Genomic DNA, 111,919 nt, shown 5'->3' on the forward strand with positions numbered 1-111,919 from the left:
TATTTCTATAGGCACATGTGTGTATTAGCCAAAGCATTTTAAATATCTTTCACTGGCATATTCCTATCATCCTAATTTTGGGATCATATGTCAGCATTGCTAGGCTACTACAAAATGAAAGTGTGCGTGTGGCCCAGGTGACATGATAAGCCTTCATGGGCTAAGCTGTGCCCTTGCAGATGCAGCTTATAAAGTGACATCAGAGGGCTGTATTTTAAAATCACTGTCATTCTCCTGGTCGGTGAAACCTCACTGTGCAAAACCAAAAAACCTTTGTCACTTGTCATTTTCCATTAGTTTCAAGGTTGTGTGAATATTAACCGCAGAGGGAAACATTCCTTTGAAGCCAACATGCCATGTTTTAATTAGCCGAATGGGCATAGCGATGACATTTTCCAGCAGAAGTAAATATGCCAAAACACTTCTCACAATCCATTTCATCCTCGCATAATTCCTGTATAGAAATATCTTCTGTAGCAGGTATGGCTACAGTGTGGTGTTTTCTTGAAAGATTATTATAATAAGCCTTTAGGAGTGAGAAAAAGGCAGAAGAACCCATTAGGTTTAATCCAACATCCGTCTGAGAGCTCTGGCACAAAACCGCGGGAGTCGGTATTATCTCGGTCTATAAACTTAAGAAGGCAGCTCTTTTCAAACAGCATAAAGCAGCGTTTTAACACCCCCGCACCACACCCTGCCTGCACACACCAATCTGAGGATGAATCATCTGATCTTTATGCAGTCAGTGTGATACGTGGATGTAGAGCACTAAAGCAGCCAAAGTGACATCATCCGGATCACAACATATAAACAAGGCGAGTTGAACTCAAGTTGTCCTACACAAACAGTTTGATGGGTGCCAGCTGGGACTTCATGGTTGGAGGAGTGAAAGAAAGGGGACGAAGGAGTCGGTGAGCAGAAGACGCAGCAGGCTGAAATGAATAATAAAATATGAACATAGAAAGGATCTGTGTTTGATCCTCTACTGCAGGCTGTAGCTGTCATGTTGTAATGAAGGTAACAAATGATGCTGACAACCTCCCGTGTGTAGCCAAAGTGTTTGGTAGACCGACTGAAATGTCTCGGTGAAGTCTGTGACTAACAGTTTCTGTTGCAGGTTTTGAAATGCCTTCGTAGAAACGTGCCTGCTGTGTAATCATCCTGGATCTAAGAGGATTACCTTGACCAAAGAATTATATGTGAGGGAAAGAATACAGGCACACCCATCTAAAACTAGAAAGGTGTGGATACATTTTATCAATGTTATGAATTAAAGGTGCAGTTTGAAAGATTTAGAGGAACATAGGGCAGAAATGGAATGTAATATAATATGTATGTTTTCCTTAGTGTCCCGATTTCTCCTTAGTTACTAGTTCAAGGTCCACACAGTTCATTATATTCAGTATCATACTTGCATTTCAACATGTCGTCGAACTACTTTGCTGTCTCTGTCAAATAGCTGTCCGTTAGCCGCTCACTCTACAGCAGGAAACAGCACTTGAAAATCAATGCTCTGTGACAGATATTTACTGTAGGCTACTTCCACAATAAAGTCTGTATTTTACAGACTTGACACCTTCGCGAGTCACTTGCGGCCCATTTAGAAAAGACCTGCGACCTACTTTTGGACCCAGCCCACACATCTTCCCTATTCCTTATTTTTTCTCCATGAACTTTACTTATTGAATCATACGTCTCCTTTTGATTAAATACGGGGGGTTAGTCTTTCCTACCCTCTGGTTATCTGTTTGAATGCTTGGATTCTGAATAGGTATCTTGACTAAGAGTAGCTGGAGGTTTTCCCAAAATAATACACTGTGCTTTTAAATACAGAGGTTTAGTAAAAAATCTCTTCCATCAACGTAAACACTTTCAACATTACACAAGTAGAAAATATGTAAATATTTAGCATGATCTCCTCCACAGTTCCTCCAGCACTGAGAGCTTGATCTCTCATATTTTGAGATAATGTCTGGGGTCAAGAAGTATCTCATGTTTATTTTCCAAGCAAATTCTCTCCAAGATAAGACATTTTTGTGAATTTCTGTTCTCATTCTGTATCTGTTATTTGTTTTTCCAACTCTTCTCCTCATTTTTTCTCCATGTTTTTACAGAAACCCAGAACGAATAAACCAAATGCTGGCTCTATAGGACCATATGCATTTTTTTTTTAAACGTCAGCCATTGCATAATTAGCAGCTCCTCCGTGACAAGAGTGTCGGAAAAACACAGTTTTTTTTAAAGTGAAACTGCTTTATTGAGAGAAAAAGACCTCTTGAGAGAAGAAAGAGAAGAAAGGTGAGCACACATTAGCAGGTGTTGGGCTATAGTGGTCCGCCTGCAACGAGCAAACAACGTTGGAGACACACTGATTTGTAACATGAAACTGCTTTTATCAGCATGTTCACCGATTTAATTGACCTGGTCCATTTGTTTTGGAGACAAGGAGACTTGCCAGTAAACACCTCCTGGACGTCTGGATCAGAAATAAGGTGAGCACACATTACGTTTTCAAATGAAAGGTTGAGCACACATTAGCAGGCACTTGGCTAGTGGCCTGTCTGTGCCAAAGAGAAGCAACACTAAAACTGCTTTATTCAGTGTTCTTAATCGTTTAAATCACCTGACCCATTTGATTTGAAGAGGAGGAGACCTTTGTAGGTAATTTAGCTCCTGCTTTAAACCTCCTGAACAGTCAACACCAAAGGAATTCTAACCAAGAGGAGTTTTAGCTGGCTGCAATCTGCAATTCTCTCTGCTAGATGCCACTAAATCCCCCTAAATCTTCCACAGTGGACCTTTAAAACATCTGTGGACCTATTTACTGAAAGCTTTCCTGTGTACCAAAACTCATATTTTCAGAGGACCTCAGCACTTGTGATGATCTTGAAGTCTCTGGTGTGTCAACTGCACGTCAGGACTAAAAGCAAAGGTTCAGGGATGCTTGAAACACCTCAGCTCGTGTGCCTGCTGTGCTGATTTACTTACTGTCCCTCACTCGAGATTAAAGACGAAAGGTGATAGAGCCTTTAAGGCTGTTGCACCGAAATGGTGGAATGCACTACCTCATGAGCTGAGAGCGGCTTCTTCCGTGGACATTTTTAAAAAACAGTTAAAAACACATCTGTTTAGGCATGCGTTCCATTAATTGTCCATTGTATCATCTCTGTATTTTGCAGCACTTTACTTTTTATTTGTTTTTGTGTATTTTTTGCATTGTTTCTGTTATTGTATTTTTTGTATTTTATCTTGTGAGTCCTCTCTGTGAGAAGTGCTATATAAATAAAATTTACTTACTTACTGATCATATTGGCTTTGAGTTGTGTTGCACTGAATTGCTTTACTTGCTTCCCCGTGCACAAGCATATGAGAGGTGGCTTTGAATGCTTTGAGATCAGTCTCTTCTTTCCAGTGCTCACAAGACACCACATGTCAGCTGTTCTTTCATCCAAAATCCAGACCTGTCACTGTGGCTCTGGACACCCAGCAGCAGGCACAAAGAGGTATTACTCCATTACCAGCCTATTGTGAAACAGGCTGCGAATAATTGCCGGTGATACAGTAATGGGACCGACTCGCAACGCATAATGACTATCACCTTGATCCCACTAAGAGTTGTGAGATCGAACAGTTTGACAATTATCCTGCTAATTTCGCTCCGCCAGCTTCCTCATTTCACAGTGTTTGGAGTGAAATTTGATTCTAATCACCGGCTTGATTTAATTATTCCATTTGGAGGCATTCATTTCTCATTCCTCCTTAGTTTAAAATGACTGTCCGCCCTGGCACTACAGACAGGATGCTGGCAATGGGTGGCGTGTACATCTGTGACATACAGGGTTTCAAGATTTCCCCAAACATGAATCACTTTAATGATTAAAAAGAGAGTTTATCCAATGAGTCAGTTACTTCATTAGGGGAACATTTCAAGTTCTAATTTTGAAGTAACCGCATTACTTTGGTACATTTTTCAATAATCCATCTGTGAGGCATCTGTCTAGCTTTAGGATCCAACTGTGCGTTCTCCCACCAGCTTGTGGGTAGATGCATTGCATGCCCTGTATGGAGCTGACACCTGTTAATGGCAGATAGGAAGATAACAGAAACATGTGGATGGGAGGAAGCTGGTGGCTGTAAGGCCTCAGACACATACTACTCTGCTGGTTTAAACCCTATTTATGACCTTTGATGGATGTTCTCCCCTCTCTCTGTCAAATCCTTTCTATCACTTCCAGACGTTATAATACAGCAGAGACCGGGCTGTGGGCAACCAGGCAACCAGGTGATTGATGTTTTCAGCCTCCCTCAGCCCCAAGCAAGTTGCTGAGAAAATGGATAAATAGATGAGTATTTTTACCTCAGTCATTTCAACCCCTTAACATACACATTTCCCATTTTCCTGATTAAAGGTGGGAAACATAATCTTATTCCACACTGTCTGAGCTTACTCAGGCTCTTCATCAAAGCTATATGAGGTGTACACAGAAACCAGACGTTCATATGTTTGCACCAGATATTTTGTGCATCATCTTATACAGCCCCCCTACTATTCAGTCTGACCTATTTCGGGAAAATTTGAGATTTAAAGAGCATTTAAAATTAAGTTCTGTGGGTTTGAATAACATTTGGCTGCAAAGCATGAGCTCGTAAAGACTGACCCACAGTTTTAACAGCTCTCTGGTTTTACTAGTGGTAACATAGGGACAATATGTAATTCTATGATGGCATTTGTGTGTCTTTTAAAGGAGCAGTGTGCAGTATTTAGAGGCATCTAGCGGTGAGGATTAACGATGGCAACCAGCTAATACTTCTCCCATGTGCTAAGCATGAACTCCTGGTTAGAATTCCTTCAGTGTTGATTGATCAGGAGGTTTTTATCAGGAGCCAAATTATTTGCAGAGGTCTCCTCTTTTTAAAACAAACGGACCAGGTAATTAAAACCAGTGAAAACACTGAATAAAGTCATTTGACATTACAAATCATTGCTTTTTGGCACATCGCAAATGGGCCAATTGGCCAGCACCTGCTCATGTGTGCTCACATTTTTCTCTGACAATTTAAGATCCAGATGTTCAGAAGGTTTTTATGGGGTGCCGAATTATCTGCAGAGGCCTTTTTCTTCTGCAAAACAAATGGACCCAGACATTTAAACCAGTTAAAACACTGAATACAGAAGTTTCACATTAAAATTCAGTGTTCTTGCGAAACTGTTCAGCTTGTCATAGAGGGGCTGCTAACTACAGTGGCCAAGTGAAAACATGAATTGAAAACATGAATGGTCCCATTTAAAGCCTGTGTTTGGTTTGTCCATTCTGGGCTACTGTAGAGACATGTTGGTGCAACATGGTGGACTCCATAGCCAAGTGACCGCTCCCTATCTACCTTATTTTTCACGGAAACACGGAGGCAAAACAGAACGCAGCCAGCTTCCGTTTTTTTGTGCGACACTTCCGGTCCAGCACTCTTACCACTGTGTAAATGGGAATCCCCTTGTTGTTTACCTTGCTGAGTTTAGCTATATATATGTATATATCACATTTTTCATGTCACTATATCACTGTTTAGACTAATCTGATGTTTGTAAAGTCTATAAACACAATGACTGAACAAACATTAGTATTTTCTCTGTGTGTAATTAATAACATGGTTATCGTAGATTAGCTGGGCTAACTGTTAGCTGTTAGCCATTAGCCGTTAGCCGTGTCTGTAATAACTCACTAAACTCACAAAGTGGCCCGTGAAAAAAATATTTTCTCCACCGGATGTCTTAGTTACAACATGATTGAGCTAACTGGAGTAGTTTCATGTCGTATCCGACAACGGGAGGCTTTTAACGGATGACGATCCTGATGTTAGCTTTGCTGCTAGTGTTAACGTTAGCTGTCCCTGTCAGCTGCAGCCACTGATGCTTTCTAGACATCGTGATTTCCCAAAACTGAATAAATACCACACATAGCAACACAAAACTGCTCTGCTAGCTCAATCATGTTGTAACGGCTGGATGGTTGATGCGTACATGCTGATTCGGGTGCTATCAGAGCCGATCCGCGCATCACTATGGCTTAATGATCAACTCAGTCAATTAAAACAACCCGTCCTGTGTTAGGAGTGTATGTCGCTGACAGAAAGAAAGAAAGAAAAGGGAAAAAAAGATAGAAAAGCAGCGTACACCTCACATATTTATTTCACACAGTTGCGCACACGTATGGCTGGCATGCAGAAGCTGTGTGTCTGTGTGTCGAGGGTGTGAGCCGCAGCTTCAGCTGCTCAGGTAGAGAGGCTGTGTAGCCCGGTGTGTTTTTTCGCTGATTCGGTTCTGCAGGTTCTCTGCTGGTACACTGGAGACGGGGATCAAGCAGTTTGTCTCACTCGGGATAGATTGTGCTTTTTTGGTTCATAGTTTATGATTGACGTGTGATTTATTCGCGTTTAGAGGGAATAAATTTCCGTTATAACGGAAACGTGGGCACAGTTATCTAACGTTATACAAAATACACAGACTAACTAACTAACTAACTAACTAACTGATTGAATAACATAAACAACTGAAAACTGAAAAAAAATTAGCTTGCACCATTAGCTCCGGTAAGGGAAAGCATGAGGGAAAGCGGCTGACCGGAAGTCACGCACAAAAAAACGGAAGTTGATCACTATTTACTTCCGTGTCTGAAAATAAGGTGGATATGTAGATATAAGCGGATTCATATTTTTAGGTGATTATACACTAAAGAAAACTAAAACTACTTTTTACACTGTATTCAATTTCTGCTGATATCTAAATTGTGCACACTAGATCAGCGGTTCCCAGCTTGTGGGCCGCAGTCCAAAAGTGGGTCATGGATCTTTTCTTAATTGACCACAAGTGACTCATGAAGGTGTCAAGTTTGTAAAATACGCACTTGATTTTGAAGAACAGCAAATCTCTGGCACAGAGCTGTTATTTTGAAGCGCCATTTCCTGCTGTAGAGTGAGCGACTGACAGACAGCTATTTGACAGAGACAGCAAACTAGCTCGACGACATGTTCAAATGCAAGTATGACATTGAATATATTTAACTATGTGGACCTTGAACTAATAAGGAGAAATCTGGACCCATGGTTGGACCAGTTGGGAACCACTGTACCAGACCTTTAAGCAGTCACTTTAAAATGTAGGTTCTACCCTTACCCTCTACCATAACCATACAGCAACAGAAAACACAGTCAAATTGGGTGTGTGGGCAACAACAGGTCTAATCTTGTGTTTTGTGTTTTCATTTATTAAATATTCTACACATTTGAATCACAGGATGCACCTTTAAAAACTGCACAGATGATAGAAATATGCTACAAGCCGGAGGCAAGCACGGGGATATATGATCATAGCACCCACACACACAGTGTGAACGTCTGCCTGCTCTCAGACACACACACTATAGGATCACATGCAATCAGACGAAAGGATCCTCACTGTGTGCTTTTCTAAAGAGAAAATGGTTCCCCTGATGAGAGAGGGGGAGGTGGCGGAGCGACCGGCAAGTAAGAGCCACAGCAAGTATGTGCAAATGCAGCTGAGGAGCTTGTATAAGCAGCTGAAAGTGGAGAGTGAGTGCCCTCCCCTGGTCGTGTGCTGTTGCTTTCTCGCAGCCTTCACCTGTGGAACTGAGGCATCAAATCATCAACACAGACAAATAACAATAAAAATAACAAGGCCGTGGAGTCCACTTTCAGAAAGCATTTTTAAATTCATTTTATTATTTTATAGCTAATTTACAACAAGCGCTTCACTGAACTGGAACATTTTATTTTGCTTGATATTGTCATTGTTAAATATATTTTTCTGCATCAGTTGACTTTGTTGTAACTTTGTAATCAGTCTTTTCTGTAAAAATTCATATATTTTATAAGGAATATCACACTATGATACGGATGGCTGAGAGAGATATTAAGAAATACATTGAACCCTCAAATAAAGAAATCGAAAACATATTATTTCTTTCATGGATGTGTTGTCATGTGTTTCTGTGGTTCTTTCAATATGTTAATGTAAATGGATGTGCTGATATCTTTGTGTGTGTGTGTGTATGTGTGTGTGTGCATGTGTATGTTTCAGTGTGTGCAGATGTTGTTTCTGTGTCTGAGCAGTTAAACTGGGCTGTGGCTCTGATGGATCCTGTACTCGCATCAATTCAGCAGTGAACACGGCTAAATCTGAAGCCGTGCAGCACTCCAACATCTCTATTATATTTACAGCATTTCTGGCCGAGACCCAAAAGCTCTCTCAATGTGGAAAAAAAAGAAAAATACAAAAATATACAGACTTGAGATGGAACCTGTGACAGTTCTAAATAAATAATAAATCATAAACCAAAAAAAAAACCTTGATACTTGTCATTCACAAGCTTCAGCTTTTCCACCTTTAGAAGCAAGTGAGCAAAAATAAACAATAAATATGAATGGTCACTTCCATCAATACTTCCACCTTCACTCTTATAATTCAGAACAAATTATAAGTAAATACAAACACATGCTCATAAAACCTTGGAGTCCACCGTCGTTTTCTCGCTGATACCTGTAGCATATAATGCCGTCAGTGCGAACTTTATAAATACTGTTTTTAATCTTATAGAGACATAAAACCATCTTCATTGCATAACATCATAGCAGTATTGCACTACATCTTCATGTGCGTGTCTCACTCTCTCGCTTGGGCACACACACATACTCACGCCACCCATTAATGTATTATACATTATAACCACCAGTGGATGTTACAAAGGATAGATATTCTCATATAGTATCATTTATATTTTATACACAACATTCTCGTCACCCGCACACACACACACATACACGCACAAGCAGCAAACACACGTATGCACGCGCACACAGTCACACGGACGCACACAGCTGCATTGCTCATGTGTTTCAATTCGTCTTCGACGCGCACGAGAACGTGTCAAATATGTCAGTTCAAAGCTCTAGTGTGAGGTCTGCTTTACATTGAACGCTTCAGTTATTTCTGTGTAGCTTTTTGCTGCGTTTTACAACAATAAAATGGGAGTGTGAGTAAATTCAACAACCAAACTGCAATATTACCCAAAGGAACCAATGGAATATTGTTTGGAGATGTTGATTTTTACAGACTTAATCCCGTTAGAAATTGTCATAAAAAAGATATATATATATTTATATTCATATTTATATTTATATATATATAGGCCATTTATTTGTTAAACATGACTTAGCTTTAATTTGTGTGGACACAAGAGGGAGAAAGAAGCAGAGAAAAAGTGGAAGAGAGAGAATAAAAGAAGACCCATTCCTCCCACACAGAGGAGTTTCCACACATGGATGTGCACGTATGCGCACACACACACAGAGACCCACACGCACATACACGTAAACACACACAGACACACACCTGCCATGGCTTTTACTGCGGCCACTGGAAACAGTGTGTACGTCTGTGGCTGAGGGGTTCTTTTTTTGGAAGAGTGATCGGTAAGTCGGCTGTGGTGCGATGAAGCTAACAGCTCTGCTGTTTGTGCCTAGAGAGATAACATTCATCCTGGATTCTGACCAGCAGGTCAGAACAGCCAGTCGCCCTGTAGAGGAGTGTGCTAGGTTACAGCTGAGGTTACGACTCTACGTGTGTGTGTGTGTGTGTGTGTGTACGTGTGTGTTTGTGCCGGTGGATGGGTGTGAGAGTGTGTGGGTGTGTTTGTGTGTGGGTGGGTGCGTGAGTGTGTGTGCATAAGAGAGCAGAGGCTAAACTGTATATCAGAGCGTCCACTGCGCTCAGGCTTGGCCTCTCATGACCATATCTCATGACCGTGTCTCTCTTCTCTTCTTCCATCATGAGACATGCTTAAAAACTCCTCCACCATAAGGAGGTGGAGAAGGAGAACACACCCTAGTTACTTACTTTCTTTTTATCGTTTTTTCCTTTTTTGTTTTTTAGTCTGATTTTTCCGTTGTTTTCATCTCCTATCTCCATTGTCTTTGAGGATGCATGCACAAATTCAGCATATGAGTTTTTATCATTATAATTACTTGTACTGCCTTTAAATAATGCCTCGCAATATTCAACATGGGTGATTGAGCAAATGTCAGTCTTGGTCACTGAGGTGTTATTTCTGAGTTCACGCTCAGAACCAAGAGGAGATTCACAAGAAAAAAAGAGGGACTCTTTGCCGAGAAAAGACTCCTCATCAAGAGGGACTCAGCAGGATCTGGGCGCCTCGTTCTCAGTCTCCCCCCTTTCCTGTCCTGAAACAAGGCAGAGCTGACAGGAGGAGGAGGAGGAGGAGGAGAGAAAGCCAGGAGGTGATATAAAAAGAGGGGCCAGAGTCTTTTTGGGCACCTCCATCTCAGACATAGGCGCGTGGAGGTGTTCAACGGGGTCGTGAGACTCGAGAGGGTTAGGGAAGGCTGAGGTGGTCTTAATACTACCTCGGGTTTCCGTCCCTGCTGGGTCACCCTCTGCTCTCTTGTCAAGCCCTGTTTAGACCTAGTGTCTTGTGTCCAGATATATCCAGACTGCGTTGAGCTCCAGATGGACTGAGGTTCACACCTGGCATCAGAATGCATCTGAAATCTCTCAAGTAATCACTGGTGATTGGATTTCACTTCACATTTGCTTTTATCTGCTTCTAAACAGAGAAAACACACATTACTCACTAAGATGTCTGGCAGCGCTAAATCAACTGTGTTTAGGACATTTGCGTGCCCGGTTCTGGGTGCAGTCGCAGCTGTATTTAGAGCTGTCCACTTGTGGCCAAGATGCATTTTAATGCTGAGTGTGAACGGGGCCTCAATGCTCAGTCCTGCCTCATTAAAGTGGAATACTGATTAAGTCTTTTCTCTCAGTCTCTTTCAGTCTAATTACACACCGCTGTGTTCACATCTGTCTCCGAGTCTCTTTTTTGGTATCGTTCTTTGCCTCGCTGTGTCACTTCCTGTGTTTGTCTCTGTGTTTGTCTTAGTATGCATTTGTCTCTCTGTGTCATTCTCAGTGATTGCCTAAGCACTGACTTTGCTGGAGGACAGACAGGCAGGCGAGGCTGGCTTAGCCGTGAGGGGTGAAGGGTGGTTGTCGGTCGGTGGTTGTGAGAAAGGGGGTTGGTTCGGGCGGGTGCAGCATCACAGCCTCTCCCGGGTGGGGATCCAGATGTAAGGCCCTGATTGCTCCTCGATCACTGTCTTTACTTTGTGATAGACCTCTTCAAAGCTGTCCCCTTCCACGACAGCTGCGGCGGGATGCGGGATGTGTGAGGGGAGGAGGAGAGGAAACAATGAAGGGTGGAGGAAGAAAAGGCGAGCAGAGAGCAAAGGGAGACAGTAGGAAGCAAGAAAAATGGAATCATTAGGGAGGAAAGAAAGGGAGGGACAAAGACAGGATGTTTATCAGATGTGTTTGCAAGACAATCAGAGGAATAATCTAATATGAAAACATTCTCAATGTGTAAAATCCCAAAACAGCAGGCACATTTCCATAATGTATGTACCTCTACAAAGTCTCCCACATATTTATTCAGTCTCACACATATTCTTTCAGTGGCTGATAAAATGTCACATATGTTAGCTGATCGTGATTTGTTATAAATTGTAGATTTATTCTGTCGACCGCTGTGATTTGCCCTAAAAATGTCCCTTAAATGTTAAAATGCCTCGAGTCCTCCCAAGAGGCGTTCATTCTCTCATTTAACTTATTCAGCTCTGCTAGGAACTTAAAGTGAAGTTCATCTTGGTGGAGGAGGCTTGTTTTATCATTGCCATTTGTTGCCATTAAAGGGACAGTTCACCCCTAAATCAAAAATGTTTCCTCTTACCTGTAGTGCTCTTTATGTGTCTAGATTGTTTTGGTGTGAGTTGCCGAGTGCTGGAGATGTCGGCCGTAGAGATGAATGCCTTCTCTTGACTATCATGGAGCTAGATGGCACTCAGCTTGTGGTGCTCAAAGTGGCAAAAAGTGACATTTAAAAAAGTCAACAGCAATGTCTCTCTCCAGAAATCACGACCTTGTTACTCAAGATAATCCACAGACCTTGTTGTGAGCAGTTTCATGTAGGAACTATTTTCTTTCTACCGAACTACACCTTTCAACTGTATCATCGCACAGGAGAAGGTGCACATTTACTGCTAAGCTCACCTCGCACCCATGAGCTAGCTAACGTTACAGCTCAGCTGAGAAGGATGCCATTAGCGATCACATCTCGCTTTGTCATGAGCACCATGAGTGGACCCATGCTTCCTTCTGCACAGTGATGCAGTTGCCAGTTGTAGTTTGGTGGAAAGAAAATAGTTCCCACATGAAACTGCTCACACCAAGGTCTGTGGGTTATCTTGAGTTACGAGGTCATGATCACTGGAAAGAGACAGATATCTCTATGGCCGATATCTCCAACACTCGGCAACTCACACCAACATGATCTAGACTGACAACAGCACCACAGGAAAAAGGAAAAATATCTATACTAGATTTTGGGGTGAACTGTCCCTTTAAACAAATTAAAAAATGAGAACAAAAGAGATAAAGTGAGATGCACATAATCATCCTCCAAAGTGTGCACATGAGCGCCTGTAATGAACTGAAAATATTGGCAACCTGTTGTTTCAAAGATCTTGTCATCATAAAATGGAGGATTTTTCTGATCACCACTCCACGTCAAATAGATTAGCGTACAGCAGAGCGCAAACACGGGTGCATTAGCTCACGTTTACCATCTGGTGCTGCCGTAATCCAAACCAAAATCCACTTGTAAGTAGACGGTACATGATGCCATGTTTGCTGCTCAGAAATCCCACGCTCTGTGTGTACACACCATGTCTGTGTGTTCATGCTCATATAGACACAATCTCTCCGCTCTTACCAGAGAAACACTCTAGGAAGTCTTGTTCTAGTTTGAGGGCTCGGTCCATTCCTTTCCTGGCCTGCTCCTCCGTCAGGCGAGTGTTGATCTCTCTGTTAAGATCACACACAAAATCTCTATTATATTTTCATAATGCGAACCAACCATTTTCAAAGGTATAAAGAGCTTTTGAAGTACTTACAGGACATTCTCCAGTGACTTGGGCCGCACAAAGATGGCAATAGGATGAAGCTGAGCTGCTTGTAGTCTGCGCACAGCGTTGGCCGATACATCCAGGATGCAGTGTTTCCCCTGCTGCTCGTGCACACGTGCAGGGAAAGAAATGATTGGGATTAATAAATATAAACTGGCCTTTGAGTTATGACTTTTACATTGCCAATTAATTTGACAACACGTCATGAGAGGTTGTGGCTCATTGCTTAAACATTTCTCTACTCTCTACTATTTCTTTACTTTGCTTTTAATATTGTATATTATTTTATAATTTATTTTCTCAGTATTCATGATCCAAATGGTCAAAGTGGGACTTTGAGACTGTAAAAAAAAGTAAAGTAAAAAATTCTGAGATACAGAGATGGCTGTCCTGATGATAAATCAAATGGAAATTAACTTGAACCTGGATGCCAATGTAAATAAAATAAAACAAAACATAATAAAATATTAAAAAAAAAAAAGCAACAACAGCAGCAAAATAAATAATAATAATGATTAAAAAAACCCTTCTTAAAACATAATTTATTTGGAAAGCCTTATACAAGTTTACTTGAATTTTAACTTCCTTTGATTTTGTTGTGATACAAAATTGCCAAAACAGACATGAAGTAAATTATTTCTATTTGTCTTTTGTAAATTGTCTAGCTGTCAATAAAATAAAATAAAATAAAAAAAGCAACAACAGCAGCAAAATAAATGATAATAATAGTAATGATAATTAAAATAATAATAATATTACTTCTTTTACTTCTTACTTCTTTAAACATAATTTTAACTTCCTTGATTTTGTTGTGATACAAAATTGTCTAAACAGGCATGAAGTAAATTATTTGTATTTGTCTTTTGTAAATTGTCTAGCTGTCAATAAATAAAATAAAATAAAATAAGCCACAACAGCAGCATAAAGTGAATTATTTGTTTTTGTCTTTTGTAAATTGTCTGGCTGTCAATAATAATAAAATACAATAAAATAAAATAAAAGCAATAATAATAATAATTTGGATAGCTTTACCCAATTTAACTCGAACTTTAATTTCTTTTGAATTGTCTTTTATTTCTTAGATCTTTATACATCAATTTTAATTTAAATTAATCTGTTTCCATTTATACCCTGTTGACTTTAACTTGGCTGTTTTATTTTGCTGTCTTGTGAAGCAATAGCAATAATAATAAGTATTTCCGATCACTGATACATTCATAATAATTAAATCTTAGAATTCCAGTACAAATATTCAGTACAAGTAAATGAGCAAATTTCTAAAAGGGATTGGAAATTGTTTGAGACCAATTTTATTGCCATTAATTCTTATTTCCTGGTACAACATGTTGTTGCGCACCTGCTCAGCCACCTCACGGACACTCTGGACACTGGTGCCATACAGGTGACTGTTGTACTGGCCCGCCTCGATGAACCGATGGCTCTGGATGTCCTTCTCCATCTGTTCCCGTGATGACACAAAGTGATAGTCCCGCCCATCCACCTCATACTCCCTCTTGGGCCGCGTGGTGTCTGTCAGGGAAAGAATAAAAACAATAAAAGCAGCACATGCATTTTGAATCTCAAAATTAGAGCAATTACTTCTTTAGGGGGGAATGCATTATGCAGATATCACCCTAAAATGGCTGCAGGTGGCAGCAGTGACATAAAAATAAAACCCAGAGAACGGCTCAGCCTTCATGACTGACAGCATAATTACTTACGTGGGACACAAGATCCAAACTTATCAGGGAACTCAGACAACAGGTCATCATTTATCCTGTCTTTCACGGGACCCAGGATGATGATGGGCCTCGCATAATGAACTAAGCATGAAGACAAAGAGAGGAGAAAGAGAGGAGGAACATTCAGAAGAGGGGAATACAAACCGAAATTTAATAAAAGCCTTGAATAATGGACTTTTATGTGACCTTACCTTCCACTTGGGTGACTGTCTCATAACTGTGTGAGGTTTTCTCTCTCCCTGGGGACAGAACACAGAAGCGTTCAGACAAATGTCTTTTTTATCATTATAAATGACATTTAGATTTATGAGTCTGCATGGTTGTGCCTTTATTTGTGTGTATGTAATGTGATGTGTCTTTTTAAAATGTCGCAGGTAATACATCAGATGTCCTGTTGGAGGTGAGGTGTGATTTGGACCACGGTGTGGAAGAAAATGTGAGCATAGACTGCTTGTGTTTATATCTGTCAGTCCATGTCATGTCCACAGATTGGTGATGTTGGCGAGACATTTGGAGATGACAGTAATACTGACGAGTAGGGCAAAGTTAAGGAACGGGCTGCTTTGTAGCTGCAGTTATTGGTAGATAACACATTTGCAGGAGGCAATGCTACTTGTACCTTCAACTGAGCTATTAAGCTTGTTACAGAGACTATTACAGAGTGTGTCTGATAGATATTTACACATATAAAATTTACATTAAAGGTTCAGTGGGTAACTTTTGTAAAAAAAGAAAAAATCCTGACAGTAGTTCATGAGACAGATAAAGGAAAAATAATCCCTGTGCCTGAACGAAAACAACCAATCAGAGCCAGGAGGAGTCTCTAACACAGCGTCAATCATGCTTCACGAGGGAGCCCCCCTCTGCCTGCACATGCTTTCAGTCGTAGTCCAGTTAATTCTCTTCAGTGTGTGGCTTCTGGAGTCGCTTTGCAAACACAATGTCTAACAAACAATCACCAGCAATCAAAAAGCTGCCCATCCTTCCTATGCTAACAACAGCATTCATGGCAAAGACAAGTAAACAGACAGCCCATTCTCATTCATTTGTATGAATCGCACTGGGCTTTCAGCTAACTCCAATGTGAACCCATCTGCAGCAATACTTGACACTGAGAGCAACTGACATAAGCCCCTTTTACGCTACCTCTTCAAGGCTGGAATATCACGCCGAAATTCCGCCACGCCATGTTCTGTAAAAGGTACAATCTTTGAATGGAAGGACAGAGATGTTTCACCTTAAAGCCAGCATCGGAGGTAGTAACAGATCCGTAACAACGTTGATGGCGATGTGTGCTATCCATTGCTGATAGATAGAAAAAGCAGCTAATAACAGTTAGCAGTGAACCCAAAGAAGAAGGACAGCGGCGGAAAATGTTCGCAAATTGGGAAAACAATGAGGCCCGGGAGCTCTTTACCCCCCGAGCAGAGGATGAGATCAGCAGCCATATAACAGGGACAGTAAATGATTGTTATTGCCATGTTAATGCCTTTTTTTGTTTAGAAAGCACTGCTGACGCACATGTTATGTGTCACACTAGAGGTTGACGGTGTTGTTTTACATGTCATGTCCGTCACGCATCTTTTGATTTCACGATGCTGGCATGTTGTCGAAAATCACACACAGGAGCAGAGTGATGCTGCAGTTGTTTACTTCTGGGTAAAAATGCAAAGGCAGCATAAAGAAGGGACTTTGTAGCGGCCCTATAGCACAATCTCTATAAAAAGGGTGATAGTATAAAACTGAGAAAGTCAGTGTATGGTGGGAGGGAGGGTAGAAGGATGAGTCAAACAAAGCAGGACTCAAATCGAGGACATGAGCAGTGACTGACACTGTGCTAGAGACTCCTCCTAACTCAGGTGGTTTCCATTCAGGCACCGTGGATTCTTGCAAATGCCATGAGTAGCACTAGGAGGAGCCAGAGGAACCTGATTTTTAACAGATTATCTGTTTCATGTTCTGCTGTCAGGATATAGTGACAGTTTCAGAAAATTATACAAAAGTTATTTACTCTAAAAACCAATGGTAGCTTTACATATATGAAATTAAAACAGGAAGATGTTATTTGAGTATGCCTCAGCAAATTGTGTTCCCCCGTGCTGTCCATTACTACAGTGTTAACTGGACAACTTAAGTCAGAAGCATGTGTAAATGGTGGCTTGCGATGTCAAAACACAGCACATTCATGATTCATGTTAATTACCTTGAGTGCCCAAGCTGTCTCGACCATGGTCCTGCAACAGAAACCAGAGCAGAGATTAACACACTGAGAGGCAGTTTGAGAGAACCAGTCACAACTCAGTTAAACAGCTCTTCGGAATGAACTTACCCTCTCTTTGGTGTTAACACGAGACCACTCTTTTCTTTCAACCCTGTCGAGACGAGGAGGAAGAACAAAAAAAGTAAATTTTGGAGACAGAGCAATCAAGCTGAAAACGTATTTAAAATGTTTAGAAACACAATAAAAGATAAGGCAGATCGATCCCACGCTCACTCACAGGTTGAAGTCTGACCTGTGCTTGCTCGGGATGAAGCCGACCTCCTCAGCCTCATTCTGGGGGCTGACCTTACGGGCCTGCCACCACTCCTCATCTCCGCAGTCCAACACATGCAACACATCCCCAAACTTGAAGCCCAGTGCTTGACTGAGGAAACCACAGTCCGCAGTCTTGTCGTAGTCAAAAAGAGCCCTGAGTGATGGAAGAAGTACAAGCCATTATTTAAACAGAATAAAAACTCTGTTTGTCTATTTGTACACAAACATTATGAACACGTATTACATTTTGCTTAAGTGACTTCATACTTTTGACATTATATTAATCACACTATTTGAAAACAACACATACTGTTTATATTGTGACTGCTTTTACAAAGTTTTTTTAATTTAAAGTTACCTATTTAGAGAGAAATATCCAAATTCAAGATGTCATTTTGTTAAGGCTGGCCCAAATGGAAAATCATGGCTGTCCAACGAATGAATGCACAGAGCCGTTATAACCTCTAACAGAAAATTCAAGGTGTGACCTCACTGCCATGTAAACTGCAGTAATACTAAAAGATGCTCAAAACTAATCCAAATATAGCCAGAAAATATGGGTCCCTGTAAGAAAAGGGAACCACCGGTCTAGATAACAATTTAGCTGACAAAATGGTAGCGAAAACTCAAGAAACATGTTTTAGTTTTAGAAAACACAACCTGCTACATTTGTATTGTTGCAATGTTATATCTGGCCATCGGTGGCAGCACTGAGCACTGTGCTTCTGTGCGGTGCAGAACTGCAGTCGCTGAACAAGGAAGAAATTCTGCGCCATCTTGGATTTACCCATATTTACAAATGTGATTGATAGCACCTTGCTTTCCCTTGACACTTGTTTTTGTTACTTCACACGCCCCTGACATTGCTGTGAATTCTCCTGAACTGTTGCTAAGAAGCTCCTGTGTCCTCTTGTTGTTTTTATTCCCAGCCTTTATCCAATTAGCAACTTTTTGTTTAGGACAGAATGAGGGTAACTGGTGCATCTGTCATTCAGCCATTCAGGACCTGTCAGCTTATCTTGCGCACAGACTGTATTAACTTTTGGGGAGTCCTCCATCTGTATATACAGTCTATGGTTTATAGCTGTAACAACCTGAACACCGGCAACGTTACACTTCACGTTACTCGGGATGAAGCTAACGTTTTTTTGGCAGCTAATTAAGCTAGCCTCGCTGCTATTAGCTGTTAACTGCCATCAGAAGCTAGCACTGCGCTAACGGTGGATAATGTATGTATCAATCCGCCCGCAAACAACAGGTACTGTTTTAAAAATAAAGGAAGCGTTTTCTCAGAAATTTTGATAAAGAGAATAACCATACACACTGGATTCAGGCCACAGAAGACGCAGGACGAACACAGCAGCATTTCACTGTTGATGTTTTGGAGGGAAACTACAATAAAATGGCAACGGAAAAACGGACCGACCAACGGCAGGATTTTTTACAGCGCGTTTCTTCCTCTGAGCTGTGTGGAGGCACTGTGAGCTGTTGTTGCATCCAGATCGACTTCTGTGACCCAAAACACACTACTTTCATTGTCCTGTCACTGCTGGTTATTATGTCAAGCCTGGACCCGGTGAGGACTTCATCACCAGTTTTACACAGTTCATCTACAGGTAAGACCCATATTCCTTTTACTGAGTGCAGTGTGGTGTGGTTTGGTGAGTAGTGACTGCATGTTGAAAACAGACTATGATGCTTACTCTGAACATAATTTCTATTATGCATTAGTCTCTTTCTAAATTTAAGTTTACGCTGTCACATTTTATTTTGTATTTTGTCTCTTGGTTGGTTGGTGTAGTAGAGAGGCGCTGTTCAGGGTGCTGAAACAGTGATGAGATGCAGCAGCCATTGGGTTTCTACACAATTTTGCACAAGTAAGATGTGCATGGGATGACGTCTGCAGCGACTTTGCATTCAAGCTTCACATTTGCTTTAATAAAGTGTAATTTGGCAGCAGGGTATGAAATTAACAAAATATTTTGGGGGCAATTTTGGCCCCCAAGGTCTAAAAAATGGGGGCATTTTCAAAATGTTTGGGGGCCATCAAAAAAATTGTAATTATGTTCTAACAAAAAGCAAAACCAACTAAGATAGTGTCTTCACTCTTCAGTAGAAACCACTATAAATAAAATAAATAATGGGTTACATAAAGTTATGGTTGTAAAATATCACTCAGATTTCCTATAATTCAACCAGTTTAAATGTGATGATTTAACCATTAATCTACTGATGGCAGTACTAATGTTTCACCACATTACAGTTACTTTTACTGTTAAAAAGGCCAAATTACTATAAATATATATATATATATATATATATATATATATATATATATATATATATATATATATATATATATAAATTTAAAATTTAACATTCATTCTACCTTGATTTTTCATTAATTTGTCATTGTGTAGACACAGATCACCCAAGAAATGGTTAATTTATACTTATGGTACAGCAAAGCCCCCTCCCCTTCTCTGTCAGATTACTCTCACGTAATCAGTGCATTCTCATTGATTATGTCTGGAAAATGAGTTGTAGACACAACGGTAAATTAATTTAATGAAAATAAAATTATACTTTAATGTCAGATTGTAATACTGTTAAAAATATAAATACATATAGTTGTTTCGAAAACTTGGGGGCAATTTTGGCCCCCAGAACATGGCTTTTGGGGCATTCTTGGCTAAATTGCAGGCCAAATGGCCCATGGCCCTTGCTAATTTCTGACACTGTTTGGCAGTTGTCTTGGTATGTGAAGCACATGCGTTCTTAACTAGCAGTGGTGACATGTAACTAAGTACATTTACTCAAGTACTGTATTTAGTACAATTTTGAGGAACTTGAACTTTACATGAGTATTTCCATTTTATGCCACTTTCTGCTTCTACTCTGCCACATTCAAAGGCAAATATACTCCACTACATTTATTCTAAAGCTTTAGTTAGCCTACTTTTTTTTTTTTTTACATTTTGTACCAATAATCTAAATGTGCAAACAGGTTATGACGTACTCTTATAGGTGAAGCCACCAGCAGTGTGTAGAGCAAATTAAATAAGCTCAAACTTGACTAGCCGCAGCATTAAAATGATGAACACATGAATGTATCAATATTATAATTCAGTGCTAATAGTATATTTGATTCTGAAATGGGCCTTTCTACATAATTAGTGTTTTTACTTTTTGTACATTTAAGTAAGATTTTGAATGCACGACTCTTATTTGTAACAGAGTATTTTTACACTGTGGTATCACTACTTTTACTCAAGTAAAAGATCTGGGGCCATATTCACATACATTTGAGAATACTCAAACACTTTTAGTGAGGAGTTCCAGCTTAGGCGTGATTTAGAAAAGTTCTCAGAGCAACTCTGAACAAGGAAGGGACAGAAACTATTACCTAAGTGAAGAGGTGTGATTGACCCCATTGCTAGGTATGATGTATTCTATTAACAGTTGTGATTGGTTGTCACAGACACACCCCTTTGTGAGCCTGCAAGGTGTGGACACCCAGTGGAAATGAAATGAACTGCTGACTGTGAAAGTGTTGTCATTGTGAGATTACTCTGCCAATGGAAGGCTGAGACAGACCCAAGTCATCACTGCTGCACTGATGCATTTTTCTAGTTTTTCAAATATCTTGGTGTTGTGATCACTTTATTTCTGGCGTTATAGCATTATGGTGTTTGGTGGGAAATGTGTGTGTATCTCTAATAATATCGACCACAGATATTATTCTGCACAATCTAATCTGTAGCATTTCATTAGCTCACTGCCATCCAGCATTTGGAGAATATTTCTCCTTTTTCTTTGTCTTTCCACCAGTTTCTCCTCAGCTTAAGAAACTCAAGCCTCTTAAAGGTCTGCCTCTGTTCTTCCAACAGTTTTTCTCCTTAGAAGCTCTTTTAAGGTCTTAGATACAAGGACCTAATCTTAACTTTAAGGGGAAATTGTGAGGAAACGTCACAATTCTAAGAATTTTCTTAGAATGTGTCACTAGGAGCAACTCTTTGTACGGGGGAGATGTGTGAATACAGCCCCTGAATACTTCATCCACCACTGTTAACTAGTACATAGCTCACAAGAGGTCTATGGGTGAAGTGGTGAACTGTACACATGAAATCTAAATGGATATCTTCCTACAAAGTGTTGTCTTTTCCTGTTTTTAAAGGCTGCATTACAGTTAAGTGATTTCATTTTCTAAGCTTATTAGACTGATAACACTTTGTGGTTATATCCTGATTGTTTATCAGATAATCTCGTTGCGTAAATATTTTGCGAAAGCACCCTACAATATTGTTGCAATATTGATATTGTGAACACACAGTGAGTCATACTGTGGTACATGTTGTCCTCATTCTTTGTTGGACCGTGTAGCCTTAAAGTTTAGCTCTGATATATGCTTTCTGTATGTAAATGTATGTTCTTAAGTCCTTTACAGTTTGTACCCTCTAATGTATACACATTGTAAGGACTTTGTGTTAATCCAGGCCTGTCCTGGGGTTTGAGCAGGGTTTGCCCTCACTTGAGTGTGTAAAGGCAGATCTGCCAAAGGGGTTGATGGGGTTGGGCGTGTGGCTATACAGCCTGTGATTGATGAATAAATGCTCCATTAATTTTCTCTATGGATTTTTCAGAAAATCCCTATATTAAAAGTTTTAAGCCATTAGCCAGCATAAGCCAAGACATAAATCTTGACCTCATTAGAAAATAAAAACATAAAAAAGGCCAAAATGTGTAAAACTGTTCTTATTAGCTTTTAAGAGGGAATGAACTGCGCAGCTCATTAGACTCTGAATGAATTGGACTCCCACTCACACAGTCGCACTCAGACAGTACTTACAACCACATACTGTACTATTTCCTCTATCTTGTGTTGCATGTAGTGTATTGTGATTTCTTTTACCTACTGTCTTGTATTTTCTCTGTTCTGATTTACAGTCACGCACGTTTGGAGCCTCTCTGACTTGTGCAATTTAGGATCGTCTGCAGTGTCTACAGTTAATCATTTCTCTCTAATAATCAAATTCCCTCTGGTGACAATGACTCACATTCTCACTTTCCAAACTCAACATTTCAGATCTATAAAGGCTTTGTTGTTACTCATCAATTTAAAAACAACAGTTGGCACTATAACAGCACTTCAGTGGATGACTGGTTTTGCTCAAATAATGACTAAATATATGAGGATGCCGCAAAAAAATTCAGTTTTGTAAGTGCAGAGCAAGCCGGTCATGTCACGTATAAAGTCCTCTGGCCTCGTAACAACTGCCCTGGTTGTAAGCTGGCTATTATGAGATTGCTGGTCAATCAGGCATTTGTTTTGGCTAAATATGCTTCACATAATGTTGACTACTGTGCAAATTTAGATGCATTTGCTTGTGTCTGTGTGAGACCTGATGTAGAAGCCTCTCTTTGGGTTGCTCCTTAGCGTCGTGGTCCCCGAGCCCATACTGCTGTTCATCAGCTGTTCCCTCAAGTCATGGATCTTAGCTTCAAAGCGGCTGTACTCTGAAACAGAAATATAAACACATAAACACTTTTGGCCCACATTCAGACACATCAACAGTTAGTTAATAAGTTATAGGGATGCACCAATCTGACGTTTTCTCTCCTATGACCAATTCTGATACCTCAACTTAGAGAATTGCGCAACTACCAGTTGAAAATTACTATTAAAAATTGCACAACTAATTGACTTGAAAATTTGTACAATATTAGAAATGAGATATCCTCGTTATGTGTGACAGTTATGACCTTACCATCGGGTCTATACTGAGCGATGATGGTCACCGTCTGGCCAGCGTTCTTCAGTGCTGCAGCTGCCTGTTCATGTGTGGCCATACGCAGGTCCACACCATTCACCTGACGCACACACACACGCACACGCACACACACACACACACACACACACACAGCGTGACTTTTAACACCTGCAGCTGAAAAATCACTTAGTGTAACTGTAGAATGCATTAATGTGTGTGTGTGTGACACTTTTATGAAGATAAAAGTGTCCTTACACTGAGGATCTGATCGCCCTTGTGCAGCTCTCCGCTGAGGTCAGCTGGCCCTCCTGCTAGGATGAAAGAGATAAAGATTCCCTCTCCGTCCTCCCCTCCGACAATGTTGAATCCCAGACCAGTGGAGCCTCGGTGGATCAAAACTCTGCGAGGCTCCCTGGAAGAGAGAAGAAAGTAGACATATTATCAATAATATTATACACAATAATATAAACCGTACCACTAGCACCGCTAATCCTACAACTGCTTATGTTGGTACTGCTAATAATAAATCATTATACAGTACTGAGCTGAAGAATCATTGCTCACCTGGGGACATCATCATCTCCCATCATGCCATGCAGAACGGGAGAAAACCGACTAGGTGAGGTGGGAGTGAGGGCTTGTGGGTAGTCTGACCCAAGGTAGTTGGGGTGGCTGAGTTCAGTGTCCATTTGAGAATATGCTGGGAAAATACACACAAAACCAAAGTGGGTACAATATACCGCTTTTCAACCGACTACATGCACTGGTGGAATTTGATATTTTCCTTATGCTTAGTGTGCCTAAAAAATCTTTAATCATCTCATGAAGGCCTTTTGCAGAAATAGTATCGCCCTGCTCAGATTCTTTTATTACAAGGACGTACTTTTATCAAGATGCGGATTCAGGTCAAGGACACTTTTTGTGTTTTTGTGAGGAATGAAAGAAAAGAAAAAAAACTCTGAACCTGTACAACACCTCAGGTTTGAATTTTCACAGAACTCCCACAGCTCTAGTGAGTTAGAAAGAACAAGTTGTTCCCTCTACTCTACTTTTGACTGCTGCTTCAAGTCCAAGGAAAATTCTCTCATTTTTGTGGGTGTACATTCTTGGAAATACATCAACTGAAAGGCAGGACATTTGGTGACAAAGCTCTCTGGTGTGATTTTTTTCGCTAGCCTTACTTTGCAACACGCAGTGTAGATTTTCACACAGAGAGACAGGGGCTTACTGCTGGTGAGGTCCGGAGGGTTGTAGGAGTTGGTCAGGAACAGGTTGTTGGGCTTGGCCACCCTGAGGTACACTACCTCGGCTGTGTTCTTCAGAGCCCCCACCGCATCCTCGTGCATCACGTCCTCAAGACACACATTGTTCACCTGGTTGTTGAAGACAAGCAGGGAAACACAATCAGGATCGCCAGGCACAAAACGACAAGGCTCAGTGTGAGAGGGAGACCAGAGGTGACACAGGGTCCTCCATTTCATACTGACACATTTATATTCACATTTGTGATGTATGATCTGAAACTTAGAACGTTTATGACACCAACAGATCAAAATTAGATAGACATTTAACGGCAAAATCTTTTTTAAATTTCACCATTAGTGATGAAAGTAAATTCACTTGATTATTTTTAATGGAACACAGTAAGGCTTAAACTGATTTATTACAGCACAGACCTAGTTTAAATCATACACAAGGTAAAATTAAAGCTGGAGTGTGTGACTTTTACACATAAATTACATTCAAGCCTTTGCCACAGAGTTCACACGATGCTGATTAAGTCTTTTGAAGCTGAGGAAAGCACTCTGTATTTCCCATGTAACAGAGTTGTGATGCCTTGAGTCTGTGGATACTTTCCTAAGCTGGCACAACGGAAGTTGTGAGTTTTACGTCAACCAGCCAGAGCTGAAGGGGGCAGGAAGGAGGAAGACACCATAGTGACAGAGCAGCAGGTGCTGTAGTGGAAAATCCTAAGAAGTGTCCAAGAAAAGTTTTTGGAGTGGATTCTCCAGATCAGGAGGAAGGATTAAAGTAAAAAAATAAATACTTTAAGAGAGGGCTCCTGCAGGTGGGGATGATGTGGCCAGCTCACCTGCAGGCGTGTAAGCGTATGTTGACAGTATTTGTGTAATTACTGTCATTGCCAGAGGGGGGAGACAAAAGTTCAGCACTCCAGCTTTAACTATTTGAAATTCCTTACTCTAGAAATTAAAAGAGAAATTGCTGAGCATCTATCAGACTAGAGAAGTAAAGATAAGGTCAATCACAAATAAAGCTAGGGCTCCTTTCTGGATTAGGAGCCCTTAAAGGTATGCAAGTCCCACCCTTAACTAGCTTTGTGTGTTAAGGTCACAAAAAGCATTATTACTTATGGCTTAATATATCCACTGATGGCAGATGTATTTTTGAACAGATTCACAATGAGCAGAAGCATGCTGCTGTATCCCATTTAGAGGTAAAGCATTTGCTGAGACACCATTTAGTAGAAACCAAGCACCATTTTGAAGTTGCTAGTGTTGAGCTTGCCATCAGCTGCTCTGCGACAGTCTCTCTGTTCTCCAGCAGATGGCAGCAATGCTGCTTGAGACACACTGTGGCAGCACTCCAGTTAAACATTCATCCCATCCTACACATCTATTAACATATTAATGAAAGTAATTTCAGGCCATGAAAATTACAGCTGTAATTCATCTCGGCTCTTGATACATCAGTGCTGCTTGTATACACAAATGTGTGAGTGTGCTTGTCTGTGAATGTGTGTCTATGTGCTCAAGAGGTGAGAGTCTGGGGCTATTAGTGACATGTATATGTGTAAGACCGTATATCTCTCCGTGCTGGTTATTATTCCATATGAATGACCAACCGCTAAGATCTTGTCCCCGATCTGCAGGCGCCCATCTTTATGAGCCGCTCCGCCTTCGATGATCTTGGTGACATAGATACTATTATCTCCCGGTATGTGCTGGTTTCCCACCCCTCCAGCAATGCTGAAACCTAATCCTGAGAAAAGGGAGCGATGAGAGAGGCAGGGAGTGAGCAAAGGAGGTATGGGTTAACACAGAGCAGATTTGCTAAATCCAGAGGGCACAGCTTAGCCGAGTATAAAGCATCCTTAAGCTCGTACAAAAGCAGCGATGCTGTACACCAGTCTACACTTCCACATACCTTTAGGTCCTTTGATGAGTTTGATTTCAGTGACTTTCTCTGCTGCTGGTTTTCTGCGGAGAACATAGAGGCGGACGATAGCACCTGCCTCCTTAAGGGCCTCCACAGCTTGGCTGTGTGTCACCTCCCTCACGTCAACATCATTCACAAATAGGATGCAGTCGTTCACACTAAGACACAGAAAGAGAGAGACAGTTTAGTGTGAGTTTTTGTTTTGATGAAGAGTGTAATCCTCCACCAGAGGAGGTCAGGAAGCAGTCAATCTCCTGCTATCGCTGTGCTGGGGATCCAGTTTCACCACAGACATCTGGCCTTTCCCCCCAATTCTAAGTATCCAATATTAACAGAAACTCTTCTACTATTGATCTAGCACAAGTGTTAGCTGCAGTTTAGCTCTCTTTGCATTCCTGAAAATCATGAGGAGTTGATACGTGAAGTGCAAGTGACAGTCTGTGTGCGGAAGGGACGCCGATTTTCAAGCAAGAAGATTTTGATGAAATAGCTATTTTCAGATGAACACATTCTTCCTCCAAGGGACTAAAAACTCTACTTATCACTGTTCCATTCATGTGTTTAAAACTGATTTTCACAGCCATGAAAATTATAGGGTGTAAAATTTTGTAAGACTGAAATAATTCTTGAGGGCAGCCAGAGGTTTAACAAATGAAGCTTAGCAAAAGTTCAATCAGGAGGACTATCTTCATGCCTGCTCTATTTATCTACATTCTCTCTCTCTCTCTCTCCTTCTCTTTCTCTCTTTTTCTTTCCTCTCCCACTTCCGAGCTGACTGAAGGCGTTCACTCTTAAAGGTCCAGTGTGTTGAGTTAAGGGGGATATATTGGCAGAAATGGAATATAATATGTACAGTAAGTTTTTTTAGTGTATAATCACCTGAAAATAAAAATTGTTGTGTTTTTGTTACCTTAGAATGAGCCGTTTATATCTACATAGTGAACGAGTTCTGGTCTACAGAGATCACCATGTTGCACCACCATGTTTCTACAGTAGCCAAGAACGGACAAACCAAACACTGACTCTAGACAGGGCCATTTGTGCTTGACTCATCAGCCACCATAGTTAGAAGCCCCTCTGGGATGAGCGGCATTGGAAAAACACATATGTTTTTTTAAGTGAAACAGCTTTATTTGGTGTTCTTAGCGGTCTAAATCACAGTGTCTGTTTGTTTTGGAGAGGAAGAGACCTCTGAAGATAATACAACTCCCTGTAAAACCTCCTGAACATCTTGATCTTAAGTTATCAGAGAGAAAAGGTAAGCACACATTAGCATGCGCTAGGCTAACGGCCATCTCTGACATGCCAAACAGTGATTTGTGACCTTGAGACTGCTTTATTTAGTGTTTTCACCAGTTTAAATGATAGGGTCTGTTTGTTTTGTAAAGATGGAGTCCCCCTGCGGATAATTCAGCTCCCAGTAAAAACCTGCTGCACAATAAAAACTGAAGGAATTCTAATCAGGAGACATTTCAACTACACGCCACTAAATCTTCTTAAAGCTTACTTTAAGTTCAACTAATCAGATTTGCCACAACCCCTGTGAGCCAATCACCACAGTGATGTCAAACTTTAAAACTATTCCTTTCTCTGCTGCTGTCACTTCAGTGTCAAATCTCCTTCACCTCATTCCCCTACAGTTTTCATCACAGCCACCACCATCAGATGTCCAGCTCCACATCACATCCATGCAGATTTCCAGCCATTGCTCCTCACCCCTTCACCACCAACACCAGTGTCTAGACTCCATTATGGGACTATTCCTTTACAGCTCATGGCATCACTACCCCCTTGAAACGATGACACCGCAATGGGGTCTAATCACTAAAGACTCCTCACATATTTCTTCAACTTTTACTACTGTGCCCACAATGTCAAATAAATTAACTTAATTACTCTTAAGCCTCACTTTCAATTAAGTCTCCTGACTGGAGTGAGATGCATCGCTAAAGCCAACTCCAAAGGGAACCGATGGCTGCTGACATCATTTAAAGGATTTTACACTGACAAAGTGTGAGCTGCGTACTGTTTATTAGGCAATATTATATATATTTTTGCATGTAAAGAAGAGCACATTTTTTAATGCTGAAAATTTGGACAACTCCACCATAGAGCATCCTCTAATGTTCTCTGTAGCTGTGTGCTCAGAGGGATTTACATGCTACTTCTACTAAACTGTAAACAACATGTACGTATTGTACAAAACGTCACTGGATGTTTTTGTTTTTAAACAATCAAATAGAGAATTCAAACCATCTGAAAGCAACATAAATCTTAGACCCACAAATTGCAGGTTTTGTAAGGTCTTTAAGGAATTTCATTTTTAAGCTACTATAAAAGCAGTAAGGCTTAAAGTATTTTCCCTTAAGATATTTGACATGTGTTGCTCATAGCAGTCAGTAAAGGCCAAGAAAAAAAACCCCCATTGCATTCAGGCAAATCGTTCTCTCCAGGTCTGCTTTACCCTCTGAAGTCATTTCAGATGGACATTTATAGGTCAACTGTAAAGAGAATGATGGGAAGGATGCCTCTGTACATGGTTTATTTATTGGAGTTGCTGTGTATTGCTATTTTCTTACCATGCTATATCATGTGCTTAAAATAGCATCTCTTTTAACATACATAAGTGCTATGTATACATGTATAAGTTTTGAGCATCCCAAAAAACAATAAAGCAACATGAGAAAGTCTGTTGTTTGTAGACCAAATACAACAGTAAAAGTAAAGAAAATTGTTGAAAACCTACAAAAATAGTAGAGGATATTTGTTGGATTGTGGTTTTCAGATCTTGAATTAAACAGGCAGGTCTTCTCTGATGTAACGTTGATGCTGAACGGTCTGGACAGTCAATAGGCGGTAGATCTGTGGTACATTACTTTGGACTTAAACTGAAGAGGTGAGGTACTTTTGCTGTTTCACTTCTCTAAGTGTGTTTGCTGGTAGAAAAATGACTGGCTGTCTGAATCAGTGAATTCAAAAGAAAATGTTCGGGAAGGTGGAGACAAAAGGCAGGGTAACTGCGGGCAGCATAGCAGCATTCCTTTTATCTGAAACCCAGGTCAGACTAATGGGCCCATGGGCGTTTTTGATTGTTGGATTTCATGTTTCTGGAATGTGGGAACATGAATGCACCAAGGCTGGCTTTGTGTTAATTGTAGCTTAGATGTGTGTGGTTTTACCTCAGCCGTCCATCCTGAGCCGCAGCTCCTCCAGGTATGATTTTGGTGATGAAGATGCTGGGGTCGTCGCCCACGTGAGGGTTGTCTGTTCCTCCTGCTATGCTGAAGCCCAGGCCTGAGTTACCCTGAAGTAGTAAATACGAACAGAAGCGCATTGTTATTCACATCAGGGGCATTGTATGGAAACCCATTTCTGCCAGGTTGATGAACAACTTCAACAAAAAGATTCTGTAAGTCATTAAAATGAGAAACTTTCTTGAAATAATGACAAAGTAACTCAAAATAAAGACAGTATCTCAAAAATAATGATGTGGTATTTTAGAAAATGATGAAATAATATCACAAAAAATAAAATATTATTGCAAAATAATGACATAATACTTTAAAATAATGGCATAGTATCTCAAAATAATGAATTTGTATTACAAAATAATGACTATCTCAAAATAATAAATTAATATCTCAAAATAATGACATAGTATTACAAAATAAAGATTTAGTATCTCAATATATTGAGATACTAAATCTTTATTTTATATATAATGATATAGTATTGCAAAATAATGAAATATTATCTCATAATGATGAAATAGTATCTCATAATAATTACTTAGTATCATATAATAATGACTTAGTATCTCATAATAATGAAATAGTACCTCATAATAATGACTTAGTATCTCATAATAATTAAATAGTATCTCATAATAATGACTTAGTATCTCATAATAATGAAATAGTATCTCATAATAATGAATTAGTATCACAAAATATCAATTTAGTATCTCATTATAATGATACACCTTATATCAAGTCATAATTTTGAGAGAGCTTCTCATTATTTTGACATACTGTGTCATTATTTTGAGATAAATATGTTAATATTTTGAGAAAGATTCTCATTATTTAATATTCTATGTCATTATTCTAATAATGAAATACTGACTCATTCTGGGAAAGTTTCTCATCAGAATGACTTGCAGGATCTTTTGTTCCTCTTTGATTGTGGCTCTAAAGATTAGAGATGGTTATATATGGTTATTGAGACTATTCTTATTCCATGTCTACTGCATATAAATATATCTTAAATCAAGTTTAAAGGATTCATTTCTCATACTCACTCTCTCCAGTGTGATCTCTTCATATTCGATTTCCCCTTCAGTTCCATTCACCTGTCAGAACAGGACGTTAGTTTATAGTATTTTAAAGTAAAGTAAATTTTACAGTTATATAAACAATCATACAAGTTTGCCCTAAATAATATGAGTGAAAATTACAGTTAAATTCCTAAAGTGAGCTATTGTTGATTCAGCATTACCTCTGGGCTCGATCATCATATGTTGCTATTAATCAACTAACTCGGAAGTCCTGCTTGGGGGATTTCCCGTCAGCTCCTGAACTCAGCATCATCAGCACTAAAATCTAATTATAGCACCTATTAAACAGAAGTTCTGTCCACCTAATGTGATCCAGAACCGTTCTGCTCCTCTTTGACGTACTGTATGTGTGGACCAGTGTGGTACCTGGTTGAAAATAGCATCACTATTCTTTTAGTCTAATTCGCCTTCTAGCTGAACAACTCAGCTACACATCAGCTTTACCTCTGCAATTAAGCAAGTCCCAGAGGAAGAGGGAATTTAAAGAACTTCAGACTTCACTGTTTTTGTGTCTGACCTAGAAAACAACTTTTCTTAGTGCTGTAGTGGTGCAAAAAAATACTGGTCTGTGGTGGGAAGCTTTTCTCTATGAAGTCTCGTTCTCTAATCCCTCACAATTCATGACAATATGTTGAAGGTATTTCACTGCTTTCATTTTCGAAAAGACATTATTAAAGAACTTTGAATCAAATTGAGTAATGTTTCTGCTCAGTCTAATGTATATCAAAGAAAGAAGCCTACTTTTAATTAAAAATGGGACAAATTAATTACTTTTATCATTCAGATTAAAACAAAACAAAGACCTCTACCTGGATGCTGGGAAAGGAATGGAGTTACTGATAACACAGACTGAATATGAAGGCAGTTAAGTTGAGCCTAACATAACAGTACAATAAAGGGAAGATTAAACATAATCCTTACATATGGGGAGCCATCGAGTGTGTCAGTGTTCACAACCACTGGAGGAGTATTTCCCTGGAGGCAGAGAGAGAAGACGCATTATTAAGAAGTAATGGCAGAAACTCAAAGATGAGGCAGCTCCTGGATGGGCTTTATATCCCTGAAACCTACAGTCACAGCCAAGACTGATGGCCATTTTAGCTCTTAGCTGAGATAACACCATCCTCATTCTACTATGGTTGTCACTCGAAAGGATCGAGAGCACTGCTTGAGAGCATTTGTTATTACACACCCATGATGGACACAGTAATAATTTATGCTTGGCCCCATGGATTCTCCAAACTCTTGGTCTTTGGTTTATCTTGATTGAATTATAGCTTTTGTTATCGAATACTGTGGACGTGGACATCTGCCTCCTGCCCACTATTTATTTCAAAACAAACCTCTGAAGACAGCAAGTCAATGAGAGGATGGGATTTCTGGCATTGATGTGGTTTGGGTCTAACTGCTGGGACTCTTCTCTGTTAGCTTAAAAGTAATAGTTAACCTTTACACATGATCTAATTCCTCTCCTTTTAGAGAGACCGTTCACCCCAAAATCAAAAATACATATTTTACCTCTTAACTGTAGTGCTATTTATCAGTCTAGATTGTTTTGGTGTGAGTTTCCGAATGTTGGAGATATCATCCATAGAGGTGTCTGCCCTCCTTTGTGGTGCTCAAAGCGCCAAAAAAATACCTAAATAAGTAAATTAAAATACATTTGAAAAACTCTACAGCAATGTCTCTTTTCCAGAAATCATCACCTCCTTACTCAAGATAATCCACAGACCTTGTTGTGACATTTCTTTCTACCCAACTGTATTGCCAACTGTATCACCAAGCAGAGGGAAGCTTGCATTTTTATCATGGACGAGAGGCTCTTGATCATGACAGTGCGAGGTGTTAGCATTAACGGCGTTCTTCTCTGCTGTGCTGTAACGTTAAATGCACACTCGGCTACCCACAACATAATTAGAGTTGCTCTGATGCCATTTTGTCCTCCCCAATACAGATTCCACGACCTAAATTTAAGCATCAGATGGCACCGAATACCGATCTGATGCCACTGTGGTAAAACGTTTTTTCATCACCTGTATACTGACCTTATCGTATCAGATTGGTGCATAGACTCGTGCACTTCCTGATACCTGATCAACATTTTAGGCACTATTGTTGGCATTTCCAATACTGGTATTTGTATTGGAACAACTCAAACCAAAACAATCTAGATACATGAAGAGCACTACAGATAAAAGGAAAACTGTGTTTGTTTTATTTTGGGGTGAACTGTCCCTTTAATCTCTGTATAATATATTCTCATTTTTTTATGCTCCTTTTAAGGATTTAGTCTCACAATCAAAGTGTCTGATGTTGGAAGATGTAAATACACCATTAAGTACTGTACTCGTTGGAGAACACGCTGACTCCCCCCTCTAAACTCCTGTGTTTATTTCTGTCATTGTTCTGTACCCCGCTGATTAGCATGGGAGAGAGACGCTGTGCATCTGAAGTGCTTACAGAGCAGCAAACAGCAGCATAAAATCAGCCTGCTGACCTTCACAGACCTGACAGCTCTGACACACACAAACAACCACACAACCAAACCTAACACACTTTCTCAGCTTTTAAGAGAAAAAAAAAAAAAACAATTTCACATTCTCACCCAGTGATGCAACTGGAAGTTATTTTTCCACTCAGTCAGTCTGTTACTCTTTCTGAGAGATTTAAGTTGTCATAGGAATTCAAAGAAGAAGCGTTCAGTTTTTGCATAGATTATTACAGTGATATGTGCTGCCAGGTAACCTAAAACTAATGCAATCTAATGCAACAGTCCTGCAATAATCCTCCCTTCATGAAGGTTATAATGCTCAATCTGTTGAAACCCCCTTTTATTTTCCTGCTATAACATCTCACAATGTACCGTAAAAAGCCTGTTCTTTACACAGCACCACCATCCTATGATCCATTTTCTCATTATTAATCAAGTTGAATGATACTAAATATAGCTGCCATTATAAGAACATACTCATAAAACATAAAACTGTCCCCCAGCCCCCCAACACAACGCCAGAGCCCGGCTTTAACTGCACACTGTTCAATTATAACATTGCCTGTGCATAGCCTCACCGTGTAGCTGTGTCCAACGGGCCGTGCTGCTGAACATTACGTCAAATTCATCCTTATCTGGAGACAGAAATAATGAGTATAGCCAGCAGAGAAATCTAAGCCCAGTGCAGGCAGTTTCCCTGCAGGGATTTGACAGAGCCCTCTCTCGCTCTCTCTGCTCTGTCAAGTCGTTCGACGTCGTGGTTGTTAGGATTTACAGTGTTTGGCTGCTCTTGCCCACCTATATTTTAGCACAGCACCTATTCAGCTAACCCGCCCTCTGCCATGTCTGTACAGGCAGCACCACCATCCACATCCAGACCTTTACCTCATGATGGATTTATGTGCAGTGAGATAAGCGCCAGAATATGCATATTATTCAAAGACATCCAGATTTTTTTGTTACACTGATTCCTAGATTTTACAGTGTTTCATATATATGTGATTTAATCATTTCTTAAATAAAAGGATATCAATATTGTAGCATGCACTGTGCTGAGGCAAGAAACAGAGAAGCAAAAGAGTGAAGCAGTGTGTTTAAATCGATTTCTTTTTCCATTAAGAGTTGAATAAATAGACTTTGTATTGATAATTTAGCACTGGAAACCACAAGATTCAGCCTCTATTAAAGTTGTAGCTACAGAACACACTCCCTCCTGAATATGTGATCATAAGACTCTCAGGTGATCTAATCAATCATCACTGCTCTGTGCACATGTGTGTTTGTCAGAGGCTCATGGCCCATTCTCTGCACGCTCACACTTCTTGTTGCTTCAGTCTGATTGACAGTTTTACTTGAATGTGGTAAAATAATGCTATTAATAACGACATTAGCCTGTTTAGTTAAGCCTAGGGATATTTAAAACACCCAACTGCTGTCTTTGCCGCTGAGATTAAATGTGCAAAGAATACCTCAATATCATCGGAGGGGTTGATGTCACGTGTGAGCGTGCACTGGATACAAACCAAAGGTTGCATTAGAGAGGCTTTAACGCTGCATATCCAGCACACCTTGCAGTATCTGTAAAGCCTTTAACACATAAAAGCCATCCAGCCAATAAGCACGATAATGACCTTTGTTGAAATACGCAATGTCAAACTATAAATTGGCATGTGTTGGATAAAGACAATGGGTTTTTTGAGAGCAACAATGAGCATGCATGCATTATGGGTATTGCACAATTTGAGTGTGTATCCAAAGTGCTGCCTTCTGTTTAAGATAGAAAGAGGTATAGACAAATACTCCAGACTGACCCTTACCTTAGGGCCGTGCAAGGCTGTGAGTGAAGGGTTTTGTAACATTCAGCTGATTTTCTTTTTGTGTGTCAGGTTGGACGGCTGGTGAATTAGCTGTTTCAGTGTGTGGGTTTTAGTGCAGGACATGACAGAGGTTAATTTAATCATATTATGCACATTGCTCACTTATTGGCTTCACATCAAATCCCACGTACAGTATATCTGTGGAGTGCAGGAAAAGGTGGCATTAGGTATATGTGTGTGGGTTCTGGGGTTGGTGGTGACCTACAAGTCCCTGTTTGCTGGGATATTGAATGAAACAGCATCTTCACACCATTAGAGGAGGACAGAAATAGGTATACCCACACACACACACATGCACACACACAGCCTGAGCAGGATTTGATTAGTATTACCAGATTTGATTACTTGGGCTCACTGTGATTAAAATATCTATCAGGGGCCTTAAGTGCAGCCACAGCCTTGAATTTTCTTTCTGTGCAGATCAACAAAAGCAAACCTTGGTATCATAATCATAACACAATCAAACATACTCTTCAAGCACCACCTCTGAGCCACTTAGCAACATTGCATTTTCAGTAAGATTTCCCAAATATATCGAGGTACAGCAGGCATACTGTAGTAAAAAAAAGAGTCTTTAAAACATGCCTACCATCTTTCGATGTCGATGTTTCTTGGCTTTCCGCACATTGTTGAGGAACCGGCAGCCCATCTTTTTGGCGTACCACACGGACATGAACATTTTGCTTCAGTGCCGAAATGTAAATCGTGGCTGAAACTAGGAGCAAACCCTGCTCACCTCCCGAAAGGACATACACACCCACCAAGTGTGTGGCTACGAGAGTTCGCTCTAGAAGTGTCAGCTTTCACCAATATCACAAAAGCGTTATTGCAAAGCGAGCCATTAAGTCTAGGCCCTGCCATAACAGTTGATCAGAAACCACAGAGCATCCACATTGCCTCAGTTTTAACTTAACACATGCAGTTCCAGCTTGGCTTTCCACTAAGTCTAATTAAAACATAACACCAAAGGTAGCATGCTTCAGACACAGGCTACACCTTTTATACAATTTTAAATCCAAAAGCGCAGAAAAAGCACAGCCCAATTAGTGTCTTCCTCTTGCTGAGTCGGTGCTGGTGACTTCATTTGAGGGAGCCCAATAACATCCTCCAACCCAAGGCTCGAGTTATAAAAATTACTCATCGCTGATAAGGCTCGTTATTATCTGAGACACAATCGTCCTGTCTTCAGAAATCACCCATCCAGAGTCACAAAAAAGAGCATTCACAAACAGATCCCTCCAGTTGTCCGTGGCAGTGGACTGCGATAGCGGCGAGGTGCCTCCCTGCTACTGGTCTGTGCTCAGCGAGAATGCAGTTCATATTTTCTGCTGCTACTGTACTGTACCCCTCCCTTTCCCGCTGCTCAGGGAAAGAGGAGCGAGCAGGAAAGTTTGATGGCAATTACTTAGCTGTCTCTCTGTATAATGTCGAGGCTGGTGATGTGAGAGGGGGAGGAATTATACTTTGGCTGAACTTAGAAGGACAAGCAGCTCAAACTGGCCTGGCTCGTCCTAGGGAGCACTTGGAAGTGAGAGGGGGCTGGAGGCCTGTAAGCCCCAGTTCTAGAGTCAGTCAGTCAGAGTAGTGAAACCTAAACAGTGCTGGCAGCGAGGGTGGAAAAATCTAGCTTGACATCATATTATTTTAGTTTGTCCCCTGTGTTGTTTTGGCTCTGTTTTCAGTTTTAGTAAGGATCAGAAATCAAATATTTCCCAGCTATTTGTCTAAAACAAATCTGTTTTTAAAATGTAGATTACTGCAATTTTGCTTTGATTTAAGCAGAAAAATGTTCCTCATCTCATCAAAATCAAAGTATTTGAGGCAATATCAATGAGACCTTCATAGGGACTGTCATCACAGTCCTGCTCAAGCCCTTTAGCCCTTCTGCTGCCAATGAACTCAGCACCATGGATGGCAAAACACTTAAAGGAAGGTGATGAACATTAACTGAAAGAAAGATGGACGACTCGTCTCCATTTCCTTGCGCTTCACAAAAATGAAACCAGCATATCCTGGATATGGGCGCTGCCATCTTGAAGGCACTGTCTGCACAGTAGTGATCGAGGGGTATCGAGCTCCCACCCATACGCTTGCCCGACTCAACCACTTGTCAATCACAGCTGTCAATCATCACATCACACCCTTTATCTATAGCATCAAATAACTCATTAAAACCAAAGGAAAATGAATAACAGCGTGATAAGAACTACCAAAAATGACACAAAGGGGGCGGGGCTTATGACCTATACTGCGGCCAGCCACCAGGTGGCGATCAAGATGTTTTGGCTTCACTCTTAAGGAGCTGTCATGCTGTCCATCTTTATATAAAGCCTACGGTAAAGAATAGGGCTGGATGTTTGAAAAGGAAACTACATGTATGCTTGCCATACTTTTTATTCCTCAGATAAATTATTAAATGGTGAATGTATCCTTGCAAAATCACACAACTACTGACAAAATGAAGAGTAAAATTCCCATTTAAATCCACATTCTTTTTTTCGCAGCTCGCTCGAGCTCTCTCGTTTGAAAGACAGATGGATTGACAGGCGTGTAATATATATACACACACACACACACACAAAGGCACAAAGGCACACACACTGAACAGACTTATGTAAGGACATGCTGAAGGACAAGCTGTCAGCTGACGTTCTCATTTTGTTAAATAAAATTCCTCCGTCTACCTATCTAATTTTCTCACCCTTCCAGTTGCAAGGCCCTCTCTATCTGTCTCACTCCGCCATTCAGCATGAACAGCTCTGTCCTCCTCTTTTTGCATGCATATTTTTTTTTCTCCCTTCCTCTTTCTCTCTCTCTCTCCTCTCCTTCCCAAAGGACCTGAGCTGCTGCTGCACTGTAATTACACCGAAGCTGCAGGGACATATTTAAACATTTATTAAAGAAAAGAAAGGAGGACGGAGAAAATGAAGATAGAAACCAGATACCAGCCAGACAAGAGTGCAGAGCAGAAAGGGGAAGGTGTAATGGGGAGCTCTTGGGGAAAAACTACAGAAAACAGTAATTGATTCTTTACATTGAAAACATTGCTTTTTTTTTTTTTGAAAAGTGCTAAACCCATCTTAGTGGGGTTGGCTGTTTTGTCTGAAGAGGATTTGTGTGACACGCATTATGTATAGGAACAGATATGTGGTTATAGAGAGGAGAAAGTGATATGCATCCTTTTTCATTAGAGGAGACAGAGTGTAACATAAACTGGGCGGTGGGGGTCTTCAGTAGGCACTTTATGCCTGCTGGTTCTCACTTCCGCATCGACAGGTGAAGGATACATGGCAAATGTGTTGTGTAATGTTTTCAGCTCAAGAAAAACTGTTTCCTTAAGACTGTTTTTGAGACAGATCTCTGCCAGTGAATAAAGCCAAAGGTAGAGTGATATGAAAAGAGACGGAGAGCAGCTACAGCGCAGCCTCCAGGGTAGTCAGCATGTGAGTGAACCTCATCCAAAATGTAGAGAATGAATGGAATTTTAAAGACATTGCCATCTATGTCTTTAAAATTCCATTCATTCTCTAGTTTTTCAGTTCTGGGTTAATTTTGGTATTTTTTTTTCCTGCTTCCTCGGAGTCACACACACTCAGGGATGCCGTCTTTTATGTCTATATGTGAAGTTTGAAGCTATCTTGAATAGTGAATTCAGCCAAGCTTAGCTCAGTAATTAGATGCCTGTGGGATTCACAGCAAAGGCAGGGAAATACCCTTTGTGCAACACGGAAGATTTAAGACTGCGCTCATTAGCTTACCCTTAGCTTTTAGAAACAACTCTTCCTTAACTCTATTATTTTAGGATAAGAGAGCAAATGATGGATTTGCCTCTTTGTACAGAAATCTTTTTATGCTGTATATTGTGTACAATGTGGTATGAAAAAGCACTTATTTGAATCTTGTGTTTGCCGTTTGATAAAACATGAACTTTCAATGCACAGCAGTAAAACACCCATCACAACAATTTATGTAGCATCATAATAAAAGAGAGGCCGCAGACTTATAGAGTCATAGAGAAGAAGGCTAGGAAGATCCATTACTATGAGCAAAGATCGATATCAAAAGTTCTGTGCTGTGTGGAAAAAAATCATTTCTAATTACATTATGCCCTAAGTTAAAAAAAAGAGAGATGTCATTTGAAGCTAAAGCACCTCTTCGCTAAATCATGTACATAACCCAAAGACCTCCTCTTACTTTGCCAAACCATTGCAGTGCTTCCAGAGACAATCCTACCCATAAATCAATGGGGCCTGGAGTGGTACTGGCAAAGCCCACACCATTAGAGCAATAAAGAGACAGACTGACGACACCACCTACACATCAATGACAAGCACACGGGCACTACACCGGCTGCAAAGACATGCACAGATTGCACACACATACTGCATTGCATCTCGAAGACAGAACATACTTTACTAAACCAGTGTGGAAAACTCATTTCATGCATATGAAGAATAAAGTAGTTCTGTGTATGTCTCAGGGAATGTACACAAACACATTTTACTCACTGATGACTCTATGAAGAAGGGTGTGCAGAATGCCCCATATGTTAAACAGTTTAATTACAAGCAGGCACTATTAGACGGGCTATGTTCAAGGTCAGGCGCAAGCAGACAAAGACAGGAAATGATGTATAGTTAGAAGAGTAACTACTTGTTCAATGAAGACAGGGAGACTGAGAGCCAGACTTTATAGTCTACTCCTTCCAACGATCCTGTCTTTTCCCTTTAAAAATTATTCTATTCAAGTAACTTTCTAAGCAGCTTTTGCACTTTGGTTTTTCATTCAACTTTCCGATGATTATAAATGATAATTTGTTGTTTTCTTAAGGTAGGAGGGAATGACTAATGGCCCTTCAGTGTTAATTCCTCTGCCACTGTATTATACTTTTTGCCTAGTGAGACAGACAGGATCTTTTGAGCCATTCATGGCGCATGAGGCTAATGCAACCTGTCTGATCATAAAAATGTTTTATAGAGAGAGCAGCATAGCAATCTTTTCAAGGTTATGAAAGTCACTCTGCACAGTCTAACACTGACACCTACAGGTTTCAGTCCATCCTGCATTGCATCTATCTGTCTATCAGAGCCTCATGCTCTATGACACCTTTAACGTACCACTGAAGCTTTAACAGTGATACACATGAGCAGGATTAGCTTCATCTGTACTCATGTCTCAGCATCACTGGGACTTTTCCTTGATTTACATATTTCAGGATAGGTTTTGTGTGTGTGCAAAATCCAGCCTGTGAAACCTGATTCTAGGGAAATTCGCCACTCGTACACTTCCTTACGCTGATCAACAATGCATATTTTTGTTGTGTTCACATAGGAATAGAAATAGTAACACAGGAATTCAACATTAGTGTGACAGAAGCACAACATTTAAAAACTGTTCAGTTCCACGCATGTGATTTCAGACCCAAAAATAGTCATTGGGTACAAGCAGAACGAATCTGCCTGACAAAGGAGATTTGAATGACAATGAGTATGAACACACTGATACCATCAGAAAACAGATGACCTCATACTCTGGCAGTACAGATAAAATGGTGTTGAACGGAAGGGGGGGGCAGCTGTCTGTCTGTAATCAGACAGCCAAACTTTGAGTGACACCAAATCCAGCAAAGACAGGAGATGAAGACACAAATCAGACTGATGACGATGACTGATGATGATACCGGGAACTTTCAGGGTGACGGAGCGGCTCGGGTCGCGTTGCTCTTACCAGTGTGGATACAGCGGAGGTGTACATTGGAGTGTGCCCCGTAGACATCAACACAGGCTGCAAAACAACAGAAGGGAGAGTGTAATTGTGCAGGGCATGGCGGATGGGTACAGGGGAAGAACAGTGGGTACCGCTTTGTTTTTTTTTTTTCTCTCCTTCATTTATCAGAGAGGATGCTAATAAGCAATGGTATGAAATGGTATGCACTTCCTATCTCCTCAGTGGGCGTGTTCACCTCTCCTCTCATCCCCTCACCTCATTTTGAAGTGTCATGAACGTCATGAGGATGGATGAAAGCAGGTTCAAAACAACACAACACAATTGTACATTACAAATCAAAGGTTAGCGCCTTATTTTGATGCTTGTTTTTATCTGCGAGCCTAATACCTGACATCAACCACATACAAGATCACATCAGCTGTTGCCAGGTCTTGTGAGAGAATGTTGCCGAGACAGACAGGTCCGAACAAAGTTTTCCTCTGATTCGTCTGTCTGAAAAATGCCATTTTAGTATGGGGTGAAAGAATGTGTAACAATCTTTGAATGAACAGACTCTGGAGCTGCTGGTAGTCTCCTAAAGGGGCATGGCAGTGGTGAAACCCACGTGATACAGATACAGGAAATGACTCTACAGTGCACCATCTCGTTTCTGAACCAACTCTGCTTCACATAAGACACACTCAAACACATTCACGTCTGGGTTCACAGCAGAGGCTGAACAAAACCAGGTCACCAGAACTGATACGAGAACAAAAATATCAAAAGGTATCAAATATGAATATGGATACTGAAGTATATTATTACTAAAATCTATAATAAGCATATCATATATGCTTTGAATATGATACATGCTACAGTGGGAACTTTCAGCAGTGTGCCATGTAAGCATATGGTGTAGTGTTGCATAAAATCTCTCTTAAAGCGGAGGCTCAGGGGAAACACACAGACTGTGTATGCGTGCATTTTTAAAGCGTGTATCAGTCTTATAGGGTTTTGTACAGGAATTTAAATATGTTTAGATCACTAAAACAGTTTCACAACAGTTACACAAACGAGGCACTTGCTTTTATTTATTAATCTGATGATATTATGCACTGACTGTCACATAGAAACCACAAATTTAAAAAAAAAAGCAGATAATAGAACAACAAAAACACAACATAACATATGCTTGATGACATAGCACCTCTCCCCCCTTTGTCCAGTCATTGATAACGTATTGACGGACTAATAAAAAACAGCTTAGTCAGATTCGGTTAACCATTAAACAGTGGGATCGTTACGCCTGTTAAAGCATAATGGATTTTACCCTGCACAGCTTAGGTTGCTACTCTAAACAATGCACCCTGAGCCTATGAATTTTACAAACAGCAGCAGTGCAGCATTTTCACATGTTAAGAGACACTTTTCCTCCCACTGGAAAAGTTTTATATTGCAGCATAGCACGTCATTAAAGTATGAATGTTGGAAACAGCTGTATTTGCTGATGTAAGTAGGACTACCTGGGAGGTGGATTCATGCTGATCCTGATATTTACAGATACTATACTGTATATGCACCTCTCCTTCCCAATATAGACAAGGACTTCCATTAATGGCTCCACTGGAGCCATTAATGGAAGTCCACTGGACTGTTTGCCTTGCTCAATGGCACACCAGCTAAATTTTTTACAGTAGCAAAGAGCATTGCATTTAACTAGCACTAATTTATTTAATCACACTACCCCCATGAAGACTTGTCTTGCAGGTGAATAGATTCAAACAGGCAACCTTGTGCTTAGAAGTCATCATCCTTAAAGGGACAGTTAATCTCAAAATCAAATGTAGCCTACATATTTTCCTCTTACCTGTAGTGCTGTTTATCAGACTAGATTGTTTTGGTGTGAGTTGCAGAGTGTTGGAGATATTGGTCAAAAGAGATGCCTGCCTTCTCTTCAATGTAATGGAACTAGATGGCACTTGGCTTGTGGTGCTCAAAGCGCCCAAAAGAGTGCATTCGAGAAATTCAACAGCAATGACCCAGTTACTCAAGAATATCCAGAGACCTTGTTGTGAGCAGTTTCACATATAGGAACTATTTTCTTTCTACTGAAATACATCTGCCAACCACATCATGTGCAGAAGCAAGCGTGCATCTACTGCTAGCTCACCTAGCACCACTGAGCTAAATAAAATGACAGCTAAGTTAATGTTTTCATCTTGTGCTGTCAAGAGCATGAGCCCCTCGTCTACATGCGTGCCTTCTGCGCAGTGATACTGTTGGTGGGTGTAGTTTTGCTAGAGAGAAAATAGTCCCTACATGAAACTGCTCACAACGAGGTCTGTGGATTATCTTGAGTAAGCGGGTCTTGATTTCTGGAAAGAGACATTGCTGTTGAGTTTTTCAAATGTATTTTTTTAGCACTTAAATCACCACAAGTCTAGTTCCATCTAGTTCCATTATACTGGGGAGAAGGCAGACATCTCTACAGCTGATATCTCCAACACTTGGCAACTCACAGAAGAATAATCTAGATTGATAAATAGCACAACAGGAAAGAAGACAAAAATGTATTTTTGATTTTTGGGCGAACTGTCCCTTTAAGATTTCTGCAGCCAGCATCCAGACAAGCAGGGACAGGGGAAGAAAAAGGATACAAGTAATGAGAATTGTGAGAGTAAAACATGGGGGAATGGGATTGATTCAGGCCAGGGTCCACTGAACTCATCATATCACAGGGTAATGAACAGGGTCACACAACCAAAATGTCAAGACTGAGCCACCATGAGGTCATCATGACACAGTGTCAGGGAGCAATACTAGTGCAAGGGGTGACACAAAGTGCAGATAAACCAGCCATCACCGTCATCATCATCAGCCCTATCTTCAAAATCATCATAAACAACAGATAGCAAAAAGCAACCGTCATTATCTTCATCTTGTTATCCTCAGATTCCATCACACTTATGGGTATATAACTCATCATCAGACATAAAATGTCACTACTTGTATGACCCTCAACATGACCTATAATACACACTAAGCTCATAATCACTGACATGAGGCTGAGTGGGTAAAAAACAAAATAGCTCCAGCAGTGTCTGTCCACAGTCGTCCATCAGCCTGGGATGGAGTTACTTTTATATATCTGTATTTTCTATACACCTATTCGAGGATGCAGACCACTGACATACAGTGATGCAAACAATTCACTCAGAACTCAGAGAGCCCAGACCTTTATACTTCACAGTGCATTTACTTCTCCCTGAAGAGAAACACAAGACTTCATAAATAATGGCAGTATTCCAGAAATAGAAATAGGGCCAATCCTGGTTCCCAAAACATCATGAACAACATCAACATGCTGCCTTTTATGTGAAAAATATTCTCAAGATGGAATTTTCCTGCAGCATAGGTGTCTTAATAACAATTTATTGCTATCATTTTAATTTCAGTAAATTTTCCCCAACACATAATGTTTTATAAGGCCGTTTTGTCTCTCACTCTAAAGTTTTGATTCAGTATTATCTGTGGACATACTGAGAGCCACAATTTCATTTTTGCAAATGGAGGTAATCTCCAAAGTGTCTGTTAGGAGGGATGGGACTTGGGACTATGATTTAGGTTTATAAAACCAGCGTTTTTAACACAAAAGTATTACCTGGAGCTGTTATATCTGGAGGGACGATGATGTGAAGAAAACATTTTTGCGGCCTAGTTTTAAACCACACATTCCTCTAGACAGAGGTGCTTTTGTGGTATAAAGACAGCAAGGTAGAGAGAAACTAACCACACTAGATTCTTACAGATCTTAAGTCTTCCACTGTTATTGATATTCAAGCTTAGTTTGCATTTGGTGTTTCTCTGTGTCACATTACAGTTTTTCTTGAGTGCTAAGACACTTTTAATGAAATCCACTTGATCTTCATCATCACCTTCTTGGCAGCAGGAGTCTTCTCTTGCAAATGTGTTAATACTTTTTCATTAGTTTCACACGTTTTTCACACCCTTTTTCAAAACAGCTAACACAGATCTCACAGAGAGACCCAAAACTCTGTAACTGTGTTAAAACCAAAGGAAAACATTAATTCACAGCTGATAGAAACTGCTTGTATAATAATGAATCTCTAATGCACCAGTGTGAAACTCCTGCGCACAACTTTTCAATCAGCAGTAAGTACTTATCCATCTGTAAAAGATGCCATGTCTGTGTTGCTATTTGCAAGCATGGAGCAAAGAGGCCAAGGGCATGTAAAGATGAATAGTGACTGTAATAAAATAAATGAAGAACACTTTCTTAGAAATTTCTTTTTTACAGTATTTTTACATCAAAGTGTAAAAAGTGCAGGTGCAGACAGAGTGCAGTTTGAGTTGAGCACCTACTATAACTGTAAGGTGTCAAAAATGGCACAGACATAAAGCAGTAATTACAGTTTTCTTGTTTGCTTGAACACATTTTCAAAACACTTCAGACACAGGCCTGAACTGAAAGTCACCAACATGACACATTTTGTTTGCAGAATACTTAAACACTCACAAAATATTAAAAACATGCAACAAATGCAAATATTTTAATCGAACAACACGACTTGTGGTCAAATTAATACACAGTCAATCATTACAAAATGACAAAAAAAAAAGATACAGCTATCAATATCAACCTGTTCAGCCTTTATTTGTACTATATGTCTGCACCATTTGTTGATACTTTACATAGTTATGTGCCAAAAATGGCAAGACCTCTCCAAAAGGAATTTTACTAGAGATAGCAACCCCTGCTGCAGTCTGCACCTACACTTTTTACACTTTTATTGAGACGCCCTGTTGAGATACTTTAAAAAAGAAGAAGAAAGTATAGGAAAATATCTGACACTGGTTATTTAATTCAAACAGGATATGGTTTTTAGATTGCAGTGTTGGTAATTAAAGTGTGAGCAGTCAAAGGCCCTGTTTACATCTGGTGTTACTATGCATCTTGTGTGATCGGGTCACAAGTGGACAGCTCTAAGTTCAGGTGTAAACGCACCCAATGCTTCCTCAGTGCGTCCTGAGATCTGTTCACTCAGACCACATTCCGAGTGAGTAAAAAGAATCGTATAATCTTATATTAAAGTTTTCTTTATTCATTATATTCCATTCACTGTTAATTTTTACATGCCTTTGGCCTCTTTGAGTCATGCTGGCAAATAGCAACACAGACGTGGTATCTTTTATTAGTGGTTAAGGACTGATTGTTGATTGAATAGTTGTGGACAAGATGAATTATACAAGTAATTTACAGTGATGTTGCTAGTTAAGCATCTTGCATCCCTGATCTATTAAAATCTGAAAGGACGCTTTTATTTTCCCCAGTAATGCTACATTGTGAACAACAAATCCATTTGAGCCGACTACTTATTTTAAAAGTGTTTCTCATGTCACAGAAGTCAGTGAGAATGAAACTTGTGTTTTGGATGTTATTTTGGTGACTTTCACTTCAGGCTTGTGTCTGAACTGTTTTAAAAATGTGTTGAAGCAAACAAGAGAAAATGTAATTAGTGCTATACGTCTGTGCCATTTTTTTGACACTTAACATAATTATAGCTTATTTATAATTATTGCTTGCCTTTTAGGTGCCATAAAAGGCAAGCAAGCATATCACAACGTGGATTGTATTCTTTTCTCCAAAGATGATTTCACTTAAGATAAGAAACTCAACTGCACTCTGTCTGCATCTACACTTTTTACACTTTGCTATTAAAAATACATTTCTAAGAAAGTTTTCTCCATTCTTTTTGTTACATTTACTGTTCATGTCTACGTGCCTTTGTCCTTTTTGATCCATGCTTGCAAATAGCAACACAGAGGTGGCATGTTTATAGATGGATACAGACTGATTGCTGATTGAAGAGTTGTGCAAAGGAGTTTCACACAGGTGCATTAGAGATTAATTATGCAAGTCATTTCTATCAGCTGTGAATAGATCTTTTCATTTGCTTTAACACAGTTAATCCAATAGAGTTTTTGGGTCTTTCTAAGAGATCTGTGTTAACAAGTTTGAAAATGGTGTGAAACCAATAAAAAAAGTGTGTACACATTTGCAAGAGAAGACCTCCGCTGTGCCAAGAAGGTGATGACGAAAATCAAGTTAATCCTGGTTTCATTTATGCGTGTCTTAGCAATCGACGAAACAGTTTGATTTGATCACAAGTTGTGTTGTTTGATGGAAATAATTTCTCTTTTTTTAAGGTTTTGTGAGTGTCAGAGCCTGTTGCAAAGAAAATGAGTCACTCTGGCTAACAACTTTCAGCTTAGCCCTGTGTGTGAATGGTTTTGTAACTTCTGAATGGACAAATGTTTTCAAGTAATTAAGAAAAACTCTGATCCATTCATAACTTTATGTAGTGCTTTAGACTCTAGCATTCAGGCTAGTTACATGGCGTGCTTGCCAAACAGATAACATGACGTGCAACAAAGACCCCAGGTGGAATTGAAACGGGGTTGTTTGTGAATAGAAGATAAATTATAGAGAAGATTATGTTGCCAAAGTGTTATAGCCTTCGAAGTGCATTCACAGTTTGCTGATACAAACAGGAAATAGCATTTAAAGTCAGTTGAATAGGATGTGGATATTATTGGAACAATCTCTGTCATTCATTTGAGTAATTATCAAAATAGTTCAACAAAGGACTGATTTATTTTCGGGAACGTGGCATCAGGAATCCTATTGTACATCAAGTACATATTACATGATGCATGAAACATTCACAGCCCACACAATGCATTGGTTTCACTTCTAAATATGGTGATATGTCATTATTTTTATGTAACCTACTCCTGAATGCTGATAGGTGAGTAAAACAACACCAAAACTCGAGATAGTTCCTAGGTCCAACAGGAGCATGCCAGAAAAACACACAAATAATACAGAGCTAATTAAAGGTACAGTAAGTGACGTCATACAGACACCACTGACTGGTGATGAGCAGCCAGAAAGTCGTGTCGCAACCTCTTCAGCTTGGCTGCTGTGTAGCGATGATTCTGCTCCTTCCTCTTTCACAGATGGCTGTACAAATGCACCCGTCTATAAAATGCACTTTGTCCCCTGATTTCAATGAAAAGCACCAGGAGTCAAAATAGTGATGGTCAAGAGACTCTTAAGGACGCAGACGTGTAGGAAAGCCAGTTAAGAGATTTGGCTGTGCGGAGATGTGACATTAACATCCTGTGGGAGAACATGCATCCTGCACATTGACAAATCTACTTTGATAAAGGTCCTTGACTGAAGTGTTTGCCTCCTAACAAATTTTGACCCTGTTTACACCTGGTACTACAGTTTTTTCTTGATTGCTAAGACACACTTAATGAAACTGAGTTCCACTTGATCTTCATCATCACCTTCCGAGCACAGCAAGAGTCTTCTTTTGCAAATGTGTAAATGCTTTTTCATCGGTTTCACACATTATTCGCACCCTTTTTCAAAACACTTAACACCGATCTCATAGAGGGACCCAACACTCTATTGGATTCACTGTGTTAAACAGAAGGAAAACATCTATTCACAGCTGATAGAAATCAAGTTTTTCAATGTGGTGAGTCCTGGGGACCCACAGATGGTCATTGGAGTGGGTCCCCAATAAAATTAGTGTTTTTTTGACAAATTGTTAAACTCGTGTTTGATGTTATAAGATTATAATTATGGTTACAATCATGCATGTTGAAAATGTATCTTAAAATTAAACAAATAATATCCCAATTCTGAAAACGTAATTTAAAAAAACCAAAAACACCAAAATCACCCACCAAAAAAACATCTGCTTATTATCTTTCTTTCTGAGAAGAGTTTTAATGTTTTCTTTATACTCTTCTTTTTGAGATTATAAACAAAACGGGATCTCGTCCTCTTGCGCGAGATATATGATATACATACGGTAGGAAAATGGCGGCTGCCGATGAAAATGTGTTTCAACACTGAGCATCCCCAAGATATCATCATCAACATAAATGAATACAGTATCGATCAGTGAGACAATCACATTATCACAATGTAGCATTATCAGGGCAAAAAACATGACACATCCCCTGGACGCTAAAGCATCATTGACGAGTGAATACACCATCTGCTGTCACAGCAGACATTGTGATGTAAGATTACAGGAATGTCTGTAGTAATATGGTACATATTAGTGAATTTGGGTAAATTTTATATACCTAAAAAAGAAGGGCCTTGGGGACCTCAGTGCCGCCATGCCAACACTGCAAACTTTGCCAGGAAACGGCAGCACGCCAAGCTTCAGAGAGTCGAGGATGAGAGCAGGCAGGTGGACAAGTGTCAGATCTGTGCAGTGTACACATCACTGATGGTATTATAATAATATCCAAAACACAAGTTTCATTAACATGAGAAATACTCAAAATAAGTAGTCGAACTCACATAAATTTGTCGTTCATGATATAGCAATATTGGAAAAAATAACAGTTCATCCCTTGGACTCACTGATAGTGAATTTACTGAGTCCTTTCGGAGTTTAATGTGTCAGGGACACAAGATGCATACCTATCAACATCACTTGAAATTAATTATATAATACACCTTTTGCAAGACTGTGGTCTGAGTGAACAGATCTCAAGACACACTGAGGACACATTGGGTGCATGTGCACACCTGTACTTAGAGCTATCCACTCGTGATCCGGTCACTCAAGATGCATAATTACACCAGGTGTAAACAGGGCCTTTGATGTGAAAGTGAAGACTGCTCATACTTTTATTACCAGCACTGCAGATCCATCGAAAAATCATATCCTGTTTGAATTAAATAACCATTTTCAGATATTTTCCCTCGCTTTCTCTTTTCCCAAAACCAAAGCTGTACACCCCCAACCGCTCCTCTGCCTCTCAGCCACAGCCCATTTTTTCTTTCTTTTTAAAACAGGTGACAAATACATCGTTTCATTTATCAAAAAAGTCTCTGTAACTTCCTAAAACAGCTGGACGCTGTAATTATTAGCAAACTTAACTCAAACAAGAGTTAATAGTGAATTTGTTGGGGACTATTTTCATTTGCGGATTCACACACATTGGCAAGTATTTATGACAGTGACAGAGTTTATGTGGGAGTGACAGTGACTCAAAATAAACTACAGTGCCTGTGTTCATGACGATGAAGGGACACGTCAGTCGTTGCAATGGTTTAGATCAATGACTGTTTGTAATAGTTTCTGAACAATAATGGAGGTCTGTGGCACAGAGGGATAAACTGTATCAGACGTAGCTGCTTGAGCAATACTTGTTCATTGTTGGTGTTGGTCTTTTCATGGGATTTGTCAATATGAATATTATAGAAAATCACTAGTCTTTTAATGAAGGTTATCTGGAGACTTCTTTCAGATAACCTTCTTACTTACAATGTAATTATTACTCTGCATGAAATGATATTTCCTGTATGTTAATGCACAGATATATTGAATTTCTGATGCCATGAGCCTCTGGGGAATGAGTCATGTAATGGATCTGAAACACTGGAGAGCACACGTTACATTTTCAATTTTCTTTTAAACAGACTTAAATGACCTCATAATGGTGGATTTTGGAGAAAGGAGAAAGTCTTCCTCCCCATCACCATAATAAATGGTGCACCCATCAACTGTGAATAATTACTGATCCCATGGCATGTGCTGGATGACAAACTCCACTGCTGGGACAAAGGAAATTAATCAAACCAGCAAGAAAGGTCAGCAAAAGATAGCATGTTTACCCTCTGTAAAAGCAAACAATTTCAGTTTCATTTACACTGTTTTACAAGCACTTTATCTTAATGTCTGTGTTACAAATTCCCTGAAAGTTACAGCACATCACCCCGAAAATACCCCCAAAAATGTGGTTAAACAGAAGCTGACATGTGCCACCTTTCAGTTGTCAACCACCAGCTACAGCAGCTGCTGGATTCACACTTCAACTTGCCAAAGCAGCTAACAGTCAGAGACAAACACAGCCTGACAGACACAACAACCACAACCAAGTTATGGCCCCTTGCTTGTTTCTCTTATTGCTCACTGTTCATTGAACAATCCTCATTAAATGAAAACAGGTCAGTCAGCAGGTCACTCTGTTCTGTTTAAGCTGCAGTTTGTTCAAGTCCTTTTAAAATGCAAATGACCAGAAAGCAGCGAACAAAGGGACACAGACACAGAATCAGATTGTAATACATAAAACAACTTTTGCTGATTACTGACATACAGTGTGTTTCCTCACATTTTCTACTGTACTACTGGAATTTATTTGACCTGTGTTACTTGTGTGATATGCTGATTTGATGCTCATTAAATAACCTGTCTCTATGCGAGTTAGTTGGGTGCAGGGTACCATATAAGCCACATTTCCACCAAATACTTTCCGTATAGTACCAGCAGAACCATACAGATGTACCTAAACCGTAGATCTGTTTTGCGTTTCCACTGCAGACAGAACTTAATGTGGGCAGGGTTGTTACGAGATGACAATAGCTGCGTCACTGCTCCATCTAGCTTTTGCTGTATTTTCTAAACGTTGGCAAATTGCTGATCGTCCACAGAACAGGGCTGTGCGACATTTTCAGACCCAAAAAGAACACGCACGAGCGTTGAGAGCAGAGGTGTAGTGCTGCTGGAGCGCACAGAAAACACTCTGCCACTTATTTTTCCCTCCAAGTGAAGAAACAGAATAAGTGCAATTTGTATGAAATGGTTAAAATTCATACACAGTTCTAAGAGCCTGAAGATCCAATCAATACTAAAGTGTATGTAATGCAAGAGATCCAATAAAAACAAATGGATTAGTCAGAGTTAAACTGACATTTACGGTGTGTTGATAGATTTACGTGAACTCATGCACTGAGTTACATGCAAGAAAATATTCCACCTTAAAAGTTGCTGGTAGCTACTGGTGGTAGTGTTTGAGCAGCACAGTGAATTAATTTATTTTTTTCGCAGTCCATAGCTGAGAACTGTTAAAGGGAAATTTCGGTTTATTTCAACCTGTCTCCTATCGTCCTAAATTTGTTTCAAGTGACTAGTGACATAAAAATAATAGTTAGCATGTTAGCCATTAGCCTAGATACAGCTGGGGCGCATAGTAGCGTCAGACCTGTTAAAACGTAAGTGAACGGGCATACTTCAAGTGCAAAGTGAGTCCACTAAACAAGCTTTTTTCCCACAAAGATCGCCTCATATCGTTAGGATAAATGTCAGAGAACATATAGAAAACGACATGTAAACGTGTTGTCTTACCTTACTGGTGTGGTGCCATGTTTGTTTATCCCTCTAGCTCTGCTTTCCAAAGCGCGGCTGAAATACATCTCGCGAGCTCTAGATAAAGCCCAGCTGGATACTACTCCAGGTGGAGGTGTCTCCTCCTCGGTCACATCCAGACCTTGAAAATAAGGCTGCAACCGGTCCCATTCCTTGCAACAGAGGAATTCCTTTTCTGTGGGCTAATATCCTAACGGTATGAGGCGGTCTTTGTGGAAAAAAAGCTTGTTTAGTGGACTAACTTTGCACTTGAAGTATGCCTGTTCACTTACGTTTTAACAGGTCTGACGCTACTATGCGCCCCGGCTGTATCTAGGCTAATGGCTAACATGCTAACTATTATTTTTATGTCACTAGTCACTTGAAACAAATTTAGGACGATAGGAGACAGGTTGAAATAAACCGAAATTTCCCTTTAACTCGTAAAGGTGAAAGGCAGCAGAACATCTGTCATTTCATAGTTATAGTTGACTAACGTATGTAAACTTGCCACCTAAGGAACAGTGGTTACAGTCTAATGTAGTCCAAGCAAGAGTGTTGATTGTCTATCGACGAATCATCAGACTGCAGTCTTTCTATCTTCACATTTTAGTATCCGATCAGTGTGTGACATATTTCAAAAAATGGTGATGTATGAATCAAATCTGTTGGTAACATCCACAACTTCTGACAATGGGAATGAAAAAATAACCGTTTTATTGTCTGAGCCAGACTGCTTGGTGGAAACAAGGCTCTAATGAATTGTCCTGTCCCATATGACTGCGACTGACTCTCCAATGCCACTACTTCACAATTTGACAGTGTTCCTAAACTGAGCACCCTCTCAGCAGCGCCCGCGAGGAGAAATCTCCACGGCCTCCACAGCTCATGCTCAACAGGCTCTGTACGATTTAAATACAGCAGTGGTAAAGCACAATAACTCAGCCTCTCCTCTCGGCTCATTAAAAGAGAGCATTTTAATGGACATATCTGCTCCTCGGGGACTTCAGTGTACTCCCATGTGGGGAATAGAGAAACACTTCCCCCCCCTCAGAGCAAATAAATACAGGAGCTCTTAAGTCTTAATAGCCAGTGAGGCTGTTAAATAACATGTGTGGGCATACGAGATGGATCGTTATTAAGTGTGCATTACAGCGTACACCTGCTTGCGTTTGTAGCTACAATATGTATTTGTTAATGCACTCAAGGCAATATGACTCCGCTCACATTCCTACTGATGTCAGCTATATCTTTTGACTGCGTGAACAGTGGTTCTCATGTTGTCTGTGTCAGTGTCTCCATCTTTGCCACGGAGCTCTCACTGAGGTTTGTTTCTCTGTGTTTGCATCTCTGTAAGACGTGTTATAAATAAATACTGTAATAAGCAGTTTCGTGTCTGTGCTGTATTTAGTGTTCACACAGTTCTGGATTACTCTTTCAAAATGTAGTCTTGATTCAGTAATGGAAGATCAATGTCGCTGTATTACAAAATGAATCATGGACATCAATTGGTTATTATTTGGTTCTGTACCTGGAGCTACACGTGCCAGTCAGGCTATTTGTTGTTATAATTTTTCCTCTACAAAACGACTAATGAGAGATTTGATGTCAACGGGTAAATTGGAATGATTACTGTTGTTACACATCACGAAATCTATTAGGAATTTATCTCTGACCACATCCTGAAATGGTTCAGGTGATCACATTACTGAATACATCTCATGTCCACTTGTGCTTAGATTTTCATGCTGTTAAGCTTCGATATCGGATTGTCCAATATGCATTTTCATGCAGGTGTAAAGTTGATCGGACACTTAAAGGTGTCAAGAGGCCGGGTTTCCTCATAAATACATTATACACCCATCAAGGTATTTATGTTGCAGAATTAGAATTTCAAAACAGAAAATGAATCACTGTAAGTGCAAAGTTATAATAGATAATGTGTCGTAGTGAGCTAAATTAAACTCACTTATACATAATAAAATCATTAAAAAAAAAAAAAAAAAAAGGATTACGGGATTTTATGTCTCTGAGTGAAGCTAATTGGAATAAGGGAAACCACATTACCATATCTATAAATCTGTCTGGTGATCTCAGAACTATTTGTATTAATAGCACACTGGTAACGCATAGTAAAACGTCACAGTTTATTTCGATATGAGGCTAAGAATGATGCCACACTGTGGTACAACATGCGACAGGCTCTGAGATATGTAACAGTTTGTCCGCCTTCGACAGGAAGGTGTAACTGGCCTGACATCTGAGTGTGTTGCGCTCTTGTAACAGTGTAACATATTGATTAACAGCACATATGAGTGAGTGTGCATGTGTGTGTGTGTCCTACCTTGACAGGAGAGATATGTGTGTGTGGTGTGTAGCCATGTATGGCCTCCATGGCGGCGAGGTTCTTGTCACTCATATGAAGCATCTCGGCACTTTTCCCTGGAGCCAGATGTGCTGGACTGTGCTCCAAGGGGGGCGTCTCCTCATCCTGGTACCTGTACTTCTGCACACACACACACGCACAGATACAGATGAGGCCGTTAGTCTGGTCAGGTCTCATGTTTAATTAGCAGCTATTGCTGTATTTTAGTTAGAAAAAAACCCGTTAAAGGTTGATAATGTTTAATCACAAACAGAATCCACTGTCGGCGTCATTATTGTAACCTTTCATTGACGCTGTCCTTTACATAATGGTGTAAATGTCAGAATCCCCTCGCAGAGCTATATTTTAATCACAGTGGCATCTTCCGCCAAATGTGGGCAATCTATATGCAAATCTTGTATATCACATGACATGTGTGACGCCCACAAGTGCAAAGTGAAGACACCATAGAGGCCTCACAATATTGCCATTGTGCATTCAGCGAAGCCATCATCCCCCACAACCACATGGAGCAACCAGATCCATGACTCATAGTGGCTCTACAATGGCATAACATGCAGCTTCTTCCTAGTAGCCTTACTCCCCTACCGATAACCCACACCTGGGCAACCTGCCAGCAGCCCACTGTGTTAGCCACACATGGTAGGTTTCATTCTAGGCGTGATGACACAAAATCTGCACACAGCATTTTCCATCACACACACATCAGAAGGTGGGGAGCATCACAGTGGAGATCTGCCACACCGTCCTGTGGGCTAGTGCTTGTGTTTTTGCTACGGATCCGTAAACCCTCCTGAAGCCCCCCAGGCTCCACAATATGCTCTGCTGCACTGCAGATGTGAAGCAGTCCATTCTGAAAACGGAGAAATTTGGAGGGATCATCTGAATTTTGGCTGATGGTCTGATGGCCAGCTCTGCCACTCTCCCCTTTCTCTTTTCTCTTTCTTTTTTTTTTTTTGGAGGCAGACGGAGAGGGAGGTGTATCACCGAGCCCTGTCTCAGACAGGCTGCCTAGCAACCAGAGCAGAGCAGAGATTGCAGTGCCACAGTTGGGGCTGCCAGCATCGGTCCTGGATCACATTACACTGAGACAGCAAGAAAGAGAGGGAGTGAAATAGAGATGAAGATAAAGGAGAAAGTGAGGGGGGATGGGTAAAAATGAAAAAAGTGAGAACGTCCATAAAGGGAGGCAGAAAACAGCAGCATGAGGGTGGGCCAGAGAGCAAATGAATAGTTGCTGATAGCACGGCACCGTACCATAATTACAGGTTGATGAGCAAATGATTGATTTTTCTTAATTAAATGCTGCAGTGGATGGCACTGCTAAATTAATGTAATCAGATTTACATATTATGTAACTATACACCACCAACCAGTCAGTGTAAAACAGAACTGAGCTGGTTGGTTAACTAATCGTAATACTGGCTATGTCCGTACGCTCCACAAGGTAAGGTTTGTATTTAATAACAGACTAATTTCAATTTGCTGAAAGATTTGCAAATGACATGAATTGCAGTTCAAAGTAGCCCTGAGCACTTTGGTCTCCGCTGCCTCCCCCTTTCCTGCATGACCAACATTCATGCTGCCATGTTGCCTTCTGTCCCACTGGTGGGGGATGTGACAGCCGATGCTCACATGTTACAAGGTGTCCTTTTGGAGAGGGGGTTAGGTGCATTTCATATGACCAGTAAATTCTGTGAGTGTTGCCCAGCGTAGCACAAGAGCACAACAGTATAACTGTCTAAATTAAAACAATTTGTTCAAGATTAATCTATTTGGAGGTAAATGAATACTGTCTGATAAATCCTAATGCTGCTTTTGGTAAGAGGAGCTGAATAATGGCAAATGCTATGGATTCAAGTGAAGCTAAACATTTATCACTGAGAGGCAAATTCTGTTCAGTCAATAAAGGGACACTTAACACCTGGGGTATTATCAAGGTTCATTACAGTTTTCCAGCTAGATAATTACTCATCTTCGTAGGTGCACCTGGTGTTCCAGATATCAATCAGTTACTGATTAGATAGCTTAAATCAAAACCGGTAGATCCAAATCCTGAGAACAGTGACAGTCAACTCCTGTTCCAGATGACGACACCTTAACATTTCTGACCTTTCTGAGTAGGGCAGCAGCACATTTGATCAAAGATCCATATCTGCAGCATGTCACATAAGCTAATTTCACACCATTTCACTCACCTTGAAATATTGTCTAACTGTTATTGTTAAAGGCCTTTTAAAGTGCAGCATTTCTTGAATTTGAGGCACACACATTTGAATTTAGCACACATGCTAACAGCAGCACTAGTTTAGGCTGTCAAAAATGGCTTTGTTACAAGGTAATATTGCACCACAGGTAAAACATGAGCTTGTAATTTCAGAGCTCATATTAAAATAAAAGATTAAAAATATAAATTGGACTTCAGAAAGTATGACATGAAAACATCGGATATCCTACATTCTCAAACTCCTGTTTTGAGGCTTCAAGTTTGGCATTATGGCCGTCGCCATGTTGGTTTTTTTGGAGTCAGAAGTGACCATAATTTGGTGAGATACTGACGCTGTGGAGGAACAAGGGGTGGATCTCACTGAGAAGCCAAGGACACTATCAGCAGACAGCCCATCACTCAAAGCAGCCCTCCCGTAATTATTCATAACTTTAACCAATAATAAAATGTAAATGGGTTAGTCATATGAAAATTCAATCCTGTACAGTTGTCATGAACGGAGAAATTAGCTACAGAGACCAAAACTGTTTCTTGCACCAGGCTGTAAACATGTTTATTTCTGCTGTAAAGTTGGGCATTTTAAGATGAGGGTCTGTGGGGATTGACTGGCCTCTGGAGCTAGCCCCAAGTGGCTGTTCAGAGAACTGCAGTTTTTGGCACTTCCATGTTGGCTTCATCTTTGGTCATCTATTGGTCCATGGTCTACGTTTTAGGGCTGCTGATTATGGCAAAAAAAAAAAAAATTAAAAAACAACTCAAGAGGAGAGGGAGAAACCCCATGCTGTTGGCAGAACAGCCGTGGACTGTGATGACTGAGCAGCATACATGGGAGTGAATTACAATATAACATATTTGAATATATTTCTTGCTTTTTTCCTTGATGGTCTGAATAAGTCACTACATTTGTTTCAAGTTGCCTTTTAGAAATCACTAGAGGGTCTGAAAAGTCACTAAAGCTAGTAGGAAGGAAAGGAAAGGGCTACACTGGATGTATGACACAAGACCAAACGAGAGCCTCACTGCAAATCAGAATGTCACACAATAATCATTTTATCTTGAATATCTCATATACAGAATTGTTGAAAGCCAAAATCATAACTGAAAATGAAATTTGACAAGTCCCCCCACCCTACCATGTACACAGTTTGTTAATAAGTGCCTCTTTTGATACTGTTTAATATTGTTCTGCTATTTATTTCAAGACAACGATTGTGCCTGTGTGCATGCAACATACTTTCATTTATTCCTTCTATGCTTTTAAGTTATACAAATACGCATCTTGACTATCATCATGTACTTTAGACATTATATATTATCAAAATTAGGTCCTATGAAACCCCAAAAGTATTATAATTCTGCAATTAAAGGCATTAAAAGTATTAATGTCTTACACATAATTGAATGAGTATTTCCTTGACTGTGTAATGAGAGCTGTGTCTTTTATTAAACTACTGAAATGAGGCAGAGATACTGACGTCAGATTTTTTTAATTACAATCTATGCCCAGCTGGTATATGATGATAAATTGGCAGTATTTGTAAACAGAGAGGCAAAGAAAACAGGAGAAATTCCTTTATTTTGTCATCACAGATAATAAGCATTCATGTGCACTATTATTATATTAACACAGAGCTGGATTAATACATGCAAGACAAACATAATATGATACCGCATAATATCTGTTTCAATAATATCTGTTTTAATGCACATAATTGGACACCGTGACAATAGAATTTGTTTTCCTCAGGTTCTTTTCTCACAAGCAGCGAGTTTATAACAGCAATTAAAATCTGCTTCTAACCGTACAAACAGCCCCCTGAATTACCACTGTAACAAAATACCTCTGGGTTTTCTCGGCTTTATTGTATCAGTATATCATCGTGGAAGGAATCCAGCACATCTTTAAGGAATTACTCTGCTGTAAAGGTCAATATAAGGATAGTCTCCTCACAGTTTGCAGTTGCATTAGTTGGCCCTCCTGTGCTATAATAAGAGCTGCACGCTGAGTAGCTGAATAAGCTCTTCCTTCAATGGTTAAATGAGTTAACGTAATGTAGAGTAAATGTCAAATTCTATCTACCATCATCTCAGTTTGTAATTCAAGGACCAAGCTTGAGCTTTTTAAATTACTGTGCATTAGGTATAATGATGAAAGCTAACCTCACCTCTCAGGCATATAATTTCCAAGAAACTCAGACTGCAATTGCATTTGACGTGTGAGGTGTTAAAGGAACCATGAGAAGCTGTTCAGGTGTAAATTAAAGGCAGCAACTCCCCATTGCATCTTCACAGAATTTAAGCTTTTGCGAGTTCATCTATTTGCATTTTCTTCAATGATGATTAATCCATTTTTTTTTAAAGATTTGGATTAATTTTAACATTTGCTGCTGTGATTAACTCAAAGGGATTTTGTGCTGGGTGCTAAGTCTCTGTGACACTTCACAGTGCTGTCAGAATGAACCATATGCTGAAATTTAGTTGTATGCAGTACAATACATCGCAGTAAAGTAATTCTGGACAGGTAAATGTGCTTGAATTCAGTGGAATTTGATTCAGGTTTATTAAGAGATGTTTGAATAATATGTTTATGTTTAACACAGAGACAAAGACTACACATTCCTCCTAATCAGGCAACTGGTAATGATACATTGTCTGAAACCAAACAGCTTGGTTTTGTGAATAATTAGCTATCCAGAATACAGTTTTTCAGAAATTCTAAGTGTCTGATTCATCTATTATAAAAAAATATATTGACTGACTTGCGTTTTGCCTCTTATATATTCTACTCTCTTTTGATTTTACCTCCTGCTGTTTTGTACTTTAATCTTACTTCTTAAAGAGTAAGCGTGGTATTTTTCAACCTGGACCCTATTTTCCCATGGTTTTGTGTAAGTGCCTAATGGAACAACAATTTTTTTAATTGGTGGTGAAACAGGCTGCAGTGTAACCATTCAGGGTGTGTTCGCACCATCAGTTTACGTCCACTAAAAGTGCTTGTTTTTGCCACTGACAGGTTCAGATGATATTTCTAAGTGTCTCATACAGGGCTCCAGGAAAGCAGGTCAGCCTTGCTTTCAATTTCTCCCAGTGGCTACTTGCGGTATTGCAGCAAAAAAATCCATGGACCACCATTGTAAAAGAGACACCTGTTAAATTGTTGACAGGACACTTTGAACTGCAAAAAGGGTCAATGAGGACTCTTTCTATTGTGTCTTTCTGATCCATGAAGATTTTATACTTGTAAACTTTCCTCAAGCCGAGAGAAGCAGTTTAAAAATCCGTGACATCATCACAATGTAAAGTCTATGAGCTAAGCAGGAACTCACGGGTGGGGCCAGCAGGAGAAACACTGCTGCGCATATTCAGTGGGCCACATTGCGTGAAAGTCAACCAAGAAGCTAGAAACTTTTTTTTTGGCCTATGCACCAGACGAGCAATTGAATAAGTGCCATCTTGGCATGCGGTATCTAATTATTATTATTCATCTGTGGTCTGACAACATTATGGAAAGGGCAGAGATAGACCTTTTTGTTAAAGACTAAGATCCTAAGCCCCAAAACTGCCATCACCAAACACACCAGACAAATTAAACAGTCATTTTAGCTTTAAATGCAATCTGGTAGGTTTGACGACAGTTTTCTCTAGGCTGTTTCTGGTTGAACAAAAAGGTTGGTCTCTGCTGAGATCCTTTCTATAAGTTGTCAGACACCTAGAATAACAATCTTAGCCTGTCAGTGGACAGAAATTGATGGTGTGAACATGCCCCGATAGGTTACATTGCAGCCTGTTTCGATGCTGCCAGCTGCAGTGATCTTGCTAAATACTGGTCCAGTTTTAAAAACTGATATTCCTATTAGTTATTACTTATACAGAGAATCTTCGGAAAATGGGGTCCAGGTTGAAAAATACCAAACGTTACCTTTAATAAAGTCCTTATCAGTTGTCACTATTCTGCAACCAGTAGACATATATTTCTATCACCTGTTTTTACAGTGACCCAAGCTCTGCCTTAGTTCATTCATCAGTAGAAATTAATTTACCTCCCTCAACATATTTTATGTAGGCCAGAGCACCTGCTGGATGTTAGTTAGTAGGGCAAACCCTCACACCCACACACTGGCACCTATAAAACAGCCTAACTTAAGCAGAATCCTTGTAGACTTTTTTTAGACTGATGATAAATAAGAAAAAGACACATCCTCCACAACATCCTCGGCCATTTTCACTTCAAAAGAGAACAATTTTTACCTCCAACGGTCATGTGAACTTTTTTTCTTTGCCATTACTTCCATCAAAATCTAGTCACTGTTGCCTTCTCAGTTGATTTTCACTCTCAAGTGTCTTCTCAAGTGCCAAACCCCAAACACAGCTTTCATCTCATTTGCATTGTCACAATTGCGGTTGCCAGCCAACACCTACCAGTACAACTGTTTTTTTTTTCATGTACATGTAAGCCTCAGAAGACATAAAATTCACTCATCTCCTGCCAGTGCTAACTTCAGACTATTCTCCAAGGTGTTTCAGCACAACACTTTGACAAGTGTTAGTATCCTGTAGCTATGTATGCTGCAGCAACAACAACAGACTTTCCATTTACCATGGGGGCAGCCTGCTTAAAGCTGCACCAGGAAGGATTTTAATGTAAGAATCCCAACCAGCCTAAATCAAAAAGTAGGGCTGCAACAAAGAAGAGCTTCTTATCCCCCCATGGAGACGCTCTAGATTCACCCACTTTGCCCAAAATGTAGTGTGCTGTTGGGTGTAGTCACCCCAGTCTCTTTGTAATGCTGAAAATTAACAGCTACCTTAACACGCAAACAGAAAGATGCCTTTCTAAGAGCGCAGTTTGTGGAGTTCATGCTGAATAACACAAGGCTGTTCATGATTTACAATGTATTTATTAATTTATTATTATAAATCATGCCCTAAAAAATAGAAGCACAAGCACAAATGCTGTATGAGGATGATCATTGAATGCAGAGGGGCTCCTGGGCTCCTGGGCTGCAGAGTGAAGGTGTTTCATATTGAGCATCCAAGACAACCAAGGTGCCCACTCTGCCCAGTATGGCGCTATTCAAATTGTCCGAATAAATCTTTGATCAAACATGTAAAAATACTTCCAGCCGTGCATGTTTTGAAGCTCATTACTCTCCCAACCAACTAAAGACTTCCTCTAAAAATAAAAATAAAATCCCCAAAGTACTGTTGGGCTTTCTTCACTACCAGAAGGCTTATGTTACTACAGTGGAACAGGAAAAGTCATAAAAAATCTATGAAGAAAACAAAACTCCCTGGATACATGGTCAGCACTGTTTTAGAGACTCAACATTCAGTCCTCCTTACATCCCAGTCTTTAGTATTCGCTTGTTAATTTATGCTCATCTAAGCCAAATTAATGAGATGCTGAATCTCATTTCTGTGGGATGATTCATCATTGATAAGACCCACACAGATGTATCATCCTCAAATTTAATAATCACATTAGAGTCATGGATACAGTAAATGGTGCCATAGTGGGTGCTTGGCTGCAGTGCCTCTGCTGCGGGTATTCGGGGGAGATCTTGTCTGTCTGGATCCTGTTTTCACTCAATGCTTATTTGTAAGATAAGAAAAGAATGATATTTACATGATATGGAGGATAAATTGTAGACCATGTGGGCTTAAATAGGCTCGGTTTTTGCATACAACTGAATAAAAACCATGGCGAATCTCTTGAAATAATGTACCCTGACTTAAACCCTGTAAAACTGACCCAGAACAACATGATTATTTTCATTATTGACTAATCTAATCTTTCCTAGAGCCCAAAGTGACGTCTTCAGTTTGCTTCTTTTGTCCGACCAACAGTCCAAAACACAAAGACTCTTCATTTACAAGCATTAATGACAAAGAAAAGCAGCAAATTCTCACATTTGAGAAGCAATTGTTTGACATTTTTGCCTAAAAAAATGATTGAAGCGATTAATCGATTATCAAAATGGCTTATCATAGCAGCTCTGACTGCTATTAAAAAATCAACAGAAACAGCAGGACCGTTAACACAAATAAATATCTAGTCTAACATGCAACTATACTCCACTGCATTCTGCAGTTTACAGGTCAGGTGAAACCTGCTCCCCTCAGTTCTTCTAATTCTCCCCATAGTTCGCACACAAAGCTTGGTAATCTTGATTGTTTCATCCCCTCCCCCTCTGCCCACAGAGGCATGCACACACCATTTTTATGCTGAGTGCATACATTTTTATGTATGTTGCACTTGTAGCAGGAGATTGTAGTGTTAACCCTCCCCCAGCCCCTCTGTTTTCTCCACACACATACACACAAACATTCAAGTGGAGGCCATGTTGACACACAGCTTTGTGAGACTGGTTAATGGTTTTCACCAGAAACAAACGTGCAATAACAGCAGCAGTGGGTCTTTCTTCTATCCAATCGTGACACTGCTTGCGACAAAACAAATCTGAAACAGCTTTCTAATGAAGTACTCTCTAGACTAAACAATCTCTTTACTGCTGTTAGGAAACAACCTTGAAAAAAAATGGCTATCCATGCAATTAAAAGAGAAGTCGGATGTTTATCTGAAGCATGAGAGAGGAATTTGTCTAAATACAGATAATATAGCCCACTCCTCAAATCATAATTAAACATAGCAACATGCACAAACACTCACAACCTATAAACATAAATGGCTGTTTTCATTGCTCGTGTTTAAATGATGGATGTTTTCAGTACGGATACTGGCCATGCTTACTTGACTTATTGGCTGTTAGCTGTTGCTAACTAGCAAAGTATTCACCAGCCATGTGTGGGAGTGTGTCTGTGCGAGTTTGTATGCAGCTCAGATTCCGACTGATCTCACAACTGACAAGAACTTTGTTATTTTCCTTGAATCTCCTTCTAGCTCTGTACATTTATGAAGCAGATCCATAAAGCCCGGGGTAACCGCAAATTTCTTTTTTGCTCAAGTTGTATTTTCAACCCACGTCGACGCGTCTTCAACTTGCCCACTCGCATCTTTTCAGTGCCCTTTATATGCAGTCACCCTGCATCTAGTACTTGCCTCGGGTTATGAGTCTTAACACACCTGTAGAGGTTATTTGTGAATTTTTTAAATTCTGTGAAGGTTGATGTCACGGAGGGAAAGTAGTGTGATTCTGTCTGTGTGCTACACTGAGGCTGAATTTGGCTTCAGAGGTTGATGATGCATATCTGTGCCAGATGCTTAGCGGGGTGGGTTTTTAATATATTATGTTCGTGTCTGTTAACTGTCTGACATCAAGATAAATTAAAAGTATCTGTGCTGAATGTTGGCTGTGAAAAGGGCCTTTTTTTGTTATCCAAGTAGTCCACCACCATTTCTCCAGTGCTGATGTGCTCACCTCAAGGTTTTCAGTGGTGAGCCATGTAGCTAGGCAACCCATCTTGATATAATATGCAGATCCAATTCTGGTGATTTTGACATTTGTAAAGGATCATGCTGGCAAGTCTGAATGTTTGAGTTCTTTCAAATAAGCTGTCTAGGCTCTTGCAGAATTCTCATACATATGTTCATCCTGTCAGTAAGACATTGTTTACTTTGATGAGCAACATCTTTGTGTACCTCTCTGGCCATCTCTGTGCAGTGCTGGTTTTTATATTGTGAGTGTGCTACTTCAGCTGCAGTATTCGATGGCAGATAAGCTGGGTAGAGCAAGTTAGCAAGGTAGAGACGACCCTGAATGCTTCAATCTTAAACCTGAACAGAGCATTAGCAAATATCTGCTGCCGCACATCGCCGCCGCCGCATCTCCCCGAGCTTACTGTCAGAGCTGAGCCTCACTGCTCTTTATAAAGGAAGATGACACAAACAGCAGGATAAAATAGGTCAGAGCCATAGGAGGAAGTGCGTGTTTGCAAAGCTATAAAAACAGTTACAGTAAGGAAGTGAAATGGAAAACCAGCACCTCACACACAGGAGCACAGGCCGCACAGGGCAGCACTGCTTTGATGTCACCTGCTGATGTTTTCCACATCGTTACTCTTGATCATTCGATTGGTTGGCTGGTAATGAGTGACAGCAGGTCGTTTCCCTGTCCATTTTCCAGTAAAGACGTCTGAGAATCGATTCTCAGGGTGAGGTGATCATCGATCTTGATATTGAGATGAAGGCACACTGAACCCTGAGTCGTAAATCATTTATTACATTAATACTCAGTTTCCATTTAACCTGCGTCCTTTAGCGAGTTTGCATTGTGTAGCCTTCGATATAAGCACTGCACTGAAGACAAACTTCAGCGAGGCAGTCAGTCTTGATTAAATGTTGTGAGGCCATCAATGAGCATTAAGCATAAAAGAGCACATTAAAGCACTGCTGAACGCTTCCAACCACATAAAGAGCCTTATAATTAAGATCCTGAATTAAAGATGACTGAGAGGCTCTTTGCTGGGCTTTGTTTAAGAATGGTTATGCAAACAAACAATCTTGGAACATCACCTCAGGAAATGACCAGTCATGTGGTACCTATAGTTACATAGATACTTAGCAAACATATGGCCATCCTGCATAATGTTGGAAATAAAAATAAAGATGTAAAGCTGTAAATGAATAAACAGGGACAGGATATAGAAGAGCTGTAAAAGCATATCCCTGCTGCAATGTAATGCACATCCCAAAAGATTTGGCCAAATAAAATCCCACTGATAACAAGCCACCACGAGACTGCAACAGACTGGATGCAAGCTGTTTGGGGGCTACTGAACCTCCTGGAAATATGTACAGAGCAGGTATTTGGGCATGTTGAGGAGATATTATGACACTAGAGAAATTATCTCTGTTGACATGCTGATGAGAGAACAAAGATGCTGATCTTGAATCTGATGATGAAGATGATCAGCATATTAAGCAGAAAAGCAGTAGTTAAAGAATAAAGCTTTACATTAAAAAATGATAACATTCTTGGATCATGTTTAAGATGAGCTGAACCCTGTCATTGTAAGACAGATCTGATATAACCAGCATTATATACTGCAAAAAAACCTTTTAAAGGTCCAGTGTGTAGGATTTAGGAGCTAGCAGACTGCTGATTGCAACCAGCTAAAATTTCTACCGATTAGAATTCCTTCAGTGTTCATTGTTCAGGAGGTTTTTACTGGGAGCTGAATTATCTGCAGAGGTCTCCTCCTCTCTAAAACAAATGGACAAGGTGACTAAAACTGGTAAACTCACCCAGCACCTGCTATGTGTGCTCACCTTTTCTCCGATAACTGTGCTAACCTTATTTCTGATTCAGACATTCAGGAGGTTTTTGCCAGAAGCTAAGGTTTCTGCAGAGCTCTCCAAAACCAACTGACCTGGTGATTTAAAGCAGTAAAAACACCAAATAAAGCATTTTTATGTAACAAACTGGTGTTTCTCTGGTGCTGTTTGGCATGCCAGAGGCAGACTGTTAGCCTAGTACCTGCTAATGTGTGCTTTATCTTTTTTCTCTTCCTCTCCAGAACAAACACAATGGTGATTTCAACCAGTAAAAACACTGCTTAAAGCAGTTTAACGTTTAAAAATCTATGTTTTACCAACACTGCTTGTTGCAGAGTGCCTTCTAATTATGATGGCTGATGCAAAAAAATGTGAATGGCCCGATCTAAAGTCGGTGTTTGGTTTGTTCCTTCTGGGATACTGTAGAAAAACAGCGGTGTAACATGGCAGTCTCTATAGATGAGGACCTGCTCCCTATCTAGATAAACGTCTCATTCCAAGGTAATGAAAGCAAAGCGATTCTTATTTACAGGTGATTATACTCTATAGAAAACACGTTATGGTATTATATTCAATTTCTGCTAATATATCCCCCTAAATCCTGCACACTGGACCTTTAAACTGAGTACAGCTAATCCCATTTTGAAATCTGTTCCTATTACAGATTTAATATTTGCTGTGGAGTTACATTTTTACTGGTTGGTCATGATGAAGGCAAAATGAATCTGTGGGTGGAGAATTTTAATTTGTTTTCCACAAGGAAGGCGTGTAGTCTCAGATGGAGATACATTGGAAGATATGAGCCAGTAGGGAGCGAGGCGGAGGGGGGGACACATGGGATTATGTGTGCTAGTAATACTCAACACTGAGCACAGCAGGACCTCCCTTTCAGGAACCCAGAAAGCAAACACCCACATTAATTTGCCCAGCGGTGTCTCACAAATATAGAAATAGTTCTCGTCTACCAGAATAAATGTAAAAATAATCACGATTAATGAAGTACATCAAAAAAGCCACCTAGTTCATTTCTCATGACAGATTGAATTCTAGCTATACGAGACAGAACACACACCAAAATGTCAGAACTGAATCAACAAACAAATTATCTGGAGCTCTGTACACATGTACACATCGCTTTGGCAAGCGTTGGGACAATGCCTGGACAGAGAGGACCAGTGTAGTCAGATCTGGCTTCGAAAAGCCAACAGATTAGAGTGCCATGTGGAGGGAAACTCTGAGCTGGCTGCCATACTGGAAACACCTGAAGCTGGGAGGGAGGGCCAGCGGGGATGAGATGGACAATCAGTGAATATGAATGAATGACCGTGCACTCTCTTTGGATAGAAAGAGACCAAACCACACTACAAACACACAGCTAATAGTCTGTTCTTTGCTGATAACAAGCGCCTGGCTCTGATTCATCAGTGGGCTACAGCAGGAGCACTGTTCCTGTTACCTGATTTCAAGCCTCTCTCGCGGTGTATACAGTTTCTCTAATGATGAATGATATTTAAGTGGCCCTGAGCAATAAAGCGCATTTCCCAAGGTCAAAAGCATGCTGTGCAGTTTGCTTTGCTGGGATGCAAAGCAAAATGTGGACCAATCAGCATTGTGAAGCATATGCTTAGCCCTAACGTGACCTGCCCTGCATATAGGGAGGAGATGTCTGATGGTGATGGATGTTTCATTCATTGAATATCAGTAAACATTTATGGTGTAAAGAAAAAAAAACACACACACATACACACACAACCAAAACAGTTATCACCGAACGCAGCCTGCCAAGGATGCTGTCGCCTGTTGTGTGTAAATGGAAATCGGCCATCTATGAGCAGGAAAAAAAGCAGCCACGCGGTGATGTAAAGGTAATATGATGAAAATAAGCTGGCACCTGAAAGCATATGGACAAGAGAGGGATCCGTAGGTGTGATCCCTGCACTAATTACTCCAGTGGCTGTGTAATGAGAAAAGCGCGGTTCAGCTGAGCCTGGCACACAAACGCGCAAATTCTTACAGAGGCCCTTTCTGTTTTTTTTTTTTTTTTTTTGTTTCATATTTATCCAAAACTAGCAGCCCACATCTTGATAACAGCCGCTGCTGCATCCATCGGCTGCCTGCATGGCATGCACCCCCAGGCTTACCTTGCACCCGAACATGAGAGACAGGGTCCGGTTGCTGCAGATGACCTTACACTGGCACATGACCGGCGAGAGACACTTTAAATTCCTGACAGGCAGAGACATCAGTCCAAAGCCTCACACCAGACAGACAGCACAGACCAGAGCTCGTCGGTCCGCCGCCACTCACTCACAGCCACGATACAGTTAGAGGAGAGCCGCGGAAAGCTGAGAGGGGAGGAGGGAGGGGGGTCGGTGATGCCCGGTTAACAGGCGGGGTGCCCGGTTCTAATGTGACCGCAGCGGCACTCGGGTCCAATGCTTTTATGGGACATCAGATCATGCATGTTGGACACCTTTAAAGCGTCGGTGTGTCGCTGTGCACTGCCATGTCGTGCATAGGTTTAACACGGGCAACATCATTATTTGTACTAGTCTCTCTCTCTCTGTCCCCCCCCCCCCCCCCCCCCCCCTCTGTGATTGACCGTAAAGTTTGTACTTAACGCGCAGCTGGAATCATAAACAGTAAAGACACTCAACAGAGAGCAACTGTATATCTTTTTAGCTCAGCAGCAGCATGCAAATAATACTGCTAGTAATATCAAAGTTAAAACACACACACATGCATACACACGCGCACTCACACAAGGCAATGAAAGCTGGGAAATATTAAACAGCCACATCAAACAGCCTGCTCCTCCACCACATGTTACAGCGTGATAACTGCGCCCCCTGTTGGATATATAGGAAACTACTGGAGGAGCTGTCCAAGGTGCTCAAATGTTTCATCAGTGGACAGCACTATATTTTAAAATATCCTCATGTATCTGCTTGCTGTTGGAGCTAAAAATGAGTTTCATTTATCAGCACAACCTCACAAAGCTATTGTAAATGTTTGTGTTTGTCATTTTGCACCAATTTATACATGAGCCCAAATACGGCAAGTTGGACCTTTGCTCTCGTTTCACATAAAGACAGAATTCATTCATAATAAATATGTGTGTGATCTGCATGTAAACACACATACACACTCACAGATAATGAAAGGAAGTATGTTGTATCAGTATTTGTGAGTGTCAGTATTTTCAGTAAAAATTAAACTAAATAGATAAGTAACAAAATAGAAGAATATGCCAGCTAGAAAACCAGATTAAAAAAGATAAAAGATAAATAGATAAATATACAATAATATTAAATACAAAATTTAAATAAAGACATAAAGTTCAATTAGGTCTTGAGTTTGCTTTTAATAACATTTAAAAAACACTCTGTGCGGTCCTCAGGCAGACTGTGGACACAGACGTGGACCATAGCTATGAAATGATGCCTCTCTGTGAGTTTTTGTTGTAACTTTGGGGATGATTAAAAGGCCACCACCAGAAGACCTGAGGGTTCTAGAGGGTTCATACGATAACCAATTTCCTTATGTCACTGTGTACAGCGTTAATTTGACCCTGACAGTTCTACATGGGCTATCAGATAAAAGCAGGATCACTTATCATATAGGAGCCATTGAAAGAGTTTAAGAGTGGACAGTTGTTTTTTCAGTCGTAGATCTGATATGGATTTCAAGTCTCTGTTCAAAATGATTAAAAATGGTAAGATACCTGATGCTTGTGACTTCATATAGGCAACGTAAACCTTCCTATATGTTTGTTCTTACTCATCTCTGAAAAACAAAAGCAAACTGAAGTTAATGCACCTCATAGTCATTATCCAATTTAAGCTTTATTTTGTATAACCCTCCTCTATGTAGGACAAACATATCAGGTCGTACTGTATACACCAGATATGTATTTATACAGTTAAGTAGATTACTTTTGATTCAAGCAGCGTTTTCAGGCCAGCCATACATAAAGATGGATATGACTAACACTATAATCATCATGGATACAGCATAATTACCATGGTGATCGTATACTTTAAATGGCTTCCCCCCTGCCACTACTGTATTACGTGAGCGTGGGAGTCACATGGAAACCTGAACTGTGGTGTGCAGCATTGATTTGACCCTGATGGCTCTATACAGACAATACAGGTATACAAAGGCAGGACAGTTTATCATATAGGAGCTGTTAAACAAGTTTAACTTGAGACAGAAAACTTGAATACAAATGTGAATACAATTTAATGTGTTTCTCTAAAAGTTCACAGTTAAATTTACAGGGTTAACAATTGTTTTTTAGTCAGTTTAAAAGATTTAAGCCGCAGGAGCAGTTATTTGGAATGAAAGTGCTCAGAGAAAAGTTGTTCGAAACTATTTAAAGTGTTAAGATAACTGACAAGTGTGACTTTAAATAAGTAACTTAAACTTTCCTACAGTATTTTTGATCTGAAACATCTCTAAGAAACAAAAATAAATTGATATATTAATAGAGTTACTCACACAGATTAATTTAATGTTATCCAAAAATAGAGTATAGCATAGTAGTTTGAAAGATGGATACTTAAGACAACCAACAGCAGGTCTAACTTCCTTTTTTCTTTCATACCAACAGTCATGATGTGTTAACAGGCTTTACGTCCTTCACAAGATGAATGTCTCATTTAGTTTCCATTTGTGTTTTTATTCCTCTCCACTCCTCCTGTGTGAGATTGTGCTGACATGGTGAGCCCACAGGGTGGAGTGAGAGAACCAGGTAGGCTACATTTAAATATTGTGCATTCATCTCAGGACCGACTGCGGCGCAGGGCTCAATGCTCCCGGGTGACGTCAGCGTTAAATCGAACACAGAGGCCGTTCCAAATACACCAGTGTGCTGCTGATAGTGTTTTTTTTTTAAAAAAAAAAACCAACCAAAAAAAAAAAACTTTATCACCCTCAGAGAGAGTCGGGGGATATCCTGGGAAATCTGCAAAGTGCTAAAGACATCAGCAGGATTATCACAAGCCTACAGAGGGAGGTCATGAACTGAACACAACGTGAAGCAGTGTGACTTTCTCAGAGAAAATGATTCTTTACAGTCAAGTGAAAGAGCCGAGAAAATAGTCTATAAATCAGCAGATCAATACAATCGATACACAAAGAAAGCAGACTGTACAATAATGTGATTTCCAGAACAATACTATGAACATCCATACAGCTACACAGCACTCCATCATGATGACATAATAGAAATAGATACTGTGTGTGTGTGTGTGTGTGTGTGTGTGTGTGTGTGTTTCAGTGTGTGGGCATGGCCTTGTTCACATTCTTATTTTAGCACTCTAGATGCATGACGTTCTTTTTCCTCACAATCAGTCTAACTTTATACCTTGACTCTTGTCTGTGATCACATAAGAACATCGAGAAGACTTTTCAAGCCCACATCAGTTTCCATGGATATTGCTTTCTAAAAAGGAAAACTGTGTCCTTGATTGCAGCAGTGGACGAGTTGTATTAAGTGACTCCAGCATTGACTGTACACTGAAAAAATATTGTAACAGTGAGTAACAGATTTGCAGTAGGCCACCTCTTCAAAAATCACACAAGGGTGGCTCCACACACATTACATCCACACAGTTCCTCTGCGTGTTCCCTTTATACCAAACTCTGCTCTTAAAGTAACTGACTGAGCTTTTTATACAAGTTCCTTAGGCATGATTTAACACACTTTGGAAAATGGGACCAGTATCTTATCGTCTAATCAACAATCCACCACGTTGCAAGTGGCTTAGACAAACAGGAGAAGCCTTTTAAAGGTCCAGTGTGTAGGGTTTAGGAGGCTATATCAGCAGAAGTGGAATATTATATTAAAAGTATGTTTTCTTTTGTGTATAATCACCTGAAAATAAGAAGCATTGTGTTTTTGTTACTTTTGAATGAGCTTTTATATCTGCATAGGGAGCGAGTCCTCACCCACAGAGTCTGCCATGTTCCTACAGTAGCTGAGAATGGACAAACCAAACACTGGCTCTAGATGGGGCCATTTGGGTTTTTGTATCAGCCACCCTAGGCAGCAGCCCCTCTACTATAAGCTGAACAAAATTGGAAAAACACTGATTTTTACATATAAACTGCTACATTATGGGTGGTGCAGTGGTTAGCATTGGTGCCTCACAGCAAGAGGGCTCCTGGCTCAAGCCCAGGGTGGGAGGCTTGAACCCAGGGTGGGGGAGCCCCTCTGTGTGTAGTCTGCATGTTCTCTCCATGTCATCGTGGGTTTTCTCCAGGTACTCCTGCTTCCTCCCACAGTCCAAAGACATGCAGGTTAACTGGTGACTCTAAATTGCCCATATGTGTGAATGTGAGTGAATGGTTGTCTGTCTCTATGTGTCAGCCCTGTGATAATCTGTTTGGTTTGGAGAGGAGGAGACCTCTGCGGATAATTTGGCTTCAGGTAAACACCTCCTAAACCATGAGCACTGAAGGCAGGGGCGAAAATCCCATTTCATAGTTGGGGGGGACAATAAACAGTAAAATTTTAGAGAGTAATTCCAGGGGGGGACAAGGAAAAAAAGTTGTAGCCTGTCTTTTATACAGCATCTTTTACCGCAATTTGACGCTTTAATCTTCTCTCTATCTCTCCAACAGGCAGTGAATGTCTATACTAACTAAACTAAAACTAAAACTAAACATTTCCTGCAATTAAACTGGTTTATAAACAGTGTGCTGTGAGATCTGCCGCTGCGCACCTCACGACCATGCATAATAGTTGCGCGTAATGACCGCTCCTCGTCTGCACGTCTTTGATGTTTGTCTCACTGACAGGAGGAGAGCCTACAGACAGGTACCCATACGAGCCGCTCTGCCACAACTGTGCGTAATAGTCGCGCGTAATGACCGCTCCTTGTCAGTTAGACTGCACGTCTTTCATGTTTGTCTCACTGACAGGTGGAGAGCCTACAGACAGGTACCCATTGCTCCGCCACTGACTGCTCTTGTCCTGTAGTCTCCCTCTTCTTTCTCTCCTGTCCTCTCTATCACTAAACTCTGAGCTTAATCATTAGCTTTTAGCTTAGCAGCACTCGTAATTGAGTAGGTTTTTGAACAATGCAGGAGAAATGTTGCAGACAGTTTATATTATCAGCCTGGGCCTGGGGCTTGTTGTAACAGTAAATGGGATGTGTTGTAACTTGTGTAAGTTAAACTGTGTCTGTGTGAGTGAACATCTTACCCTGTGATGCGCGATGTGGGCAGCGGTTCCAGCCACACGCTGCTACTGCTGCCAAGCAGCCCTGCCCGTTGGAAAGAGTATGGGATATACCACTACTATGAATGGGAGGGGGGGACTAAATCTTTTAAGATTTAAATAGCACATTATTGCGTGATTATAATGAGCACCACTTACATTGTGCTTTTAATAAATACTACTGCATTGTTCAAAAATTATTAATTGTGTCTCAAATGGTTCTAGGGGGGTACAGCTTTACTGAAGGGGGAGTCATGTCCCCCCTGTCCCCCCTGGGATTTCCGCCCCTGACTGAAGGAATCTTAACTTGAAGAAGTTTCAGCTGGTTGTAATCTGCAGTCCTCACTGCTAGATGCCACACACTGCTCCTTTAAATCAGAGGGTTCTAAATAGGAGGATATTAAGAAATCAAGAAAGCAAAGATTTATAAAAATCTGTCAGTATTTTTCTATTGACCCTAATATAGAGTGCTCCAGGGATGAGTTTTTTCTGTGGGCCAGATTTTTTTTATTTGATTTTGGATTATTGCACAAAATAAGCTCTGAGGCAAATAAACATTTATTATACTTACATATTGTGTTCAGTGTAATACCACTTTTAGGATTTTTGAAGCCTAAATGTGATCTCCAGAAGTAAAAAGCTAAAGTTAGGCTATAAACCAATGACACCACAGTTGGATGACTTAATATCCTTACCACAATGAGGCTTGTTCAGTATGATGACGTTCTGTAGTCTCATTTAGCCACTTGTTAGCAGCCATCTTTTTTAAGACATTATAAAAGCTTCAAAATTCACAAGTGGTGTATTTACTAGTCTGAGTGGGCGGAAGTTCGCTGCATAGATCAGCCTCTCATTGGCCGGAACGAGCCACCCGCTGAAGTCCCGCCCTACCACCTCCGGTTGTGTAGCAGTTTTCAAGCGCACTGTTGCTGTGGGACCACCAAGAACGATTGTGATTGGTTGAAAGAAATAAAAAAAGCCGGGGCGTTTTTTCCTCCAATCTTAAAGTGAGAGTCGGCGCAGCCAGGCCTTTCTTTTCTTGAGAAAGGTCTGGTGAGCGAGACTAGTATTTACTGACATGTTTTGTCATAGAAAATGTGAACGTCTCTTAAGCTTGTGTTAACTACAGACCTTATTTCAGCCATCTTACCAAAACTAAGCCTAACCCTATTTAAAGAAAATCATTGACTTTGAGACGAAGGAGCTGGGAGTGCTGAAATGCTAAATCATTTCCGGTATTTAGGACTCATTCTTGGAGCATGCTATTCAGCTGTCACTTAAGTTTGAAGATAAGGTGTTTCATGAGAAAATAATGGAAAAGTTATAGCTTTTTGCTCAGATGTATCAGCTGTAGTCATTGAAGGAAATTTCTTAGCCAAGCAATTTGTGCTTTGACTTGACAGGAAAACTGCACAGAAACCTTTTCATTTCTCAGTCCGCCGAGCTCTGACATGTATAAGAACAGCAGGAGGGAAGTCAAGTCATGTTAGCTGCTTCTCAGTGGTTTCACAGAAACACTGTTTTCAACGACATGTCACTGCCCCCCCCCCCCCCCCCCCCCCCCCCCCCGTATATAGGACCAACCTGTTAGATTGTACTGTATACAGCAACTGTGTCTTTATACATTTATATAGGTTTCTTTTTTTCAAGCAGCGTTCTCAGGCAAGCCATACATAAAGATGATGATTATAGGTACAGTATAATTTCCATGGTGATCATATACTGTAAATGGTTTCCCCCTTCCACTACAGCATTATGTAAGCGTGGGAGTCACCTGGAAACCTGGACTGTGGTGTTCCAGGGTTGAGTATAGCATTAACGTCCTACATGTAATGCTGCATTGTGTGTGTGTGTGTGTGTGTGTGTGTGTGAGTGTGTGTGTGTGAGAGAGAGAGAGAGAGAGAGAGAGAGAGAGAGAGAGAGAGAGAGAGAGAGAGAACCCCAAAAGAGCTGGAGTGTTTCCATGACAACATCTGCAAGGGGTGGCAGATCCCTAACAAACAGCCCACTTTCCAGCAGCACACCGGTCATTGTATCTATAAGATGACTGCTTCTGTCACGGGTGATTGTGTGCATAAAGGCAGATGCCTCATGCTACTACTACTACATACGTCACATGCTGTGACACATGCACAGTGTTTTCTCAAAATCACAGAGAATATAAAGAAGCAGTGTGACTCAAAGAGCGAGCTGCTAGTGCTGGCATTATTCACCACTGGCTGTTACAGCAGCTCACTGAGCCTGTGAGTGCCAGAAATGGTGCTAAGCCTAATACACTGTTGAGCCAGATGTGCCATACTGAACATTTTCTCAGCTTTCCTGCTGCTTTTCTGCCATTTTGAATCTTGTTATAGGGGGTAATTAAATAAAACACATACTGTTAGTGATTTACTTTGACATGAGAGATGAAGAAAGAAATCAAAGCCTGATCAAAGCCTGACTGTATGCAAACTGAAGTGTATGATCCAGAGTAAGAGAAATGCATGTAGATAGATAGATAGATAGATAGATAGATAATTAATAGACAGTGCATGCCAGATTTGTGGCAGACTTCATCCTGACTTGCTCTGACAGCATGCAAAAGTGGACAATGATGTTAAAACGGGATTGAGGTGCCCGCAGTTTTTAGGGCCAGATGTTGAAGTAGCTCTCCACTGACTGCGAGACCCAGGGCATGATAGGAAATGCCTGGCTCTCACCTGATCTAACAGCGAATTGGTTTAGATGCTGACTCAAAAATATGACATTCAACAATGGAATTTTAGTTAAGGTACATCGTCACCGTGTTTCTTTTCCCTAACCTAACCTGCGAAACTTTGTTTGCCTAAACCTGACCTATGTAATTTTGCATTAAGTGCGTAACTTTACCTTAAGTGCGTGACATGATGACACCATTTGTGGGGTACTAATTCAATCAATCAATCAATCAATCAATTCATTAGATAATATATTGTAGGGGGATACGTATCAATAACTTAATGTTATTTAGTGCTCTCATCAGATCCTTACACAAATACATATTAAAATAAAGCTGACACTGATTATTTTTTTCAAATATGCACATCATTCCAATCAAAAAAGCTAGATTGGACTGTACATATTGTTTATTGTAATGTAAATTACAACATAGTTTTGTCAGACTAGCCTAACCTTAGTAATTTGATACAGCCTTTGTGGTACATTCATAATCTTAGTAATTACAAAGCCTGTATCTTTCCACATCATCCAATGTCTCTTAGGAATGAACCAAAGATTTATCTTAATTCTGACAGTGATACTAAAGGACGAAGTAGAACAGGCTTTGCCATTTGAGGACAGTATTTCTTTTTACTCTATAGAAATGATGTGTTTCTACCCTGTAGTCTGAAACTTTCCTGAAATGGTCTTCCTTATTTTTACTTTGCATGGCCTTTAGCTACATTTAGTTAAGCCCACTTGGTATGGGTAGGTAAACCTAGAAAGAATAAAACTTTGCAGTGATTGTATTCACTGGCATGTTGAAGTGCTGTCACGTAAATACCTAACTTAATCTAAACAGTGGGTTAGCTACCTAAATTGGGTGGAAAAAAACTCTTACACAACAAATCTCCAGTCTTCAGCCTTCTGTAACCTCCAGCACTCAGCAGCTTTGACACTGAAATGGTCTAACTAAAGTGCAAACACAACTGGGAATCTCCTGAGGCTCTGAGACTGCCTTAGCTCTACTGACGAGGAAAACACCCAAGGTGAGAATTATAGTATTCACACCTACACAGAACCTGCTATATCTGCTTTCTCTCAGCTGGAATATCTAATTTCACCTGTTCTTACTATGAAATACTGTAATTTAAAACAAGACATGGGTGGCTAAAAAAATTGCAAGACGTAAATAGAGGGGACTGTCAGTCAGCTAAATGCATCTTAGCTACTTAATTCACTTTCCAAAATGTCAGGGAAAGTTGGACTTTAAACCCTTTTGCATATTCTTCATAAGCTCTAAAGGGATTATTCCTCCCCAGTGAGATAAACAAAACAACATTACACCCAAAATCTGGACACCCTGAGGTGGAGTTGTGTCTCACGTTAGCTGCAGGTGTAACAGCAGCACTCAGAGACTGCTCTACAAGCATACTTTAATGTTTCACATCTGATATTCCTGCTTCCGTTTCTTGCAAAACCACCCAACTGTGTGAATTTAACATGCCAGAATAGAGTCATCACTGACACTGACAACTTGAAGCTTTATGCATGAAGTATGGTGTGCATGTTACACCTTTTGACACACTTCAAAAGCCAAAGAAATCAATTAACCCAGGAGGAATGCATTTGTTTTGATCCTTTTGCTAGCAGCAGACATGCTCAGAGACAGTTATTAAATGGTTAAATTGAGCTCTTGGGGATAATTATCTGCACCACCCTCGAATTGAGATGAGAACATCTACACCGTAATCATGAAAGCCAAACAGATGATCCTCTTCCTGTGACAAGCGAAGAATGTCTCACAGCAACTACTGGTCTAATTCTACACAGCCATCACCTCACTTCCTCTAACACAGTCTGGTTCTGCTGCGCCTCCTCCCACACGAAAGACAACACTGCACTGTGATGTCCACAGCACTCAGACCATCCTCTGCCAGCTGTCCTCCATCTGAGACTTATACATGTATGATGTGAAAAAATGTGGAAGAGACTGCCAGCTCCTTCTTCAACCTGTACAAAAATCTGTCTATTGTAAACCAGAACCACCCACAAGCTAAAAAGCTTTCTCTCAGCTAAAGCAGCCCCCATTTGCCTCTCCTTCGTTTGTAACATCGGAACATGTAAACACAATGGCTGCCTCTGCTGTGTATGCCATAATATAATGCATGTTCACTGTATAACACATGTATGTAGTTCATGTTATTTATATATAGGTATTCTATCAATCCATCCATCCATCTATCCATCTGTCTATCTATCTATCTATCTATCTATCCATCTATCTATCTATCTATCTATCCATCTAGAAAGATAGATCATCTCGTTACAATGCAGTGTGTTGTTGTAAATCCTTGGGTCCTAGGATTCATGTGGATGCCACTTGACATGCACAACCCACCTAAACACTGTTATAGACCAAGTACACCCCCTCATGATAACAACACTCCCGATGGCAAAGGATCCACTGCCAAGACACCCTCAGAGGTCTTGTGTCCATGTCTTGAAAGGTCAGAGCTAAGTCCAAGATCCAAGGATGCCTCAGCGTGGATCGGACTTGGCTCTGGGGTTCCAGCACATCCTACGGAAGCATGATCAGATTGGAATCTGGGGAATTTGGGGGCTAAGTCCACGCCTTCAGCTCTTTGTCACGTTGTCAGGCCATTGAAGTTTTTACAAAGTGGCATGGCGCATTGTCCTGCTGAAGGGGACACTCATGGGAAGTGCTGTCACCATGAGGGGGTGTACTTGGTATGCAACAGTGTTAAGGTGGGTTGTGCATGTCAAGTGGTATCCTAAGGTTTCCCAGCAGAATGTTTCATTGTAATTTTAGTGATTAATTGTTCAATAAAACGTTACGAAATAGAAAAAAACATGCCCTATGTAATTTCTCAGAGCCCAAGGTGAAAATCCAAAGTCCAAGAGTCCAAGTCGGGTTTTTTTTTGCTTAGAAATGTACTAAAAAGATCATGATAGACGATAGAATTTTAAATCGTAGCACTACTGTTTTTAGTAGATGCTGGCTGATGTGTTATGTCTGGTTGTGAGAACCATGTGCTGCTTTACCTTGCCAAATCTAATATCTGGTCCCACACAAATCAAGATACATACTCAAGATTCCTTTTATATATATATAGCCAAATGTCTTTAAAATAACACTATGTTTATGTCGTGTTTCCATAGTGTTGACAAGCCTTGCCATGTTTCTGCAGCAGCTTCTACCACCCACTGAAATGTTCTGATAGCAGTCGATGGAGGTCAAACTATTAGTTTAATTTTCTTTGGCTCGGGGCGTCACTTCAGCTCAGCCTATAATTAGACATAAAATTTGCATCGTGGGATTGTGTAAGTTTTCTAGCATGACCACAGTCAGGACTCAGGTCACTTAGTGGGCAGTACACTGCTAATAATTACATAACATTTGCCTATGGCTGCTCGCCCCCAACTTTAGGTTTTAATATATGTCCATGATACTTCCTCCACTTGGGTAATGCAGTCTGACTCACTGGATGTAGACTGTGGCTATAAGCCTGCCACTGGGCTTCTGATTTCTGCCATCATTCTCCCTTCCTCTGCTATCTGCGTGTTACCATATCAAAAACAACAACAACATCCGAATCAAGAACCTACTCACTGAAAATGGTATATTTTGACAGCACTGGATTTGCAATAAGGCAATGCTTCCTTTGTTTTTCGGTGAACTTGTGAACGCACCTCGGAAAAGCCCATACTCTGTCTCGCTGGACTCTAATGCCCGATGTTGATCCGTTTTCTGACATGGCCAATTAGAGATGACTTGCCACATCTTTAAACTCTGGCAGCAGCATGCGCCACTGACTGATCCGTTCCATTTCACACAAGCGTCTGTGATTTTGTGGTCATAACATTCTGCTACAGCCACATACAGCCAGCAAAGTATAGTCATGCCTCACCTCTAGGGCACCGCTTACCAAATTATGTTTGTCTCTTTTATCAGTAAAAGTTGAATCACACGGTGACATACGACTGCTAATGTTTTTTTCTGTGTTTTCTTTGGCGGGGCCACTTTAATGACGGTGTTCACCTCCCCACATACAATTGTTCCAACAAAACAAGTTGACCCCTGACACTAATTCCCTAGTGCACCGTCATGGCATCCTGGGCCCACTGCCGCCCAAGACAACTAACAAAAACAAGCCAGAGCAATTTTTTTTTTCTCCGTAGCAGAAAGATAACTGGTGATTCCAGACCTTTCTCTGGTACTGACACAGTGCTGTGGAGATAGGTCTGACTGAGCAAGACTAGGGCAACACTTATGAACGAGGTAGCATGAAGTGCCAGTGCCATCTTCATTACATATAGATGAATGGTCAGCTAGGGATGTTAACGATTAATCATTAATCAGTCATTAAGAATTTGATTGAACATGTTAAATTTTAATTGATCAAATTAAGATCCGATTCTGATATATAAACAACGAATAGTCTCCTATCACATTCTAGCTATCAGTAAAATGGTGTATTTTAAATCTTTTTTTTTTTTTTTTTAGATTTAGCAAACATAGGGTGCCACATAAATATTTTATGACAAGGCAGCCATCATGGGGTCTTAAAGAGGAGCACGGCAGCAACATCAAAAAACGAAGTGGGCAAAGTGAAGCATTATACGCATATATTCGATGTGTTTCATAAGTCTAGGCCTCTACATCTTAATATTTTTCATAGGCTAATGTAGTGCTGACAGAGATTATGCAATATGATGCCATTCAATTAGGAAAGAAAATGCATTTGGTATTGTTTCCTATAAGCAAAGTTTTTATGTTTAGTTATGATCACAATTAATCAAATAACTGATTGTTAATGTTACTTCAATATAATGTTATGATTCAGGAAAGTGCTCACAATTTGCAACCCTAGTCAGGACGATAAGAGTGACTTCACTGACTTTTGTCCATGATGTTTCTCTCTAGTATATTGCATTAGATTTTCTCCCGTGCTCTTAAAAGTATAAACTTGTGCCGTTTTCATCACGTATTGCTTCATTAATGAAGGCAAGGTAGCCAAAAACATTGGGTGAGTAAAGAATTGTGTGCTGGAGAAGAGTTGTGTGACAGGTTTTAATTACAATTGGCTTCCATTGAAGCCCACACTGGTCTGCACCTCGCTGCATGTGGCTTCTCAAATTTAGAAATCGCCTTACCCTTTTAACAGAGTAGAATTATTTTTTGTTTTGGAGCCACCTCTGTTGAAATGCAACAAAGAGGCTCAGACCACCACTGTTTTGGCTCGGCGTGTATAGCGAACGCAGCAGGGTGCCAGTCTGGTCAGTCACGGCACTGCTTCTATCCAAGATGATAAAAACAGAGCCACCAGGTGCCAACAGGTAGAGATGACTGGCAGTGTCTATGCTTCAATTGCCCACCACTTGAATCTGAAAGCACCATGTTACTATTAGTTTACACACATTGACTATTCACATCAAATTCTGTTGCTAGCAAAATTGAGTGCCAGTGTGTGTGAGGTTTTAAAACTGGAGGAAACACCATGGACAAAAGGAAGAAGAGAATTGTATTTACTCAGTTGACCCAGCTAGCAGTAACTTTAGAGCACACAGTAATTAACAGCTTACCATAATTACCCATTGTGCTACCTAGTAAGGCAATGTTTGGTTGAATATAGGCTGTTACCACAGTTGCAGGAAAGAGGATGCACACAATAAAAGATGTTGTTTCTTTATATACTAGTAACTACTGAAATTATCTGCTTTTGAAATGTGTGTTCAACAATTTAACACACCTTCACGCTACATTAAGATCCATGACACTACATGAAAACTCAGATCAGATTGGATAAATAATGTTATGACTTTGCATGAAGCATGATCCAAGTAAGTAGCAATGGGTGTAAAGAAACGAATGGATCTTTCAGAACGACTCTTTTAATCTGGTATGTACCGGGTTAACCTGTCAAACGTCTGAGTGCTGACAAATTCCGGACTTTTCCCACTCTTTGTAATCACAGGGTACTGCTCATGCTGCCTGCTATGGCGAGTTAACAAGAAGCAATTGGACTTGAGTTGAGACCTCTGCCAACCAAGGCCAGTGGTGCACTCATGTGCTCCTCAAATGGTCGTTCTTCAGACTTCGGTGTGTTCATGAGTTTTAAGTTGTAATGTGAAAACATGTTGATAATGAAGAGCAAAAGAAACAGATCAGATGATTCATGAAATATGATCAGCAACTCACGTTTTAGATTATTCCGACACCACATGAAAGCTGCACAAGGCTAACTGGGGCGTCTGCTGCTTCCCCCTTCAAAGAACGACAGATTGTTGGTCAGTGACATTTCTGTAACATCGTATTGAGCTTACATAGCCTACATACTAGGGGTGGGGGAAATTTCCGATTCTTAGATGCATCGCGATTCGGACATAGACGAATCTGAATCGATTCACAAACGTCCAAATTTCAATTATTTAAATCTGTTAATTAGAGTAATACAGGTTCTAAATAATGCAGAACTAAGAAGCGCGGTACGTGTCATCTCCGGGACACTTTGGGATGCGCACCTGGAGTAGACACGCCGACACGCGCACAGAGGAAAACAAACATGGCTGACCGCTACCCACCTCACCGTGAGAGCTGAACAGCTTCTTCTAATTTAAAAGCAGATGTGTGGAAACACTTCGGCTTCTACAACGTTGACGGCGTAAGCGAACTGGACAAGAGCCACGTTATATGTAAGCTGTGTCGTGCTAAAATAAAATACTTTGACAACACAACAAACATGAGAAGCCATGTAACTTGATTCCACCTGACGGAGGAGTCAGGGAGACGGCAGGCTGTTGTTGCTGCGGCAACTAGTGGCGCTACCGACCAGAGAACAATCGAGGAAGCAATTAGAAAGCTGCCACCCTCATCTGAAAAGGTGAAGCGAATTACGAAGGCCATCGCGGTATTTATTGCCAAGGATTTGCATCCTTATTCTGTCGTGGAAAATCAGGGATTTCGAGCACTGCTGCATACACTGGAGCCCAGATACACCATCCCATCCCGACGCTATTTCACCGACACTCTACCATCAAACCAAAACAGAAGTCATGGCCTCACTGTTGAAGGCAGGTAGGAACGCAGTTACATGTGATGCATGGACGTCTGTCGCCACCGAATCATTTGTTACTCTAACTACGCATTTTATCTTGTGATTTAAGATACCTGTTGTTACCTTTGGTTCCGTACAACGAAGTTGTAACTTTCCAGTTTGCAAGCATTTACATTTATATGTTTAATAAAATATAATGGAAATGAATTCAACTCTTTCTTATTACAAATGCACTGTTTTTAAAAATTGCAAGTGTTGAATGCTTATTCAGTGAGACAAAAAGAAATATGTGTTGTGAAAAAGTGCATCAATATACATAAATTAAAGATGCATCAATAATCGTTTTATAATCGAATCGTAGCCCCTGAATCATAATCGTAATCGAATCGTGAGGTGCCCAAAGATTCCCACCCCTACTACATACATACAAGTGAGATGCTGAATCAATGCATTCAAATGAATATTTTTATCTTTATTAATGTAAACTCACTCATGATGACTGGTAATGCATTGAAGAGAAGTTTTTTGGTGCAGGCAGCACAGCTGTCGAATGTGCCACAAAGATTCTGACACCATATTTTGCATCACGACTTGAAAGGTTCAATACATTTATACGTACCAACTCGAACGAATCGGTTCACCCGTCACTAACAGTAAGAGATAGACTTGATATGGTAATAGCAGGATGTTGAAACATCACTGACAGTTTTTGTTAAGAGAAAGGACAAACAGAAGCCAATGGGTGCATAAATACAGCTCAAATTGAATGTAATGTCTGGTATAATTTTGTGACACCATGATTCTGGCTAGTCTAGCAAGACTGTTAGAGGATCATGTTGCCTTGAAGTCACTATGAAGTGAAATTGCTGACTCTCAGCTATAAAATCAGAGGGTTACATCCACGTCAGATGAACTGTGTAGGAAATATAACCCTTTATATACACGGCCCTCCAAATTTAGGGGACCAAATGACCCACAGACCTTAACGGACACTTGGTATCTTCTCTGGTGATGCTCTGAAAGTCCTTTATTGCAGCTTTCTTCACTTCTTGCTTACATTGTTTTTTTTTTCCTTCAGTAAAGTCCTCGGCACATTAAACACAATTGAACTTGAGGTCAGGTGACTTCCTTGGCCTGTCAAGATCATTACACTGTTTGGACCTATTCTGATGCATTCATGTTAAGATTCTGAGAAGTCTGGGTGTTTCCGTATATGTCCACATTCATCCTGCTGCTGCTGTCAGCAAGGAAATTACCAAGTGAGATGACTCCACTGGCAGCCATACACTCAGGCCACGACATCAACTCCACAGTGTTTGACAAATGAGGTGGTCTGCCCTGCATTGTTTTCTATTTTTTCACACCTTCATCTGTCTGTCACTCTGGCACAGGTCGATCTTTGTCTCGTCTGTCCATAACACTTTGATCCAGAGCTCTACAGGTTTCCTGGAGCACTTGATGCTGCAGTTGTAACCTGGCCTTTCTGAGGTCTGCATCTTGTGGTGAACCTGCTGAGGTTATACAGGTGGAGACTTGTCTTGATGGTTGTCTCTGACACATGACACATTCTGGAGTGTCTTCTTGATCCGTCGGACAGTTGTAAAGGGCTTTTTTTCTTCAGATTTCCAGTTGTTACTCTGTCATCCATTCTGCTAGTCTTCCCTTATCCAGCAGTGCCATGGAGCTGTTTTTCTATGAGTAGGGCAAGGCAGTGTATCGATATTATATGAATATCGTGACATGAGACTAAATATCGTCTGAGATTTGGGATATTGTAAGTGTTGTCCTGGTTTAAAGGCTGCATTACAGTATAGTGATGCAATTTTCTGCACTTACCAGACTGTTCTAACTCTTCTATTATTTGTTTCTACCCACTTTAAGTCATGACATCTTCATTGCTGATGATAGCTTATCAAAAATCTCATTGTGTAAACATTTTGTAACCCTACAGTATCGTCACAACAACAATATTGAGGTACATGGTCAAAAAAATTGCAATGTTTAAAATTCTAACCAACGCTCAGCCCTATCTATGAGTGGGTTTCTGTAGTACGTGGGTGATACACAGTCCTACCAATGATGTCACACTATTCCAGTGATCTACAGGTGATGGGGCAGCAAAGACTGGACGTAAACAACGCAGGATTTAAAACATTTTCAGTTTTGCAAATGTTTTATGTGGATGAGACAAGTTTGTTGGACCGAAAGGATACATTCGATATGTTTTGGTGAGCAACACTGATGTAAACATAACTTGTTTTTGTTCACAAGACGACTTCACAGGGTAACTGTTGACTGCGACATCCAAATGTTTTTGGCTACAGCACTGATGTATTCTGTTTTTCCAGCCTCCTGTTGGCCCACTTCACTGGCACTGACACATCTTTGGTCTTCATGTTGAGAGACATCAACAGATCCCAAATTCAAATGTCACAACTCGAATCAACTCCAGATCTTTTTTTACACTTAGTCCACTAAAACTCAGGGATATCTGCAACATGCCTCATCTGATGTGACTGCACATACCCTTCAGTTAAAGCCCTCAGTCAGGACTTTCATTTCAGTCATTGTTTCATTTTAAAATCCAACATGCTCGTGCACAAACAACAAAACATGTGCCAATGTCCTATAAACTATTGACTGCATTTTTCACTCCGATCATGAAGTCAATAAAAAATAATGATTCTCTTTCATCAGAGCCACTTACAATATAAATCATGTTGCACAATGAGCTGCAAATCGCACCGCTGAAACCGAAAGCTTACGTTTGTCCGCGCATTTGCAGTAACAAGTCTAACAATGATAATAACCAGTGCAAAGCTCCATACACACAGACATACACACTCACACTGGTTTCTGGCTGTGGAACTGCATTAAGTGGCATCTTTGTACCATAACACTCAACTAGCTCAGTACAAGCTCGTCTACTCAGCTAATTAAGGCTGGAGGAGCTCTGGACTTCTCTTGGCTGCTCAGTGTTTTCATTTTCTCACCACACACAGCTGTATAGATATATAGCATATACTGTGTTCAACATAATGACACCTGTGCTACCTTGGACGTGTGACAAAAACCTTTTCTCTCACCTCTAACGCTGATGTTGATCCTCCGCTTTTAACCCTAAAAATGATGTGACCTCTTTTAAAGTGACGTCACTTTTTTTGGTCAATTAGAGGACTGTCCTCATCTTAGAGCACTGGGCTTGTGTCCTAGTGTCCTCACAAGGATACAGGTGCACAAAAACATGCATCACATTCAAATTAGACAAAAACCTACCCAAACAGAGAATAAAACCATCACATGCGTGAATCTATATTGCTCTAATCAACAAGTCTGCGAGAGTTTTACTCCTACTGCGTGTCTAAACATGCTCACTGGCACATACACACCCACATGTGCCAGGCCACGTTCATACGTAATACCCAAAGTGCATGAATAAACCTACCCGGAGAACATGTTCAAGGAGAGCAGAGACAAAAAAAATTCCTCATACACATATTTCTGATTAATCTATGACAGTGGAGGAGATTGCGAGCGTGTTCGATGCAATATGCACAGATGTGGATGCAGACCTCCCCAAAGCCTGCCAGAACGACTAGCAGACTTTCAAGCTAACATGCAAAACAGAGGCAGCAACAGAGAGAGAGATGGAAGGAGAAGAACGACACAAACAGAGAGGTGAATTTACCTACCACACACGGGCAGAGGGAAGGGAGCTTAGTGCGGCCCTTCATGAGCGAGAGACAGAGGAAAAACAGCCTCCCAGACACCCGCAGTAGAGGAGGAGAGGGATGGGGAGAAAGAGAGAGAGAGATGGGAGGCTGGGGAAGGGTAAGGGGAAATAAAAAACAGGGAGGGGGAGAGAGGGAAGGGGAAGGGGGGGTGCCGTAGCAGACGAGGAGAGAGAGTTTTCCTGGAAGCCAGAGTTGTTGGTGTTGGATATATCTTGATGTTAAAGGCAAGGGTCTGAATAGAGAGGACTGGCAGCCTGCTCCAGCCGTGACTCATAAAATATGTTTGTCACTGCTGGTGAGTGAGGGAGGGGAGAGGAGACGTAGAGACAGAGAGTAAACCTCATGTATTATTTTATTTTCCTGCTCTTTTTATGGAACAGACACGACAGAAGGCTTCCATCTACGCTGCTTCTTTGCTCCCCCTTCGACACACTGTCACACACACACACACACACACATATGTATATGTTAGAAAACATACACATCAAGTAAAGGCTAAATATCGTGAGGATGATTTAAAACGAGGGCAATTTTGACACACATATCTCTGTTATGCAATCATTATATAATTACATATTTATCCCTTTGCAGCTAGTGTTTTAACCGTGGCCTATATGTTATTTCTAAGGTGCAAATTCATGCCATCCCCATTATGTCTGTGACTAACAAATTGTACCGCTCGCACCTGAAGACATTATAAATTATCAGCCTTGCTTATGGAGGTTGTTCCATAATCACCCTGTTGATGCGCAGATACCGAAATCTTCTATGCCTTCAAACACTGACACAATTAACTGGTCGATTAATTGACAGTAATTTAAATAAGCAATGAATCACCTATCACTTATGAAGCAAACATTCACCGGTTCCAGGTTCACAAATAGAAGTTATAGCTTATTTTCTCAGTTATGTATTTTAGATTGAATATCTTGGTCATTCTATCAATTAAACATTTGTTAGATATTATGTTCTGATGTTTTCATTTGGTGAAGCCCAAGTTATGATTTTAAGTTTGGCCTTGAATTTCAAGCAGATCTGTCCCTGCAGATAGCCAACTATCAGAGGACTGTCGTCAAGCCGCAGAAAATGGAAAAAATATTCAATCTGCTGTGCAGACTGTGCAAAGATGTTCCCCATTGGAAAAAAGAACCCTCTTTCTTTGAAGGGAGTGAGTGATTTTAGCTAGAGTTGTTGCCTTGTGTGTAAATGTGTAAATTGTTTAGAGTTCTCAGACAACACTGCTGGCTGCTACAGCTGTGTTTTGACAGGAATCTCTTGATATGATATGTATCGTGATACAGGGGTTGTATTTTAATATATATATATTATATAATGCAGTACTGTAAACTTTAATCTAATTTTAGGAGACACCACCACGTGCATAAAATCTGAGTTTATGTCTTTTAAAGTAAGGACGTTCCTCCAGCTCACTAGAAAAGAATGAATCAAATGACTAATAGATTACAATACCGCAGTCGGGGGGTTTATACCTGACAATATTTCCTATACCCCTACTGGCTACCACATGAATGTCATAGACTGTTTTTTCAGTAGTAGTGATTTGGTCTCTGCGTCACCCTAGCTGTTAATGCCTTGTAAAGTATAGTTTTATCAGTGTTGAACTGAGGCATTGTGCTACCTTTGTACTCTACATTGATCAAACATTCTCCAAAGGTTATCATAACTTAGTCATACTCTGTCTTTTTAAAGTTCACATTTCATATCATTTTCCCTGCTGCACCGTCTCACCAGTTCACATCAGCTTAACACAGTCATATCAATGAAAAGACTAAAGCAACAGGTGTTATGTAGGTAGTCACACGCTGAAATGGCAGAGAATATGATTCTGCAAAAACGTCAGTCTGCTAAACGCTGTTTAAGAATACACAATTTTATTCTTTATGTCTACTGATTGTGTTAGTATGTACATACATGTATTTTTTCATGGAATTGTATACTTAGTCTATCAATCAATTTCACATCCAAGGCTAAATATTATCTCAGCAAATGTAGGAACCAGTTTAGAAATTGTGCATCTACATTCTTTTTTACAACAAACATCTAATTGTCATTCAGGATCTTTTTTAAATCACCTCCGATGATCAGTGTTTATTAAACAGGCATTGTATAAGATCTCTATGAAGTAAATGACTCTTACAACCCAAATCCCTGTCTACAGTCAATGATTTGAGTCTAAGCATTTATTAGATAATGACTTTAGTTGTTCAATCAGCCGATATTAGGGAGGCGTGACCGTCCTGATTGACAGATCAGCTGATAAAGACGCGTCACAACCACCACCAAGTGACACTTCTGAGGAAGGCGTAAGTTTCTGCCGAAACATGTCAAGGTATGTAACATCTTAACATGTCTGAGATAAAAGAACAACTAAAGTCATTATCAGAAACTAAAGACATAATGAACATCATTGAACTATTTATTAGATGTTTTATAGTAACTCTTTAGCCAAAGGAGTTGAGTTGAATCACTCCTCTGTGGCGTGTGCTCCTGCAGCAAAACAAAAACGTTCCCAACAAGACTGCGAAAGTTGATTAGCTAATAAAATTTGGATGCCAAATACTACTGTCAATAAATGTGACAGAAGTCAATAAAGATTTCTGGTACAAATACGTCATGCCACATGAGCACAGAATATGTTATTTTATCAAAGATAAAATGCTAAAAAAAGAAAGTGATAGCAGCCACAACACAAACTCCAGGGTTCTGTGCACCTAGTAAGCCGAATTTTTAAAATTTTCTACAGTGGCCTGCTGGTACACTGGTTGTTACAGTTGTCCTCTTTCACCATAGTGAGCCGTGTTGTTAGCTTAGAGACACATCTATTACAATAATACCATTTCATTTATTCACACCGCTAATTTAATCAGTGTTGTCAGTATTTTGACACTAAATATAATTCTGCATCCACTCTGATTCATACAGTATTTTAATTGGCATCATAATGGATGTATTTGTGTGTAGCTCCGGCTCTTGCCCTCTCAGGCCCAGTTTCCCTCTGCTACATGGCTGTATTAAGGGTGAAACAGAGTTGAGCAAGGGAATAAACAGAGTAAATGCACCATGACCCCATTGGGCTGTTTTACAGTGGACTGCTGTCGGGTGATGGATGGGTTATGACACCTGCGGAGGTTAGGCCCAAAGCCCTCTGGACCTCAGCGACACACTGAGCTGCGGCTTCTGCATCAGCCTCACTGTCTGTGACTAAAGACAACTGGAGCACATCGTGACATTTCCATCTGGAATGAAGCCTGTACTGTTAGAACAGTGTCAAACGCTGCGTAACCCGCGGATCCAGCCACATAAGACCAAACATTAATTTTTCTATTCTCCGCATTCATGAGCATTCTCTGCCGCCGCCTACACAGAGGTCATCCTCCTACCTGCACACTGTGGGCTTCACATTATCAACACCCTTCAATGGCAGGGCTCTCTTCTTTCTCTCTTTCTCTCTCTCTCTCCCTCTATCTCTCCCTATCTCTCTTTTCCTCTCCTCTACTCTCCTCTCTCCCTCCCTTCCTCCTTTCATCTCTATTCTCTCCATGATGATACCCCTGCCATGTTGTCATGGCAACAATCGGGCCCTGATTGCTTGGTTGCTAGGCAACTGACATCACCTATAAGAGGAACATGAAGATACAAAAAGCCAGAGACAAACAAATCACACAAAAATATGTGCGCTTGTATATTACTGTGTCGAGTGTGAGTGTGTTGTGTGCCTGAACTCTGACAGTGTCATTAGCTCATGTCGTGTTTTTCATTCAAATGATCTTTTTTTTTTTTGTTCAGTGCCAAAGCCACAGATGTAGGCGTTTAGGTGTATCATTAGAGTTAGAAAGCATATAATTCAAATATGACTGGTACTCTGGGCAGTCTTGTGCTCTTTGCCAAACAGGAATCCATGACCTGAATTTCAGATGAGAACATTACAAAGGTCTGTGACAAGGGACTACTCATGAATAACTGATACAGGGTCCAGCAATTTCCTATTAATTATGAGGAAAAATGCAGGGCCTCTACCTCAGTGAATGCAGACCACGTATGTAAGGCTGCTGTTGCATATGAGCATCCAGCTGCTTGCGTGGACGCAAGCAGCTCATATTTGACAGCATCCCTGAGCTGGATTGTCATGGACTCCTTGGCTGTAGTTTAACAATGTGCCACAAGGTGTCATTGTGCGCTGTGTTGAAAAACATGATCACAGCACTGTAAGAAAACCTGATCCTATTTGCAAGGCTAATGCAAGAGCTATTCATATCGATGATATCAGCACTACCATCCTTGTCATTCTTGTTTTCGTCATTTTTTCTTCTACCTTTCTCTTTTCTGCACAGCTCAGTCCTACCCCACACATACACTACACATTTACAAACCCACCCTGATTACATAACATATGCTAGTTAGTTGACTTTTTAACTAAAACGCCTAGTGTAAACATACAGTTTCATTACAGAGGCCCTGGAGAGACGCTGACCCTCTTTGACCTTGGCTGTCGACCTTATGAGGCTCACAGGACCTCCTCTATTGAATCTCTAAATACACATCATTGTCGCTATGGATTTAGCTATTTCTCATTTACAGAATTACCATAACAATTTGTTCTTGTGTATAACAGTGTTAGAGCAGAGCGGCACGGTCGTCTCCCTGGTAGCAGGCTCATGTTTTGCCATTAGCCTCCTCAGTCAGTGTGAGACGACAAAGTCTCCAGCCCAAACAGCCAATGATGGATCTAATCTGTCACCTGTCATATGGACAATTTCAGGACGGACAGCGATGCTGACAGCCAAAACACTGAAATTAAGCAGAAGAGCCTGTAAGCAGAGGCTGCCGGTGGACAGCAAGTGGGCTGCTTTTTAAATATATATAATTACCAACATGAGAGATTTGAGGATGTATTTAGAGTGTGTTTTAACTGGAGAGGCTGTAGGCTCTTTGCTGTTTACAATGTACTCATATCACAACACATTACTTTAATGTTAAATCAATAAAATAATGAACAGTGAGTGGCACCAAAGATAAAGGGGTTAAAGCCCTGAACAATGAAAGAAATGTGCCTTTTTATTTCACAGATAGAAAGATCCATACAACCACTAAAAAGCAATAAAGATACTGAGGGGCCCTGTGGCCTGTGCCATACTGGTATGTCCATAAATAATATCTAAACATTCAAGGTGAGATTCAAAAGAAATGATTAAGCATTGCTCATCCTCTCACAGGATGAGACCGGAGAGCTGAGAGGGAAGCAAAAGACAGCACAGATTGCGTTGTGTACATCTGACAAAGAGAGGCTCTTAACAGCCTCCTTTCTGGCTGAGGCCCCTGGTGGGGGTGGTGGGCATTAGAAAGTATTTGAGAGACTAAAGGGTGAGCATTGCATTGGCAACATATTATCACACAAAGAGACTGATGAGCTCAAATTTGAAGTCAGCTCTGTGAGGCAAAGAAGGTGAAGCAAGGTGATTCATGTGCATACATGTCGAAATAAAAAGCCACTGTTCAGTGATTCAGTGTTCTGAGTCATGACCACTTTGACAGAAGTTGCAAATTATCCGTTGCCTAATTTCTGCCACACCATTCACAGTTGCAGCTGCTTGAATTCAGCACCTGCAGTAAGAATTAGCATCATACAGCAAGTCTCTGCCGCCTGTTTAATAGAACCTGACAAGTTTTCGAAGACGTGCACTTGCACCGATTCCTTAGCTCGAGCAAGGCTGCAGCTACAATTCACAGTGCAGAAGCCACTTGTGCTGGAGCAGGATGCTCTGCAGTTTGTGTGAGTTCTGTCTGATCATGTAGGTGTGTGGCTTACTTTCGGGAAAAGCGGTTGAATGTGTGGGTGAGTGGTGCAATATGTACTTAAAAGACGAAACAAAACCGTAGCTGACCACAGAAATCAGCAATATTACTTCATGGGCACAAAGGCAAGCTGTCATTTGAGCAGGAATGATGATGAAGGCATCAGGAGGGAGGAAAAAAAACATCTCTCTGACTGTATGGAATTACATCTCTGCTATTCCCTCGATTCTGCCGTGTTTTTTTTTTTTACCGGACAATAGAGAACCACGGCGCTGTGCAGTCATGGCATCAGACTTGCACCGGGGCTTTGCTCTCTGTGTGCCCTGGGAGCAACTTGGCAGGATCAGTGTCTCTGTGGCTGCATACAAAGGCCTCATGGAAGCTCGTGCCCTTGAGCGGAGATCATATGAGCTCTCCACTGGATCACTAATCCTAACCCACAGCACACTGTACACTGCATGTCACACACTCATACAGACACACATCACACGGTACGGTGAATGGACACTTGTTAAAGGGGACGAGCTGAATGAATGCTGAGGAGGAGCCGTTCGATTTGTGAGCAGAGGCTTTAGCTTAACTCCATTTTGGAGACTCTTAGAGGAAGATGCAGCAGCCATAAGCTCCTCATCCTATAGTTGCACACACACACATTCACAAGATATAAATATTCATATATATTGAACCATAAGAACAGCTAGAGCACAGTTTCAGCACAAAAATAATTACAAATGTGAGTACATTCCGGAGGAAAAGATGTCCATGTTAGAGCATGAAGGCATACATGATGCCAATAATATGCACACAGAGCTGCTGACTTTGACTACATCTTGTCAAATGTATAATTTACTTGAAGGAGCACTAACTAGGGAAGCTTCGAAAGTGCAGAAGAGGGGGCCGGGAGGTAAGCTAGAGAGTAGAGAGCAGGAAAGAGGAGAGTAAGCAGATGGGGGGAAAGGAGGTAAAATGAGATAAAGGAAAGAGGAGGCAGGAAGTGAGGGATTACAGAGGTGAAGGAGGCAGAGAGGACAAAAAATTGTGGAATTGGAAATGTGAGAGCAAAGAAGTGGAACGAGGGTGACAACAGGGGAAGGAGCGGTAATCAAAGGAGTGTAAAACAAGCAAAGCAGCAAGAGTTAGCAGAAACATACTGTGTGTCCTCCTTTCCACACTGGAGATACATAATTGATTCTTTATTGCAATCGTTTTCCATCAGACATCGTGATAGCTTTAAGAGAAGTTGCTTTTTAGAGCTTAAATCCCTTTTGCCGTGCGCACCATCTTTGTTCTCGCCTCTCAAACATCAAACCGTCCTTCTCTGACTCAGTGCCATACAGGGAGGGAGAGTCAAAGGTATTGTCAGGCTCGCAACCAAATATAAATCCTGTGACGTCTCCTCAAGCTGATATGCCCTAATATTCCACTCTTAATGTTATGTAACGACACTTCTGTATGATGCATTGCCATCATATGTTGCTATTTATTATTTATTTTTCTCTGAGATGTCAGTGTAGGAAGGAGCAGGAAATTATATAAGTCCAATTCGACACTCAGGAGACATAAAATATGAATATATCACTTGTACCTGGCAGGAACTGAAACTTTAAGTGTTTATGTCTCTTTTATACATTAGATGAAATTATAAGATGTTTCAAGACCGCACTGAAGTGGCTTCCACTCTACACCAGTGGTGATGACTTTACACGACCTCATCAGTATTTCTCTGAGTGGACTGAAGGACTGGTGTCATTACACCAACAGACAAAACATTATGTCAATAGGTGTAGATTTCAGAGGGGATGCAGGGTGCATGTCCCCCTCAGTATTTACACCATGTACATTATTCCCCCCCCATAAGACATTTACACCATAAAATCATGCAGAAAAGGCACAAATTGGTGCGTAAATATTCATCAGAATGCAGGAAATGAAGTGTTTTATGCCCACTGTTTTATACATGTCCCCTCCAACACTGATATAAAAAATGTGCCCTTGATTATGTCACACATAACATGTCTCCAAGGCTTTGGGAGATACAAGGCAATCTTGCTTCAAATTTTATCCAGGCCAAAGGTTGGAACAAGGGATGGGCAGTAGGGGTGTAAAAACAAGTTTCATCATAGCCGTTTTTACTGTCTATCGATTCTTTAGACAACGATACCATTTTGGATGATATAACAAAATCTGCAATTGTTATGAGACGATATCAATAAATATCCTTACTGTCTTTTCTTAGCTGCTTGCTGTTGTCTGTGTGGTGTAAGGCTGCTAGCACTGGTTACATTTTAGGAAAGGAGGTGTGCTTGTACGAAAATGGTGACATAGACATGCCATGGCAGTTTCAACTTAAAGACTTATGTTAAATATGAGGATATGTATTGATGTTTTGCATCGATAATATTGAATCATTGATCACTGAATAGATACAGATCAGTCCAAATCAATGTATCATTACACCCCTAGTGGGCAATATATAGATATCATCTCAATATCATGATACGAGACTAACTATTGTCTTATATTTTATGCATCGTATTATTGTAAGTGTTGTCTTTTCCTGGTTTTAAAGGCCGCATTACAGTGAAGTGTTGTAATTTTCTGCACTTACCAGACTGTTCTAGCTGTTCTGTTCTGTTATTTTTCTTCATCCACTCGGTCATTATATTCACAGTACTGATGATTATTTATCTCAAATCTCATTGTGTTAATCTTTTCTGAAAGCACCAACAGTCAACCCTGCAACATCGTCACTCTATTGATATCGAGGATTTGGTTTAAAACATTGTAATATTTGAGTTTCTCCATATCATCCAGCCGTAGTTGGAACTTATCAGGGGTAGACATGTGTAAAGATAATAACAGCATTTAAAAAAGGAAAATAAATACTTGTATAATTTTACTTTTTTTGCCTCAAGGACAAAAAATCCAATTCAAATATTAACGACTTCCTGCTTTAAGTGCTTATTATTTTTTCTCACAAATTTGCACAGTTTTTGCCTCTTTTTTCATCAGAAGAGGTCCATTTATTGCTGTTACACTGGAAATTCAAGGTTTAGGTGAATTCCCCAACAAAACAGCACAGTGGCTCACAGGGGATGCCATTTAAGTCTAGGGAGAAGCTTGTATTGCGTTATGTAGTATTGCTCGAGCTGCTATTCCTCCAACTTAAAGCAGCCCAGTGGTGCTTTAACTTGGTGTGCTGTGTGCGGTGTTATCAGATATTTGTCACTCACTGGCTTTACTGTGGCTTCACCCACACAGCGAAACTTAGTTGCACAGGCCTGCACGGGGAAGCAACATTGTTCACATAACCTGCTCTACAGTATGTGGGTGTCAGGGAACAGCTCACCCAGGGAGCTGCTCACCCATCATCTGCTACATGATGGCAAGCCACACTCCTCACCTGCAATGCAGCCAGCCTCCATTAAAGTTTAATAACACATTTAAAGGAATACACCAAGTTTTTTGGCAAAATCTGATCCATGATCAAATTGAATTTTGCACACCGGTAAGAGGAGTGAATCTCCAGTTCTCTTGTGGATATCCGGTTTATTCGCCTAGTATTGTTGGATACCAAAGGTTTAGCTGATTCTGTTTGGTTTAAAGTCACATGCAATGACATCACTTTGGGTTGATCAAAGACCTACTTTGCCAATCAGTCTGTATTCCTTCACTCACTTTTGTGCACCAACTTTCCCGTTTATAAACTGACCATCTGTCTCACAATATCTTGGCATTAGTCGTGTTTTCTTTGCCAGCTTTACAGTAAGTCTTTTCTCACTTTTATAGCGATGCAGGATTCTGGGACCGGTTTAGTGAAATATCCAATCAACTGTGGTCTTTCACTTATAATGGTTTTTTTTTTTTTTTTTTCTTCTCCTAGCTAACTCAGTGAGTCACACTCAAGGCGAATAAGATGCATGAGGGACTGATGTTCCAGGCTTACGGAGAGATACCTCGACATTTTCATCTTTTTTTCTTCTTCTCACAAAGCGTTTGTCACACCGCAATCGTGTTAGGTAACAAAAATAGGCTTGTAGCACCAACAGGCGCTTATCAGCTTGGAAGTTAGCCCATTAGAGGAAGATGTGAAAATTTGCTTTTATTTTTATCCGTATCACATTAACAGATTTAATGTTCTTTAATGTAAACCTCCACAGTGTAAAATGCTGTCTCCCTGCTCATCTGACTGCACCTACCTATCTATGTTTAACTGACCAATAATCTCTGTTGCCAAGGAAACTGAGAGGTTGATAAGCAAATGAATGTAATGTGCCTCAGTTAGGCACAAATTTATGTAATACATCTGAAAGGGGCCAGCTGCAATCACTTCTGCTCCACACACACTTAGTCCAAGTTACATTTTCAAATGATCCCCACCTTCGCACAGCTGTAAGAGTTGCTGTGTGTGTGTGTGTGTTTCCCACTTTTTGTCATCACTTCCTGCCAGAAACTGCATTCATGTGCAGCTGCTACAGTTTATTGTTCACCTGTTTCTGAACCCGTGTGCCCACCAGGATTTTTGAAGGTCTAAAGCAGATTGGAGCCGACTGAACAAACAGGGTCTAACCCCAGAGTGTGTCTGGAGTCAGACTACATTAAAAGCTATTTCATTTCTCATTTTATTATCCAATTCCATGACCAGGACTGCCTCCATGGAGCGGCGTGCTGTATGCTGACACTGAGCACATGTGTATGATATAACACATCGCTCATATCCTGTGTGTGAGAGGCAGATGTGTGCAGATGCACAGTGGGTAGCTTAAATGGTGTGCCTACGGTTGAGGTTAAGAGAAAGCAGCAGAATATATGAGCAGATTAGCATGCAGGATGCTCTCCCATGGTCTCTCCCTGACATATTCTGCAGCTCCGGCATGACACAAAGCCCCACACAAGCAACCCAAGAGCTGGTTCTCTCCCGCTTTTACTACATCCACGCAGGTCAGTCAGCCCCCTGTTTATACACTCACAAAGCATGACACAGAGTAGGAGATGCAGAGAGAGTGGGAGAGAGGGTCATCCAGAGAGGGAAATATCAAAGAGTGTTCTGGCTATACAACACTCGGGTAGCCCAGCTTACCCTGACGTTTTTCTGACATATTCAAATCTCAAAAAAAAGATCACAAAGACAGAAACATTTTTTACGTCTTACAGAAGAAGAATACTTTTGTAAATGACAGAGAGATGAGTGCTTCCTTCTTCTCTGTACAGTTGTGGCATCTCTCACTCTTTCTCACACACACATAGAGCTAAAGTAAGGAACAACAGATATGCTTACCTTTGTAGTCACAATGCAGAGGCAGTCCATGGTACTTAGAACAAAATATTGGGGTGTATCTCAACCCCCCCAACCCCCCACGACAGAGGGCTGAGACCCCACACCCCTCTCCCCAGCCTGCCCCACTCCTGCGCTCTCACTCTCGTCCTGCCTTTCCCCCCTTTTCTCTCCTTCCGTGAATCTGTTCTTTGACTAACTGAACCAGCGAGGGAAAGAGAGGATGGAGGGAGGGGGAAACATGAAAAGGGAGGGGGAGGGCCACAGGGAAATAGCGAGAGAGTGAGCAAAGAAAGAGAGAGGAGAGGAGAGGAGAGAGGGTGGTCTCAGAATTTTAGTATGAGAGAGAGAGAGAAAGAGAGGAGAAGAGGGAAGGTGAGGGTATATCCGCTTTCTTTTTTCCGAGGCGAGAGAGAAGCGGTGGAAAAGAAAAAGAAAAAGAAAAGATGGGGTGAATATGAAAAGAGATGGAGGAAGGGTAGGATGGAGATGGAAAGCAGAGGTGGCGGGGATTAAAAAAAATGGGGGGGAGGGAGGTTCACACTGTGGAAAGAAAGGGAAAAAGAGAAACAGAGAATAAGACAGCGAAACAGCAGAGGATGGAGAGGAAGAACTGAGGGAGGGGACAGTGAAGGAGAGAGAAAAGGAGAGGGAGAGTGGGTGAGTGCGTGCGCGTATGTGTGTGTGTGTGTGTGTGAAGACAGAAGGAATTAGACCGAAAGAAAATGTGTTGAGGAGGAGAGTGTGAATTACATATGCATCACAGAGAAAGAAAACACGAAGCACCGCGAGAACGACTTAAAGACGACCAAATCACACACAAAAAAAGCATTCACAGTAAAGTATAATAGAACTGAAAATGCACAAAGGTTTTTCTGCTTGTTGTAGCACTCTGCAGCTGTTGCCTTAGCAATGGTGCAGTTGTTGCCATGGCAATAGGGAGGCTTGTTGTCATATGGTCACCGTTGTACCAGGGGCTAAGTAAGGAAGTCTGCATTGGATTTACACACCTGTGCATGAAGATCTTTACTTGTGTGTATGTGTGTGTGCGTTTGTGTTTAGGTGTGTGTTCACTAAATTTACATAATGAGTGATATCAGACAGAGAAGCATGAAGGACAGTCATATTTAACTAAGTAATCACCAGAAATTATCTCGTAATTATTTGACCATTACCACATATCCACGTTATTCAGCATGTGTTTAAACATGAAACTCCCAGACATCATTTACAATTAATTATAAGATGATTTTTAGTACACTTCATCCTCATGTTATATGTTGTGTTTTAGCTTAAATAAAATGGTGTAAAAATAAATGCACTCATCTCATCTCTACACTCTACCTTTAAGACTGTGGACTGTACCACTCAGGGTTGTGTAAAGGGGGAATGTGCAGCTTCAGTGTCTTTGCATCATCAGTTCTATAATTGTACAAAATCCACCCCTCACCCCACCTCATCCCCACTTTCCAGCTCCCCACAATGCCGGAGCAATGGTGCAGCAATAAAGCAATTCTAAATGATGAACACACATTTATTCCTCCGGGGGTGAAGAGTACAGGCTTTGATCGAAATGTACAGTGCAATACAACAAACAGGCACTTACATCCACAGATGGCCACATCCTACTGATGGCCAGGGTTATAAATACACTTGCAGTCATGCCTTCACAAGTGTCGGCTCTGTAATTAAATGCAGGGGTGGGCTACCTTAATTACTCCACTTCCACCCAATTACATACCTGCTAATCTACATCCAGATTAGTTTTTTTTGTATCTGTGGCATCGTTTTTACTCATATTGAACTGGTTAACTACAAACTTAACTTGGCAGCTAGACAGCAGCTTAATGTGACAGTAGTTTAAGTTTAATGAGATATCCAGCGGAGATTCCAGGAGAGGTAGTTTAAACCATTTTTCACTGTCGTCATATAACATTTAATAACTCCAACTAGCCTGTAATACCTTCTGACAACTCTATTTATTATAGATTTAAAGACTAAAGGACTTCAACCAAGTTTTTTTCTGACAAGATTGATCTTTAAAGAGAGTACTTTTGCCCGTTTTCAATTATGAATAGAGAAAGGAAAGATAATGTGATAGCAGGGAATCCGTTAACAGGACCAGATGATACTTATCTCTCAGAACTAGTAATATGTTCTTTCAAGTGGTGGTGTTGCAGTGCACCATTCAAAGATACAATTAATATGTTTTTTTGTTTGGAACGTTTCCTAAATTAGTAATCTCTCAGGACAGATTCTGCAATTTACATTGTAGAATCTGTCGGCAGCCCTGTGTGAAAGACGACTACAGAGGGGGGGAGGGTGGGGCTTTGAGTTTGAATGATGCTGTGCTTTAGCCAATCACAATGGAGGGGGCGTGGCCGAGACATGCAGGTGTCCCCAGGAAATGTGCACCTACAGAAACAGCAAGCTCCACGTCCAAAGCGACCGCTCCACCCAAAACAACGTCTCGTCAACGTGAAAAAAATATTTTTTCCAGCGGATGTCTGAGTTACAACATGATTGAGCTAACTGGAGTAGTTTGATGTCATATCCGACAACGGGAGGCTTTTAACAGATGACGTCCTGATGTTAGCTTTGCTAACTGTCCCTGTCAGCTGCAGCCACTGATGCTTTCTAGACATCGTGATTTCCCATAACTGAATAAATACCACACATAGCAACACAAAACTGCTTTGCTAGTTCAATCATGTTGTAACTAAGATATCCACTGGAAAGAATATTTTATTCACGGACCGTTTATTGAGTTATTACCTTATTTTTATACAGTCTATGGTTATTACAGACACCGCTAACGGCTAACGTTAACAGCTAACGGTTAGCCCAGCTAATCTACGATAACCATGTTATTAATTACAAACAAAATGTCCACACAGAAATAGTAACGTTTGTTCATTCATTGTGTTTATAGACTTTACAAAATCAGATTAGTCTAAATGGTGATATAGTGATGTGAAAAATGTGATATATAGCTAAACTCTGCTGCACTTCCGTTAGTCGAAAAACTCCGGGCTGTGCCTCCAGAGGTAAAGGAAGAAAAAAATTTTTTTTTTTTTTTTTTGTTTTACCGATGGATTTCCAGATTGCTAAATTAGTGCCCCTACCAGTTGGGCTAGGTGCAGGAAAACAAGTTTGGCTTAAATTAAGTACATTTGTTAAGTATTATAAGTGTGTAACATCACATTACGTACTTAGCATAACGTGATGACATGGCTAACGTCTCCTTGATCTAAGTTCTGTGTTTGTTTGACCCTGTTGCTGCACATTCAGTACCGGAAACCTGATTTGTACTGCCTATGTACAGCTCGCCAGAGATAAGAAGGAAGCAAGATGGTTCACTCATTAGCTACTTCCATCATCAGCTTTAAAAAATTCAGTATGTTACTGATTAAGTCTTTTTCAAAACAAGTTATAACTTCTTTTGGCTGCAGTCTGTTGAGGTGTGCGATATGAGTATATATTAGGAATGCACGATATTGGATTTTTTGCCAGTACCTGCTATGTAACAACTCATTTGACTAATAACCGATACCAATATTAATATATCCAACCTTTTTCCCTACCACATTTTAGTGATCATCAAGTCCCCTCTTCAGTGGAATTAACATCATATTATGCATGCATGCTGTTATTGTGATGGCCCACCAGCAGATGGAGACAGAATATACAATACTTTTCAGTCTATGTAACATTCATATGTCGTGCAAATTAATAAAAAAGCACGTTAGCCGATTCTGATAGCTCATTTTAAAGCTGATATTGGCCGATACCAATGATGTACCGATATTACCAGCACGTTGGCCGATTCAGATACTTAATTTTAAACCCAATATCGGCCGATACCGGTGACGTGCTGATATTATCGTCCATCCCTAGCATATATGATATGATGATTTATGTTCATCGCATCTTTAAACATATATGTGTCAAACTCGTTTATTATTTGTTCTTTTCATATTCAATAGGAAATCCAAAACTGGAGAGAATTAAAGACATTGTGTTATTTCATCATTTATTTATGAATCAAGCATAAAAACAAATAACAGCTTGTTTTTTGTACTTTTATCAGGGTTTCCACGGTCATAAAAAAACCTAGGAAAGTCATGGAATTTCACAATTACATATTCCAGGCCTGGAAAAGTTATGGAAATGGTAAAAATAATCGTAAGTTTTGGAAAGCTTGCGGAATTTTGTGGTGTGTAATGAAATTGTTACAGTAATCTTTCATAGATACCCTTCTGTAACATAATTTATTTCCTGAAACTGTTGACGTGATGTAGATCTAGTATGCGACATGTATGTATGTGACAATGTTTTGTTACCATCACATGGTACCATCCATGTATGCCAGGTAGCTGAAATTATGAATAGAGTATGAATCTGGATTGTGTGAAAAAATGTTGGGCAAGTAAGGCAACATTTTTTTAAATCATGGGTCCTTGAAAAGTCATGGGAAGGTCCTGAAATTTTGTTCATGAAAATGTGTGGGAACCCTGTTTTATGCTCAGGTCAAAAATAGGAAATGAAAAACAAGCCATGGACCTGGACCGAATTTGATTGTAAAATTGAACATGTCTGATTTGTGTGACCAGAAAGTTGCTGACTTTTTGCCTTGTTCTTGATAAACTTGATAAACCAGTGGACGTTACACTGTTAAAAAGTCTTAAAGTATAATGTTATGAATTAAACACATCATTTTTTTCCATGAAAGAGTGAGCTATGTCGCTTCCTTCTCATCTCTGTTGAGTGGTGTGGACACACAGTACTGATCAGGCAGGATGTATGATTAGGTAGCGACAGACCCATCCATCCCGACTGCTTCCCGACCCAAATTTTGTTTGCTCTTTTTACTAGATCGCCTGACTTCCTCCTTTGCCCCAGTAATAATCTCTAAGGCCACTTAAGGTCACCGCCTAAGTCAACATCATATCAGTGTCTCTTTCAAATATTAATATCAGCATTTGCCTGAAAAAGAATCCAGCATCAGCTGGGCTACAATCACAAATTCTCAGAGTCCAAGGTTTTGTCCTCCATCTGTTTATTTTGTCTAAACAAACAAGGAGTTAATTTTTTTTATTACAGAGAAAGATAAAATATGCAAATCATCACACTGGAGGAACTCAAATTTACAAATATTTGCCAATTTTATGGCAAGTCAAGTTAATTAAAATGATTCATCTATTATTAAAGGATAGGTTCACATTTGGACTTCAAGTCTGTCTTATAAGAATATTTGTATGCCCATATGTACATTGAAACAGTCTTGCTTGCTGTTATCTGTCTTCCCATTCAAACTGGCTGTTCCTGGTTTAAATAGAGGTAACCGAGGACAAAATCAACAGTCCTCATTCAGTGAAACAATTTACTTGTATTCCAAAGAGTATATCGGGTTAATATGAGGCTTCAGCAGTATGCGTTAATCAAATCAAGTGCATATCTTTCAAATGTAAAGTACTTTTTAGGACAAAATTTCCTCTTTTTGAGCTGCAGTGGAGAGACAGTAACACAAAAAGGGGATTTTCATATTGAAAAGGAGAGGAAGACATTCATTTGAGTTGTCTAACTCAGACTGCTGAAGCCTCAAATTAACTGTGTATTTTTGTCCTCCATCACTTACACTGAAAGCGCAGTAGGAAGGAATCCCTTCATGTGTAGAAAGCTTGATTAGCATGATTACAGAAAGCAAAAACTGTTTCAGTGTGCACATGGGCATGCGGATATTGTTTTATAAACGTGCAATGTGTGATATCTGACTACATGCTCCAAACAGACAACTACTGATTAACAGCAGGCAAAGGTTAAATAAAATTCCACCAAACTGCTGAAACTCTAGAGCTGGTCACAATAACACTGCAATCTTATAATCGTCATGTGCGGTGTCGCCCTATAGTTTATGTTATAGCTTCCTTAGCCACATCAAAATACACATCAACGTCATCTGAAAGGTTTTGCGGTACCGTTTCTGCTGTCGCCAGTTGCGCCGTCTGGGCTTTGTGTGTTTTTCTGCCTTGTGACAGTCTCTGCCCAAAAACAAAAGTTTTTGGATTTGGGGTTTTGGACCTCGAATTATCTGGCTCTCAACATACTTGGGCTTTGACCAACGCCTGGACTGAGACAACAGTTTACAATCATGGACTTGAATGAGTGATGAATGGTAAGCCCGCAAGCTGGCATAGGCTAGTTTGCTTAGCTTCGTTGTTCACCAGCCTGAAGTGGCTGACTCAGCCATGCTGCACTGAGCAAGCATGATGGTACCACAAGAGGTTTACCCAGTTACAGAAGAGGAAGGTGAGGACAGATCGCAAGGATCTCAAATCAATAAAAACTAATGCTGTGCTTGACTTCTTGGTCCTCTCATGTCGGACTGAGGGCAGACCAGATGCTACAGTGACTCACTATCCTCTCAAGGTATGAGTGGTATTACAAGACAAGACGTGCCAAGGCTAGCTTCTTAGCATGCTCATTTCAGTAGATATATCTGCAAGACAATTTCAAAATTGTTACCTTTTTAGATTCTGTTGATTATGTTTATTTTTTGAATGATTTAAACTAAAATTCTGGTCATATCGTACACACTGCACCTTTTAAGGCAGACTTGAAATATTATAAACCTGTCCTTAAAAGTTGTTGTCAATTAATTTTCTGTGCATCAACTAATTAGCTAGTCAAGAAATCACTTCAGAATTTCTATAAAATCAGTGGACCCTTCTGTATCCAGTGCATCCTCTGCAGTGTGACATTACTGTGTACTGCAGCAGGCTCCTGTGCTCTGTTGTACTACACTCGTCTTGACTAAGTGCCTGCAGAAATGGCTTTACAAAATCACCTGTAAATGTCACAGATAATTAGGAATATCCACTTATCACATCTGTGATGATGTGACGTTCCTGTTTTTCATTTAGTTGTACAGCAGCATTTTATGTGCCTTCAGCCTCCATAGCTGACTTATTTTGACAGCGCTGACAGCTTCCTCTTCCACTACTAAACTTGTGAACTGAAATATCTCTCACGCACATAAACAAAGCAAAATGCATTAAAAGCCTCTGAGCAGAAACCAAGGTGAAAACATTTTCTGTGTTTTCAGAAATTCATTCAAGAACGCTTTATGCCTGTGCAAATATTTTAGTGAGAAACTGGATGCAGATCATATATAGGTGAATGCATATGTAAGTGTGTGTGTGAGGTAATGTGGTGGCAGATGTTGATGTACATTTCAGAGTGTAAGTGGAGTTTTTATGTATATGACAGGGCTTGTTTCAGTTATTGGCAATATACTGTACGTAGCACATGTTCCTCTAAGAAGATGATCCTAATATGGCTGACCTGTATACAAGATTATGTAATTCAGCTCTCGAGTGAGGAAGGAGCTCTGCGCTCACATTTCCTTTGCCAAAGCTCGAGTATTCTCACATTCTCAAAAGTTATGATTCTTCTGGCGCACACTATATGAGCTTTAACTGTCGGGAAAAATGAGTTACAGGAACACAGCACAATATCGATGATAAAAGTATCTGAAAAGCACAAACATTCCATCGCCCCTACAACACACCCACACACAGTCACACAGTCACACACACACACACACACACACACACACAGTCACACACTTACACATGCTGTTAAAAATATATCATGCTAGAAGTAGCAAAGAGAAAAACCTCTCCCCGTGGACAAGCTCAAACGCTGAGAGCATTTCCATTGATGCACATTCACAAACCTCCATTATGATCATTCTTGCAAATATTTGAAGAGCACTCACCCATAAATATGATTCCTCCATCCTCCTGTGCTGCTTTGCCTAAACACTATAGTCTTTTTGCTGCCTCTGACCAAAAAGTAGGCCAAGGACAAACTGCTGGTCATCTAAGCAGGCTAAGCCCAAGCAGAACATCCAGATCATGGGGCTGCTGAGTGAAAAGTGGCCAGATTTATCTTTAGCAGGGGCCAGTTTTCCTCAATCAAGTGACTATATATTATTTACAGTATTTGCTAATGATGACTTCTCAATTAGTCATGAAATAATACATACTTAAAGCAGTGTGGCTCAGAATGTCAAACGTTCTAATCAAAATAGCCTTTAAAATGTTAGTTTATAGTTAATCGGTGCAGGCGTACACAATATTTGCTTTTGGTATTATGCATATATTAAAACTATTACTGGTCTTGTTGGTGTCTACCTAGCAGAATCTCCCTTTCCCTAGTCCAAAAATATTCAGCTGGCATAAAAACCGAGAGACCGTTTCTGAGTTGTCAAGGCCAAGAGACACCCACAGGTGTCTGCACGCTCACTCGAAGAAGTGTCACTTTTTTCGGTGCTGTTTGGGGAAATCATTGTGAGGAAGATTTTGGCAGCTGCTAGCCAGGCCTGCCTGCTCTCTGTTTTTCAGCATGGATGTCAGCACAACTTCCCTGAAGACTATCCTTATTGCAGGTGATGAGTGCGATGTGTGAGCTCCTCAGGAAACAGGCTGCACTTTGCATTCTGGGATTTTTCTGTGTCCCAAGGCAGATGTTCACTGATTTGGCTGATGTATGTAACATTTGTTTCTGAGAGACATGATGAAGGCAATATCTCGCCAGACTGCCTTTGCATGCTGTGTACGTGTGTGGAAGCAGGCTTTGGGGTTTGTTAGATGCTCAGTGGAGCTGTGCACCTGCTAAACTTCAACAGGAGGTGAGAATGGGAGCCTAAGTATATAATCATGCACTCGCGGGAGCCATACAGCTGTGCATTTTTATCTGATTATGGCACCTATACTCCTTACTCGCAAGTCTTTAAAAAACATAATATACCCTCATTTCATTGTCTGCTGATTCTGACATTTCCATAAAGGCACAAGAATGCGTGGAGGATGAATCACCCAAGCTTTGGGTTTTTGGTTAAAGCCGCTGAAAACGTGGCTTCAAACATGGCGTCAAACATGGCGTCACACCTTAAGCATTTCCCTATAATATATAACAAATGCATGTACATTAATTATAGTACCCTTTTCCCACCAATATTAGCATGTGCATGTGGGTTTTCTATGTGAGAATCCACTAAAAAAGGCAATTGACTCCTTTCTCACTGCCAGTGAATGAGTTGCCTTTCTGTATTTTGACTTGCGTGTCAGGTGTAACATCATGAATGTGTGGGAACAGAGTTAGTAAACAGTAGAAAGCAGCATGGTGGCCAGTGAAAATGTAGTTTTTCTTTTTTTTTGTAAATGTATCTTCATATACGGTTTATGAACAAAACATTATACAAATTTCACATCCAGAGTGAAGTATAGCGAGCATCAAAATCATCTACCCAGGAAAAAGTAAATCAAATGTGATATATGATTACGATTTGTGATAATCATACTGTCACACACTGGCTCAGTGAATGTGAAAAGCAGGAAGTCCGCACAAAAGATGTAGTTAAAACAACCAGAATTTAGGAAACAATGGTGTATGTAAGTCAGCAAAGTCAGTAAGGAAGGCAACGCATGGATATGTGTCAGGTGTGCTGCAGAGGTGTTAAAGGTGCAAAACCCAAAAGCAATGATGCAGGGTGGACGTCTGCTGTAGGAAGGGAGAGAGCAAGTGAAAACACAAGGCAGCTTTTATAGCCTGGAGGGCCCGGGTGGGCCTAATTAAGGCAACAACCCTCCCATGTCAGCCAACTACCTGATGAGGTCAGCTGGAACATCTTCCAAGACAGTGGGAGGAGCGTCACAATACAAACTTAAATAATAAATAATAATAATAAGGGAGGCCCCCCCGTACGTGCAGATAGCAGATGTTGGGATGTAAGATTACTGGTACATCTGTAGTAATATATCATACAAATTCATAAATTTAGGTACATTTTCATTAACCTTAAAATGTAAGGATATCTTTACTGGTGGTCCCCAGGGACCTCTGCACTGCCACCTTTACCAGGCAACACAGAGCTTCAGAAAGCAAGGGATGAGGGCGGGCAGGTGTCAGATCTGTGCAGGGCACCGGCACAATAACACTGACACATCACAGACAGTATGATAATAACATCCAGAACACAAGTTTCACTCTCACTGGTTTCTGTGACATGAGAAATACTTTCAAAATGAGTAAAGTCACTCAACACCACTGTTTCTTTGTCTTCAACTGTTTTTTTAATGAAGTAATATTATCAGTGGAGATAATTGGGTGCATCACTGGGACACGTCGATAGTGAGTTTACTCATTCCTTTCAGGTTTTAATGTGTCGGGAATGCGGGATGCATACCTGCCAACATCACTGCATTCAACAGAACTGTGTGGGTGTGGTGATCAGCCTTGACTTGTGGTGGCCTTGCGATGTCAGCAGACAACCCCTCAACTTTCATCACATTTTTATTCAAATGTTGCTAAATCCTAAATGGTGCGTAGAGATTTGTCATATCACCACTGTCCAACTAAGCCTAAGTACAACAAAGATAAGTATGCAGACAAAAACACCAATATAGAAATGTCTTACCTGAAATAAAACTGTTGGCTAACTTTGGCAGAAAATATTCATGTAGGTCCCCGTTTCTCAAAGTAAAATGCTTATTGGAAAAAAATGAGTTTTCAGAGCCTTTAAAGTTGATGGTTAAAGGAAAATATTGCTGCCAATAATGTCAACAGTGTACCATATGTGTCATTAGTCTTGGCAGTCTGTAGAGGTACTGTATAACTATCTCAGACTGACAGAGAAATGGTTGCTCTCCAGCTCACGGAGGCTGTCTCACAGTGCATACATGTCCCAGCGTGCTTAGCACATCAGTAATGAGTCAGATGTGAATAATCCAATTCTTTTGAAAGCATTTTTTGGTACTAATAAAAAAAGAGAGCTGTTAACATCATTCAGGACACGTATACTTCTCACAAAGCGACAATGATGTGTGTGTGAACCCGATCATCCAATCACATGTGGAACTGTGATCGTGAAAAGCCACTTCATCATCATCTTGTCAAATTGGTTAGACTCTGACTAAAGAATAACTTTTTATCATCGTGGCTAGCCTAGCACTGCCTCTGCTGCCAGGTCGGCATGAGTGGTAGCCTGAGGCTCATGTCCTCTTTGTTGCGTTTCCTCAGCTGCTGCTTTGACTCTGACAACATGTTATACAATGGATAACATTCCATAGTGTCTTCCGATAAAGGGAGAAGTTGAAGTGGCCGTCAGAGATGCTGCTCTGAAGTCAGACTGCGCTGTGATACCACCAGGCGGAGAGAAAATGAAACTCAAACCCTCCCTGTGGTCCTTGATACGTCAGCGGGCAGTGGAAGTAAACCAGGCTGCCACAGAGAACACTGTAAAAGTGTTGTGGGTGTTATACAAATGCCAGCGCCATGACTAATACATGCTGAAAATCACTCAAAGGATCATTTAAGTTTCAAGATCCTTGCTGATTTCGTCTGGGTGTCAAATCCATCAAATACAAACAAAAAAAAGGACAAACACAATTTTGCATGTATTCACCATTTACAGCCAGATAAGACAGCTCAGTAAACAGACAGCATATTTTAACTGCCTCTCTACTGCTCACTGTGTGATTAGCCACCTCACTTCCACTTGTCAGTGCATGCTGACGGCCTGGTGAAATGGCATTTGGCACAGCGATAAAGCAACACCAGACACACAACAAGGTACTTCCCTGACTATCACCAGCCTATAGCGCACTATCTTGCAGGAATCTATCCCTGCTGATTATTCCCACCAACCCACAGCTTGCTAATTAATAAGCAGCTGGGGAATTCCAAGTCTGTTAATACATTCACTTGTCCACTGCAGCGTGTAATGATATAGCTCACATTCATCCTCCTGGCATGTAAGTCAAAGAGCTGGTGGTAGGAGTTGGGGTGTTTTTTTTTCCGATTCTAAAGCCTTTAATGTTTGCATGTTAATCTGAAGAATACAGTACATTTGGCAGTGGGAATCTGAATGGGATTATCTAACCTTGTGCAAGTGTTGAAGCGTTTAAATTGGTGTGGAAAGGTGTGCTGGTGGAAAGCTTTAATTACGCCCACACAGGTGGGATGGATGGATGGATGATTAGATAGATAGATAGATAGATAGATAGATAGATAGATAGATGGATTTTAAAGTAGGTCACATATTGGATTAATACTATAACACATAAGTAATTCCAATTGTTTCCTGAGGACATGTGCCAGCTAAAGAGGGCCTTTTACTCCCTGAGTGTTGACTGGAAGGCAGCCGCCTCTTTCAAGGCTGCCAACTGTGGGCTAACAATCTTCACCTAGCCAACCACACGCCACGTGGCAGTGTGCCTTTCTCATCTTCTCAGCCAAAGATAAAATGCTACTCTGCCCATTTGCTTTAAGAGGTGTAAATCCCAACATTTGCTTCAGGTAATGGTATTTTAACATATATATGCATGTGCACATTGTTTCGCTACATAACGTTCATGTATCACACAAAAGATTTTTTCAGTTTCTTTGCAAAAAATGTGTTAATCAAAGCTCAGTATGACCATGAGTGGGACAAATAGATTTTCTTTTACACCATTTAAAAAACAAGTCTGCTATTCAGATAGATTTGAAATCTGAATTATATATACTGTTCACTCTTGTGCTGCTTGATTGGATGAGATGAAAGCATTAGTGTTCGAATAAAATCTGTGATCATAGTTTTTATTCACAAAATAATGTAGGAAAGGATAGGGCAGGCTTTATTAATTCTCAAAGGGAAAACTGGTTTGCCACCACAAGACAGTCATACACCAAGTGTCTGTCGACAAAGACATAAACACAATGTACACAATACTTCATCAACAACCAGGCAAAGTCATTAAAGGGAAGTGCAGTACATAGCTCCATTACAACAACAATAAGAGGCTCAGTAAAAGCCAAGTATACGATCAAAAACAAAATCATAAAAACAAATTGGCAAATGTGCCAATGTACAACCATGTAAACAGCCTCCAGACAATAATAGAATCATTAATTGCCACATACAATGAATAAATAGAGGAAAGGGCACCGCTTCAACATTAACGTATGATGTTTGTACTTAGAAAACATATTCCTTATTGTGAAACTTCTCAACCTGCAACCTCAAACTGACAGTGAAAAAAAGAGCCTTAAAAATGTGACCCATCATTGTGCTGTGGTTGATGTAAGAAGGAAGTCTGGTGTCTATATTATATGGAGTTGAATGCCATCTCCTGGTGAAAATCTGTACTACAAGAAACTGATCTGAATTTTCCATATTCCAAAACCATTGACTTAATTGTCACATTATTTTTAATGTCAAACTTTTACTATTGCTGATGTTGACAAGACAACACTACGCGTAGGACAAACATTACTGTAAGTGTGTCTACGGCATCACATTGTGGTAAATTAGAATATCAAAGAGGCGTAGTCCTGACAGAGGACATTTTGATATGTCAGAGCAGGAAAAACACAGGTGTGAATAATTCAGTCGATGATGGCTGAATTCCAGCAGTTTCAGGGTCCTGGTATTGTGCATGCTGGCTCATTGTGTCACTGTCAAGTCTTACTGGGACACGTGAATAGCACAGATCCATATTTCCTGTTGTTGGTAGCACCTGTGCTTTTACCATGTGACAAGGTAAAATGTCTCTAAGTGAAAAAGGTCTATTTGCACCATGTTGTGGGTACATTGTCAGTCTGTGACCCTGTGTGCATAAAGCAATCAATAAATAAAATTTGGGTTTGTCTTTTCAGCAAAGTTTAGGGGGTTTTGGGAGTTGCTCACTGTTTCGTGCTGTTGTATGTCAGACAAGCAGTATGTGCCTATTAAAACAAGGCTTGTGGCTAAAGAGTCTGGAACTCATAACAAGTTGAAAGCAACTAAAAGAAACTCGCTAACAAAGAAAGAACAGTGAATCTGTGGAGAAGACATGTTTAAAAACAGTCAGTATTGTCTTTTTTAAGTGCAACGTGTCTGTGAGCTCTTTGCTTGTTCGACACCTGCTGAGGCGTCTCAGATGCCAGTGTTCTCAGCCACAGGCTATAGGTGCCATTTCAAGGTAGTCAGCTCTTAAAATGACTGACAAGGATCCAGGTTTGAACTGTTACAAAAGAGGTGAAGTAGGGCGTGTCTAACGATACACTTACTGCCTTAAACGACACAAAGATTAATACCTTTAACACATTAATGACACCTAGGCTAGTTAATGTATGCATACCAAGTTAAAAAACAACAGTGGTGAAAGATGAGCTGGCTTGTTGTAAGCACTAGTGCTGCTTAGCTGTACACTAAATCATCCAGGAGGCATCTCCATTGTACTCAATGAATGAGGCCATTGAGTAATTTCCAGATGCTAATGGGGAGTTTAACCTTCTACTTGAGCCCA

The 111,919-nt window shown here is 40.4% G+C and overlaps 1 protein-coding gene across 6 annotated transcripts; it reads right to left on the bottom strand.

Moving 5' to 3' along the window:
* Window positions 1-9,907: 9,907 nt before the first annotated feature.
* Window positions 9,908-97,784, bottom strand: dlg4a (discs, large homolog 4a (Drosophila)). 6 transcript variants are annotated; one of them, XM_033642404.2, is made up of 22 exons: window positions 97,587-97,784; window positions 54,274-54,435; window positions 40,705-40,761; window positions 31,531-31,584; window positions 30,574-30,624; window positions 29,453-29,577; window positions 26,262-26,431; window positions 25,960-26,096; window positions 24,325-24,469; window positions 23,661-23,796; window positions 23,352-23,508; window positions 23,094-23,196; window positions 22,728-22,842; window positions 17,288-17,479; window positions 17,119-17,161; window positions 16,993-17,023; window positions 14,981-15,028; window positions 14,769-14,870; window positions 14,405-14,577; window positions 13,036-13,148; window positions 12,855-12,946; window positions 9,908-11,231 (listed from the first exon to the last, which is right to left on the bottom strand). In XM_033642404.2, the coding sequence occupies exons 1-22, from the start codon at window positions 97,614-97,616 to the stop codon at window positions 11,125-11,127; spliced, it is 2,343 nt and encodes a 780-aa protein (XP_033498295.1). In that variant the 5' UTR covers window positions 97,617-97,784; the 3' UTR covers window positions 9,908-11,124. The 6 variants fall into 6 exon arrangements, with proteins under 6 accessions (XP_033498295.1, XP_033498286.1, XP_033498277.1 ...); XM_033642395.2 differs by lacking the exon at window positions 97,587-97,784 and adding an exon at window positions 86,453-86,760; XM_033642386.2 differs by lacking the exon at window positions 97,587-97,784 and adding an exon at window positions 67,919-68,081 and having other exon boundaries at window positions 17,303-17,479.
* Window positions 97,785-111,919: the final 14,135 nt, after the last annotated feature.

Source organism: Epinephelus lanceolatus, chromosome 11 (genome assembly GCF_041903045.1).
Source record: "Epinephelus lanceolatus isolate andai-2023 chromosome 11, ASM4190304v1, whole genome shotgun sequence".
In the NCBI taxonomy this organism is placed as follows: Eukaryota; Metazoa; Chordata; class Actinopteri; order Perciformes; family Serranidae; genus Epinephelus; species Epinephelus lanceolatus.

Bases quoted from the DNA above. Each gene is read 5' to 3' on its own strand.
- dlg4a (XM_033642376.2), bottom strand. From the start codon at position 68,020: ATGTCTCTGCCTGTCAGGAATTTAAAGTGTCTCTCGCCGGTCATGTGC. The intron at 54,436-67,918 runs GTAAGCCTGGGG...GTGTGTGTGCAG, and splicing joins CTCTCATGTTCGGGTGCAAG to AAGTACAGGTACCAGGATGA. The intron at 14,578-14,768 runs GTAAGTAATTAT...TTTCCCTGACAG, and splicing joins GTTTGGATCTTGTGTCCCAC to ACACCACGCGGCCCAAGAGG.